General features: G+C 42.9%; 4 protein-coding genes across 8 annotated transcripts; 1 reads left to right on the top strand and 3 right to left on the bottom strand.

Annotated features, from left to right (window-relative positions):
- Positions 1-1744: 1744 nt before the first annotated feature.
- efhc2 (EF-hand domain (C-terminal) containing 2) lies at positions 1745-26099 on the bottom strand. Its single transcript, XM_071340841.1, has 15 exons — positions 25745-26099; positions 25198-25386; positions 24914-25064; positions 24510-24733; positions 23863-24114; positions 21719-21826; positions 21344-21482; positions 15626-15791; positions 14547-14689; positions 14140-14336; positions 13921-14054; positions 13243-13437; positions 4703-4795; positions 4505-4607; positions 1745-3589 (listed from the first exon to the last, which is right to left on the bottom strand). The coding sequence occupies exons 1-15, from the start codon at positions 25784-25786 to the stop codon at positions 3452-3454; spliced, it is 2274 nt and encodes a 757-aa protein (XP_071196942.1). The 5' UTR covers positions 25787-26099; the 3' UTR covers positions 1745-3451.
- Positions 26100-26172: 73 nt separating this feature from the next.
- On the bottom strand, positions 26173-31238 carry LOC139538611 (FUN14 domain-containing protein 1-like). 2 transcript variants are annotated; one of them, XM_071340843.1, is made up of 5 exons: positions 31118-31238; positions 30444-30603; positions 29562-29637; positions 29152-29297; positions 26173-28983 (listed from the first exon to the last, which is right to left on the bottom strand). In XM_071340843.1, the coding sequence occupies exons 1-5, from the start codon at positions 31212-31214 to the stop codon at positions 28968-28970; spliced, it is 495 nt and encodes a 164-aa protein (XP_071196944.1). In that variant the 5' UTR covers positions 31215-31238; the 3' UTR covers positions 26173-28967. The 2 variants fall into 2 exon arrangements, with proteins under 2 accessions (XP_071196944.1, XP_071196943.1); XM_071340842.1 differs by having other exon boundaries at positions 29169-29297; positions 31118-31237.
- A 2039-nt stretch (positions 31239-33277) lies between these two features.
- Positions 33278-123343, top strand: kdm6a (lysine (K)-specific demethylase 6A). 3 transcript variants are annotated; one of them, XM_071342021.1, is made up of 31 exons: positions 33278-33784; positions 33918-33981; positions 44793-44901; positions 46211-46260; positions 50556-50614; positions 56904-56948; positions 61612-61732; positions 75638-75692; positions 76471-76505; positions 100374-100467; positions 102042-102168; positions 103076-103174; positions 103985-104204; positions 104754-104924; positions 105775-105897; positions 106896-106973; positions 107218-107325; positions 108268-108720; positions 110701-111578; positions 113088-113217; positions 113418-113523; positions 114325-114530; positions 115263-115315; positions 115426-115500; positions 115765-115913; positions 116079-116193; positions 116499-116686; positions 120337-120478; positions 120593-120719; positions 121334-121504; positions 122407-123343. In XM_071342021.1, exons 1-31 carry the CDS (start codon positions 33615-33617, stop codon positions 122431-122433), a joined length of 4548 nt encoding a protein of 1515 aa, XP_071198122.1. In that variant the 5' UTR covers positions 33278-33614; the 3' UTR covers positions 122434-123343. The 3 variants fall into 3 exon arrangements, with proteins under 3 accessions (XP_071198122.1, XP_071198120.1, XP_071198121.1); XM_071342019.1 differs by having other exon boundaries at positions 56883-56948; XM_071342020.1 differs by lacking the exon at positions 56904-56948.
- Positions 123097-129918, bottom strand: dipk2b (divergent protein kinase domain 2B). Of its 2 annotated transcripts, none has more exons than XM_071342022.1 (5): positions 129413-129918; positions 128343-128607; positions 126902-127075; positions 126119-126413; positions 123097-124316 (listed from the first exon to the last, which is right to left on the bottom strand). In XM_071342022.1, exons 1-5 carry the CDS (start codon positions 129643-129645, stop codon positions 123922-123924), a joined length of 1362 nt encoding a protein of 453 aa, XP_071198123.1. In that variant the 5' UTR covers positions 129646-129918; the 3' UTR covers positions 123097-123921. The 2 variants fall into 2 exon arrangements, with proteins under 2 accessions (XP_071198123.1, XP_071198124.1); XM_071342023.1 differs by lacking the exon at positions 129413-129918 and adding an exon at positions 128826-128949.
- Between the last annotated feature and the right edge of the window lie 14261 nt (positions 129919-144179).

The following is a 144179-nucleotide window of genomic DNA, read 5'->3' as shown; positions in this document are numbered from 1 at the left end:
ATAGATAGCCATTTTCAAGTCTTGCCATAGATTTTCAAGACGATTTAAGTCAAAACTGTAACTAGACTACTCAATGTCATCTTGGTAAGCAACCCTAGTGTATATTTTGCCTGTGCTTATGTAACAGTATTGTTTCTGTCCCACTCCTCACCCCAACCTGGGCTCGAACCAGGTTAGAACCAGGGACCCACTGAATACATCAACAAGTGCCTCCCACATTTACCTATCGCTCCACAGAAGCCGCGGCACTTGCAGAGCAAGGGAAACAACTACTTCAAGGTCTCAGATTGAAAAGCTATTAGCGCGCAACCCGCTAACTAGCTAGCCATTTCACACCAGTTACACTTAGCTCTATTCTGTTTCTTTTTATCCTAAAAAACTCCCTAGTTCTTGCCAATGATAAGCATACCAATAACATGATGTAGGCACCACCATGCTTGAAAATATGAAGAGTGGTACTCAGTGATGTGTACAAACATAAAGCTTTGTATTCAGGACATAAAGTTAATTTCTTTGCCACATTTCTTTTGCAATTTTACTTTAGTGCCTTATCGCAAACAGGATGTTTTGGAATATTTTTATTCTGTACGGACTTCATTTGTTTCACTCTGTCATTTAGGTTAGTATTGTGGAGTAACTACAATGTTGATCTATCCTCAGTTTTCTCCTATCAGAGCCATTAAACTCTGAAACTTTTTTAAAGTCACCATTGGCCTCATGGTAAAATCTCTGAGCAGTTACCTCCACTCAGGGAAATAAGTCAGGAAGATGGCCTGCATCTTTGTAGGGACTGGGTGTATTGATACAACATCCACAGTGTAATTCACAACTTCACTCTGCTCAAAGGGATATACAATGTCTGATTTTTATTTTTTACACATCTACCAATAGTTGCCCTTTGTGAAGCATTGGAAAACCTCTGGTCTTTGTGGTTCAATCTGTTTGAAATGTACTGCTTGACTGAGAGACCGTATTGTATGTGTGGGGTACAGAGATGAGGAAGTCATTCATAAATTTGAAACACTGTTATTACACAGAGTGAGTCCACGCAATTGATTTAGTCTTGCCATAACAAAGAGGCTGAATACTTATTGACTCAAGACATTTCAGATTTTCATTTTTGATTAATTAAAAAAAATGTCTAAAAACATAATTCCACTTTGACCTTATGGGGTATTGTGTGTAGGCCAGTGACACAAAATGAATACTTTCTAAAGGCAATGTAGCCTTCTTGGTTGTAGGCTAAGTGTGGATGCCTCTGCCCTGTCAGAAGCTTAACCTAAGCATGGTGGATCCCTTCTCAGGCCATTTCCCCTCTTATCAACTCAGCACTTTAGAGGGGATACAGAGGATCCAGTGTAATCATAATGAATGCGTGTGCCTGTCTGCCTGCGGAAGAAATATGGTTCTGGTTTAACGCCTCGTATCTTTTACAGTGTCTCTGAGGCCCTCTCCCTAACACACACAAACGCTATGTCTTACTATACTTGTGAGGACTTTTTGGCGACCAACAATTGATTCCCATTCAAAATTCTATTTTCTCTAACCCCTAACCTAACCTAACCTAACCCTAACTCCTAACCCTAAACCTAATCACTAACCTTAACCATAATTCTAACCCTAGCCCCTAAACCTAAAATAGCCAATTTTTGTTGGTTTACTATTCTTATGAGGACTTCTGGTACTCACAAGTATAGTAAAATGTGCACACGCACACGCACACACACACGCGCACACAGTATACTGTTTTTAAGGGTCTTTATTTTACACATAACACAATTCAAGTGTACATACCGTTTCCCACACATGTTAAAAACAGATGTTTGGTTGTAAATGTAATCCATGTTCTTTAATTGAGTGTTGGGTTGGTTAGAGTGTTGGGTTGGTTAGAGTGTTGGGCAGGTTAGAGTGTTGGGCAGGTTAGAGTGTTGGGTTGGTTAGAGTGTTGGGTTGGTTAGAGTGTTGGGCAGGTTAGAGTGTTGGGTTGGTTAGAGTGTTGGGTTGGTTAGAGTGTTGGGCAGGTTAGAGTGTTGGGTTGGTTAGAGTGTTGGGTTGGTTAGTGTTGGGTTGGTTAGAGTGTTGGGTTGGTTAGAGTGTTGGGTTGGTTAGAGTGTTGGGTTGGTTAGAGTGTTGGATTGGTTAGTGTTGGGTTGGTTAGAGTGTTTGGCAGGTTAGAGTGTTGGGTTGGTTAGAGTGTTGGGTTGGTTAGAGTGTTGGGTTGGTTAGAGTGTTGGGCAGGTTAGAGTGTTGGGTTGGTTAGAGTGTTGGGCTGGTTAGAGTGTTGGGTTGGTTAGAGTGTTGGGTTGGTTAGAGTGTTGGGTTGGTTAGAGTGTTGGATTGGTTAGTGTTGGGTTGGTTAGAGTATTTGGCAGGTTAGAGTGTTGGGTTGGTTAGAGTGTTGGGTTGGTTAGAGTGTTGGGCAGGTTAGAGTGTTGGGTTGGTTAGAGTGTTGGGTTGGTTAGAGTGTTGGGCAGGTTAGAGTGTTGGGTTGGTTAGAGTGCTGGGTTGGTTAAAGTGTTGGGTTGGTTAGTGTTGTGTTGGTTAGAGTGTTGTGTTGGTTAGAGTGTTGGGTTGGTTAGAGTGTTGGATTGGTTAGTGTTGGGTTGGTTAGAGTGTTGGGTTGGTTAGAGTGTTGGGTTGGTTAGAGTGTTGGATTGGTTAGAGTGTTGGGTTGGTTAGAGTGTTGGGCTGGTTAGAGTGTTGGGTTGGTTAGCGTGTTGGGTTGGTTAGAGTGTTGGGTTGGTTAGAGTGTTGGGCTGGTTAGAGTGTTGGATTGGTTAGAGTGTTGGGTTGGTTAGAGTGTTGGGCTGGTTAGAGTGTTGGGTTGGTTAGCGTGTTGGGTTGGTTAGAGTGTTGGGTTGGTTAGAGTGTTGGGTTGGTTAGAGTGTTGGGTTGGTTAGAGTGTTGGGTTGGTTAGAGTGTTGGATTGGTTAGTGTTGGGTTGGTTAGAGTGTTGGGCAGGTTAGAGTGTTGGGTTGGTTAGAGTGTTGGGTTGGTTAGAGTGTTGGGTTGGTTAGAGTGTTGGGCAGGTTAGAGTGTTGGGTTGGTTAGAGTGTTGGGTTGGTTAGAGTGCCGGGTTGGTTAGAGTGTTGGGTTGGTTAGAGTGTTTGGTTGGTTAGTGTTGGGTTGGTTAGAGTGTTGGGTTGGTTAGAGTGTTGGATTGGTTAGTGTTGGGTTGGTTAGAGTGTTGGGTTAGTTAGAGTGTTGGATTGGTTAGTGTGTTGGGTTGGTTAGAGTGTTGGGTTGGTTAGAGTGTTGGATTGGTTAGAGTGTTGGGTTGGTTAGAGTGTTGGGTTGGTTAGAGTGTTGGATTGGTTAGAGTGTTGGGTTGGTTAGAGTGTTGGGTTGGTTAGCGTGTTGGGTTGGTTAGAGTGTTGGGTTGGTTAGAGTGTTGGATTGGTTAGAGTATTGGGTTGGTTAGAGTGTTGGGTTGGTTAGAGTGCTGGGTTGGTTAGAGTGTTGGGTTGGTTAGAGTGTTGGGTTGGTTAGAGTTGGTGTTGACACTACCGAACACGTCTTCCAGAAGGACAGTGTAGTTGATGCTCTTCACCTCTGGGCCTCTGGCTTCCCTGCTCCAGTCCACGTTAAACTGTGGACAATCAATAAAGTTGATTCAATTCAACAACAGCAAGACAAAGGGCAGAAGACAAGACAAGACACTGGACTAGGCCCTCATTGAGGATGACAGTTGACTTGCTTAGTTAAATAAAGGTTAGATGTACAAAATGAAATCACTGGCACACTAGTAACGTCCCTGAATGTAGAGGTAGACATGGGTTATGCACGCCAAATACATTCACAAAACATGACAGCATTGGCATTAAAATAGTGCAATGTTAGTGGTAGAAAAGGCATGTGCATTATTTTTCAGAAAGTGTGTTAGCTCCACAGAGACAAGAGTCCCAGGCGGATACAGGTAAATGCCAGGCATCAGCAGAAGACAATCAGGAAAATAACAGAGCCTGGATGATGGGCCAATCAACACAAAGCAAGTCCTCAAGCAGATATAGGCAACTCTTCTGTCATCACAGTGAGAAAAAATGTGAGGACGTGAAGATACAAAGTCACGGCAGCTATTGTCACTCTCACGTGGGTCCGTGGAGCAAGTTTAGAAAGGCAGTTTACCCCACCAAGGGATCCCTGACTAGTTTGGGCTTTAGACTGCGTGAGGGAGAGAGGAGCTGGGAACCAGTGATAGTACACTGCTAGAGAACGAAGAGAGAATGACAGAGACAATACAGAAGCACATGCTCACACACACACACGCACATGCAAGCTCACGAGCATGCACACACACGCGAAGAGACTGATTCACAAACAGTGCTCTCTCTCTCTCTCAATTCAAGAGGCATTATTGGCATGGGAAAAAATATGTTTACATTGCCAAAGCAAGTGAAATGGATAAAGTGAAATAAACAATAAAAAGTGCAGATGGATCTTCTTAGCTGGCTCTGTGCCAAACACTAAATCTCTCTCATGCTAAATGACCCACTGAGTCTCTCACCTTCAGGGCGTCATCAGGCAGGACAGGGGAAGCAGGGTTCTCTCGCCAGTTGATCCCTGCCAGAAAGGCATGGTAGTCCATCTCCTCAGAGCCTGCATCAAACCTGGACACATCACAGGACTCTCAAAGATGAACTGTTGTATAAGCACACTTCCACTCCCAGTACTACTCCTCTTTCTTTCAGATCTAATTTCTTACTTCTTGAGGAGGGCCCTCAACAGGTCCTCAGCCAGTGGCAGCTGGAAGGCCTTACAGATGGTCCTGGCCTCCTTTGTGGAGAGATGACCAGTCCTGGATACACAGACCAGACCGGACGAGCACAAATATTAGGCAAGCACAGATGAGGAATCATCATTGATGAAAGGCTTGAGTGTGTGTGTGTGTGTGTGTGTGTGTGTGCGCGCACGTGCATGCATGTGCGTGTGTGTGTGAGAGGCCACAGTTGTTTTCCCTGTGTTTTTGAGTAGTCTGGAGCCAGTCCTTGACATTATGACATACCGTCTTCATTACAGGGGCATTGGATAGGGAGGACATTTTAGACAAATCTGAAACTAACCCAGGGTAACTACATGGCCACATAAACAAGCTATGCTGATTGACCCTGTGGCGTGGCTAGCTATCAATTTCCTTTATGCCACAGTTCTACTATGTGTGTGTGTGTGTGTGTGTGTGTGTGTGTGTGTGTGTGTGTGTGTGTGTGTGTGTGTGTGTGTGTGTGTGTGTGTGTGTGTGTGTGTGTGTGTGTGTGTGTGTGTAACCGCTACATAATATGTAGGTCTGTGGGGATCATCTGGTTCCAATGCTCCACTCACACACTGCTGGAACTAATTGCTGCTACTCAAGCAGCTAAGGATCTGGGGCCGCTGGCCAACTGATTGATGGCGGGCCGTGACGGTACCTGCCTGTGTGGCTCTGTGTGTGTGGGTATGGGGTATATACACTATATATACAAAAGTTTGTGGAAACCCCTTCAAATTAGTGGATTTGGCTATTTCAGCCACATCCGTTGCTGACAAGTGTATAAAATCGAACAGACAGCCACGCAATCTCCATTGACAAAAATTGGTAGTGGCCTTACTGAAGCGCTCAGTGACTTTCAACATGGCACTGTCATAGGATGTCACATTTCAAAAAAGTCAGTTCGTCAAATTTCAGCCCTGCTAGAGGTGCTGTTATTGTGAGGTGGAAATGTCTAGGAGCAACAATGGCTCAGCTGCGAAGTGGTAGGCCGCACAAGCTCACAGAATGGGACAGGTGAGTGATGAAGCGCGCAACGCATTAAAAATCATCTTGTCCCTCGGTTGTAACACTCATTACCGAGTTCCAACGCCTTTGGAGCGTCGGGAGCTTCATTAAATTAGTTTCCATGGCTGACAGCAGCACACAAGCCTAAGATCACCATGCGTAATGCCAAGCGTCGGCTGGAGTGGTGTAAAGACTCTTTAAAGTTTGGTGGAGGAGGAATAATGGTCTGGGGCTGTTTTTCATGGTTCGTGATACGTCCCTTAGTTCCAGTGAAGGGAAATCTTAATGCTACAGCATACAATGACATTCAAGACAATTCTGTGCTTCCAACTTTGTGGCAACAGTTTGGGGAAGGCCCTTTCCTGTTTCAGCATGACAATGCCCCCGTGCACAAAGCAAGGTCCATACAGAAATGGTTTGTCGAGATTGGTGTGGAAGAACTGTGTGTGTGTGTGTGTGTGTGTGTGTGTGTGTGTGTGTGTGTGTGTGTGTGTGTGTGTGTGTGTGTGTGTGTGTGTGTGTGTGTGTGTGTGTGTGTGTGTGTGTGCACACCCATACATGTACAGTGAGCACCAAAACTATTGAGACAGTGACACATTTTTTGTATTTCAGCACTTTGGATTTGAAATTATACAATGACTATGAGGTTAAAGTGCAGACTGTCAGCTTTAATTTGAGGGAATTTTCATCTATATCAGGTCAACTTTTTGTACATTAACTTTTAAACTTTAGTATTTGGTTCCATATTCCTATCACACAATGATGACATCAAGCTTGTGACTCTACAACTTGTTGGATGCATTTGCTGTTTATTTTGGCTGTGTTTCAGATTATTTTGCGCCCAATAGAAATTAATGGTAAATAATGTATTGTGTCATTTTGGAGTCACTTTATTGTAAATAAAAATAGAATATGTTTCTAAACACTTATAGTTAAAGTGGATGCTACCGTGATTACGGATAGTCCTGAATGAATCGTAAATAATGATGAGTGAGAAAGTCACAGAAGCACAAATATCATACCTCCAAAACACGCTAACCTGTCACCATTACAATAACAGGGGAGGGGAGTAACAGGGGAGGGGAGTAACAGGGGAGGGGAGTAACAGGGGAGGGGAGTAACAGGGGAGAGCGTTCTTCTTGTGTGATCTCATGTTGATCACGTGATTTAATGTGAAGTTAATGTGATAACATGTGAAGCAACGTGTCAACATGTAAAGCAACATGTGATAACGTAAAACTACACGTGACAACATGTGAGCGAGCACGTTAAAACACAATCTCATGTGAAATAAATGTGACAACATGGGTTGGCAAAATCTTAATGTGATAAAATGGAACTACACATGACAACATGTGAGCAGATATGAAAACACGATTTCATGTGAAACATGTGATACCAAATTTTACAGCTAAATTAATATGATGCATAATGTGGACATTATGGAAATCAGGTATATATTTATTGCCAAGAATACACTTCTGCATTTTGCCTAAAGTTGCAGAAAAAATGAAGTAAATATATATAAGAACTTGGTGTTATTTCTAAATGACAGTATTCTGCTGTATTCTTATTTCAATTACTGTAAAATCTGGGACTGTGACCACAATTGGGATTTAAACTCATACCCTCTCGGTTGCTAATAACCTGAAATGTCCTGCTACAGCGCAGCTACACCACCAGATCTGTGAGCATGAAAGAGATATGGGCCACAGACTTATTGGCAAGAATGCGTTTCTGCACTTTGCTTAAAGCTGTCCAGAATCAAGTAAATAATTAATGTCCAATTATCTCCACCAACGTAAAACTAGCAGTGCTCAACGACACGACATTGTGGAATACACATTCATTCTTTAGGGATTTGAACTTGCAACCTCATGGTTGGGAGTGCAGCAATGTTTCAGACTTTGTAAGAGAACGTGTCAGTAATGAGCTGCACTGCAAAGAGTTTATTGTGCATTTTCCAGTAAGTTAATTATTATTATTTATTTATTTTCAGGCCAGTTGAGAACAAGTTCTCATCTACAACTGCGACCTGGCAACTTGTTGATGTGAATTTGTAATTTCTTACCTGGAAACTACTATTTAGTAAGTTATTGTAATATTTACAGTCATTTTACCAGTAACTCACAGGACTCTTGCTGCCACTAGCAATCCATGCCAGTGATCTACTGTGCATTCATTGACTCTTCTGTTGACAACATGGGCATCACTTAGCAGCGGCAGCATACTGTAGCAGCGGCAGCCTATCAGAAGCCTATCTGAAGATTGCAGGTGTAGTTTATTGGAGGCGTGGCTTTCAGCCAACTCTTTTTGGTCTCCCATGGAAGGGAATGTCATCCCAGTTAATCTGGTGTGTTGTATTCTGTTAATATGTTCTGTGGAAGTCTGTTCATAAGCAAAGCTGTTAATTATGTAGCCTTGTTAAAGGCTGAAATATGTCCACGCACTACAGAAGACCAATCAATATTTAATAGCTAGTCTCCATGTTACTGTATTACTTGCATACTTACCATACCACCATACCAGACATTTCTGAGTTTCCTAACTTAATGCTGCGTTTGTAACCAAGTGTAAAGTGGGAATTTACCACATACGACTAGGAAAAATCAACTTGAACGGCCCTCCAACTGGTAATTGCTGGTGGGAAACTCGTCCGTCATCCTGAGCTCCCCGTTCTCCCACATGCTGACCTCTGACGTTACCTACTAAGGAAATTACCTTTATAACAGCATTTTTGGCAGTTAAATGCAACAACAAAACATTATTAATAAAAAGCTATTTATTCATATGGTTTTTGAACACTATAATTTGTTTACAAGCATGATACCTGTACTTTTAGATTATGGTTTACGCAGCTTGTTGGCCATTAGCCAATCAGTGTTTCTCAACGAGTTGAAAGCACATGAATGCATCCAACTGGTATTTACGACTTCACAACTGGTAAATTACCACCTCCCACATGGTTATGAACGCAGTATTAAAATGTAAAATATTGAGTAGAAAAATGTACCATGATACTAGATTATCTGCACATGTACTCTAAAAGGTACCGACCAGTACCATGTGAGTTCCTATTTGTACCTCTGTACCCTTGACCATTTTGTACACCAGGGAACAACACGGTACCATAACGTAGTTATAGCTCCGACACTGCCAAAAGACCAGCTATGCAGGTGTCGGCTATTGCGTGTTTATGCTTAAACCTAGGCCTTTTGCTCACGAGTGGCGCAGCGGTCTAAGGCACTGCATCTCAGTGCAAGAGGCATCACCACAGTCCCTGGTTTGAAACCAGTCTGAATCACATCCAGCCGTGATTGGGAGTCCCATAGCGCACAACTGGCCTAGCGTCATCTGGGGTAGGCCGTCATTGTAAATAAGAATTTGTTCTTACCTGACTTGCCTAGTTAAATTTTATTAAATTATGTCAAATGTCCCTGAACACTGCTACTTTTTTCTTTGGTGTTGTTGGATAATCACACAATTATTGACTTGATTCCGGGCAACTTTTAGCAAAGTGGAGGATTGTATTCTTGCCAATAAATCTGTGGTCGATCGTTGTCATTGTCACAGACCTGGTGACAAATCAGGAAATTCAGGTTGCTGTCATCTAAGAAGTCGTGAGTTCAAATTCCAAGTGTGGCTGCGTCCCAAGTGTGCTAGCCAATGTTGAGGTCAATTACATTTAAGTTCCAGTCAATTCAGAAAGTAAACCAGATTCCAAATTCCTGATTTTACAGCATTGAACATAATTGGAATTATAATTGGAATTTCTGAATAGAGTTCATTGTTGTATATTTACTGACAAAATAGAGTTAGAAATTACATTAAAAGTTGTTTCCACTATTTTCACCGTAACCCAGTAGCCGGTAACTTACTATAAAATAATAAGTGCATCTAAAGTATCCTATACGTTTAAATCTAATTGCAAGTGAGGCATGCCAAGTTGAATTGCAGGACAGGCCAAAAAGTAGCGTACCCCCAAGTGCATTGCGATTGACAGTATTTACAGTGCCTTCGGAAAGTATTCAGACCCATTGACTTTTTCCACATTTTGTTACGTTACAGCCTGATTATAAAATGTATTTAAAAAAATGTATCCTCATCAATCTACACACAATACCCCATAATGACAAAGTGAAAACAGGTTTTTAGATTTTGTGCAAATGTATTAAACACAAATACCTTATTTACATAAGTATTCAGACCCTTTGCTATGAAACTAGAAATTGATCTCAGGTGCATCCTGTTTCCATTGATCATCCTTGAGATGTTTCTAGAACTTGATTGGAGTCCACCTGTGGTAAATTCAATTGATTGTACCCTGATGTAGATAGCTTGTCTGTCGAAACATTGGTTATTAGGTTATTAAATTATTGCATCTGAGCTCTTAGAGTGTGTGGCTCTCCTTTTCATTTTCATATTCAGTTGATTGGACATGATTTGGAAAGACACACACCTGTCTCTATAAGGTCCCACAGTTGACAGTGCATGTCAGAGCAAAAACCAAGCCATGAGGTCGAAGGAATTGTCCATCGAAGTACAGATCTGGGGAAGAGTACCAAAAAATGTCTGCAGCATTGAAGGTCCCCAAGAACACAGTGGCCTCCATCATTTTTAAATGAAAGAAGTACGGAACCACCAAGACTCTTTCTAGAGCTGGCCGCCTCGCCAAACTGAGCAATCGGGGGGGTGACCAAGAACCTGATGGCCACTTTGACAGAGCTCTAGAGTTCCTCTGTGGAGATGGGAGAACCTTCCAGAATCATCTCTGCAGCACTCCACCATTCAGGCCTTTATGGTAGAGTGGCCAGACGGAAGCCACTCCTCAGTAAAAGGCACATGACAGCCTGCTTGGAGTTTGCCAAAAGGCACCTAAAGACTCTCAGAGGGAAAGATGAACGGAGCAAAGTACAGAGAGATCCTTGATGAAAACCTGCTCCTGAGCGCTCAGGACCTCAGACAGAGCGAAGGGTCACCTTCCAAGAGGATAACGACCCTAAGCACACAGCCAAGACAACGCAGGAATGGCTTCGGAACAAGTCTCTGAATTTCCTTGAGTGGCCCAGCTAGAGCCCGGACTTGAACCCGGAAAGACCTGAAAATAGTTGTGCAGCAACGCTCCCCATCCAACCTGACAGAGCTTGAGAGGATCTGCAGAGAAAAATGGAAGAAACTCCCCAAATACAGGTGTGCCAAACTTGTAGCGTCATACCCAAGAAGACTCTAGGCTGTAATCGCTGCAAAAGGTGCTTCAACAAAGTACTGAGTAATAGGTCTGAATACTTATGTAAATGTGATATTTCAGTTGTTATTTTTTATAAATTAGCAAAAATGTCCAAAAAACTGTTTTTGCTTTGTCATTATGGGGTGATGTGTGTAGATTGATGAGGATACATATTTTTTAATCCATTTTTTAATAAGGCTGTAACCTAACAAAATGTGGAAAAAGTCAAGGGGTCTGAATACTTTCTGAAGGCACTGTTTATAGCAAAACACTAATACAGTATCGTATTACTGTAGAAATATACAGCACAATGACAAATATTTCCCACAAAACAAACAGCAATTGCTACCAGTGTAATTTCATGTTACATGATTTCACATGTGGAAAATCCCATGATTTCACACGTTGAATGTGAAATTTCACGTGATATCATGTGAAAACATGTGTTTTTGGAACATTTCACATGTGAAAATGTTTTTGGGGGAACAATTCACATGTAATATTTCACATTTGAAAACTTGTTTTTGGAAATCTTATTGTGATATTACACGTGAAATCTTGTGAATACTTGGTTTTGGAACACTTCACATGTAACATTTCACATTTGAAAACGTGTTTTTGGAACACTTCAAATGTGACATTTCACATGTGAAATAATGTGAAAACATGTTTTTGGAACACTTCCATCAATCAAATATATTTATAAAGCCCTTTTTACATCAGCCGATGTCACAAAATGCTGTACAGAAACCCAGCCTAAAACCTAAAACAGCAAGCAATGCAGGTGTAGAAGCACGGTGGCTAGGAAAAACTCCCTAGAAAGGCCAGAACCTAGTGAGAAACCTAGAGAGGAACCAGGCTCTGAGGGGTGGCCAGTCCTCTTCTGGCTGTGCCGGGTGAAGATTATAACAGAACATGGCCAAGATGTTCAAACGTTGATAGATGACCAGCAGGGTCAGATAATAATAATCACAGTGACATTTCACATGTGAAATCAAGTTTTTTTTGGAGCACTTCACATTTAATGCCTCAGTGCACAAAGCGAGGTCCATACAAAAATGGTTTGTCGAGATCGCTGTGGAAGAACTTGACTGGCCTGCACAGAGCACTGACCTCAACCCTATCGAACACTTTGGCTACAATCCAGGCCTAATCGCCCAACATCAGTGCCCGACCTCACTAATGCTCATGGCTGAATGGAAGCCCCACAGCAATGTTCGAACATCTAGTGGAAAGCTTTCCCAGAAGACTGGAGGCTGTTATAGAAGCAAAGGGGGACCAACTCCATATTAATGGATTTTGGAACGAGATGGTCGACTAGCAGGTGTCCACATACTTTTGGTCAGGTAGTGTAATTTGCATCTGTTTAAGTCTATCAAAGGTGTGCGAGTTTGAGCATGTGCAGATCTTGGTGATAGGCCTATGGAATAATTATTTCTGAATCAGCACTAATTAGATTGAGCAATAAAAGCCCTAATCGTGTTCTTCTTAAATTAAAGTAGTTTTTGACAGTATGGAGCACAACACGAGGGAGTTTAGAAGGGAGGAACTCCCTTAAACTTTTATTCCATATGGCTGGGAACCGCACTGCAGCAAGAACACATTTTTCACTGGCTGTCCACTGGTCACAAAAACAATGATTAATAGGCAGCTTAAACTTCTTCAATTCAACCATTATTGGGTTCAAATACACATTTAGATTTGTGAACATCCATCCACAACAACCACAATCCGTAAGGCGCAAATAGCTAAATGAGAGAGCAACAGTGTGATTCACATCAATGCGCTATCTAGATATCAATAATAAGTGATATCCGTATCGCCGTAGACTACACCACTGCTGTCATCCTTACCTCCAAGCGTTTATTTAAGTTGGATCATCTCTGGATGCCGACAGCAGTCACACCATTGGAAGAAATAGCTTTGACTGTAGCCTACAAAGCCTATTCCTGCTCCTAGTGGTTCATCATAATGGTCTCTGATTTGTGGTCAGACTTGCTCAGGCAGAACAAACTTAAAATTGCCCTTTTTTCTATGCTGATTTGAATGCACTTGAGAAAACAGAAAGGTGTCAGAAAACGTTCACGCAAACATCCTTTCTGATGTTAAAAGTAATCCTAGAAGTAATCATCTCGTTTTTCTAAAGTATGTGTAAACATGTATCTGTAAACATGTGATCCGTTACTCCCCAATTGTGTGTATGTGTGTGTACCTGCGTGTCCGCGTCCCTGTATGTCTGTGCTTGAGTGTGTGTATGACTCCCTACCTGTGTCGGTCCTCGTGTGTGAAGGCTCTGGTCATGTCGGAGAAGCTCTCAAAGTGTTTCTTGCGTAGGTGGTCCTGAGCCACAGCCAGCATGAGGCCCACCTCTGCCTCGGGCTGCTGGCGCTCACAGAAACAACGACCGAGCATCATCACCTCATGCTCCGACAGACCACACTCCAGACCCACCAACAGGCCCCTGGCAAAAACACACACACACACACACACACACACACACACACACACACACACACACACACACACACACACACACACACACACACACACACACACACACACACACACACACACACACACACACACACACACACACACACACACACACACACACACACACACAACCAGAAACATTTGCTTCAAGGATCTGCTTATAAACTGCTTATGAACACCATAGTTTGATGACTACTAAATCTTGGTACTGGGGCTCTAGTTCCTGGCCTTGGATCTGGACTTGTTTTTGATCTGAGGATCTGAATCAGAAAACACCCAAATTAATTAATTGGGACCATACTGTAAACAGCTGTTTAGAGAGAGAAGAGAGGAGTAAGAGAGGAGTCCTACATGAAGGGTTGGTAGAGGATCAGTCCAGTGTTTCCAGGGTCAGAGGAGAGAGGGATAAAAAAAGAGAAGAGGAGAAGAGGAAGAAAGAGGAGTGTACTACCTGAAGGGTTCGTAGGGGATCAGTCCAGTGTTTCCAGGGTCACTGAGGGTGAGGAACTGTTTAATCTCATTCTGTTTGTCCTCAGGGATGGAGCGGATCTTACTGATGATAGAGCCCATGTTAGCCCTGGGGAACTGGATAGAGAGGAGACGATGAGATGAGGAGAGGAGAGAGAAAAAGAGAATAAACAAGAAAAGAAGAGGAGAAAGTGCATCCCACCTCCTCAGCGTGTTGCTCCATGTAGTTGAAGGCGTACTCATCAGCATCGATCAGCTGGAAGCCCTGGTTGTTGAGGTTGATCCTGGCTCCTACATACAGGTCCTGGGCACTGAAATACTGGGATATCTCACTCTTAAACAGCTTCTGACCAGGCTTCTTCACTCTGCCACGCTCAAGGAACTTACCCGCCAACACACCTGGAGCGGGGGGGGGGGGGGGGGGGGGCACAGAAGGGGACGTTTGAATATGTGGAAGAAGTCATCTCAACCTATCAAAGTAGACACTTCCACTTTCCTTCACTGCGGAAGAGAGGATGAGGAGAGAAAGTAAAGTAATCCCCATTAGTATGTCTACTTGTCTCTTATGGGTATTCTAGAAGTGTCGACTGATAGCCAAACGGTCCCTACCGGTGTTCCTCTGAGGTGGTTCGAACACACAGATGGTGTCGTCACTGAGGTAGAAGGAGATTATGAAGAGTCTATCTCTGTCGATGGGATTTTCAGTCACCATCTTCCCCATAAACCTCAGCACGTTGCTCTCAAGGCCTTGTCTGGTAGGGGGAAACACACACACACACACACACACACACACACACACACACACACACACACACACACACACACACACACACACACACACACACACACACACACACACACACACACACACACACACACACACACACACAGCGAGAGGAGTTAACACATATATAGACACAATGTAATTCTCCCATTTAGGCTGTAAGGACAAAATGGGAGAATCTGGGAGAATCGAGCAAGGGCTGAATACTTTATATACGCACCGTAATAAGTATGAGGTTTCAAGAAAATACACTCCACTCTGTATTTATTTGGACAGTGAAGCTAAAATGTGTAAATTTGGTTTTATAATCTGTCAATTTGGCTCTATAATGAGTGAGAACGTTAGGGGGAAAAAGCTTACCTCTCATCATACCAATAACAGGGGAGGTTAGCATTTTTTGTGTGGTATGATCTTTCTCACTCATCATTATTCACGATTGTCCATCATCATGGCAGCATGTGTTCAGAAGCATCCTCTATTCTTATTTACAAAAAGTTTGTAGTCACAAGCTTGATGTAATCATTGTGTGCTAGGAATATGGGAGCAAATACTAAACTTTGGACAATATTAATACACTATTAGTTAATTTGTCAAAATACTGACTTCTTCAAATGGGGGGACTAGATACATAAAGTGCATTCATTTCTAAATGGTAAAAAAGATATGTACTGTCACCTCATAAAACATTTGATATCAAATCCAAAATGCTGGAGTATAGAGCCTAATTAATACATTTTAGCTTCACTGTCCAAATAAAATACAGAGGGGAGTGAATCAAGTTTAAAAAAAGAGAAAAACTTATGAGAGGTAAGTTACAAACGACAATGTCTTATGGCGCTTTGACTTGAACTGTAGTGACCTATCCTAAGTAGTATCTCCAGAGTGGTGCTTTCTTGACTCTCACCTGTCTTTCTCCATGAGCTTGCGGAAGTCTTTCTGTGGGGGTTTGGGCAGCAGGCCCTGGCAGGAGCACAGTGAGTCCTCTTCAGAGCCAAAGCCATTGTAGGGAGGTACAGGCCTGGGGGGCTTAGGGGCCAGAGGTGCCTTGTACTGTACTGGGCTGAAGTCCTCTGAGAGAGAGAGAACAAAGAAATGGATAAAGAGATATATATACACTATACATACAAGGTCAGCATCCCGGAGTCGCCTCTTCACTGTTGACGTTGAGACTGGTGTTTTGCGGGTACTATTTAATGAAGCTGCCAGTTGAGGACTTGTGAGGCGTCTGTTTCTCAAACTAGACACTCTAATGTACTTGTCCTCTTGCTCAGTTGTGCACCGGGGCCTCCTACTCCTCTTTCTATTCTGGTTAGGGCCAGTTTGCGCTGTTCTGTGAAGGGAGTAGTACACAGCGTTGTATGAGATTTTCAGTTTCTTTGCAATTTCTCGCATGGAATAGCCTTCATTTCTCAGAACAAGATAGACTGATGAGTTTCAGAAGAAAGTTATTTGTTTTTTGGTCATTTTGAGCCTGTAATCGAACCAACAAATGCTGATGCTCCAGATACTCAACTAGTCTAAAGAAGGCCAGTTTTATTGCTTCTTTAAATCAGCACAACAGTTTTCAAGCTGTTCTAACATAATTGCAAAAGGTTTTTCTAATGATCAATTAGCCTTTTAAAATTATCAACTTGGATTAGCTAACACAACGTGCCATTGGAACACAGGAGTGATGGTTGCTGATAATGGGCCTCTGTATGCCTATGTAGATATTCCATAAAAAATTTGCTGTTTCCAGCTACAATAGTCATTTACGACATTAACAATGTCTACACTGTATTTCTAATCAATTTGATGTTATTTTAATGGACAAAAAATGTGCTTTTCTTTCAAAAACAACGACATTTCTAAGTGACCCCAAACTTTTGAACGGTAGTGTATATATATACAGTACCAGTCAAAAGTTTGGACACCTACTCATTCAAGGATTTTTCTTTATATGTACTATTTTCTAGATTGTAGAATAATAGTGAAGACATCAAAACTATGAAATAACACATATGGAATCATGTAGTAACCAAAAAAGTGTTAAACAAATCAAAATATGTTTTATATTTGAGATTCTTCAAAGGTGCCACCGATTGCCTTAATGACAGCTTTGCACACTCTTGGCATTCTCCCAACCAGCTTCATGATGTAGTCACCTGGAATGCATTTCAATTAACAGGTGTGCCTTGTTAAAAGGTAATTTGTGGAATTTCTTTCCTTCTTAATGCGTTTGAGCCAATCAGTTGTGTTGTGACAAGGTAGGGTTGTTATACAGAAGATGGCTCTATTTGGTAAAAGACCAAGTCCATATTATGGCAAGAACAACTCAAATAATCAAAGAGAAACGATAGTCCATCATTACTTTAAGATATGAAGGTCAGCCAATCCAGAAAATGTAAAGAACTTTTAAAGTTTTTTCAAGTGCAGTCGCAAAAACCATCAAGCGCTATGATGAAACCGGCTCTAATGAGGACCGCCACAGGAAAGGAAGACCCAGAGTTACCTCTGCTGCAGAGGATAAGTTCATTAGAGTTAACTGCACCTCAGAAATTGCAGCCCAAATAAATGCTTCACAGAGTTCAAGTAACAGACACATCTCAACATCAACTGTTCAGAGGAGACTGCATGAATCAGGCTATCAATGGTCAAATTGCTGCAAAGAAACCACTACTAAAAGACAACAATAATAAGAAGAGACTTGCTTGGGCCAAGAAACATGAGCAATGGACTTTAGACCGGTGGAAATCTGTCCTTTGGTCTGAGTCCAAATTTGAGATTTTTGGTTCCAACCACTGTGTCTTTGTGAGACGCAGAGTAGGTGAACAGATTATCTCTGCATGTGTGGTTCCCACCATGAAGCATGGAGGAGGAGGTGTGATGGTGTGGGGTTGCTTTTCTGGTGACACTGTCTGCGATTTATTTAGAATTCAAGGCGCACTTAACCAGCATGGCAACTACTGCATTCTGCAGCGATATGCTATCCCATCTGGTTTGCGGTTAGTGGGACAATCATTTGTTTTTCAACAGGACAATGACCCAACACACCTCCAGGCTGTGTAAGGGTTATTTGACCAAGAAGGAGAGTGACGGTGCTGCATCAGATGACCTGGCCTCCACAATCACCCGATCTCAACCCAATTGAGATGGTTTGGGATGAGGCGGACCGCTGAATGAAGTTAAAGCAGCCAACAAGTGTTCAGCATATGTGGGAACTCCTTCAAGACTGTTGGAAATAGGGTGGCTACTTCAAAGTTATTGAAATGTTCCGTATTGACTGACCTTCATGTCTTAAAGTAATGATGGACTGCCGTTTCTCTTTGCTTATTTGAGCTGTTCTTGTCATAATATGGATTTGGTCTTTTACCAAATAGGGCTATATTCTGTACATCACCCTACCATGTCACAACACAACTGATTGGCTCAAACGCATTAAGAAGGAAAGAAAATCCACAAATTAACTTTTAAGAAGGCACACCTGTTAATTGAAATACATTCCCGGTGACTACCTCATGAAGCTGTTTGAGAGAATGCCAAGAGTGTGCAAAACTGTCAAGGCAAAGGGTGGCTACTTGAAGAATCTCAAACTTAATTTTGATTAACACTTTTGTTGTTGCTACATGATTCAATATGTGTTATTTCATAGTTTTGATGTCTTCACTATTATTCTACAATGTAGAAAATAGTAAAAATAAAGATAAATCCTTGAATGAGAAGGTGTTCTAAAACTTTTGACCGGTAGTGTATAAATATACAGTGCGGCAAAAAAGTATTTAGTAAGCCACCAATTGTGCAAGTTCTCCCACTTAAAAAGATGAGAGAGGCCTGTAATTTTCATCATAGGTACACTTCAACTATGACAGACAAAATGAGAAGAAAAAAATCCAGAAAATCACATTGTAGGATTTTTAATGAATTTATTTGCAAATTATGGTGGAAAATAAGTATTTAGTCACCTACAAACAAGCAAGATTTCTGGCTCTCACAGACCTGTAACTTCTTCTTTAAGAGGCTCCTCTGTCCTCCACTCGTTACCTGTATTAATGGCACGTGTTTGAACTTGTTATCAGTATAAAAGACACCTGTCCACAACCTCAAACAGTCACACTCCAAACTCCACTATGGCCAAGACCAAAGAGCTGTCAAAGGACATCAGAAACAAAATTGTAGACCTGCACCAGGCTGGGAAGACTGAATCTGCAATAGGTAAGCAGCTTGGTTTGAAGAAATCAACTGTGGGAGCAATTATTAGGAAATGGAAGACATACAAGACCACTGATAATCTCCCTCGATCTGGGGCTCCACGCAAGATCTCACCCCGTGGGGTCAAAATGATCACAAGAACGGTGAGCAAAAATCCCAGAACCACACGGGGGGACCTAGTGAATGACCTACAGAGAGCTGGGACCAAGGTAACAAAGCCTACCATCAGTAACACACTACGCCGCCAGGGACTCAAATCCTGCAGTGCCAGACGTGTCCCCCTGCTTAAGCCAGTACATGTCCAGGCCCGTCTGAAGTTTGCTAGAGAGCATTTGGATGATCCAGAAGAAGATTGGGAGAATGTCATATGGTCAGATGAAACCAAAATATAACTTTTTTGGTAAAAACTCAACTCGTCGTGTTTGGAGGACAAAGAATGCTGAGTTGCATCCAAGGAACACCATACCTACTGTGAAGCATGGGGGTGGAAACATCATGCTTTGGGCCTGTTTTTCTGCAAAGGGACCAGGACGAATGATCCGTGTAAAGGAAAGAATGAATGGGGCCATGTATCGTGAGATTTTGAATGAAAACCTCCTTCCATCAGCAAGGGCATTGAAGATGAAACGTGGCTGGGTCTTTCAGCATGACAATGATCCCAAACACACCGCCCGGGCAACGAAGGAGTGGCTTCGTAAGAAGCATTTCAAGGTCCTGGAGTGGCCTAGCCAGTTTCCAGATCTCAACCCCATAGAAAATCTTTGGAGGGAGTTGAAAGTCCGTGTTGCCCAGCAACAGCCCCAAAACATCACTGCTCTAGAGGAGATCTGCATAGAGGAATGGGCCAAAATACCAGCAACAGTGTGTGAAAACCTTGTGAAGACTTACAGAAAACGTTTGACCTCTGTCATTGCCAACAAAGGGTATAAAACAAAGTATTGAGATAAACTTTTGTTATTGACCAAATACTTATTTTCCACCATAATTTGCAAATAAATTCATTAAAAATCCTACAATGTGATTTTCTGGATTTTTTTTTCTCATTTTGTCTGTCATAGTTGAAGTGTACCTATGATGAAAATTACAGGCCTCTCTCATCTTTTTAAGTGGGAGAACTTGCACAATTGGTGGCTGACTAAATACTTTTTTGCCCCACTGTATATAGACAAGGAGAGACGGGGGAGGGCAGATAAATAGATAAATAGAGAGAGACAACAACAGTTGAAGGAAGAGAGGAGAAAGAAGGAGAAAGAGTAGAGATGGAAAGAGAAGGCAACAGGGGTAACAGTAACCTATATAACCTTTGACCCCCTGAGGTCCCCAACAGGCCTCTCCATCATTGATCGGCTGTGACTAATACAGGGAATCGCCCCATAGCCAGCCTAACTTAACCTAGCCTAGAAACACATGAGAGGGGTGGGGGGCAAGCGCCCACAGACAAGAGTTTGGTTACTGCAGACTGGTTGAACCCCCCCCAAGAGCCACATGGCGCAAAGCGGCAGATATGTTGCCGAAAACACAAGTGCATGAATCATGCTGATAGCGGCTTCATTTGAAAGCTTCTCGCTCAGGGAGGCCAATTGGCTGGCGGCGGTGGGGCGATCACTGGTATTTGGTGTTGGTCAGGGCCAGGGAGACAGATAGGCCTGGAGCTGTTATCCTCACTTTGAGCACCTGGAAAATGTTATATATCTGAAATCTATCATTCCAAAACTTTGTTTACTATAATGTCAGTGCTGCAAATGCCACTCTATCACCCAAGTCCACCATTGTTGGTCCAGCCCTGGTTACTGTAAAGCACTTTGTTGTAAATGTTGTGTTTCATACAGTATATAAACACAATTTGATTGACTGTCAGGGATTATTGTAGGGCTCGCATGGTTTTGATACAATGGAGAGAATTGCATAAAAAATGTAATAATAATAAAATGATTATAATGACGTTATTTTAATCTCTAACAGGTCACAAATTGAGCCTTCACTAAATCTGAATGAAAAAATCTGAATTAGGGATATGGAGAGCATCTAAGAGTAAATTTACAACATTTTCAGATTATGAGAAATACTTGACAGTGGTACTGAAAACAGCTAAATAACATTGACATTGCAAAACAGGGGTACTTGAGTTGGTCAAGGGAGTGAAACGTGCAGTTTATTATACTTATACTGACACCCTGTGGTTATACACCAGAACTGCAGGTGATGGGCTTGGGTGTGGGATATGGCATTGTGTGTGTGTGTGTGTGTGTGTGTGTGTGTGTGTGTGTGTGTGTGTGTGTGTGTGTGTGTGTGTGTGTGTGTGTGTGTGTGTGTGTGTGTGTGTGTGTGTGTGTGTGTGTGTGTGTGTGTGTGTGTGTGTGTGTGTGTGTGTGTGTGTGTGTGTGTGTGTGTGTGTGTGTGTGTGTGTGTGTGTGTGTGTGTGTGTGTGTCTCACCAATGCCATATTTGGACCGGTAGAACTCTTTGGTGAAGTTGTCACAGTCACAGATGACCACCCTGCGTCCCCACACGTTGACCATGCCCCCCAGAGTCAGGTCACTGTCCTTATAGAACTGCTCATGGACCGCACCTGTCTGACAGAGAGAGAGAGACATTAGCTGAGAGTAAGCTCCCTTCTTACAGTAAAATATGCTGGATCAAACTGACCCTGTACACTCAAAGAAACAGAGATACAACTTCTGGAAACAAACAGCTGTTTCTACAACATCCCTTACAGTCACATAAACCCTAGTCTTATCTTCCATATAGCATTCAATATAGACAAATGTGTCAATTTTTGTCTCTAAAAAGACTCCCCAAGAGCACCTACTTTGAGGCTGTCCAGGATGTAGCGTCCTCCCTGGCCCATAGGACCAAAGACGTTGAGCACCGTACGGTCTGTGATATCTCCGGGCTGACGCTTGGGGCTGGGAGCATGCTGCAGGAGAGAACAGAGGAGAAAACACACCGATGGAGAAGAGTCAGAAACACACACGCACACACACACTTACACGGTATAGAAACACACATGCAAAGCTAAAACACACACATACACACGCACACACAGTACACCAAACCACATAACACCAAACACTACACCATCCACACCACACTACACCAAACCACACCACACTACACCAAACCACATAACACCAAACACTACACCAACCACACCACACCACACTACACCAAACCACACTACACCAAACCACCACCATAACCACAGCACACACAGATTGGCTAGTACTTGCCTCCTGGTTCTTGGTCATGGAAGCAGCATAACAGGGAGAAAGAGAAAGAACATAGACTAACAAAATCCTCATCATTTGTCTTGAGGGACAGATTTAATTTGTATCTGTGGAGAATCGTTATGTCCAAATGGCTCGGGGGTTCAGATGCAACCTTTCAGGATGACATTTATAGAAAGGCAACCGAACAAACAGCATGACAATCACTGGATTTTACAAAAGGAAAACAACTGGAAAGGAACGATGAGTTAGTGTCTGAACAGTGACTAGAGAAGAGATGAGGAAAGATGCTTCAGGGAGGCTAGATGTTACTGCAGACCTGTCAGAGTGGATGAGAGCTCTGTGAGGGAGGGAGGCCGAAGCCATTCAAGCAGAAGAGAAAGAGAGGCAACTTTCCTCTTTTGACTATACTTCAACCAAAACATATCACTCCCCTGATACAAATTCTTCAAAGCAGCGAAACAATGGTAGTTTAGATTTCCTATCTTCTGCCCTTTAATTTCCTCTTGAATGTTAAGGCAAAATGTAGATTTCCGCCTAAATAGACATACCCAAAAGTAATTATTGTTAATGGGATGGCCATAAACACTAACTTGTAATGCTGCATAGTTATAGAAAGGTTTGGAACTCACCTTTATGGTAGAAATAGTTCTAAATTAATCACTTTTGAGGACACAAGCTCAAATACATGTTTTCTAAAAAGAGCAATAATCAAATTATAAACAACTTAATATAATATTTCACCTTTATTATAACTGTAAAATAAATATTAGAATATTACGTGACTACAAATTTGGCCCCATTTCATATAACTGAAGACAGAGCATTTTCTGCCAAGCGTCCTCTGAGTGACACAGAGACAACATTCAAATATTTGAAGACTCGTTACAACTTCAGCTTTCCGCACAAAGTGATTTCGTACCTCTGTGGCAAAATAAAGTGGTCGTGTTTCAATTCTACAAAAATGATTTAGTGTTTTTTCATGTTGAGAGCTCTAAATCCGGTAGAGAATATCACAACAAGATAAACCCAGCTGCTGGATTCGCTAGATTGTTCCCTCTCCTATGCCGTCTCCCAGGCTGGGTTCCATCGCTCAGAGGCAGAGCAAATCAATTATTTGTCTGGATAGGCCAGAAAATGTGACACGCCACTCCCTATGCAAATGACAGGTGTGAAACCTGACACTGCAAGTCAACTCTGCTGACAGAGTGGTAGCGGAAAGTGTCTGCAAGCTTTCTGCTCCTATAAGGGAGTGGTTCCCAAACTGTGGGGCGCACGATAAAAAAAAAAGTATTCCTTTTTATTAAATGTTTTATTTTAAACTCAATCCGGCATTCAATTTACTCTTGAAAGTTGTAATCGTAGAATGCTAAAGGTGCAATTTTGAAATTCGGTAGTGCATCAGCAGTTTTCCTTTTGTCATTGCAGACGTTAGAGAGCTATTTATACAGTAAGTTGTCAGGAATGTTCAGATCAACTAGCCCATGTCAGGCAAAACATTTTAGCTAGGTTTTGTAGCCTATTGATTTTGTTGTAATGTCTGAGTCAATCAGATATCACATGAACACACATAGGATATGACAAAATGTGTAGAAAGCAGGACATTTGCTGTAAAATGGCAACAACAAAAAACACCTAATGCGGGATGCACCCCAATTATGGAAAAGGCGACCCGAGTGAAAAAAGTTTGGGAACCATTGCTTTGTACACACATTTCCCATCTAACCTTGGGCAGCTTGCTACGGTGCAGAAACTTAGGGGTGGCATCCCGGCCTGAGTTGGGGTAGATGACCTCCCTGATCTCTATGGTGTCATCGGCCAAGAAGTAGTGCAGGGTGAGTTCGCGCGGGTCCCCAAACATGTTCTCTGAGTCGTCCCAGTGGCAGTAGAACCGCAGCACATTGCGGTCGTGGTCCAGGAACTGCTTGAGCGTGTCCAGCCTCTCGTATGGACGCAGTGGCTTCATACTCTTCTCCATCTGTGGATACACAGACAGATTATTGATAATACGGTATACTTTATCAATACATAAAGTCTACAGTATACAGCTTGGTAGCTACAGATAATGTCTGTATGTATAGAAGTCATGTAATTGTGATAATAACAGATAAATAGATGTCAGTCATTGTTTTCTGACAGGTGGCATCTGTACAGTGAGCTGCTCTATCTGTCAGAGGACAATGTAAATCAATCAGCCTGAGTAGTTTCTGCTCAGTGTGACATGTTTCTCAGGCTTGCACCTTGGCATTAGATCAATAGCAAAGCACTATGTTCAACACAGAAGATGGTACCACTAAATCCATAATGACGCCTCTGTTATCCCTCTCTTCCTCCCTCTCACCCTCCCTCATTCCCCCTCCTCTCTAATCCCACCTCTTGTCGTAGGTTGCTGTAAGGGTCCAGGGGAGTGGAGTTGGGGGGGTTGAGTCGCACCCCCATCTTCCTGAGGAAGTTTCTGGTGAAGGGGTCACAGTCGGTGACCATGAAAATGCGTGAGTACAGCACCATCTGCTGGTTGATGTTGAAGTCGTGCACCGTGTAGAAGCACTCACCATCTGGAGGGGGCAGTGGGATGCGGTGCCGACGAATCAGCGTTCCTGAAAATAGGATTTTTTTTTTTATATCTTGTCATAGTTAAACCTCTTTAACATAGAGGGCTTTTCCTGTAATCATCTGTCTTTTTGCAGGTACTGGTTTCTGTTTGAATAGGGGATAGAAATTCAGGTAGATCTCAATCAGCAATTTACCTGCTCAAGACCTAGGTTAAAATACCTCACCTTGTGGTATTCCGCTGTTCTTTAATTCAGGCTCTACCACCTGGATGGTGTCGTCTTCCAGGTAGAAATAGATCTTACACTTCCTGACGCGGTACTTCTCCTCTCGCTTCTGAGGCACAGCCTCCTGGAAGAACGCATTGAAGCTCAGCACCTGAGGGAGGGATGGTGAGAATGGAGCAGTCTGTCCAACTCAGTCTGTCTATCTGTCTGTCAGTCTGTGTGTCTGTAATCTACTGCACCTTTCAAAGATTATTTAGAAAGCACAAAAAAATTCAATGACAGACCTGCTTGTCAAAGGCCACCCATGATGGAGTGTCACTGCCCTCTCCATTGGGGAAGATAGAATAGTTTGGTTGAGACTTCTGGCCCAACAGCAACTCCCCTCCAATGCCTGGCTTCCCTGAGCCCACCATCATACGGACCCCGTTCGAATAGTCAAAATGCTGGGACTTGTGGAATTTGTTTTTCCCCAACTGGATGAAAGGATGTCACAAGTCAGTCAAGTAAAGACTAGAACCATACGCAGAGAAAATATTATGGTTTGTAGCTTTATTTATTTTTATTTAACCTTTAAGTTTAGAGGATAATGTCAGAAATTCATCATATTCAATGTGTTTTCTTAAGGTTCTTGCAGCAAACAGGAATGCATTTTAATGCAATGAACTTGCACAATCTATGGACGATGCTGCTAGGGAACATGCTAGCGTAGCTAGCAAGCGCTATGTGTTGTTCTATTCGCCTCAATTCGCAAAATAGGCTAACTGGGGTCAATAATCCAAATAATCTAAAATGTATCCACTAATTTAACAGGAAACATTGCACAAAACTTACGTTTTTGTTGAGAGAATTTCCAGGCAGCATCGGCAGTGCCATGGTGGCATTAATTTGGATATAAATATACTTTTTCCTCCGTCCAACTAGTGAGAAGTTCTTTCGTCCTTCCCGTTTGAGGTTGCCATGGAGCGTGCTGTTATCTTGGGTTGCCTGGCAACAGTGAAGCGTCAGAATCTAGGGTTGCAACATTTTAGCAACATTCTAAGAAAATTGTAATATTGCACAGAAACATTTTGCTACAATGTAACATTTTAGGTATAATACACAAGCTAGACATAGTAATGATGACTAACTTGAAAGACTAAATCTGTCTGATTAAGGTAATTTAACTCAAATAGTAGGACAGGCAATTAACTGCACCCTAAATTCATAGCTGTAGGAAGGACACAGACATTATTTCATCTGAAAGAAAAAAGAAAACCATGATTGCTGCATTGTCTTTTATTAAGTCGCTCTGGATAAGAGCGTCTGCTAAATGACTTAAATGTAAATGTAATTAAGGATATATACACAAAGTACAACAACACTGTCATTCAATAACAAAGGTAAATAGCTTTCCTGTGAAAAAGAGGCTACGCTACCTCTAAGCAAATATTGCACTGCTTGTAAAGACAAAATAATATATTGTCATAGTAATCCTAAATCACTCAATATAATGTGACTGAAGTATTAATTCATACAATGAAAATGACATGTCATGCATAGTTTCCTGAGCAACATGATGCACTGCATGACTTGAGTATACTAGCGGTGTAGGACTATTGACAAAAATAACAATATAAACAAATGAACTGGAAAAGAACTGGACCCAAATGTAATCAATAAGGTCCAGAATTACAGCCCAATATGGTGTGTACATGTAACCAATGCAACAGTACACTGTACATATACCTCTACGGGATGCATGGGAGTCTGATGGACCACAAGGTCGATCTCAATAAATACAGCTTAGATTGCAGTGTGTGGCGTCTTCCTATCCGTTTTACATACAGTGGGGCAAAAAAGTATTTAGTCAGCCACCAATTGTGCAAGTTCTCTCACTTAAAAAGATGAGAGAGGCCTGTAATTTTCATCATAGGTACACTTCAACTATGACAGACAAAATGAGAAAAAAAAATCAAGAAAATCACATTGTAGGATTTTTAATGAATTTATTTGCAAATTATGGTGGAAAATAAGTATTTGGTCAATAACAAAAGTTTATCTCAAAACTTTGTTATATACCCTTTGTTGGCAATGACAGAGGTCAAACGTTTTCTGTAAGTCTTCACAAGGTTTTCACACACTGTTGCTGGTATTTTGGCCCATTCCTCCATGCAGATCTCCTCTAGAGCAGTGATGTTTTGGGGCTGTTGCTGGGCAACACGGACTTTCAACTCCCTCCAAAGATTTTCTATGGGGTTGAGATCTGGAGACTGGCTAGGCCACTCCAGGACCTTGAAATGCTTCTTACGAAGCCACTCCTTCGTTGCCCGGGCGGTGTGTTTGGGATCATTGTCATGCTGAAAGACCCAGCCACGTTTCATCTTCAATGCCCTTGCTGATGGAAGGAGGTTTTCACTCAAAATCTCACGATACATGGCCCCATTCATTCTTTCCTTTACACGGATCAGTCGTCCTGGTCCCTTTGCAGAAAAACAGCCCCAAAGCATGATGTTTCCACCCCCATGCTTCACAGTAGGTATGGTGTTCTTTGGATGCAACTCAGCATTCTTTGTCCTCCAAACACGACGAGTTGAGTTTTTACCAAAAAGTTATATTTAGGTTTCGTCTGACCATATGACATTCCCCCAATCTTCTTCTGGATCATCCAAATGCTCTCTAGCAAACTTCAGACGGGCCTGGACATGTACTGGCTTAAGCAGGGGGACACGTCTGGCACTGCAGGATTTGAGTCCCTGGCGGCGTAGTGTGTTACTGATGGTAGGCTTTGTTACTTTGGTCCCAGCTCTCTGCAGGTCATTCACTAGGTCCCCCCGTGTGGTTCTGGGATGTTTGCTCACCGTTCTTGTGATCATTTTGACCCCACGGGGTGAGATCTTGCGTGGAGCCCCAGATCGAGGGAGATTATCAGTGGTCTTGTATGTCTTCCATTTCCTAATAATTGCTCCCACAGTTGATTTCTTCAAACCAAGCTGCTTACCTATTGCAGATTCAGTCTTCCCAGCCTGGTGCAGGTCTACAATTTTGTTTCTGGTGTCCTTTGACAGCTCTTTGGTCTTGGCCATAGTGGAGTTTGGAGTGTGACAGTTTGAGGTTGTGGACAGGTGTCTTTTATACTGATAACAAGTTCAAACAGGTGCCATTAATACAGGTAACGAGTGGAGGACAGAGGAGCCTCTTAAAGAAGAAGTTACAGGTCTGTGAGAGCCAGAAATCTTGCTTGTTTGTAGGTGACCAAATACTTATTTTCCACCTAATTTGCAAATAAATTCATAAAAAATCCTACAATGTGATTTTCTGGATTTTTCTTTCTCATTTTGTCTGTCATAGTTGAAGTGTACCTATGATGAAAATTACAGGCCTCTCTCATCTTTTTAAGTGGGAGAACTTGCACAATTGGTGGCTGACTAAATACTTTTTTGCCCCACTGTACATGTACGTACATACTTTGATCTCCAGCACCTGCTCAAAGCCATTGACTGCGTGTATGTTTCTATCTTTTCATATGATGAATACATGAATCCAAGTGGGACAGGACCACTAGATGCCATGTACAGGATCACAACACCTGTGTGCTCTTACAGAGTGTTGATTAACTGTTTTGTCGGCCAGTATTTCCCACAAAACCCACTGACTCCTTTTAGGTCATGCCCGATTTTCTTGATTCAGAGCTAAAGCCTGACTAGAAACATGGTTTTGTTTATTCGGTGGAGCAGCAGAAAATCTGTGGAGCAGTTTCAAGTGGCACTAAAACCATGCATTTAGCATTTACATGGTAGATACATGGGTAGGTATTGTGTAACTGTAGGTACACATTACAGAGTATTTACAACTGCACTACCATTTTGTGGTTTGTGTAATTACACTTTGGCTCATTTTGATATATTGTGCTGTGCATCTGTTCTTGTTTTTCCCACCACCATTTTAGAAGGGCACGACAGACCAGACCACTCAAAAAAAAGCCTTAATAAACTGCAGGTCTCTATTTTTATATCTTAGGATGCCAGTCCAAGCAAAAAGCCTCCAAAGAATCCACTGGTGATGATTACATTTGTCTTCACAAACTCTGTGGACTGCAAGAGAGAAAGACAAATAAATATACAAATTTCATCAATTGAATTAGTAGTATGTACAAGCAGAGTCAATATTATGTTGATAGGTGTAGTTAAATTCACATTGCTTTGCCCCTTGTAGGATGAATAAAATACTGCATTATTAAATGTTAGACATGTTATGTTTACCAGCTACAGTGGGCTACCTGGTCAATAAGTGAGTTAAACTCTGGTACAGCCCTGTCTGCATTCTTCTTCAGGTGTCTCTTGGCTTTGTTGACATCCTTCTCCACTCTCTTCCAGTCCACCTGCACATAGCCACTGTGGTTGGCTATCTGGAGATTAGAATAGGAATAGAAAGTTTATATTTTCGGGACGACAAAGACAAAGACCAAGAACAAAAACATAATGTACTGTAATCCATGACAATAAGTATTGTGGCTAATAATGATATTCAGACAGTCCTACGAAATGTGTTTATGAAACATTCAGATGTTATTCATTGATAAGTCCAAGCTCCTCTTTGCAGTGGGTGGCCAGCTGACAGAAGTAATTTAGACTTTTATACTATAAATCAAAACCTTGTGTTGAGTTCCTACCTGTAATAACAGGAATCCTCCACCCACAGCGCTGGCTGCAATCTTTCCCACCTTTTGGAAAAGATATCCTGCACACCTGCCAGTGAGAGACAATGCAAAACTCAAATGACACCCTATCCCCCATAAAGTGCTCTGCACCATACATGGAAAAAAGCATAATCTACAGAAGAAGCCTTTGTATTTTGACCATACCATACAGAAAGCACAGTAGCATTGAATAACATGTGTGAGAGAAATCACATGATATTAAAGAACAGTCCTGAGGATGCTTATGTGAATGGAATTTATATGTTTAAATGAATGATTAGAATATTCCACCCTGAAACCATATAATTGTATGAAATTGATTAGAATCATCAAATTATTAGTAATGATGTGTGTAGTCTTAGTCAGTAAAATTATAATAAATGGTGTGTGTAGTTTTAGTCAGAATTAGGGCAAAACAATATATCTGTACAATATGTCTCTATAGTATCTTAAACACAGACTGTCTGAGCAAAATTCGGTGCCGACCTTGGCTATGGGCCACTGAGAGATTTGGAAGAGGGCAGGGAGTACTTCTTACGGTCCCTAATCTTTGTCGGCTGGGTATTGATAAAGTATGTGCGTAGGATACCTACTGTTGGTTTGTATGTATGTGCGTATGATATCTACTGTTTGTGTGGAAGTATGTGCGCCGCTATAAAATGGATGTCTTCAGAACGTTCTCGTGAATAAACATTCGAGTATTGTAGGCTGGGCCTCTGTCTGTTTTCATTTCAACCAGTATCTTACAAATTCTGGGTTGGAGACTGAGTTGTTTATTAAAGTTCAGTTTATGAACATAATTCTCTTAACAGCTTAGCATAATCAATAAACCCTGGCCTGGCCTGCATGACTTACCAGCCACTCACTCCCCCCAGTGCTATTTGTGTGGCCACCGAATACTTCTCAGACATAGGACCCGAATTGTTCCCACCAAATAGGCGGCCCCACCATTGTTGACGTCTGGCATATTCTGTCAGGTAGATCACCTCGCATGTGTCGTCTTCATTCTCTGGGTCTTGGGAGACAAACAAAGTAGAGCTTGATGTACAAAGGGAGAATAATTAGCAGCTGTACAAGTATTTCTTTTGTCATCCTTATCGGAAATGTGGTTAATTTGACCATATGGCATTGCCAATTCTGTTTCGTTTTCGTAAGAGGCAGTCTACAAAAAAGTCGCCTAATGTAAATCATGTAGGAGGAAGAGAGGATAGAATCTGCCATTTCTAGACATATTTGGACATAAGAATCAATCCGTTTATGTGGGGAAATATAATTCTAAAATGTAAAGTAGCACAGCGTTATTGTAGCCACTAGCCAATCATAATCATCTTCATAGAATTTATGACGTTGATACATGGAAACACACAGAGGGAGTGCGATCAGAGAGACCGAGAGAATAGGTCAAACATTTTTTTTTTGCGAGTACATTTGGATATGATTTAATGCTCGATTAAGTACATGTAAGATGCAATCATTGGCCCAAATATCGAAACATAAAGGTCGTTTTTGGTTTGAGTGTGGCCACTTACCCTCTTCACGATCCGCCATTTTGGAGTGCTCTGACTTGTATGTTGACAAATGCTGTCCCAGGTATGATGAGATGGTCATGGGATACGTCGTTTGCATAGTTTGTCAGACAGTCAAACATTTGAATTTCATGCATTGATTAAAAAAAATATCATGCTTATTTAAATAACCTTATTGGAAAGTCTCAATGCAGTTTATCATTCAATGCAATTGTCATGAATTTAGGTTTCCTCACAAAACAAAACTGACTTTTTAAAAATGTGTAACTTTTAACCAAAAATGTGCCCATTTTACAAATTATACAACTGCACAGAGTGAAAGCTACTGCAGAATAGGCTACTTCAGTCTGCGATTGAGGAGCAGGTTCGGTTCCCTAGCTATAATAGCTGAGTGATGTCTGTAGCCTAAATTACTCTGATGAATGTTTTAATGTTTATTTTTTTGCAATTCACATTTACAATCATCTAAGTCATTTATGAATAATATAGCCTTTGGTACTATTGTATGGTATGTGGTATGTCTGTAGTATGCAACTGGGATTCTGGGAGATGTTTTAGGATGACACCTGAACTAACTCAACATCTCCAATACCTGAGAGCTCTTGACCCTTATGGAAAAACCACATGAATTTCACATGTGATCTTATGTAAAGCTACATGTGATAACATTAAACTACACATGTGAAAACGTGATCACATGTTGTGATCCATAAAGACATTTTCACATGAGAAATTTCACTTGAAATCATGTGATTTTCTGTAAGGGTGAGCTTTATGTAACTAGGCCTATTCTATGATTGCATGGTCGGTTATTATTTCATTTTTATTAAAAGCCAAAATCCAGAGTCTGTGTTTCATCCCTTCGGCAGCCAAACAATTTAACTGACACATTTTATCAGACAGACTCCAAGTGCAAAAGTCCTCTGTGTTTCTACAGTATTTCTACAATGCTAAATTATGTAGAGTTAAATCTTGGGTAAAATAATAAGCAGATTTGGTAGGCTTAATAATATTGGGCTTGCTGCCTATGTGTTTGATAACCACTATGCTTAATTGAAACCAGGAGTTTGATTTGACCCCTTCCTTTGTCCCTCATATTTCACTGCTTCCTGTTCCAACACAGTGACAGGTGGCCATCTATCTCTGCCACCATGACAGTGATGACAGATTTACAGCCCAGCCAATCTGTGGCAGCAGAGGGGGGTTGTGGATATTCCAATCAAACTGGAAAGTGACCTATGCTCTGAGTTATCATGTCTGATTGAAGAAGCCATATCTTCTGGAGGAGACAAGAACAACACCCAGCCGGATCAAGACTCCCCGTATACCGGATCAAAGATCAGCTCTTCCTCCAATACCCAAACCTTCACCTTATGCCATATGAGTTGAACATTGAAAACAGCCCAAACTCCCCAAGGCCTGTTGTGTTCTGATGGGCATGTTTTGTCAGCTCCCATATAAGTATTCTAGCATCAGGCCATTGGCATATGTCTGAAGATATCTTGCCTACAATGGCATTTTGCGAAGACATACTTGTCTATGCATAAACACTTTAGGTAACGGATGGTGGGGAATGTTGTTGAGGACAGGACAGTCTTGGGCTGATTATACAGCAGAGAGATTGCTTGCTGTCAGTTAAGGTAAACTAAAGTGAACCTATTAGCATCAAGCAGTCATAGTGAATAAGATAGGTATGTTTATAAAAATTTATATTACACTTTAAGATAAGAGGTTTATACGTGAGTATAACATATTTTAATGTAAGTCTATATATTAGGGATCTGTTTGATATAAATATAGGAACATAATGCTAATAGACACTGAGATACAACTATGACAGCCATACTAATAGTGAAGTATTACATGCTATAATTTTGTAAATCACTTATTACACTGTTATAACAAGCTGATAACAACTCAATCCCATCAAACAGCAACACTTTAGCGTGATCCTTGGCAACTGAATTTGCTGACCTGTATCCCCTCTCGTACACTCAGATACCTTAACCAATAATATACTTCAAAGTACAGTTAAGTAATCATAATACAACATGGGAAACCAATCCAAAGAAGCTGAGGAGATGCGTGAAGTTGATGGTTTGTTATAAAAGTGTGTCTGATCAAGTCACATGAGTACACACAGATACATTCATTGGTTACGGAGAGGAGAGGGCGTTCTTACGGTGGCGGCGTGCGTTCGCCTGTGTGACAATTACAACAACTTTGAGCTGTTCTGTGGGGGGAAGTTTATGATATTACCAAATAACGCCATATCGTAAAATCCGGCATCAACTCTACTCCATGCATTAATTGGCAATTAAATACAAGTAGTATTTTGTGTACAACCATGCGAGAAGAAGGCTTTTTGGACGGGTCTTGTTTTTCTTGAGGATTTGGCAATCACTCGGCTAAGCTACGTTTTCAGTGCTGGATAAGGTCGTGTACTTTCGTTCTTATTATATTTTGGTGGAGTTTGTCGCCGCTTCCCTGTTGCTTTTTCATGAAATCGTGCGGAGTGTCGCTCGACGTTGCTGCCTCTGCTACTGCTCGAAGTCTCGGCGCTGCTGGTGATGAGGAAAATAAAATGGCGGCGGGAAAAGCGAATGAAATAGAAGAGGACTTTCCGAAGCTAACATCGCAGGAGAGAGAAAGCTTGGTCAAAATTGACAGGTTCGCGAATTAACTATGCACTTCTTTTGTATATGTTTTTCTGTGTTGAGTTTTATTGCATTCAATTCTTAAAAAACGACGTATATATCCCCAAAGTAATACGGAACCGCCTGTGTTGTCCTATACTTTGCAGTTCACTGTTTGGATTTCAGAGGCTTCATGAAGATGGCGCCAGAACGAAGGCCTTACTGTTAAAGGTATGTCACAGATAGGACCAGTTCGCCCGTCTCCGCTAGCACTCTTGATCCCTGCATATCATCTGGAATAAGTGCCAGGGACCTCACAAAACCCTGCTTGAAAGCTGGATATTTACTAAATTGAACTAAAATCCCATTCCATTAGCAAGCGGCCAGGCGGATTTAGCAAGTGAGTGAAGATTACATCATGCCCTTTCCAGTGTGAATAGTTTTATGTTGACTATCACCAGTCATGCACTTATACTATATCACAATAGTGCAGACCTGGCTTCGGAATTACATGGTAGCAAGCCAGTTAATATTATTACCATAATTTATCTTGCTGGCTATGCTAATTCTTGGGGGGCATTGCTGGACGGTGGCTGCACACTTTTGACAGCTGAACAAACAAGACTGGTTCTAACTGGAAGGCAATAAGTTGGTCAGGAAATCATCATTCGAATGTCCGTCCCAATGCCACCAACTTCACTTGGTGCTGAAATAGTGGTTTGTAACATTATGCACGCGCAGCAATCAACGATGGACAGCTCGCGACAATGAACGTTTTCACGGCCCAAGTTAGGAGCGTCCTGTCCGGTGTAGCTGAATAGCCAGTGTATACTTAGCTAGCTGCTGTTAGCATACCGTACGTGTCCTGTCTCATATATTGCCAGGTCATTGGTGTCAGGTTTGCTCGAATGATATGTTGTTTTGTTAATTTAACGTAATAAGTCACTAGTAATAGCTGCGGATCAGCCCAAGATGGCGGGGTCGGTGGGAGAGGAGTTGGCTAACTAACGTTAGCTAGCTAGTCCATATAAAGCTAGCAAGCTACGTTATGTCTACTATATATATATCACAATGAAATGCGACCAAACTAAATTGAATATATTAGTATGATATTATTTAACTGCTAAGCATTGAAGCAAGATGAGTAACAAAAAACTTTTGTTTTTCGCTGCTGTTTTGATTATCCGTCGGTAGTTTGTGTAATGTGACATTAACTAACGTTAGCCACCAGTGTTGGAAAAAGTAACGTTACCAATTGTCATACTTGAGTAAAAGTAAAGATAACGTTAACTTAATAGAAAATGGCTCAAGTAAAAGTGAAAGTCACCCAGTAATATACTAACGTTACTTGAGTAAAAGTCTAAAAGTATTTGGTTTAAAATATACGTAAGTATCAAAAGTAAATGTAATTGCTAAAATATACGTAAGTATCAAAAGTAAAAGTCTAACGTTACATTTCAAATTCCTTACATTAAGCAAGCCAGACAGCACCATTTTTCTTTTTATTTACAGTTAACGTTAGCCAGGGACACACTTAATTTACAAATGAAGCATGTGTGTTTAGTGAGTGCCAGATCAGAGGCAATAGGGATGACCAGGGATGTTCTCTTGATAAGGGTGTGAACTTGACAATTTTCCTGTCCTGCTAAGCGTTCAAAATGTAACATACTTTTGGGTGTCAGGGAAAATGTATGGAGTAGAAAGTAAATTATTTTCTTTAGGAATGTAGTAAAGGAATAGTAAAGTACATATACCAAAAACTACTTAAATAGTACTTCCAAGTTTTTTTCCTTAAGTACTTTACACCACTGCTAGCTTCTGTAGGTATCTGGCTAAACAGGCTAGCTAAGGTTGTAGCTAGCTACGGTTGTAGCTAGCTATGTCTCCAGTGTGTCATCAACATGTGGCTATCACCACAACCCCAAACCAAAGTAGTTTGCCGACCGTCTAGTAAATTTCTACCCTTTTGATTCTCCAGTCGCCACCATATTATGTCATACATTTTAAGAAACAAATCCATGATTAGTTCTGCAGCAGACGAGTATTATGTCAGAGCTCAAGCTCTTATTGGGTGGACACTCAGGGGGCCAGCTAGCTCACGCACTGACTATACACGCACTAAGCACTTTGTTTTGAAAAGAGGCGTCTTTATATGAACAACTCTTTGCAGTAATTTTTTTGTGTTGGCGATAGATATATGAACATGTCCCATTCACATTGGAGCTCGCATCATCATATATCTGCGAAAATATCAAATAATATCCAGTGTGGTCACAGATAGTCGGGGGGGAGGGGAGGTTTGTGGACCACCGGTTTTCCCCACACTACTATGTATAGACGCATGCCTGATGAAAGACACAGGCGTAGGCCTGTTACTTTCTGGTGTACGTCTCCTTTTTGTATATGCATTCTGAGTCTTTGTTTAGTAAATTAACAAAGTTGAAAACCATTAACCTAACTCTGTCATCTTCATAATGCAACACTGGTAGATTCATATTTATTTGACTGGTTAGGTAATGAGTCACTCTGTGAGACTTTGATGTTATGAATAATGTCTGATATAATGAGTAGAAATGTTGCTGATGCAGAACAGAGAAAGCTGTGCTGCTGCTGAAACTAAAAACATGTCACTTAAGGGGATTCGGACCACTGGGGATTCGGACCACTGGGGATCCGGACCACTGGGGATCCAGCCAGCACGCCACGGAACCTTACTCTTTTTCCCCTTTTATTTAAACCCTCTCCTCTTGGCTTTGACACATGGCATGCTTTTAGCTGATAATTATGGAGAGAAAACAGAGCGCTAGTGTTTGCTCTGGACCCGCTCCATAAAGAGAGGTAGAGAAGAAAAGGGTTGCCTTAAATTGGAAAGATTTGTTTGGTTACTGTACCGTACCATGTATGTACTAGTTCCTATTATAGAGAGGAACTCCACTTTTTTTTTTTAGATTCTTCATGCCAATGGATAGACAGGCAGAAAGGGTAAGCTTCATGTAGGCTAGCCTTTATTAGGGAATATTTGGGATGTGGTTGGAGGTACTGTCGTGCCCACGAAGCTCATCACTAAGCTAAGGACCCTGGGACTAAACACTCTGCAACTGGATCCTGGACTTTCTGACGGGCCGCCCCAGGGGGTAAGAGTGGGCAACAACACGTCTGCCACGCTGATACTCAACACTGGGACCCCTCAGGGGTGTGTACTTAGTCCCCTCCTGTATTCCCTGTTCACTCACGACTGTGGCCAAACACGACTCCAACACCGTCATTAAGTTTGCTGACGACACAACAGTGGTAGGCCTGATCACCGACAACGATGAGACGGCCTATAGGGAGGAGGTCAGAGAACTGTCAGTGTGGTGCCAGGACAACAACCTCTCCCTCAATGTGAGCAAGACAAAGGAGCTTATCGTGGACTACAGGAAAAGGCGGGCCGAACAGACCCCCCGTTAACATCGGCGGGGCTGTAGTGGAGCGTGTTGAGAGTTTCAAGTTCCTTGGTGTCCACATCACCAATGGTCCAAACATACCAAGACAGTCATGAAGAGGGCACGACAAAACCTTTTCCCCTCAGGAGACTGAAAAGATTTGGCATGGGCCCCCAGATCCTCAAAAGGTTCTACAGCTGCACCATCGAGACTATCCTGACCGGTTGCATCACCGCCTGGTATGGCAACTGCTCGGCATCTGACCATAAGGCGCTACAGAGGGTAGTGCGAACGGCCCAGTACATCACTGGGGCCAAGCTTCCTGCCATCCAGGACCTATATAATAGGCGGTGTCTGAGGAAAGCCCATAACATTTTCAGAGACTCCAGTCACTGAAGTTATAGACTGTTTTCTCTGCTACTGCACGGCAGCTTCTACCCCCAAGCCATTAGGCTGCTGAACAATTCATAAAAATTGCCACCGGGCAATTTACATTAACCCCCCCTCTTGTACACTTCTGCTACTCGCTGTTTGTTTGTTACCTATGCAGTCACTTCGCCCCCACCTACATGTATAGATAACCTCAACTAGCCTGTACCCCTGCCCTGCACACTGACTCGATACCGGTGCCCCGTGTATATAGCTTCGTTATTCTTAATGTGTTACTTTTTACTATTACTTTTTATTTTAGCCTACTTGGTAAATATTTTCTTCTTCTTGAACTGCAATGTTGGTTAAGGGCTTGTAAGTAAGCATTTCACGGTGAAGCCTACACTTGGTTATCCCATGTGTAACTCTGCATTGTTGTTTTTGTTGCACTGCTTTGCTTTATCTTGGCCAGATCGCAGTTGTAAATGAGAACTTGTTCTCAACTGGCCTACCTGGTGAAATAAATAAAATAAAAGTATACACTTGTTGTATACGCCGCATGTGGCAAATAAAGTTTGATTTGATTCACTATTATTCTACAATGTAGAAAATAGTAAAAATATAGAAAAACCCTTGAATGGGTAGGTGTGTCCAAACTTTTGACTGGTTGTGTGTGTGTGTGTGTTTTCTTTGTCCTCTCTCCGAGGACTTCAGGCCAGTACGGTACAAGGCACCTCTGGCCCCTATAAGCCCCCCTCCCAGGCCTTCTTTCAAACTACCTGTGAGATCTATTGGCTGCTGTAGTTAACTTTGAATAGTCTATTTCTATAAGAAATGGTAAGAAAATGATGTCCAGCAAGCTATTCTTGTCTAGCTTTTACTGCATGGGACTCCAATATCTAAGGAGCGTTTAAGGAGAGCCCAGCGTATTGCACAAGAAACAACCAACAATACAGTTCAAGAAATAGAGTTAAGAAAATATTTACTAAATAAACTAAAGTAAAAAAAAAAAAACACAAAATAACAATAATGAGGCTATATACAGGGGGTACTGGTACCGAGTCAATGTGCAGGGGTACAGGTTAGTTGAGGTAATTTGTACATGTTGGTAGGGGTAAAGTGACTATGCATATATAATAAACAGCGAGTATCAGCAGTGTAAAAACAAAGGGGGGTGTCATCAATGTAAATAGTCCAGGTGGCCATTTAATTAATTGTTCAGCAGTCTTATGGCTTGGGGGTAGAAGCTGTTAAGGAGCCTTTTGGACCTAGACTTGGCACTCCGATACCGCTTGCCGTGCGGTAGCAGAGAGAACAGTATATGTCTTGGTCGACTGGAGACTGTTTTTTTGGACCTTCCTCTGACACCGCCTAGTAATATAGGTCCTGGATGGCAGGAGGCTTGGCCCCAGTGATGTGCTGGGCTGTACGTACTACCCTCTGTAGTGCCTTACGGTCAGATGCAGAGCAGTTGCCATACCAGGCGGTGATGCAACCGATCAGGATGCTCTCGATTGGTGCAGCTGTATAACTTTTTGAGGATCTGGGGACCCCTGACAAATATTTTCAGTCTCCTGAGGGGCAAAATGCGTTGTCGTGCCCTCTAAAAAACTGTCTTGGTGTGTTTGGACAATGATAGTTTGTTGGTGATGAGGACACCAAGGAACTTGAAAATCTGGATGAAATTTCAAAGGAGTTCATGGAGAGAGACTGTGAGAAAGTGCTCGCATGTGCACTGATTTTAAAGCAACGATATTCAAGTGACAGGCTTTTCTAAAACTGCAGTTGCAATACAAAAAATATAATTCCTTAATTACAAAACAAGGTGACCCCCAAAAGCCAGATGGAGATGGGTAAATTAGACGCTTATTCAGTCTTTATATTACTGTATCGTAGACTATGTTGCAGCGAATGTAGGCCTACCTGTCACAATCAAAAGTTGCCATGATGAGATGCTAGGTCTACACATGCAGTGTGAATTGCGCTCCATTCTGAGATGGTGTCTTTGTCCCCACCCTGAGTGGTGATTCATCATGCAGAGGCCATAGAGAAGCCAGATTTAGACATCGCATGTAATTTAACAGTTCCATTTCATGCAATGCTGTTCATATAAATCATTTATTATAATTTACCGGTTTCTCGCTGTTATTTATCCAGGGAAAAGGGAGTCGTTTTGGGCGGTAAATCTAGGTAACCTGGTTCCCGCCGTTCAACCCTAGTACTGTACTAACTCTCTCTTTGTTTGGACATTTGGCAGATGTTTGAATACTAAACCTGGGTGTGTGTTTATTATTGGGCTCGAACAAAAGCCTGCCCACCACATAGCTCTCCAGGACCAGGGTTGGCTGGGGGACCACTGTGTTTAAAGCAGAGGTTGGAACCTAAATTATTTTCCAATTGTTTAGATCTTAACAAAACCACAATTTGTTTTTTGTTTTGTTCCACTCCACTGTTCGGACCAGCAAAATAAAGTGCTGAACTTGTTCGAACCCCCCAAAAAGTTGTTTTATATTTTTCTTCTTTCGGTTCCTTTTTTAACCTGTGAAATCCACTGTTTAAAATTTAATTTTTTACATTTAGCAAATTAAATTACTTCACCAATCAGTGCGGATAGAGTAGGCAAGCTAGTTGTTTACATGCGTGATTGGCTACACTAGTCTATGGCGCAAAATGTGACAAAAATGTTGCAGGTGGGAAGAGGCTTGAAGTGCTGGGCATCTTATTCTGACAGATTATCTGAATTAGGTCCACATAATTATACCTAGGAGGAGAAACTTCTATGGAAGAACTTTGAATGTCCTTTGAGCTAGCTAGATAACAAGCTTTTTGTAGTTAATAAATCCAAAGTGACACGTGACAACTAGGCCTACAGTATCATTAACTAGCATTGAATAAGTTCATTCTTCTCTAGCTAATTAAAAATCTCTCTCCCCATCTTCTGAATCACGTTTGTAACGTCAGTACAGTAGGCTATGCTTGGGAGGTGCAGGTAGCCTAAACACGCACACACACATTGCAAAGATTTTCAGCTTGCAGGCAGACACGTGGTCAAAAATAATCAGCGGTTTGCTGATGTCAACATTGTGAACAGAGTGCCCCATGGTGGGGTTATGGTATGGGCAGGCATTACGGGACAACGTACACAATTGCATTTATCGATGGCAATTTGAATGCACAGAGATACCGTGGACGAGATTCTGAGCCCCATTGTCGTGCCATTCATCCGCCGCCATCACCTCATGTTTCAGCAAGGATCTGTACACAATTCCTGGAAGCTGAAAATGTCCCAGTTCTTACTGACCAGACATGTCACCCCTTGAGCCTGTTTGGGATAATCTGGATCAACGTTTACGACAAACGGCTCCAGTTCCCTCCAATATCCAGCAACTTCGCACAGCCATTGTGTGGGACAACATTCCACAGGCCACAATCAACAGCCTGATCAACTCTATGCGAAGGAGATGTCGCGCTGTTTGAGGCAAATGGTGGTCACACCAGATACTGACTGGTTTTCTGATCCACGCCCCTAACTTTTTATTAAGGCATCTGTGACCAATAGATGCATATCTGTATTAGAGGTCGACCGAATATGATTTTTTAACGCCGATACCGATTATTGGAGGACCAAAAAAAGCCAAAACTGATTAATCGGCCGGGAAAAAAAAGAAAAAAAAATTGTTTTTTAAAATATTTTTTTATTTGTAATAATGCCAATTACGACAATACTGAATGAACACTTATTTTAACTTAATATAATACATCAATAAAATCAATTTAGCCTCAAATAAATAATGAAACATGTTCAATTTGGTTTAAATAATGCAAAAACAAAGTGTTGGAGAAGAAAGTAAAAGTGCAATATGTGCCATGTAAGAAAGCTAACGTTTAAGCTCCTTGCTCAGAACATGAGAAGACATGAAAGCTGGTGGTTCCTTTTAACATGAGTCTTCAATATTCTCAGGTAAGAAGTTTTAGGTTGTAGTTATTATAGGAATTATAGGACTATTTCTCTCTATACCATTTGTATTTCATTAACCTTTGACTATTGGATGTTCTTATAGGCACTTTAGTATTGCCAGTGTAACAGTATAGCTTCCATCCCTCTCCTCGCTCCTACCTGGGCTCGAATCAGGAACACAACGACAACAGCCACCCTCGAAGCAGCGTTACCCATGCAGAGCAAGGGGAATAACTACTCCAAGTCTCAGAGCGAGTGACGTTTGAAACGCTATTAGCACGCACCCCGCTAACTAGCTAGCCATTTCACATCGGTTACACCAGCCTAATCTCAGGAGTTGATAGGCTTGAAGCACAGCGAAGAGCTTCTGGCAAAACGCAGGAAAGTGCTGTTTGAATGAATGCTTACGAGCCTGCTGCTGCCTACCACCGCTCAGTCAGACTGCTCTATCAAATCATAGACTTAGTTATAACCTAATAACACACAGAAATACGAGCCTTAGGTCATTAATATGGTCGAATCCGGAAACTATCATCTCGAAAACAAGACGTTTATTCTTTCAGTGAAATACGGAGCCGTTCCGTATTTTATCTAACGGGTGGCTTCCATAAGTCTAATATTCCTGTTACATTGCACAACCTTCAATGTTATGTCATAATTACGTAAAATTCTGGCAAATTAGGCAGCCCAAACAGTTGCATATACACTGACTCTGCGTGCAATGAACGCAAGAGAAGTGACACAATTTCACCTGGTTAATATTGCCTGCTAACCTGGATTTCTTTTTGCTAAATATGCAGGTTTAAAAAATATATACTTCTGTGTATTGATTTTAAGAAAGGCATTGATGTTTATGGTTAGGTACACATTGGAGCAACGATACGCACCACATCGATTATATGCAACGCAGGACACGCTAGATAAACTAGTAATATCATCAACCATGTGTAGTTAACTAGTGATTATGATTGATTGATTGATTGGTTTTTATAAGATAAGTTTAATGCTAGCTAGCAACTTACCTTGGCTTCTACTGCATTCGCGTAACAGGCAGGCTCCGCGTGGAGTGCAATGTATTCAGGTGGTTAGAGCGTTGGACTAGTTAACTGTAAGGTTGCAAGATTGAATCCCCCAAGCTGACAAGGTAAAAATCTGTCGTTCTGCCCCTGAATGAGGCAGTTAACCCACCGTTCCTAGGCCGTCATTGAAAATAAGAATGTGTTCTTTACTGACTTGCCTAGTTAAATAAAAATTAAATAAAGGTGTAAAAATCGGCCAAATCGGTGTCCAAAAATACAGATTTCTGATTGTTATGAAAACTTGAAACTTCCGATTAATCGGTCGACCTCTAATCTGTATTCCCAGTCATGTGAAATCCATAGATGAGGTCCTAATGAATTAATTTAATTTGGACTGATTTCCTATGAACTGTAACTCAGTAAAATCTTTGAAATTGTTGCACATTTTATATTTTTGTTCCGTGTAAAAGAATTGAAGCCCGCACACTCATAAGCTCCACCATGTACCTTTTATTAATAAACAAACAACATTTCCATCCTGCTAGGATCTTTGTCAGGTCATTTCACAGGAAGTTTACCACACCAATATTTATAGACATAAGACAAGCACTAATTAGGGCGGTCTTTACATATTTAAGTTGAAAGGGGCAACGCAAAAACAATTTACACGTAGTGTACAAAACATGCTCTTTCCATGACAGACTGACCAGGTGAATCCAGGTGAAAGCTATGATCCCTTAATGCTGTCACTTGTTAAATCCACTTCAATCAGTGTAGATGAAGTGGAGGATACAGGTTAAAGAAAGATTTTTAAACCTTGAAACAATTGAGACATTTATTGTGTGAATATTATACCTGTATAACCATTCAAATCAGGTAAACAAAACGTATGTTGCAATACCCAACAGTGGTTGTCATAATGATACATGAATCAGATGGTGTTCCCAGGAAATGGCTTTTGGGAAAGTCCTCATTAAGCCCCTTTGGAGACATGGTTTCCAATCGGAATATCCAGTAGGATTCTTTTTGCAAAAGAAGTCTATAGATTTTTTTTCTCTCCCCTCCCTCGCCTCAGGACTTTGACATGCTCGATACAATGTACTAATGAGGCAACATTGTGTCTGGCAGGCATAAAGTGCATAGCGACTGGACTTTTGGTGTCTTGGTTTCTGATGCGACTCCTGCTTGGATATGCGTGACATGTGGGTGTGGGACACTTCCTGTGAAATGACCTGAGGAAGATCCTAGCAGGATCAATACGTTTTGTTTTTTAATGAAGGTAAGTGGTGGAGCTTATGAGTGTGCTGGCTCTTTTGTGTGTGTTTTTCTACCGACCTTTTTCCGGCACCGCACGCCAATAAACGATGTGTGTTTGATCACACTTTACTACCTCCCTAGTCAATACAGTACTTGCTCTGCAGTGTCAGTGGACGCTAGACATGTTGGGTCAAATGAGGAGCACATAAACACAGCTTTACCCTAGGTTCCTGGAATACAATTGCTCCTGCACTGGGATAACAAATCTAATGAATGCAAATGTTGTTTTCATATCAAGTTGGAGTATTTGAAATGGCTCAGGCAGACTGTTCTCTTTTTATGACATGCTATGGGCTGAGTGGCGAGGCTATGTCCTGGTGATGATGATAAGCTTGTGTTGCGCGTCCTTCCTATTCACCCAGTGAGGCTCCAGCCTCTAGCACACTGGCCGTTTTCTAGGAGCTACTCTCTCATTTGGCTCTCAGCAAAACTGGGTACAAACACACACACTCACTTCCCTCTTTTGATTTTCTGTGGTTCTAACTATCTGGAAGATTTGTGTGGCCGCTATTTAAGTTTTTCCCGGGTATAACCCACAGATTTGGCATGGGAGCTGGCCTGGAACCATGCAAAACGACTTGGAAAGGCCTTGCATTGCCCTCTCCCACTGAAAAGACATCCGTTGGCTCTGTATGTCTGGGTTATCCTCTGCCATAAACCTGTATCTATTCTATGAGAGGATCAGTGATATGGTTCAGTGATATTCAAGCTAGGCGATGGACTTGCGTGTTGCTCTTTGTAAATGATTAGATGGCTGTTATTGTTTTGAAGTTCCTCTTGCAATCATCACTATTTCTTGGCATTACACAGAACGGTTGTTGTTTTTTTGTGGAGATTTAGGCCTAGATTTAGGTGTGGATTTCTGAAAGTTGTGGACCTTCCTTAGGCCACTGTCTAATAGGCTAAGGGGTGTTGAAATGATTGAAATAACCTTCCTGTCCCATCTCTCTCCAGGCTGTGATCTGCTATGATTCTGTCATCCTGAAGGCAGAAGGGAAGGTAGAGCCAGAGATGTTCTGCCAGCTGGGCCACTTCAACCTCCTCCTGGAGGACTATCCAAAAGGTGAACATGCATGCACACACACACACATGCACGCACGCACACACACACACACACACACACACACACACACACACACCAGACATTTGAGTTGATTGACAGATCACATCCTGAATTTAAGCTGTACCGATTTGCTGTAAATGTCTGAATTGCAGCTGACATTCAGCAAATCAATTTAGGCTACTGCAGCCCTTTTAGTTTTGTCCTTAATGTAACAGCAATGCTTTTGTAATTGTATGTTTGGCAGAATGTAGTATTTTGACATTGGGATTTAAAGCAGCAGCAGCCGCCAGCCAGACTACACGCCTTCGCACTTCGCACTCGCACAAAAAGACTGGGAAATTATATACTAGACTGCCATGTTTGCATGTGGAGTAGGGGATGTAAGAAATTTAAAAATGTTCTTAACGTTTAAACAGCCATTTACTTGGTTTTCTGGTTAAAACGATAAGAAAAACCCATAAAATTCCACGTGAATTCACAATGCATCTGCACTGCTGCCAGCAACGGTCTGGGTGTCACGGTGCGTCCCTTTCAGATGGTTAAGCATTGCACCTGTACTACCTTTACTGTACCTCACTTCCACATCTCAAAGTTTGCATTTCCTTCTCATTTAACTTCTCAAAGTGTTGCCATACAGGACTTTGCTGCTGTTGCTTGCCTTTCTTTGCCATTTTTCCAACTTTTAACGACAATGACGTAGTGGTGGAGAGTCGACTCCAAAATAATTGATTCCTCCACTCCTGGCACGTCGACTCCCAGTGTTGACTCCAGGCCTTCATTGCCTATCGTCTAGTTAGGTTATAACACAGGAAATATGTTTTGTGACCAGTGCACTGATTTTAATTTTGTGAAAAAACAAACACTATTTTTTTCTTCAGTTATGGATTTTTGTTAACGTTAAAGATCCCAATTTCGTTTAAATGTTCACACCCTTAATGTGGAGTGGTCTGCTCTCTCTGTTGTCACACTTGATTGTCTGAGCATTCTCTCCTCTGCCGTTATGCAATTCCACTGCCATTGTCTGTAGATGGCTCTAGGCTTTCTATGACTAAAAGTCTGACGGAGTTGCCTAAAGATGTCTCTAGTATTCTTAATTTTTTTTGTGTGTGTTTTCTGGAATGCGTGCTTATTGGGTGTGTCAACTTCAAATAACGGTTTCTTTTAATGCCTTGGGCAGAAATTCAGTCCAATATTGCTTGAGGTAGTGGCACCACAAGATTGAATGGAAAGAATCTGTGTTATGGAGATGGTGAAATGTAAACTTATTGTAACCCCATTGTATTTGTCTTCACTTCTCTTTCTCTCTCAGCATTATCTGCATACCAGAGATACTACAGTTTACAGTCGGACTACTGGAAGGTGAGTGGCTACTTAAACAGCATGTATCCAAGTAGGTCTAGGTGTTGACTGCTGATGACCCCTGGTTCTCTTGGCATAAAACAACTGTGATGATGATAAAGAATGGAGTTATGGAGTTAGACAAGGGCAGCTGTTCTCCAGTAGCTGGGTCACCTCATAGGTCAAACTTGGTGAGACAGTTTGACCTAGCCAGGCCAGTCACCGGCTCTCTGGTGGTGTGGCTTCTCCCTGTTCCCAGTGTGGGTGGATAAGAGATGGGTGGATGTTAAAGTTTCAGTCTGCAGTGGTGCCCATTGGAGGGTGAGAGGATGTGTTGGGGGTGTGACAGTGATGGGGGCAGACAGTGTTGGGTTTCACTGCTGCAGAGCTGGGAGAGAGTTGGAGGATCTATCCTGTGCTGGGGTTAGGGAGCTGGGACAGGGGCTCCCTGGGAGAGAGGGCTGGGGTTAGGGAGCTGGGACAGGGGCTCCCTGGGAGAGAGGGCTGGGGTTAGGGAGCTGGGACAGGGGCTCCCTGGGAGAGAGGGCTGGGGTTAGGGAGCTGGGACATGGGCTCCCTGGGAGAGAGGGCTGGGGTTAGGGAGCTGGGACAGGGGCTCCCTGGGAGAGAGGGCTGGGGTTAGGGAGCTGGGACAGGGGCTCCCTGGGAGAGAGGGCTGGGGTTAGGGAGCTGAGACAGGGGCTCCCTGGGAGAGAGGGCTGGGGTTAGGGAGCTGAGACAGGGGCTCCCTGGGAGAGAGGGCTGGGGTTAGGGAGCTGGGACAGGGGCTCCCTGGGAGAGAGGGCTGGGGTTAGGGAGCTGGGACAGGGGCTCCCTGGGAGAGAGGGCTGGGGTTAGGGAGCTGGGACAGGGGCTCCCTGGGAGAGAGGGCTGGGGTTAGGGAGCTGAGACAGGGGCTCCCTGGGAGAGAGGGCTGGGGTTAGGGAGCTGAGACAGGGGCTCCCTGGGAGAGAGGGCTGGGGTTAGGGAGCAGGGACAGGGGCTGCCTGGAAGAGAGGGCTGGGGTTAGGGAGCTGCATGGGAGAGGGGGCTTGGGCTTGAGACCAGCATAAGGAAGGGCTGAAACCGGAGCAGGATGGCAGGTTGAACTAAGAGGGAGAGCAGTCTGGAAGAAATGGTTAAAACATTGACTGAACTTAACTGGGTCTCTCTGTATCTCATGGGATAGATACAGTTGAAGTCGGAAGTTTACATACACCTTAGCCAATTACATTTAACCTCAGTTTTCACAATTCCTGACATTTAATCCTAGTAAAAATTCCCTGTCTTAGGTCAGTTAGGATCACCACTTTTATTTTAAGAATGTGACATGTCAGAATAATAGAAGAGAGAATGATTTATTTAAGCTTTTATTTCTTTCATCACATTACCAGTGGGTCAGAAGTGTACATACACTCAATTAGTATTTGGTAGCATTGCCTTTAAATTGTTTAACTTGGGTCAATCATTTCGAGTAGCCTTCCACAAGCTTCCCACAATAAGTTGGGTGACTTTTGGCCCATTCCTCCTGACAGAGCTGGTGTAACTGAGTCAGGTTTGTAGGCCTCCTTGCTCGCACATGCTTTTTCAGTTCAGCCCACACATTTTCTATGGGATTGAGGTCAGGGCTTTGTGATGGCCACTCCAATACCATGACTTTGTTGTCCTTAAGCCATTTTGCCACAACTTTGGAAGTATGCTTGGGGTCATTGTCCATTTGGAAGACCCATTTGCGACCAAGCTTTAACTTCCTGACTGATGTCTTGAGATTTTCTAAGCTGTTTAAAGGCACAGGTTGAAAAACAAGTTTTAATGACTCCAACCTAAGTGTATGTTAACTTCCGACTTCAACTGCACATGAGATGAATGAATATGTAGGATAGACTAACAGGCTTTCAGAAACATCCTTATTCTGACTTATGCTTCCTCTCTGTTTCCTCTCAACTCACATATTGTCTCATCCTCACCCTTAAGTCTAGAAAGAGCTGAGAATAGCGGCGTTTTAGAAAACAGGGGGTTTTCTAAAACCCAGCTATTCTCAGCTTTTTCTAGACTTAACATTTTTGAGGGCTGGTGGAAGCATTATTAGTTTGTTCGTTCCTTCCTTCCTGTCCTGCTCTCTCCTCAGTCCAAGCTTCATAGATGGTGCAGTCAGTCTTCTCACGCTCTCTCTCGTGTTTTGGTAGTGAAGCGCTCTGAATGGCATTGTTATGTACAGTATTTACCTCTGATTGGTATTGAACGTGCAATTAGTTTTCCACTTGATTTATGTGTTTGAGTAGGTGATGTGGTTAGAGATTTAACACCTCTACCGGTTTCAGTTCTGACTATTACTACAGTTTGTTATATGAAACTGGGCCACAACAGTTACCCCTGAAAGGTGAATTTCAGACTCATTTGAAATGAACTGAAGTATGTATTTGGGCCTCTACTCTACCAGTTACCCTATGGACATACAGTAGAATGCACTTTAATCCTTTCAGGGATGAGGGGGCTACTGTTTCTGTCTATGTTAACCTGTCTAGGACTGTGGTTCCCCGGAACCCCGTTCCTGCTAGCGGAACCCCTCGCCAACAGCCAATAAAATTGCAGAGCGTCAAACATACAAGTATTAGGCACCATTTTAAAGATACAATTCTCGTTAATCCAGCCACAGTGTCTGATTTCAATAATGCTTTATAGCGAAAGCTCCACAAACGATTATGTTAGGTCACCACCAAGTCACAGATAAACCCAGCCATTTTTCCCACCAAAGAGAGTAGTCACAAAAAGCACAAATAGAGATACAATTAATCACTAACCTTTGATGATCTTCATCAGATGACACTCATAGGACTTCATGTTACACAATACATGTATGTTTTGTTCGGTAAAGTTAATATTTATATCCAAAAATCTTATTTTACATTGGCGTGTTAGATTCAGTAGTTCCAAAACATGCAGTGATATTGCATAGAGCCACATGAATTCACAGAAATACTCATAATAAATGTTGATGAAAATACAGCTATTATACATGAAACTTTAGATACACTTCTCCTTAATGCAACCGCTGTGTCAGATTTCAAAAAAGCTTTACGGAAAAAGCATAAACTGAGAACGGCGCTCAGAGCCCAAACCAGCCAGAGAAATATACGCTGTGTTGGGTAGTCAGCATTATTCATATTATTCATATATAAATATTCACTTACCTTTGATGATCTTCATCAGAATGCACTCCCGGGAATCGCAGTTCCACAATAAATGCTTGTTTTGTTCGATAATGTCCATCATTTATGTCCATTTATGTCCAATAGCTTCTTTTGTTAGGGCGTTTGGTAAACAATCCAAAAGCGCGATCTGGTCGATTCGGACGAAACGTTCAAAAAGTTATATTACAGGTTGAAGAAACTTGTCAAACTAAGTATAGAATCAATCTTTAGGATGTTTTTATCATAAAAGTTCAATACTGTTCCAACCAGAGAATTCCATTGTCTGTAGAATTGCCCTGGAACGAGAGCAACCTCTCAAGTGAAAGCGCGTGACTGAGAACGAGGCTGTAGGCAGACCCCTTAGTAAAACATCTCCCATCCGGCCCACCTTCACATGAGCATCCTGAAACCACGTTCTAAAGATGGTTGACATCTAGTGGAAGCCTTAGGAAGTGAGTAATAACCCATATTCCACTGTGTATTCGATAGGGGTGAGTTCAAAAACTACAAACCTCAGATATCCCACTTCCTGTTTGGAATTCTTCTCAGGTTTTGGCCAGCCATATGAGTTCTGTTATACTCACAGACATCATTCAAACAGTTTTAGAAACTTCAGAGTGTTTTCTATCCAATACTAATAATAATATGCATATATTAGCATCTGGGACTGAGTAGAAGGCAGTTCACTCTGGGCATGCTATTCATCCAAAAGTGAAAATGCTGCCCCCTATCCGAAACAAGTTAACTAAACCATATCTGGTGCAGTAATATAGTGACAGTTTTGTGGTGTGTAGGTTTGTTTCACCAGGTATGTTTCTCTACCTGAGCAGGTGTGACTGGAGAAGCAGATTAACCCCCGCAGACTCCCCACAGGGAACTGGCACAGGGAGATGTTTATGTGTTAGCCATTGACCTTTGAGCCTCTAATACTTTCCAGTGAGATTGCTCAACCAGAACTTAATGTTATTAGGGCTCTGGTTGGTTTCATGGCCTATGTTGTTTAAACTTGAGTGAGTAATCAGTGTTGTTCAGTCACGGCATCTTAAAAAAAAAAATTGATGTTTGAGAAATAAGTACTCAGGGTGCTGTTTCTGCCACTCATTGTTTTCTCCCCCTCTCTTTCAGAATGCTGCCTTTTTATATGGCCTTGGTATGGTTTACTTCCATTACAACGCATTTCAGTGGTAAGTAGCTGCATATCCTGAGTATTTTCCATTGCACTCTAGTGCATTTTATTGGCTAGAGACCTGAGACCTATATTTGCTTCACTATTTCAGCAATTCATGACCTCATGGGCTTCGAAATGAGTCCTGAAATTGTGTGGTAATACAATACATTTGTCTAGCTATTGTATATTCTTTACTGTGTGTTTGCATTTAACCCATACCTGACTGGTGGGAGTGACTGTTGAAGAATAGGCTATCTGTTATCTTGTCAGAATTACTGTGTCAGTCATGCATTCAGCCTATCAGCCTGTCATGGCTTTATATGACGTTTTGTTTTTCGAAGAATGTTGCCATTTACTGCTTCTGACACTTTTAGGCCAAATATAGCCTAGAATACTGCTTACAGCAAATATAGCCTAGAACACTGCTGACAGCAAATATAGCCTAGAACACTGCTGACGGCAAATATAGCCTAGAACTCTGCTGACAGCAAATATAGCCTAGAACGCTGCCGACAGCAAATATAGCCTAGAACGCTGCTGACAGCAAGTATAGCCTAGAACGCTGCCGACAGCAAATATAGCCTAGAATGCTGCCGACAGCAAATATAGCCTAGAACGCTGCTGACAGCAAATATAGCCTAGAACGCTGCTGACAGCAAGTATAGCCTAGAACGCTGCTGACAGCAAGTATAGCCTAGAACGCTGCTGACAGCAAGTATAGCCTAGAACGCTGCTGACAGCAAGTATAGCCTAGAACGCTGCTGACAGCAAGTATAGCCTAGAACGCTGCTGACAGCAAGTATAGCCTAGAACGCTGCTGACAGCAAGTATAGCCTAGAACGCTGCCGACAGCAAATATAGAATGAGCCACCTTTGAAAATGTTATATGCAGAGAGACTAGAGCCTGTTGGTGCTTCAGGGGAGTTGGGATGAGGGACTTTGGTGACAGTTCAGGGAAAGGAAATCCTTCACTGTATACAGTCGTGGCCAAAAGTTTTGAGAATGACACAAATATAAATTTTCACAAAGTCTGCTGCCTCAGTTTGTATGATGCCAATTTGCATATACTCCAGAATGTTATGAAGAGTGATCAAATGAATTGCAATTAATTGCAAAGTCCCTCTTTGCCATGCAAATGAACTGAATCCCCCAAAATAATTTCCACTGCATTTCAGCCCTGCCACAAAAGGACCAGCTGACATCATGTCAGTGATTCTCAGTGATTCATCATTGTTCTTCCTTTGTCAACCATGGTTTCCTGCAAAGGAAACACGTGCCGCCATCATTGCTTTGCACAAAAAGGGCTTCACAGGCAAGGATATTGCTGCCAGTAAGATTGCACCTAAATCGACCATTTATCGGATCATCAAGAACTTCATGGAGAGCGGTTCAATTGTCGTGAAGAAGGCTTCACGGCGCCCAAGAAAGTCCAGCAAGCGACAGGACCGTCTCCTAAAGTTGATTCAGCTGCGGGATCGGGGCACCACCAGTACAGAGCTTGCTCAGGAATGGCAGCAGGCAGGTGTGAGTGCATCTGCACGCACAGTGAGGTGAAGACTTTTTGAGGATGGCCTGGTGTCAAGTTGGGCAGCAAAGAAGCCACTTCTCTCCAGGAAAAACATCAGGGACAGACTGATATTCTGCAATAGATACAGGGATTGGACTGCTGAGGACTGGGGTAAAGTAATTTTCTCTGATGAATCCCCTTTCCGATTGTTTGGGGCATCCGGAAAAAAGCTAGTCCGGAGAAGACAAGGTGAGCGCTACCATCAGTCCTGTGTCATGCCAACAGTAAGACCATTCATGTGTGGGGTTGCTTCTCAGCCAAGGGAGTGGGCTCACTCACAATTTTGCCTAAGAACACAGCCATGAATAAAGAATGGTACCAACACATCCTCCGAGAGCAACTTCCCCCAACCACCCAGGAACAGTTTGATGACGAACAATGCCTTTCCCAGCATGATGTAGCACCTTGCCATAAGGCAAAAGTGATAACTAAGTGGCTCGGGGAACAAAACATCGATATTTTGGGTCCATAGCCAGGAAACTCCCCAGACCTTGTGGTCAATCCTCAAGAGGCGGGTGGACAAACAAAACCCCACAAATTCTGACAAACTCTACGCATTGATTATGCAAGAATGGGCTGCCATCAGTCAGGATGTGGCCCAGAAGTTAATTGACAGCATGCCAGGGCAGATTGCAGAGGTCTTGAAAAAGAAGGGTCAACACTGCAAATATTGACTCTTTGCATTAACTTAATGTAATTGTCAATAAAAGCCTTTGACACTTATGAAATGCTTGTAATTATACTTCATTATTCCATAGTAATATCTGACAAAAATATCTAAAGACACTGAAGCAGCAAACTTTGTGGAAATTAATATTTCTGTCATTCTCAAAACTTTTGGCCACGACTGTATATGCTCAAGTAATGGTCATGAGAAGGTTAAAGTGTGGGGAGAGGAAGAGGATGTAGTGTGATATGCTGTGTTGTTGTGTGTGTGTGGGGGGGTGTATTTCTCTGCAAACTAACACACTCACATGTGCACGCACACATGCACACACACTCAGTCTTGACAGGGATGGCTTGGTTTTGATGCTGTCGACGCGCGCACACACTGCAGTCGGTGCTCTGTCTGTGTAATCCAGTTCACGGTCGTCGTTGTCTCTCACTGTTTTCTCCCACTGCTAAAGCTGGTATTTAACCCCCTAAATTTAAATATAAGTTTCATAATAATACAAAATTCCATAAAATCCTGTCAGTTTAAGCTAGAGATATCAGTTTGGCATTGGATGCGTCTCAATCCGCCAGTGTCGCACTTCGCATCTGCGGGTGAAAGGTCTTCTCACGAAAATGTCTGTAGCGTCCAATGGTTTGACCTGCGAACAACCTCTCTATGGAACGGGGATATTCTCACTAACATGATGGTGTTCTCCGTTTTGTTTTATTGCGCCCAGAAGTCACTTGTCTTGTCTGAAGGTAACCGGTGCCGATTTAAAAAAAAAAATAAAAAAAAAAGAAGAAGAAGAATGGAAGTATGAATGTAGTTTTGTGCCTACCCCAAAAAATAGGTTTAATGTGTGGGGGGAAAAGTGTGTGTGTGTGTAATACATACATACATACATACATACATACATACATACATACATACATACATACATACATACATACATACACACAGTACATTTGGAAAGTATTCAAACCCCTTGAATTCTTCCACATTTTGTTACATTACATCCTTATTCTTAAAATGATTAAATAAAATGTTTTCCTCATCAATCTACACGCAAAACCCCATAAAGACAAAGCGAAAACAGGGTTTTAGAAATTGTACAAATAAAAAGATTTCCTTATTTACATAAGTATTCAGACCCTTTGCTATGAAACTCGAAGATGAGCTCAGGTGCATCCTGTTTCCATTGATTATCCTTGAGATGTTTCTACAACTTGATTGGAGTCCACTTATGGTAAATTCAATTGATTAGACATGATTTGGAAAGGTACACACCTGTCTATATAAGGTCCCACAGTTGACAGTGCATGTAAGCAAAAACCAAGTCACGAGGTCGAAGGAATTTTCCGTAGAGCTCTGAGACAGGATTGTGTCGAGGCACAGATCTGCGGAAGGGTACCAAAAAATTTCTGCAGCATTTTAGGTCCCCAAGAACACAGTGGCCTCCATCATTCTTAAATGGAAGAAGTTTGGCACCACTTCTTAGAGCTGGCTGCCCGGCCAAACTGAGTAATTGGGGGAGAAGGGCCTTGGTCAGGGAGGTGACCAAGAACCTGATGGTCACTCTGACAGAGCTCCAGAGTTCCTCTGTGGAGATGAGATTACCTTCCAGAAGGACAACCATCTCTGCAGTACTCTACCAATCAGGCCTTTATGGTAGAGTGGCCAGACAGAAGCCACTCCTCAGTAAAAGGCACATGACAGCCCGCTTGGAGTTTGCCAAAGGGCACCTAAAGGTTCTCAGACCATGAGAAACAAGATTCTCTGTTCTGATGAAAGCAAGATTGAACTCTTTGCTATGAATGCCAAGCTTCACGTCTGGAGGAAATCTGGCACCATCCCTACGGTGAAACGTGGTGGCAGCATCATGGTTTGGGGATGTTTTTGCTTTGCCATTATGGGGTACTGTGTGTAGATTGATTAGGGGAAAAAACATGTAATCAATTTTAGAAGAAGGCTGTAACGTAACAAAACGGGAAAAGTCAAGGGGTCTGAATTTGTTCCGTGTGTGTGTGTGTGTGTGTGTGTGTGTGTGTGTGTGTGTGTGTGTGTGTGTGTGTGTGTGTGTGTGTGTGTGTGTGTGTGTGTGTGTGTGTGTGTGTGTATACACTCTACTGGTCAAACGTTTGGACACACCTAACTAAGGGTTTTTCTTTGTTTTTACTATTTTCTACATTGTAGAATAATAGTGAAGACATCAACACTATGAAATAACAAAAATGCAATCATGTAGTAACCAAAAAAAGTGTCAAACAAATGAAAATGTGTTTTATATTTGAGATTCTTCAAATAGCCACCCTCTTGGCATTTTCTCAGCCAGCTTCACCTGGATGCTTTTCCAACAGTCTTGAAGGAGTTACAGAAATGCACATGCAGAGATCATCCGTTCAGCCACATCGCATCTCACAAAGACACGGCGGTTGGAACCAAAATCTCCAATTTGGAGTCTAGACCAAAGAACAGATTTCCACTGGTCTAATGTCCAGTCTCTTCTTCTTATTGGTGTCTTTTAGTAATGGTTTCTTTGCAGTAATTCAACCATGAAGAACTGATTCACACAGTCTTCTCTGAACAGTTGATGTTGAGCTGTCTGTTACTTGAACTCTGTGTAGCATTCATTTGGGCTGCAATTTCTGAGGCTGGTAACTCTAATGAAGTTATCCTCTGCAGCAGAGGTAACTCTGGGTGTTCCTTTATTGTGATGGTCCTCACGAGAGCCAATTTCATCATATGATGATTTTTGCGCTAGCACTTTTCTGGATTGACTGACCTTCATGTCTTAAAGTAATGATCGACTGTCGTTTCTCTTTGCTTATTTGAGTTGTTCTTGCCATAATATGGACTTGGGTCTTTTACCAAATAGGGCTATCTTCTTTATACCACCCCTACCTTGTCACAACACAACTGATTGACTCAAATGCATTAAGAAGGAAAGAAATTCCACAAATTAACTTTTTAAAAGGCATACCTGTTAATTGAAATGCATTTCTGGTGCCTACCTCATGAAGCTGGTTGAGAGAATGCCAAGAGTGTGCAAAGCTGTTATCAAGGCAAAAGGTGGCTACTCAAATATAAAATATATTTTGATTTAACACTTTTTGTTTACTACATGATTCCATATGTGTTATTTCATAGTTTTGATGTCTTCGCTATTATTATACATTCTAAAATAAAAAATCTCGAATGAGTAGGTGTTCTAAAACCTTTTAGCTGTAGTATATGTGTGTGTGTGTGTGTGTGTGTGTATATTTTTTATTATTATTTTTATTTAACCTTTTTTATTTAACTAGGCAATTCAGTTACGAACAAATTCTTATTTACATTGACGGCCTACTCCGGCCTAACCCAGATGACGCTGGGCAAATTGTGCCCGCTCTATTTGACTCCCAATCACTGCCGGATGTGATACAGCCTGGATTCGAACCAGGGACTGTAGTGATGCCTCTTGCACTGAGGTGCAGTGCCTTAGACCACTGCGCCACCCGGCGCAATTTAATTCAAAAATATAATTCCTAGATTTATGACAGACTCTTCATAACCTTGTTTCTTCCGACTTTATTTACTGTCCTTTTTGCCATTTATGAATGTGTTATTCAATGTGTTTCTATGGCTTTAGTAGTAATGGCCCAAAATCTATATTTTATCCAATTTTTAAAACATTATACCTAAAGTTGACTTAAAATTCAAAATCAGATAGCTAAATGATCCATAGTATGACCCTTTTTTAAAACCATTCCAGATGTCAGTTTAGCACCCCCTTCCCCCAACGTCTTAGACTATGGAATTAAAACAATGGTTTTGGAGCGAGAGAATATACACTGTTTTTCCCATTTTCAAGCAGCTAGAAAACCGTAGGAGAGGTTCCACTATAAATTACTAACTGAATAATTCAAATCACAAAAGTGATTTCCTACGTTGCACCAGAGGAGTAGTAACTAAATACCCTGGGGAATGTATTACTGTACTTGGGTCCTTGTTGAGTAAGTGCTTTGCTGAGGTTGTGTAGTGCTGCTAGGTGTCTGTGGCATTGCCTGATATTGACTACTGTAGGTCCCCTTTCTCCCTGTCTAGGCCAGTGCAGCCCCCCTCCTCAGAGGCCCAGGCAGGACAGAGAAGGTAGGCCCCCTCTATTAGTTTCCATAGGGAGTAATACTGCGAGGATGTGTCTTTGATGCACCTGGCTGTCATCTTGTATCTAAATGTTGTCTAGGCAGTCATTTATGCATCTACGTGTTAGTTATTTTATCAAGAATAATGCAGCTAATGTTACTGCCATGATTAGGAGCCATATTGGATCTAAATGTTATAAAGCCAACAGTCAAGCCATCCGATCAGGCTATTTTCCATTTTTGTTTTGCTTTTCTCAAATGTATTGTTGATAATCGGTAATGCACTGGCTGCCTGAGTTTTAGATCTAAGTTTCTTCTATTGGGTTTTAAATACATGTCAGACATGCTTTTAAGTTATGTACCCAGTAGGTCCCTCAGGTCCTCTGGCACTGGCCTTTTAACTATCCCAAAGCCTAGGACCAAGAGGCATGGAAAGGCATAGCCTGCCAGAGAACCTGAGGGGGGCTGAAACTGATCTTAAAACACATCTTTTTAGCTTTACTTTTCCCTAGTGTTTTTAGTTTGTCCTTTTAGTTTTTTTAAATCTTGTGTTTGTTGCGGAGTAAAAATGTCATCATTTATTTTCATTGTTTAAATTGTTTTTTTCCCCCTGTAAAGCACATTGCGTTGCATTCCACATCTGAAGTGTGCTGTATAATTAAAGCTTGATTTAATGATTGCATTGGGGAAGCCATCCATTAGCAATGTATACCACGAGCACGATGAGATGCTTAGGCCTTATTAAAAAGAAATGTGCTTTGCATCGGTCAACTCCAGCCATTCCATTAGCTTGTGAGGCATTCATCTATAACAGTAAATAGATACTTGCATACTTTTGAATGCTCCATTGTTTTAAGTGCAACTTTTTTGACCAGGAGATCTTTTTCAGTCTGGATGGGTGTACACAAGCTAGCCTACTTCTGAACTGTGTTCATCTACAACACCAACCCTAGTTCTGGTCCTTGCCTCCCCTTCTCCCCTGCCTTGACCTTGAGTGCCTCCAGTGCTGTCAGCCTGCCAAGTTTACATACACGGCATGACCAAAAGTATGTGGACACCTGCTCGTCGAACATCACATTCCAAAATCCTGGGCATTAATATAGAGTTGGTTCCCTCCTTTGCTGCTATAACAGCCTCCACTCCTTCTGGGAAGGCTTTCCAGTAGATGTTGGAACATTGCTGCGGGGGACTTGATCCATTCAGCCACGAGCATTAGTGAGGTCAGGCACTGATGTTGGGCGATTAGGCCTGCCTCGCAGTCTGCGTTCCAATTCATCCCAAAGGTGTTCGATGGAGTTGAGTTCAGGGCTCTGTGCAGGCCAGTCAAGTTCTTCCACACCAACTTTGACCAACCATTTCTGTATGGATCTCGTTTTGTGCATGGGGACATTGTCATGCTGAAACAGAAAAGGGCCTTCCCCAGGCTTGTATGCGGCTGCTTGACCATGAAGCTCCCGACGAACAGTTGTGCTGACATTGCTTCCAGTGTTGCAACCGAGGACAGGCGATTTTTATGAGCTACGCGCTTCAGCACTCGGTGGTACCGTTCCATGAGCTTGTGTGGCCTACCACTTCATGGCTGAGCCGTTGTTGCTCCTAGGTGTTTTCACTTAACAATAACATCACTTACAGTTGACCAGCAGCTCTAGCAGGGCAGAAATGTTTGGACACACCTACTCATTCAAGGGTTTTTCTTTATTCTTACTATTTTCTACATTGAATCATTTAGTAACCAAAATTGTTAAAAACATCAAAATATATTTACAATTTTTCATAGTAGCCACCGTTTGCCTTGATAACAGCGTTGCACACGATTGGCATTCTCTCAACCAGCTTCAAGAGGAAAGCTTTTCCAACAGTCTTGAAGGAGTTCCCACATATGCTGAGCACTGCTTTTCCTTCACTCTGCGGTCCGACTTATCCCAAACCATCTCAATTTGGTTGAGGTCGGGGGATTGTGGAGGCCAGGTCATCTGATGCAGCATGCCATCACTCTCCTTTGTCAAATAGCCCTTACACAACCTGGAGGTGTGTTTTGGGTCATCGTCCTGTTGAAAAACAAATGACAGTCCCACTTAGCGCTAACCAGATGGGATGGCGTATCGCTGCAGAATGCTGTGGTAGCCATGCTGGTTAAGTGTGCCTTGAATAAAAAAATAAATCACTGATGGTGTCACCAACAAATCACCCCTACACCATCACACCACCACCTCCATCCTTCATGGTGGGAACCACACATGCGGAGATCATCCGTTCACCTCTCCGTTCACCATGGCGGTTGGAGCCAAAAGTCTCAAATTTCGACTCATCAGGCCAAAGGATAGATTTCCACCGTTCTAATGCCCGTTGCTCGTGTTTCTTGGCCCAAGCAAGTCTCTTCTTATTGGTGTCCTTTTAGTAGTGGTTTCTTTGCAGATATTCGACCATGAAGGCCTGATTCACGCAGTCTCTTCTGAACAGTTGATGTTGAGAACTCTGAAGCTTTTTTCTGGCTGCAATCTGAGGCTGGTAACTCTAATGAACTTATCCTCTGCAGCAGAGGTAACTCTGGGTCTTCCTTTCCTGTGGCAGTCCGCATGAGAGCCAGTTTCATCATGGCGCTTAATGGTTTTTGCAAATGCATTAGATGAAACTTTCAAAGTTCTTGACCTTTTCCGGATTGACTGAACTTCATGCCTTAAAATAACGGACTGTCATTTCTCTATGCTTATTTGAGCTGTTCTTGCCATTATACGGACTTGGTCTTTTACCAAATAGGGATAACTTCTGTATACCCACCTTGTCACAACACAACTGATTGGCTCAAACGCATTAAGAAGGAATGAAATTCCACAAATTGACTTTTAACAAGGCACACCTGTTAATTGAAATGCGTTCCAGGTGACTACCTCATGAAGCTGGTTGAGAGAATGCCAAGAGGCATAGGGTGGCTACTTTGAATAATATAAAATATGTTTTGAATTGTTAACACTTTTTTGGTTACTACATGATTCCATATGTGTTATTTCATAGTTTTGATGTCTTCACTATTATTCTACAATGTAGAAAATAGTAAAGAAAATTAAGAAAAACACTTGAATGAGTAGGTGTGTCCAAACCTTTGACTGGTACTGTATATAGTATAGCCCTTCTCTCTCCCAGGGGAAGGGAGTTCCACATGGGGGGAGGGGGGATACAGAGATCGGGTCATTTGGGTTTCTCCCTCAATGTAGGACATGTTACATCACCAGCTAGAGACTTCAGAGGAATTCAGAGCTGAAAGATGTAATGTTACCTCATAGGGCCAGAGCAGTGGTCACTAATAGAGATTGGGGGAAAAATTGACAGTTACATATCGGGATATTATTTTTTGAAGATGTATCGTTTTGACAATATAGCAATATTATTTTTGCGCTAGTTGACTGTACCTGCACCATTTTGTTTTCAGCTCTTTTTATTACCATGACTGATCAAAAGTAGTTCTCTCGCTTATCTCTCTGCAGCAGACATGGTGAGCAATATGTTTGGAACATCAAATCGCAAAAAAATCACAGTATCGAATTGCAATTATTATTATCATTTTTAACTAGGCTGTCTGTCAGTTAAGAACAAATTATATTTTACAATGATGTTCCTACCTCTGCCAAACCCAGACGACGCTGGGCCAATTGTGCGCATCCCTGTGTATGGCAATACATGCCGTATCTGCACCAAAGTATAGTGATATTGTCGTATCGTTAGTTCCCTGGGAATTCCCAGTCCTAGTCACCAACATTGTTCCTGGAGAGCTACAGGGCTAGAGCAGTGGGTTATATTGCCTACGTCAGATTCATAATACAACACGACTTTGTCACTAATAACTTAACTCTGGTATAATTGGGGTTCAGTCAGAGAACACTTGGTATTGTTTAGTGTTCTGCCTCTTATCTGTCTGTCCTGTAGAAGGTATTCTCTGTTAGCTTGTCTGCCGGTTGCTCTGTCTCTGCCAATCTGTTCCAGCCTAGAGAAGCTGGAGCGCCTAGAGAAGCTGGAGGGAACAAATGAACGAGAGCGGGAGGAAGGAAGGATTGGAACAGGGATAGGAGGGGGAGAGAGGCCAATGGGTTCAGAGTGCTTTGCTTCAGCACAGCAGCGTGTGTGTGTGCGTGTGTGCGTGCGTGCGAGCGAGCAGTGCACAGGCAGCCTCAGCAGTGAGATCAGTGTTTCTACTGTAGTCTCTCTTGCTGTGGCAGACCTCTGTGGTGACATACGATAGCCTTTGTTTTCACAACCGCACTGTGAGTGGATTTATTTGTGTACGTTGTTATAGTTGGTGTTTATTTGTAAGATATGTGTATTTGTATAGGAGAGGGGTGGAGCAGTAGAGTGGAGTATGTTTATTTTGTAGCCTATATGGGGTGTCTTATTTGTTTTTGGTTTATATCGGGGTGGTTGTGGGTGGGGGTAATTTTGATGACAGCGGTGCTTGCTCTTCTGCTCTTTCACTCACACACTTCAGGGATGCTCTAGCAATCAGAATCAACAGTCCTTTAGTTCTTTGCCTCGCTCTATTTTTATCCCAGGAGAAAAAGCACTCTTAGGTTATTTCCACACATTTTTGCTTTTGGGAATTAGAGTATTTTTTTTAATGTGTCGTGTTTTGTTCCACCCTATGTTTAACCCTCTCCCCCTGTGTCTCTGTGTGTGTGCAGGGCGATAAAAGCGTTTCAGGAAGTGCTCTATATTGACCCCAGTTTCTCCCGAGCCACGGAGATCCACATGAGACTGGGCCTCATGTTTAAAGGCAACACAGATTATGAGTCAAGTCTAAAGGTATGTACTGCTAATACTACTACTATTAGTACTACTATTATTAGTACAACTGCTTCTACTTCTACTATTAGTACTACTGCTACAGCACAGTATAAGCCTAGGTATGTAGCATAGCTAGTACTGTACACACCCCTATGGATATCGCCTGCACACACAGCAGCCCTCCAGGACCAGGAGTGACCTAGTGCCCCAGTCCCTTGTGGCTCAGTTGGTAGAGCATGGCCTTTGCAATGCCAGGGTTGTGGTTTTGATTCCCACGTGGGACCAGTATGAAAAAAGTATGAATATCTATGCACACACTACTGTAAGTCACTCTGGATAAGAGCGTCTGCTAAATGACTGAAATGTCATGTAAATATCAACAGGTCCCGCCCTCGGTAACTAATGGGGTTAGCAGCCTCTCTTCTACCTGTTCAAAACAGGTCCTTTATGACCCTACGGTAAAATATGAGACAGGCTATCTTCCCTGCTGGATTAAGTGTAAGAATAGTGTGTTGTTTGGCGGGTGTGTAGGCCTGTGTTGGGCCATTGACACTATAAGCCAGGGTGGCTCTCTGTTTCTATTCATATGTGAATGTGTACTTTTGTTTTGTCCAGACCAGACAGAGAAATGCACACACCAACCTGAGGGCTTCTGACCCAGACAGTGTCGGAGCTGCCATACATTTGATAGGTGTTAGGTGTGTGCGTGTGCATTTGATAGGTGTGCTCTTATTCCCAGTAGAGCTCATAGAAGGGTTAGCTGTAGTAGTCTGTCGGCTTTTGACTGTTTCTGAGTAGTCTTTTACAGCCAGCCAAGGCTGTAACTATGGGTTTGCATGCAGTATATTTGCTAATGGTCATAGTCCTGAGGGATCTGTCCAAATAAGGCCGCTTCAGCTGCAGCTTTCCCTCCCAGCATGTTGAATTCCATCACCCTAGACAGTAGTGTTGTCACGATACCCGTACCATACCGGGGTATACTGTATTACTGAATGTGCACACAAGGGCCGCTATTTCCAAAAATATATAATTTCAATTTTTTATGCACAAAACTGTTTACGCAACAGGGATCTTGATCCAGGACGGGACTGAATGACTCTGCTGTAACCAAAGAAGCTTGATCTTGACATCTAGCAAGTTAGCAAACCAAATGCATAGCTGGAGCCCTGAACTGGATATCATTTGACAAATCTTACATTTCTTATAGTTCTATTTAACTATGTATACTGAACAAAAATATAAACTCAACAATTTTTACTGAGTTATAGTTTATATAAGGAAATCAGTCCATTTAAATAAATAAATTAGGCCCTATTCACATAACTGGGCAGGGGCGCAGCCATAGACCCACCCACTTGGGAGCCAGGCCCAGCCAATCAGAACGAGTTTCCCCCCACAAAAAGGCTTTATTACAGACAGAAAAACATATCTAAAATGACGTTGGAGGCGGCTTATGGTAGGGAAATGAACATTAAATTCTCTGGCCAAAACTCTGGTGGACATTCCTGCCAATTGCACGCTCCCTCAACTTGAGACAACTGACATTGTGTTGTGTGACAAAATGACACATTTTAGAGTCCTTCTATTGACCCCAGCACAAGATGCACCTGTGTAAGGATCATGCTGTTTAATATAATGTTTATTCAGTTTCTTGATATGCCACACCTGTCAAGTGGATGGATTATCTTGGCAAAGGAGAAATGTTCACTAACAGGGATGTAAACAAATGTGTGCACATAAGTTCAGTGAAATAAGCTTTTTGTGTGTGAAAAATTTCTGTAATCTTTTTTTTCCCAGCTCATGAAACATGGGTCCAACACTTTACATGTTGCGTTTATATTTTTGTTCAGTATATATAAAATATACATCTTAAAATGTAGACCAATCGATTGGTCGAAAGAACAGACAACTCAGTTGACATTTATTTAATTTATTTATTCGGGGACTAAGCTGTCCCTTACTAAAAAATCATCTTCGTTGAGAGAGATGCAGTTGTCTGTTCTTTTGCCCAAACGATTGATTGAACATTTTAAAAGGGTATTTTTCCATATATACAGTGGGGAGAACAAGTATTTGATACACTGCCGATTTTGCAGGTTTTCCTACTTACAAAGCATGTAGAGGTCTGTAATTTTTATCATAGGTACACTTCAACTGTGAGAGACGGAATCTAAAACAAAAATCCAGAAAATCACATTGTATGATTTTTAAATAATTAATTTGCATTTTATTGCATGACATAAGTATTTGATCACCTACCAACCAGTAAGAATTCCGGCTCTCACAGACCTGTTAGTTTTTCTTTAAGAAGCCCTCCTGTTCTCCACTCATTACCTGTATTAACTGCACCTGTTTGAACTCGTTACCTGTATAAAAGACACCTGTCCACACACTCAATCAAACAGATTCTAACCTCTCCACAATGGCCAAGACCAGAGAGCTGTGTAAGGACATCAGGGATAAAATTGTAGACCGGCACAAGGCTGGGATGGGCTACAGGACAATAGGCAAGCAGCTTGGTGAGAAGGAAACAACTGTTGGCGCAATTATTAGAAAATGGAAGAAGTTCAAGATGACGGTCAATCACCCTCGGTCTGGGGCTCCATGCAAGATCTCACCTCGTGGGGCATCAATGATCATGAGGAAGGTGAGGGATCAGCCCAGAACTACACGGCAGGACCTGGTCAATGACATGAAGAGAGCTGGGACCACAGTCTCAAAGAAAACCATTAGTAACACACTACGCCGTCATGGATTAAAATCCTGCAGCGCACGCAAGGTCCCCCTGCTTAAGCCAGTGCATGTCCAGGCCTGTCTGAAGTTTGCCAATGACCATCTGGATGATCCAGAGGAGGAATGGGAGAAGGTCATGTGGTCTGATGAGACAAAAATAGAGCTTTTTGGTCTAACTCCACTCGCCGTGTTTGGAGGAAGAAGAAGTATGAGTACAACCCCAAGAACACCATCCCAACCGTGAAGCATGGAGGTGGAAACATCATTCTTTGGGGATGCTTTTCTGCAAAGGGGACAGGACGACTGCACCGTATTGAGGGGAGGATGGATGGGGCCATGTATCGCGAGATCTTGGCCAACAACCTCCTTCCCTCAGTAAGAGCATTGAAGATGGGTCGTGGCTGGGTCTTCCAGCATGACAAAGACACGAAGCACACAGCCATGGCAACTAAGGAGTGGCTCCGTAAGAAGCATCTCAAGGTCCTGGAGTGGCCTAGCCAGTCTCCAGACCTGAACCCAATAGAAAATCTTTGGAGGGAGCTGAAAGTCCGTATTGCCCAGCGACAGCCCCGAAACCTGAAGGATCTGGAGAAGATCTGTAGGGAGGAGTGGGCCAAAACCCCTGCTGCAGTGTGTGCAAACCTAGTCAAGAACTACAGGAAACGTATGATCTCTGTAATTGCAAACAAAGGTTTCTGTACCAAATATTAAGTTCTGCTTTTCTGATGTATCAAATACTTATGTCATGCAATAAAATGCAAATTAATTACTTAAAAATCATACAATGTGATTTTCTGGATTTTTGTTTTAGATTCCGTCTCTCATAGTTGAAGTGTACTTATGATAAAAATTACAGACCTCTACATGCTTTGTAAGTAGGAAAACCTGCAAAATCGGCAGTGTATCAAATACTTGTTCTCCCCACTGTAGATGCATCCTATGTTTTAATCAAATCAACTATATGCACTGAGCTTGTCTGATGCTATAAGCACACTGTTTGATTAAATAATTAAGACACACAAATTACTAGATGGAGTCCTACTGCAATTTATTTGATTGTGCCTATCTCAGACTTCCTGTGTTGTGTAAAAATAATAATAATGAAAAATAAAATAAATGACCAGCGAGTGACTGTGACTAGCACCCGTAGTCCCTCTGTCATACCTGCTGCAGCAACCACCACAGGACATCAACAGTGTTTATCGTGTTGCTGAAGCTGCAACATAATTACAATAATTTCTGACAGAAAAGTTCTGTTACCAAAAGCCCTCGTTTGTTTAGGAAAAACATTCCCTTTTCCCTTAACCTTTGCTCTCTTTACATGACACGTGTATGCATCGATAGGGCCGGACCTATAGCATATCATAATCACATCAATAAATTGGTTATAACAAACTCTGAACACCGTAACACGTGACACCAAAATGGATGCAGAGGACGTGACAAATTAACATGAAATGGGGCTGGTTTACTAGTTGCTCAGGAGTTAAAGGGAGAGTCAGATGTGTGGAATAAATTTGACTAGTTGTGGAAAATACTGGAGATCAAGTAAGAGAAGGTAAGGAGCTGCGTGCATATTATGTGTCCCAAAAAGGTGCTGTTAGATTACAATATTTTTTTTACCATTTTTGGAACAATGTAAACAACGTTAAATACATTTAGCGTACAATAGTTTTTTTTGTTTTGGTTAAACCTTTATTACAGCAAAGACTTTAAACAATTGCATGAATTTGAGAATGCAATTGCCGAAATGGAACGGTTGATTTATTGTTTACGCTAATTATTCAAGGGTCGTTTTGATGTTGTCCGATTTAGGCATGGCTCGCAGTCAACGTTCCAATTCATCCCAAAGGTGTTCGATGGGGTTGAGGTCAGGGCTCTGTGCAGGCCAGTCAAGTTCTTCCACACTGATCTCGACAAACCATTTCGGTATGGATCTCGCTTTGTGCACCGGAGCATTGTCATGCTGAAATAGGAAAGGGCTTTTCCCAAACTGTTGCCACAAAGTTGGAAGTAGAGAATCATCTAGAATGTCATTGTATTGGTCACATACACATGGTTAGCAGATGTTAATGCGAGTGTAGCGAAATGCTTGTATGCTGTGGCGTTAAGATTTTCCTTCAATTGAACGTATCCCGAACCATGAAAAATAGCCCCAGACCATTATTCCTCCTCCACCATTCTTTACAGTTGGCACTATACAGTGGGGCAGGTAGCGTTCTCCTGGCGTCCGTCAAACCCAGAGTCATCCGTCAGACTGACAGATTGTGAAGCGTGATTCATCACTCCAGAGAAGGCGTTTCCACTGCTCCAGAGTCCAATGGCGGCGAGCTTTACACCACTCCAGCCAACACTTGGCATTGCGCATGGTGGTCTTAGGCTTGTGTGCGGCTGCTCGGCCATGGAAACCCATTTCATGAAACTCCTGACGAACTGTTCTTGTGCGGACGTTGTCTCCAGAGGCAGTTTGGAACTCTGTAGTGAGTGTTGCAACCGAGGACAGGCAATTTGTACGCGTTACACACTTCAGCACTCGGCGGTCCCATTCTGTGAGCTTGTGTGGCCTACCACTTCGCGGCTGAGCCGTTGTTGCTCCTAGACGTTTCCACTTCACAATAACATCATCTATCTAAAATCATACTGTCGGTATACGGTATATTGCTGAAGCTCATGCAAACTAGCCATTTGCGAAAGGCACTCAATAAATATAACATCTATGATCTCAATCTTGCTAGCTCCTATTTGTGCCTTTTCCTCTATTCCAAAGTAATGTTGTATACATAAAGACATGTTAAGCTCCAACATTGGTACATTGTGGGAGGCAACCCTTTTTGTCTTGAGAGACTAGGAGCCATGGGGAGATTTGTACCCAGGATAGGTTCTCAGACTGGTGAGATGAGCTGGGATTCCCTGGGAGAGCAGGGGAAAGAGCCAGGTGTCTAGTGTTTCTGGTCCTGCACTGGCTCGCCCTTGATTGGCTGCTGACTGTGTGTGTGTACAAGAAGCAGTATTGAACTGAACAGGCTGCACACGTGCTGCACGTCCTCCCTTGCCTTAGTCACATACACTCCCCACTGAGCTCTACGGCACCCTGCCAGCCACACAGGCGTGCACACACACACTGGCCCAGTTATCTATGGAGAGAAGGAGGAGGAGGTGTGAGCAGAGAGAGAGAAAATAATAGAGTAGGGAGGAGAGATGGAGAGGGTATGAGTAGAGGGGAAAAAGGAATAAGAAGGGAGGCTGAGTGATGTGTGTAAAGGAGGGGAGAGAGAAGGGAGGGGTGTAGACCTCAAAGCATACGGCCTTTGCGACAATTGCTTTTCCTCCTTCCTGACAGAGCGGGAGGAGGGAGGAAGGCAGTGGTAAGTTTGCTGGATGGAGAAAAGGCTTAGCCATAGTAACAGTTTAGAAATGCTGTTAGTATTTTCATGTAAAAGGAATCAATGAGCCAACCTATGGAAACACTCAGCCATTTTACATAGAATTTATGTCTTGCCAGTTACCAACAGCTGTTACTGTACCTACAACACACACCTACCCCACAATGTAAGCTGTGAGAGAGGCAGAACAAGAGAGTGAGAGGGAGGATGAGAGTAATTGACTGGTGCATATTAGTCAGGTGATGAGAATCGTCCTTCCTGTGTGACCATAGAGAAGATTCTCAGCTGGAGGAGAGCGAGAGAGAGGGGGAGGAAGAGGAGAGAGGGTGTCTGCCTGCTTGCCTGGAGTTATCGTCATCTCTCTCCTCTATTGCAGCCGTCTGCTAAATAGGAATCAGTGACACAGAGAACGGAGAGAGTGGAGAGAGAGAGCAAGAGGGGGGGAGGAAAGGCAAGCTGACAATCCTGCCGCATTATCTGCCTGGTAGTGGAGCGATAGAGAGCTATAGAGGAAGGGAAAGGGAGAGAAGAAGAGGGCTGCTGGTGGATGTAATGGCGTTTAAGGGAGTTCCTGCACCGCACAAAAGGCTTGGCATGTATGGGTAATGTATTGCATTTGTGTTTGATGTGGTGATATATTCTCAATGACCAGTGTGTGTGTGTTATTGATTAGGTGTGTGTGTGGCTTTGAAGATATGTGTGTGTTTGACCCAGTTAAATCTCCCACTCCTCGGTTTGTGTGTGTGTGTGACAGTAATGACTGTGTGTGTTAGCAGAGGCTCACTCCCTGCCAGCCCTAACTAAGGTGTGAGAGAGCGAGAGGGAGGGAGGTTGGCTGAGCTGCCCTGATTTTTATGTCTGACATTGACCGCTTCTGCTGCAAGGCCGATGATTCTTAACTGTGTGTGACACCTTATGTTTATTTTAGACCGGCGCCTCTGTTTGCAGCACCATGTTATGATGAGGATGTTGTGCCTGGTCTTGCTGCAGGAGCTTTGATTTGGGTTACATTCTCTTGCCTCCATTTTCCAGTGTTGCATTACCAGTAGAGACTAAAAGTCAGTGTCTACCTCTGGTACAGTATTGCCTTTCTAATGCAGTAAGCTATGCTCTGTAGGTGTGTCCTAGTCACAGGCTGGTGAGATGGCGAGAAGACATTGTAAAAGACAGGACACTGTTGCAAATCAAATAGTCACATGCGCCGAATACAACCGGTGTAGACCTTACAGTGAATTGCTTACTTAGTAGCCCCTAACCAACAAGCAGTAAAAAAATAAATAATTACAGATAAGAAATAAAAGTAATTAAAGAGCAGCAGTAAAATAACAATAGCAAAACTATATACAGGGGGGTACCGGTACAGGATCAATGTCCGGTTATTTGAGGTATGTACATGTACAGTGGGGCAAAAAAATGATTTAGTCAGCCACCAATTGTGCAAGTTCTCCCACTTAAAAAGATGAGAGAGGCCTGTAATTTTCATCATAGGTACACTTCAACTATGACAGACAAAATGAGGGGGAAAAATCCAGAAAATCACATTGTAGGATTTTTAATGAATTTATTTGCAAATTATGGTGGAAAATAAGTATTTGGTCAATAACAAAAGTTTATCTCAATACTTTGTTATATACCCTTTGTTGGCAATGACAGAGGTCAAACGTTTTCTGTAAGTCTTCACAAGGTTTTCACACACTGTTGCTGGTATTTTGGCCCATTCCTCCATGCAGATCTCCTCTAGAGCAGTGATGTTTTGGGGCTGTTGCTGGGCAACACGGACTTTCAACTCCCTCCAAAGATTTTCTATGGGGTTGAGATCTGGAGACTGGCTAGGCCACTCCAGGACCTTGAAATGCTTTTTACGAAGCCACTCCTTCGTTGCCCGGGCGGTGTGTTTGGGATCATTGTCATGCTGAAAGACCCAGCCACGTTTCATCTTCAATGCCCTTGCTGATAGAAGGAGGTTTTCACTCAAAATCTCACGATACATGGCCCCATTCATTCTTTCCTTTACACGGATCAGTCGTCCTGGTCCCTTTGCAGAAAAACAGCCCCAAAGCATGATGTTTCCACCCCCATGCTTCACAGTAGGTACGGTGTTCTTTGGATGCAACTCAGCATTCTTTGTCCTCCAAACACGACGAGTTGAGTTTTTACCAAAAAGTTCTATTTTGGTTTCGTCTGACCATATGACATTCTCCCAATCTTCTTCTGGATCATCCAAATGCTCTCTAGCAAACTTCAGACGGGCCTGGACATGTACTGGCTTAAGCAGGGGGACACGTCTGGAACTGCAGGATTTGAGTCCCTGGCGGCGTAGTGTGTTACTGATGGTAGGCTTTGTTACTTTTGGCCCCAGCTCTCTGCAGGTCATTCACTAGGTCCCCCCGTGTGGTTCTGGGATTTTTGCTCACCGTTCTTGTGATCATTTTGACCCCACGGGGTGAGATCTTGCGTGGAGCCCCAGATCGAGGGAGATTATCAGTGGTCTTGTATGTCTTCCATTTCCTAATAATTGCTCCCACAGTTGATTTCTTCAAACCAAGCTGCTTACCTATTGCAGATTCAGTCATCCCAGGCTGGTGCAGGTCTACAATTTTGTTTCTGGTGTCCTTTGACAGCTCTTTGGTCTTGGCCATAGTGGAGTTTGGAGTGTGACTGTTTGAGGTTGTGGACAGGTGTCTTTTATACTGATAACAAGTTCAAACAGGTGCCATTAATACAGGTAACGAGTGGAGGACAGAGGAGCCTCTTAAAGAAGAAGTTACAGGTCTGTGAGAGCCAGAAATCTTGCTTGTTTGTAGGTGACTAAATACTTATTTTCCACCATAATTTGCAAATAAATTCATAAAAAATCCTACAATGTGATTTTCTGGATTTTTTTCTCTCATTTTGTCTGTCATAGTTGAAGTGTACCTATGATGAAAATTACAGGCCTCATCTTTTTAAGTGGGAGAACTTGCACAATTGGTGGCTGACTAAATACTTTTTTGCCCCACTGTAGGTAGAGTTATTAAAGTGACTATGCATAGATGATAACAACAGAGAGTAGCAGTGGTGTAAAAGAGGGGGCCAATGTAAATAGTCTGGGTAGCCATTTGATTAGATGTTCAGGAGTCTTATGGCTTGGGGGTAGAAGCTGTTTAGAAGCCTCTTGGACCTAGACTTGGCACTCCGGTACCGCTTGCTGTGCGGTAGCAGAGAGAACAGTCTATGACTAGGGTGGCTGGAGTCTTTGACAATTGTTAGGGCCTTCCTCTGACACCCACTTGTATAGAGGTCCTGGATGGCAAGGAGCTTGGCCCCAGTGATGTACTGGGCCGTTCGCACTACCCTCTGTAGTACCTTGCGGTCGGAGGCCGAGCAGTTGCCATACCAGGCAGTGATGCAACCAGACAGGATGCTCTCGATGGTGCAGCTGTAGAACTTTTTGAGGATCTGAGGACCTATGCCAAATCTTTTCAGTCTCCTGAGGGGGAATAGGTTTTGTCGTGGCCTCTTCACAACTGTCTTTGTGTGCTTGGACCATGTTAGTTTGTTGGTGATTTGGACACCAGGGAACTTGAAGCTCTCAACCTGCTCCACTGCAGCCCCATTGATGAGAATGGGGGCGTGCTCGGTCCTCTTTTTCCTGTAGTCCACAATCATCTCCTTTGTCTTGATCACGTTGAGGGAGAGGTTGTTGTCCTTGCACCACACGGTCTGGTCTCTGACTTCCTCCCCATAGGCTGTCTCGTAATTGTCTGTGATCAGACCTACCACTATTGTGTCATCGGCAAACTTAATGATGGTGTTGGAGTCGTGCCTGGCCATGCAGTCGTGGGTGAACAGGGAGCACAGGAGGGGACTGAGCACGCACCCCAGAGGGGGCCCCTGTGTTGAGGATCAGCATGGTGGATGTGTTGTTACCTACCCTTACCACCTGGTGGCGGCCCGTCAGGAAGGCCAGGATCCAGTTGCAGAGGGAGGTGTTTAGTCCCATGGTCCTTAGCTTATTGATGAGCTTTGGGGGCACTATGGTGTTGAACGCTGAGCTGTAGTCAATGAATAGCATTCTCACATAGGTGTTCCTTTTGTCCAGGTGGGTAAAGGGCAGTGTGGAGTGCAATAGAGGTTGCATCATCTGTGGATCAGTTGGGGCGGTATGCAAATTGGAGTGGGTCTAGGGTTTCTGGGATAATGGTGTTGATGTGTGCCATGACCAGCCTTTCAAAGCACTTCATGGCTACAGACGTGAGTGCTACGGGTCAATAGTCATTTAGGCAGGTTGCCTTAGTGTTCTTGGGCACAGGCACTGTGGTGGTCTGCTTAAAACATGTTGGTATTACAGACTAGGACAAGGAGAGGTTGAAAATGTCAGTGAAGACACTTGCCAGTTGGTCAGCGCATGCTCGCAGTACATGTGCTGGTAATCAGTCTGGCCCTGCGGCCTTGTGAATGTTGACCTGTTGAAAGGTCTTACTCACATCGGCTGCGGAGAGCGTGATCACACAGTCTTCTGGAACAGCTGATGCTTTCATGCATGTTTCAGTGCCATTTGCCTCGAAGCGAGCATAGAAGTAGTTTAGCTCGTCTGGTAGGCATGTGTCACTGGGCTGCTCTCGGCTGTGCTTCTCTTTGTAGTCTGTAATGGTTTGCAAGCCCTGTCACATCCGACGAGTGTCAGAGCCGGTGTAGTACGATTCGATCTTAGTCCTGTATTGACGCTTTGCCTGTTTGATGGTTCATCGGAGGCATAGCTGGATTTCTTATAAGCTTCCGGGTTAGAGTCCCGCTCCATGAAAACGGCAGCTCTAGCCTTTAGCTCAGTGCGGATGTTGCCTGTAATCCATGGCCTCTGGTTGGTGTATGTACATACGGTCACTGTGGGGACGATGTCCTCGATGCACTTATTGATTTTGCCGGTGACTGATGTGTACTCCTCAATACCATCGGAGGAATCCCGGAACATATTCCAGTCTGTGCTAGCAAAACAGTCCTGTAGCTTAGCATCTGCTTCATCTGACCACATTTCTATTTATCTAGTCGCTGGTGCTTCCTGCTTTAATTTTTCCTTGTAAGCAGGAATCAGGAGGATAGAATTATGGCCAGATTTGCCAAATGGAGGTCGAGGGAGAGCTATGTATGCGTCTGTGTGTGGAGTAAAGGTGGTACAGAGTTTTTATTTTGTATTTTTTTTATCTGTTTTTTCTCTCTCTGGTTGCATTTAACATGCTGATAGAAATGAGGTAAAACATATTTAAGTTTCCCTGCATTAAAGTCCCAGGCTACTAGGAGCGCCGCCTCTGGGAGAGCATTTTCTTGTTTGCTTATGGTGCCAGCCTCTGACTGAGGTGGTATGTAAACATCTACGAAAAATACAGATGAAAACTCTCGAGGTAGATAGTGTGGTCTATGGCTTATCATGAGATACTCTACCTCAGGCGAGCAGTAGCTCAAGACTTCCTTAGATATCGTGCACCAGCTGTTATTTACAAAAATACATCTTCCGCCGCCTCTTGTCTTACCAGACGCCGTTGTTCTATCCTGCCTGTACACAGCGTATAACCAGCCAGCTGTATGTTGATAGTGTCATCGTTCAGCCACGACTCCGTGAAGCATAAGATGTTACAATTTTGAATGTCCCGTTGGTAGTTTAATCTTGCGCGTAGGTCATCTATTTTATTCTCCAAAGATTGCACGTTTTCTAGCAGAATGGAAGGAAGTGGGGGTTTATTCGATCGCCTACGAATTCTCAGAAGGCACCCCGCCCTCCAGCCCCTTTTTCTCCGCCTCCTCTTCACGCAAATCACGGGGATCTGGGCCTGTTCCCGAGAAAGCAGTATATCGTTCGCGTCGGGCTCGTCAGACTCGTTAAAGGAAAAAATGGATTCTGCCAGTCCGTGGTGAGTAATCGCAGTCCTGATGTCCAGAAGTTGATTTCGGTCATAAGAGACGGTAGCAGCAACATTGTACAAAATAAGTAAAAAGAATTATGCAACTAAATGAACAAAAAAACACAATCGGTTGGGGACACGTAAAACATCAGTCTTCTTCTCTGGCACCATTTTTCTGCATGCTGCAGAAGTGTGTTATTTATCTATTTGTTTAGGCATTATGGTCATGGTGTATTTGTATAGGGGGATTATGCTATGGCCTTTATAGTGCTGCTGGCTGTTCTGTCTTTACTCCTTTACTTGTGCTGGAGAACTACAGCATGAAGGTTGTGATGAATCAGGTGTGTTAGTTAAAGCTGGTCTGGAACAAAAGCCTGTAGCTCTCCCAAGACCAGGATTGGTGGCTAGAGGTCCAGATCATGTCTTCCTTCACATGCTTCCTGAAATGGCACTAAGGGCTGCAGCCACCAGAACAAGCAACTGAAACCAGTAGAGACTACATGTTAAAACTGGGGCCTGCTGCCTGCCCCAGGTACAGGAGGGGGAGCTACTGCTCTTAACCAGCTGGCTGGACTGACTGACTGGTTGACTAGGCTGTCTGCTGCAGATGGCTTTCTGCTTGGCTGACTAGCAGGGATTATTAGTTGGGATTGGGCCGTTTGTTGCTGAGGTGTCAGACAGGGCAGGATGAGGATCAAAGTGATTCAAATCTCCATCCTGTTCCAAAGCAATGAGTGTAGACTTGGCTTCCCTACTGGAAAGCTTGGTGGCACTGACCTACCACCTGGCTCTGTGTTCTGGGTTAATCTCTCTGTGAGCCTTGGGTGGGGTTAACGGTTAGCCACAAGTTAACATTTGCAGTAGCATCCAGGCTAAACTTCCATCCGCCAAGCGTGAGCATTAGTGTCCAGGCTGCTCCGGAGTCCTGTCATTTGTGACAGACAGACAGTTACTACTGTAGGAATAGGGAGGATTAAGTCTGTCCTTCCAAGGATGAACATAAGGAATGTCTTCTTGGATAAGATGAATGGACATATGACGTGGTGAGATGAAGGATCGGAGGAGGATGAGGACATTCTGCAGGTCGCCTCTGTTATCCCCCTCCCCTTCTCTGTTTCTCTCCCCCTCTCTGTCATGTTGCTGCAGTGTAATGCGGTCGTTGATGCTGAGGTGTGTGTGTGTGGTGTGTGTTTAAAGGGCTGCTTTCTGCTGCAGTGAAAGGCTGCTGCTCTGCTATGTCTGCTGCTGGTGTGTCTGTCTGAGTGACTAGCCTCCCCTTCACCTGGTGGGTGCACATCTGAAGAGACTGGATAGGTAAAAAAGTATATGTCGAGGAGCCCTCTGGAAGGTTAGGTGAGGCTATCGCAATATTGGTTACACCTATCCAGTCTCATTCAGATTTACAAACGCTAGACTAGGGGGAGTTGGGGAAATTATATCATCCACAGAGAGTTGAGGAGACATTGCAGCAGGATCGTGGAGGCTAGTCCCATAGGCCAGGGGTTCTCAAATCTCTCCTCGTGGGACCCTCAGCCGTTCTATGTATTTTAACTATTCCACAGATATAGCACACCTGATTTTTTAAAATGGTCAACTAATCATCAAGCCCTTGACTAGGTGAATCTGATGAGTTAGTTCAGGGCTACAACAAAATTGTGAAACTTCTGGGGGTCCCCATGGAGAGGTTTGAGAACCACTGCCATTGACAACCCTGTCTTTGTGGACGCACTCTCTGTCTGTTGCCCTGTTAGACCATCCATTGGATCAATTCCACGTTATACTTTTTAAGCATACGTTTGTCAGCCTGGAGGAACCAGACGTGTGTATCCTTCATGTAAAATGCTGAACCTTTGTCATATAGGAACAAAGTTGCATGGAAACCCTCCAACATGACTTTCTCTCGCTCTTTCTCTTGCTCTCTCTCTCTGCAGCATTTTCAACTGGCTTTGATTGACTCCAACCCCTGCACTTTGTCCAAAGCTGAAAGTAAGTAACATTACACTCCCATTTCTCTCTCTGCACGCCCGCGTGCACACACACAAACAGCATTCCTCTCCTGTTTGGTACCATCATTGAAACCCCAATTCATTACCTCTCTCTCCTGTTCTTTCCCAGCATGTTGAGCTAGGTAGGCGAGCTGATGTGTTGCTGGATTATTAAATATGACATTGTCAGGTTGACCATTTCTCAGTATTAACCACATAAAGGAAAGGCCACAAAATGCCGGCTGGATATTTTTATCATTTGATTATTTCCTCCCAGTTGTCATGCCATTTCCCCACAGCCCGTTTGCCTGAGCCGGGGGTTGTCAAGGAGACACGCGCGCACACACACACACACTCCGAACGCCTGCCTAAGACTGGGTTGCCTAGGAGACAGCATTAGGGGGGGGATCGGCATAAACTACCTCGCCAGAGCTGAGACTCTGACACACACACTTACATGTGAGCAGTTTCATCTACACACACACACACTGGGGACCTAACCTCCCCCTCTCCCATCTGTAACCACACACCATGCAGACTACTTTGGTCTGCACCCATCTTTTCCCCACAGGGATACAGAAACAGTACATGGATTTATTTGCTATAGCTCTTTCTGTAAAAACATGTTTTTCTTCTCATGAATTTCTACCAGTTGTTGCTGTAGCTTCTGTTTTGGTTTCATCACTAGGGGAAACGTGAGAGAGCACCCTATGTAAGTGATTATTCTCCTGTCCTGTGTATCAGTTTATATCTCTCGCTCTCTCTTTTTCTATTCACAGTTCAGTTCCACATCGCTCATTTATATGAGATTCAGGTAAGAAATCCATCCTTATTCCCTCGTCTTCTCTAGTGCTGGTAGTTTAGGCTGCACTGCTGTAGCAGCCAGGTTTTTACCTCAAGTGGGTGCTACATATTGGTGGTGGGTTGGTTGAGTATGCCCCATAAAATGAAGAGCTTCTTTCTCCTTAGTAAAAATAAATCTCTATATATTTATATTAGGGATGCACCGATATTACATTTTTGGCCGATACCAATATCCAATATTTTCCTTGCCCAAAAAAAACGATACCGATATTTGAAATTTTTGTGGCCTTTTAAGCATTCTAGTACAGTTAAATAGTTCACACACACACTGACCGAAAAGTTATTTTGTTGGCATTTACGTATGTCCCCATTACCAGTAAAACATAATCAAAACCTATTTATTTCACTTACTTGCTGTACTAAAGGTCGACCGATTATGATTTTTCAACACCGATACCGTTTGGAGGACCAAAAAAGCCGATGCTGATTAATATACAGTGGGGCAAAAAAGTATTTAGTCAGCCACCAATTGTGCAAGTTCTCCCACGTAAAAAGATGAGAGAGGCCTGTAATTTTCATCATAGGTACACTTCAACTATGACAGACAAAATGAGAGGAAAAAAATCCAGAAAATCACATTGTAGGATTTTTAATGAATTTATTTGCAAATTATGGTGGAAAATAAGTATTTGGTCACCTACAAACAAGCAAGATCTCTGGCTCTCACAGACCATGTTGCCCAGCAACAGCCCCAAAACATCACTGCTCTAGAGGAGATCTGCATGGAGGAATGGGCCAAAATACCAGCAACGGTGTGTGAAAACCCTGTGAAGACTTACAGAAAACGTTTGACCTCTGTCATTGCCAACAAAGGGTATATAACAAAGTATTGAGATAACAAAAGTTTATTGACCAAATACTTATTTTCCACCATAATTTGCAAATAAATTCATTAAAAATCCTACAATGTGATTTTCTGGATTTTTTTTTCTCATTTTGTCTGTCATAGTTGAAGTGTACCTATGATGAAAATTACAGGCCTCTCTCATCTTTTTAAGTGGGAGAACTTGCACAATTGGTGGCTGACTAAATACTTTTTTGCCCCACTGTATGTATGTATATATATATATATATATAATTGTAATAATGACAATTACAACAATATCGAATGAACAATGAACACTTATTTTAACTTAATAAAATCTATTTAGTCTGAAATAAATAATGAAGCATGTTCAATTTGGTTTAAATAATGCAAAAACACAGTGTTGGAGAAGAAAGTAAAAGTGCAATATGTGCCATGTAAAAAATCTAATGTTTAAGTTCTTTGCTCAGAACATGAGAACATATGAAAGCTGGTGGTTCCTTTTAACATGAGTCTTCAATATTCCCAGTTAAGAAGTTTTAGGTTGTAGTTATTATAGGAATTATGATGCGTTGACTATTTCTCTCGGCAATATGTATTTAATATAACTTTGACTATTGGATGTTTTTATAGGCACTTTAGTATTGCCAGCCTAATCTCGGGAGTTGATAGGCTTGAAGTCATAAACAGCGCTGTGCTTCAAGCATTGCTAAGAGCTGCTGGCAAACACAGTAAAGTGCTGTTTGAATGAATGCTTACGAGCCTGCTGCTGCCTACCACCTCTGTCAGACTGCTCTATCAAATCATAGACTTAATTATAATAAACACACAGAAATATGAGCCTTTGGTCCTTAATATGGTCAAATCTGGAAACAAAACAAAACAAATCGTCTATGCCGATTAATCGGTCGACCACTACTGTGCTGTTTCGTTGTTCATTCTCAACCAGGATTTCATCATACATGTCAAGCAGTGAAGTTTCAGCTCTGTCTGTCTGTGGCCTCTCTTCCTCGGTGCACACTGTCACTGTCCGTTTACATCTTGTCCAGCTGTGTCTCGAACATTTCACATAATCACTGTTTCTTGTCTGCATCGAAGTAGTGGTCCTTGTACCTAGCATCGAGCATGGTATAGAGGCTCAGAGAGAATGCCTCCGAATCGCTTGTTCACAGCCTCGAGTACTTTTGCAAGTTTTAACCCCACAGTCTGTGTTTGCAGTTTTGTTGAGCAGGCGTTTCAATGCCATGACAGAGGGTATCACGTCTGCTGCAGACGCAGTTGATGAGTTTATTTCTCGATTCAGTTGTTCGAATGGCGCTAGGAGTGTGTTCGTGTTTCCAAGCTGCAATACGGCTTTCCTCAGTACAAAATCCTTGTCGACCCACTGTGCTGTCAGACTCAGCATGCTCATGGGGCTGACATCGCTGGTCCAAATGTCAGTCGTGAAGCTAATAGCAGTGACGCCCATAGCAAGTAGCTCATAGATGTGCGTTTTGGTAGGGCAACATCTGAAGAATAGAGCCTAATTTGTCTACTTGGTAGTGTGTACCGTGGCTCAAGGTGCTTGACCAGTTGGCGAATGCCAACATCATCCACGACAGGGAACGGTTGATTGTCAAGGGCAATGAATTCCATTCTTGGCGCTAACCTTTTCACACGTACCATCACACGGGTGTGATCATTCTACAGTGATCCCTGTAGCGTACGATCAAACCGGTGTGATTAGAACGCTTATTTAGAACGGACCGTTTCGAATGACGCAACAATCAGCATTTTGAGCTGACCACTGTTTTTTTTTCAGAAACATTTTGCACAAACACAGTCCTTACAAAGTTATGGCCAGAATGTGAGCAGTTTATTTTTGGATGCAATGTTCAGACATTCACAGAAGTATCTACAGCATAACACAATCATCCAAACCAGAAAAATGTAGGCTACATTTGTCCTAGTGAAAGGTTTGTCCTGCTAACTGAGGAAAGATTGACGTAACACAAGTAGTCATTTTTTATAAGTAACACAAGCGGTCATATTTGTATAACTCTCGGCTAACATAAACTACAATATGAATTAGCTAATAGAAATGACTATAATTAATCACATCACAGGTGAGCTCACCATTGATCGAAATAATTGAGTAAAGCACTCTGGAAATCGAAAGTAATCCGACGGTGGGTAGTTTCTGTGTGCTACCATGCTTTTTTTCTCTCACAAAAACCAAAGATGATAAGAGAAGACAAGATGAGTTTGGTCTGTTTATAGTATGTATCTTGGATGTGTCGTCTAACGTCGTTCACATCCCAACATTCATTTCCGGAAGTTCTCAAAATGTGTGAACCCTTACTCATCTCATTTTGTTATAACATCTTTGGTACCACAGACGATTACGTGAAACCCAGAATGCTTTGTAGCTCATCATAATCAGTACAAACCTCAACAAACAAAAAAATTACACACATAATATGCACCCATTACAATCTATGCAAGAATCGGAATGCATGATTTGTCAATAGAACTTGAAAACGTGAATAAAATATAAATAAATATATAAATAATTACCACACAAAACATTTTCTGATAGTGATTTATTGATACAAGTGGCCCGTGCCGGCAGTCAATTACGTAACCTTTCACTTCCACTCTGAGTCATTCAGTGTTGTTGTATATTTATGTATATAGCTAGTGAGAAGCTGTAGCATTAGCAATGTCTTTTCAAAGGAGACAACTCACAAATGTGGAAATTCTGGAGATTTTTTTTATGACAATGAGTCTGAGTATGAAAGTCAGGAATCAGATTCTGACAGTGAGAAGCTGCCCCCCAACCTTGTAGCCATTGAGAACCCTGAATCTGAGGACTCCTTGTCCACTGATGAAGTCCCAGGTCCCTTTGAAGATGCTGGTGGTGATGGAAGCAGACCGACAGTGGATGAAGTACTGGAGTTCTGTGGTAGCTGTAAGGCCGCCAGCCATTTCACCCCTCCTGGCCCTGCTGTTTGCTTTGATGAGTCCCAGTCTGGAGTGCAACGCACCTTGCCATTTCCATTTGAGTGCCTCAAGTTGTTTCCTACAGAGGAGCTGGTGGGAGACATAGTAGATGAGACCAATCGCTATGCCTTGGAGCTACAAGAGAAGAGAGCCAGGCGTGTGTGGGAAACTCGCTAAATGGGTGACAACCACAATTAGTGAAATGTATACCTTCCTGGTGACCGTCCTTCTCATGGGGATAGTAAAGAAAAACTCCCTAAGAGAATACTGGAGCACAGATCCTATGTTTGCAAAAGCCACCCTCTTTTCCCAAGACCGCTTCCTAGTTCTGCTGCGAAGCCTGTATTTCATCAACAATGCTACTGCCATCCTAAATAACCCTGTTATACAAAATAAATGTTCTTACCAGCCTGACATCAGCATTTGGTCGAGTCTTTGTGCCTTTGTGCCTGATGTTATGGAAAGGTAGGCTGGCATTCCGGCAATATATTCTCCCCAAAAGGCACAGGCTAAAGTTCTTTGTCATGTGCGACATGAAGACAGGATTTGTCCAGGACATTATAGTTTACACAGGGTCCACCACTGACATCCAACATTATGAGGGGCTTGGGGTGTCCGGGTCCATGGTGATGACCATGCTGGCTCCTCATTTAGCAAGGGACACACTTTGTATGTGGACAATTGGTACAGCAGTCCCACACTCTTCCAGCATCTGCTTTCCAACAGAACAGGGGCCTGTGGCACAGTCAGGTCGAACAGGAGGGGATGCCAGTATTCGGATGCAGGAAGATGCAGAGAGGGGAGGTGGAGTTAAAGGAGAACGGTCAACAGCTGGCAGTAAAGTGGCATGACAAACGAGACGTCTATGTCCTCTCCACTGTCTATACAGCAGTCATGTCGGCCACAGAGAAGGTGGACCACCTGACGGGAGAGAGAGAAATCTAACCAGACTGTGTGCTTGACTATAACCTCAAAATGGGGGCAGTGGATAAGGCAGACATGATAAACAGCTTTGTGGAATGCACTCGGAAAACGACCAAGTGGTATAAGAAGATATTTTTCCATCTGATCAACGCAGCCCTCAATGGCCACATAGTTCACCGCCAACTAACAGGTGAGATGATTACTGAACAAGGGATTTTTTGTAATTGGACGTACAGTTCACATACAGAAACTATTAACGTAATAAAACACTTTGATAGAAACGCAGCCTGGATTTGGACCAGGATGAATGTAGTGACACCTCTAGCGCTGAGATGCTGTGCCTTAGACCGCTGCGTCACTTGGGAGTCATAAGGCACAGGGTAGCTTCAAAATACAACACAAGCTAATACTTCTCTGACGCAACTACCATTGGTTTACAGAGCTAATAGAAGAATGTAGCTAGCTACATAAGCACGATTGAATATAACACCATAAAGGTTATGAAATGGGTAACGTTACCTCGCGTGTCCGCGGTTATAAGGAATATACACATATATTATGCTCCATACAGACAGTGAGCTGCAGTAGAAACAGCATAACACGACATACAGAAACTATTATAACGTAATAAGGCGCTTACTTTGATAGAAACACACATTTCCAAAGTTATTATTGGTAACGACAATGACTGCGATGCGGGCAACAGACGAAAAATGTGAACACGTGTGCAGATCCTGTTCTGACGAGAGATGCGCAAATGCCTGCAGACTTGAACTGCACAAACAATTGGAAAGTGCTTGGGGAATTTTGTCCGGGTCAGAAATGTCAATTTTTTTTTATTGTCACCAAATGTAAAAAGGACTACTTTTATGTGAATGAATGAGGAGATGGAACACACCTCAATTCAAACTGTTGTTAGAAAATAAAAACGCGTTCGAAAATCATTTGAAATTGACAAGTTGGAAACAGACTATATAAATAAAAACAGACTGCGTTCTTTGGTTTGAGAGCAGCGCAGATTAAATGTACTGTTGCGTAACAATCACATTCTGGAATGGAGAGAACATTGTAACATCACGTGCATAAAGAAACTTACGCTGGGGTGACCGTTAGAGAGATTTGGAACTCACGCCTGAAAATGTTAATGGATTTTGCCTTTGAGTTGTCTCGCTGAAGTGTTTTTACTCTTTCAAATGACTGCTTGACCTGAACTGGTTTAGTTGTTGGAAGTGTGCGCTTAGTATTTTTCTGCTTTTGTTCTGTGTAGTGCTGTATTTTTCTTGGCGTCATTAGATCATCTACCTACAGTTGAAGTCGGAAGTTTACGTACACTTAGGTTGGAGTCGTTAAAACTCGTTTTTCAACCAATCCACAAATTTATTGTAAACAAACTATAGTTTTGGCAAGTCGGTTAGGACATCTACTTTGTGCATGACACAAGTCATTTTTCCAACAATTGTTTACAGACAGATTATTTCACTTATAATTCACTGTATCACAATTATAGTGGGTCAGAAGTTTACATACACTAAGTTGACTGTGCCTTTTAAACAGCTTGGAAAATTCCAGAAAATGATATCATGGCTTTAGAAGCTTCTGATAGGCTAATTGACATAATTTGAGTCAATTGGAGATATACCTGTGGATGTATTTCAAGGCCTACCTTCAAACTCAATGCCTCTTTGCTTGACATCATGGGAAAATCAAAAGAAATCAGCCAAGAACTCAGAAAAACAATTGTAGACCTCCACAAGTCTGGTTTTTCCTTGGGAGCTATTTCCAAACGCCTGAAGGTACCACATTCATCTGTACAAACAATAGTATGCATGTATAAACACCATGTGACCACACAGCCGTCATACTGCCCAGGAAGGAAACGCGTTCTCCTAGAGATGAACGTACTTTGGTGCGAGAAGTGCAAATCAATCCCAGAACAACAGAGATGCTGGAGGAAACAGGTACAAAAGTATCTACACTGCTCAAAAAAATAAAGGGAACACTAAAATAACACATCCTAGATATGAATGAATGAACTATTCTTATTAAATACTTTTTTCTTTACATAGTTGAATGTGCTGACAACAAAATCACACAAAAATTATCAATGGAAATCAAATTTATCAACCCATGGAGGTCTGGATTTGGAGTCACACTCAAAATTAAAGTGGAAAACCACACTACAGGCTGATCCAACTTTGATGTAATGTCCTTAAAACAAGTCAAAATGAGGCTCAGTAGTGTGTGTGGCCTCCACGTGCCTGTATGACCTCCCTACAACGCCTGGGCATGCTCCTGATGAGGTGGCGGATGGTCTCCTGAGGGATCTCCTCCCAGACCTGGACTAAAGCATCCGCCAACTCCTGGACAGTCTGTGGTGCAACGTGGCATTGGTGGATGGAGCGAGACATGATGTCCCAGATGTGCTCAATTGGATTCAGGTCTGGGGAACGGGCGGGCCAGTCCATAGTATCAATGCCTTCCTCTTGCAGGAACTGCTGACACACTCCAGCCACATGAGGTCTAGCATTGTCTTGCATTAGGAGGAACCCAGGGCCAACCGCACCAGCATATGGTCTCACAAGGGGTCTGAGGATCTCATCTCGGTACCTAATGGCAGTCAGGCTACCTCTGGCGAGCACATGGAGGGCTGTGCGGCCCCCCAAAGAAATGCCACCCCACACCATGACTGACCCACCGCCAAACCGGTCATGCTGGAGGATGTTGCAGGCAGTAGAACGTTCTCCACGGCGTCTCCAGACTCTGTCACGTCTGTCACATGTGCTCAGTGTGAACCTGCTTTCATCTGTGAAGAGCACAGGGCGCCAGTGGTGAATTTGTCAATCTTGGTGTTCTCTGGCAAATGCCAAACGTCCTGCACGGTGTTGGGCTGTAAGCACAACCCCCACCTGTGGACGTCGGGCCCTCATACCACCCTCATGGAGTCTGTTTCTGACCGTTTGAGCAGACACATGCACATTTGTGGCCTGCTGGAGGTCATTTTGCAGGGCTCTGGCAGTGCTCCTCCTTGCACAAAGGCGGAGGTATCGGTCCTGCTGCTGGGTTGTTGCCCTCCTACGGCCTCCTCCACGTCTCCTGATGTACTGGCCTGTCTCCTGGTAGCGCCTCCATGCTCTGGACACTACGCTGACAGACACAGCAAACCTTCTTGCCACAGCTCGCATTGATGTGCCATCCTGGATGAGCTGCACTACCTGAGCCACTTGTGTGGGTTGTAGACTCCGTCTCATGCTACCACTAGAGTGAAAGCACCGCCAGCATTCAAAAGTGACCAAAACATCAGCCAGGAAGCATAGGAACTGAGAGGTGGTCTGTGGTCACCACCTGCAGAACCACTTCTTTATTGTGGGTGTCTTGCTAATTGCCTATAATTTCCACCTGTTGTCTATTCCATTTGCACAACAGCATGTGAAATTTATTGTCAATCAGTGTTGCTTCCTAAGTGGACAGTTTGATTTCACAGAAGTGTGATTGACTTGGAGTTACGTTGTGTTGTTTAAGTGTTCCCTTTATTTTTTTGAGCAGTGTATATCCACAGTAAAACGAGTCCTATATTGACATAACCTGAAAGGCCTGCTCAGCAAGGAAGAAGCCACTGCTCCAAAACCGCCATAAAAAAGCCAGACTACGGTTTGCAACTGCTAATGGGGACAATGATCGTACTTTTTGGATAAATGTCCTCTGGTCTGATGAAACAAAAATAGAACTGTTTGGCCATAATAACCGTCATTATGTTTGGAGGAAAAAGGGGGAGGCTTGCAAGCCGAAGAACACCATCCCAACCGTGAAGAACGAGGGTGGCAGCATCATGTTGTGGGGGTGCTTTGCTGCAGGAGGGACTGGTGCACTTCACAAAATAGATGGCATCATGTGGGAGGAACATTATGTGGATATATTGAAGCAACATCTCAAGACATCAGTCAGGAAGTTAAAGCTTGGTCGCAAATGGGTCTTCCAAATGTACAATGACCCCAAGCATACTTCCAAAGTTGTGGCAAAAAGGCTTAAGGGCAACAAAGTCAAGGTATTGGAGTGGCCATCACAAAGACCTGACCTCAATCCCATAGACAATTTGTGGGCAGAACTGAAAAAGCATGTGCGAGCAAGGAGGCCTACAAACCTGACTCAGTTACAACAGCTCTGTCAGGAGGAATGGACCAAAATTCACCCAACTTATTGTGGGAAGCTTGTGGAAGGCTACTCAAAACGTTTGACCCAAGTTAAACAATTTAAAGGCATTGCTACCAAATACTAATTGAGTGCATGTAAACTTCTGACCCACTGGGAATGTGATGAAAGAAATAAAAGATGAAATAAATCATTCTCTACTATTATTCTGACATTTCACATTCTTGAAATAAAGTGGTGATCCTAACTGACCTAAGACAGGGAATTTTTACTTGGATTAAATGTCAGGAATTGTGAAAAACTGAGTTTAAATGTTTTTGTCTAAGGTGTACGTAAACTTCCGACTTCAACTGTACGTTATATAGGTTTGCACGTCAGCTTTGACATCGACGTAAATCTAGACATTGGGCCGAGGCCGGCATTTTTAGTTAATATCGGCCGATTCCAATATGCTTACCGATATATCGTGCATCCCAAATATATATATAATATAATAATCTCTTATCTTTTTAATATCATTACTCCTAAAAGGGAGGTCTGTTTCTGTTAAAGGCTCAGCTCAATCTGTTATTTATTTGTCCTCTGTGATGGCGGGAAGAAGTAGGCCTATGCAAACTGAAACAAAAACATGCGTTTTCTGCTTTTAAACATGTTGTGGAACTCTACTGTAGATTTTCCCAGGGCACACAGAGCTAACTGTGGAGGGAAACCCAACTAGTTTGTTTATTTGTCTTTTGCATGCGTCTTTCAGTGTGGCAGAGATAAGTGAGAAGTAATTTGTCATGCCTGTCCTGCCCACCAACATATATACACAAACACACACACACCACTTGTGCCTTGTGTCTGCTGGTGAGGAGGGAGTTGTAAATAATGATCACACTAGAGACAGCATTAGGCACCAGAGAGAACTCTGTGTGGAGATTTTCTGTCTCATATTTTCTTAATTCTCCTCAGCCTCTTGACTGATGTGCCATACCATTCACACCCCTGTGTGTTCAGAATCAGAGCTCTGGAGAAAGGTGTAAGAAGGTGCCTGTGTATATGCTAGGCAAAGATCTAGGATCAGCATACCTTGCTTAAATCCTGAAGTGAACCTTTAAGGGAAAAAACACAAAACTGACTTTAGATCAGTGTCCAGGGACAACGAGCCAGAAGAACTCTGCAGCACAACAGCTCTAGTCATAGTGCTGTCCTTACCTGCTATATTCTTCCCCGCCCCCCCCCCATTAATTCCTCATCCAATCAGCTCCTTTCTGCCGTGCCTGGAGCTGTGGTGATTGTCCATGGGTAGGACTGTGGCGGTCATGAAAACTTGTCAGCCGGTAACTGTCATGCGAGTAACTGCCTGTCTCACAGTAATTGACCGTTAACCCGTTGACGCGTACGGCCACATTTGTGATCATTGTTGAGTGGTCCCTGCAGCGTACCATCGCAAATATGTGATTGGAACAGTAGCAACAGAACATTTGACGCAACAAACCCTTCTAAACAACAATGTTTTGTACTAATGGAAAATAAAGGTCTTCATAAGTATATTCCTCAATTTCACCTTTTATTGTAAAAGATAAATGCGAACTTCATCATCAAAGCGTCACACGGGACACATCCACAGGCAAACTCATTCCATAAACCTCCCATGTAATATTGTTTAGAAAAACAGTACGTGTCTGCTAAGCTAATAACGGCTAAATTCTTTATGATGGCAGCCATTTTTATTTGTGTTTGACAAGCGCAAACTCCATAATCCCAGAATGACATTCACTATAAGACACACATAAATATGGCTGCGGCTATTGCCCGAATAAGATCAACTTAGTTTGGCCACTTTTCAGCATATTACAAATCTTCAATGTGCTTGATAGTGTATACACGAACCGGAGCACATGACTTGACAAAACACTAAGCAAATAAAATTGTAACACCTGCCTAGCTGAGCCGTAGTGCAAAAGCTAAACAGGGTTGCCAGATTTGGTTGAAACCGTTTTAGGGGTGTTTGTAGTCAGTAATACTTGAAGTTTACACATGTAACCACATTTTGGAAGGAGATAGATAACCGGTCCACCCCCGTAACATTCACCCCATAGATGATGCCAAAGCATTAACCTAGATAATCCTGTCTAGCTCCATAGTTTACAATAACCCATTATCTACAACCTTGCCTCACACTTGCCACAGTCTCTGCACACAATATAGCTGATTGAACACACACACAAACACATACACTATTCAATCTGATCATCTGCACAAACTACCTTTATTGCTTACATGACTTGATCCACCCTGTTCTCACTCTCCTACGCCTCGATCATGCTAAAACCTATCCATGCCGTAATACTCACCGCATTGGATGATTGCGAAATATCTTCCTCACTTAGCGACGAGGCATGCATCTGTAGACTACATGTCCAGTGGTGATAATACGTTGACATGATGATATATTTGTAGGCACCGCCTAGGTTTTCCAGGCGAGAATAAATGAAATTAATTTAAAGAATTTAACAAAGTAATTGGGTGCCAGCATTTCCCTTAGCTGTGGTCGGCACGTGATATATGCTCATACCCCACTCTCTTTGTTTGTTCGCCACCATTGTATCAAAGACACAGGAATTACTATCTCCGGTTTCCCGCCCTGTCTCACACGTGTAGCCCCTCAGACAGGCTAACATCAGAGCCTCTTTCAGATAGTAATGACGTAATAATTATTATCAATAATACTATAGATACTTTCTGCTACTAATATAGACAGAAAGGATAAGAGATTTAGTGGTTTATAAATAACATTCAAATAAAACTCCATATAGACAAAGGGAAACAGGTTTTTAGATTTTTTTGTGCTAATTTATTAAAAATTAAAAACGAATACCTTTTTATTTACATAAGTATTCAGACTCTTTGCTATGCGACTTGAAATTGATTGAGCTCAGGTGCATCCTGTTTCCATTGATCATCCTTGAGATGTTTCTACAACTTGATTGGAGTCTACCTGTGGTAATTTCAATTGATTGGACATGATTTGGAAAGGCACACACCTACCTATATAAGGTCCCACAGTTGACAGTGCATGTCAGAGCAAAAACCAAGAAATTAGGTTGAAGGAATTGTCCTTAGAGCTCCGAGACAGGATTGTGTCGAGACATAGATCTGGGGAAGGGTACCAAAAATGTCTGCAGCATTGTAGGTCCCCAAGAACACAGTGGCCTCCATCATTCTTAAATGGAAGAAGTTTGGAACCACCAAGACTCTTCCTAGAGCTGGCTGGCCGCCTGGCCAAACTGAGTCCTTTAGGTGCCTTTGGCAAACTCCAAGCGGGCTGTCATGTGCCTTTTACTGAGGCGTGACTTCCGTCTGGCCACTCTACCATAAAGGCCTGATTGGTGGAGTGCTGCAGAGATGGTTGTCCTTCTGGAACGTTCTCCAATTGCCACAGAGGAACTTTGGAGCTCTGTCAGAGTTTGCCAAAATGCACCGAAAGGACTCTGACCATGACAAACAAGATTTTCTGGTCTGATGAAACCTAGATTGAACTCTTTGGCCTGAATGCCAAGTGTGAGAGACAAGTCAGTCTCTCAGGGACTGAGAGACAAGTCAGGATCGAGGGAAAGATGAACGGAGCAAAGTACAGAGAGATCCTTGATGAAAACCTGCTCCAGAGCGCTCAGGACCTCAGACTGGGGAAAGGTTCACCTTCCAACAGGACAATGACCCTAAGCACACAGCCAAGACAATGCAGGTGTTGCTTCGGAACAAGTCTCTGAATGTCCTTGAGTGGCCCAGCCAGAGCCCGGACTTGAACCTGATCAAACATCTCTGGAGAGAACTGAAAATGGCTGTGCAGCAATGCTCCCCATCCAACCTGACAGAGCTTGAGAGGGTCTGCAGGGAAGAATGGGAGAAACTCCCCAAATACAGATGTGCCAAGCTTTGTAGCGTCATACCCAATAAGACTCTAGGCTGTAATCTCTGCCAAAGGTGCTTCAACAAAGTACTGAGTGAAGGGTCTGAATACTTATGTAAATGTGTTATTTCAGTTTATTTTATTTCTTATTTGCAAATTAAAAAATATATATATTTTAAAGTTTATAATTATGTTGCTTTGTCATTATGGGGTAGTGTAAGGCTGTAACGTAACAAAATGTGGGAAAAGTCAAGGGGTTTGAATACTTTCCAAATGCACTGTATATCATGTTTTTGTCCACCCATTTTTTAAATGTGAAATCCTCTCCACCCACTGATTAACTTGTCATATAGCAGATACAAATATTTTGATCTAGTAATATGTATATTTATCTGTATAAATTAGCTATGACATACATATACAATTCATGTAACACAGCTTTGGATTTCAACCCCGTCTCAAAGGCGAATGATTTTGACATTTTGTAACTTTACGGAGGAGAGCTGTTCTCTTCTCGCATTCCAACCAATGCGGCTTACAAACAATATTGCTGTCCTTGTTATGAAATTACAACTTTTTAATTATACCTGTTCATGTAAAAATGACCAAATGCACTGACAGTTTTTTAGAACATTTTGTACAGTCCTGGCAATCGAAATCCCCAATTAGAAGTTAGATGTGCAATCAGCAAGATGTGAGTTGTCCACTCAGGTAGCCTACACAGCACACTGGTAAAACACAATTTTCTACAAAGCATTTAGTAACAATGAACCAGCAAATTACATTGTTTGTCCCTCAATTAATAAAGACTGATATGATTTTGCAAAAGCCATTTTACAAACATCTGAATGCTAATGGTGTAGTGCAGAAGTGGAACACACTCTTGCAGTTTCACCCGTTGGGAGGCGCCATATGTCATAGGGGTTTCAAAGTGCAAGGACTGTCGTATGCGCACATTCCATGTTCAATCGAGAAGCCTCCGCCTGGGACCTCATTCATACATTATGCTATGGTGGGTTTATACTTTATAGTTTACAATTGCACTTTCACATTAGTACATATTTCTTTATTTGAACTAACGATAGCTAGCTACCAAGTGTCTGGACCAGTTTTACCAAAGTGAACAATGTGTAACATCAAGTTTTGCTTGTGAGCCAGTCAACAATGCCGCTATTTAGTCTACTTAACTTACCTGAATGAAATATATGAAACTGAGGCCAACTACATGAGGCCAACTTTACCATATTATCTGGGAAGCATAGTTACACACCCAGTGTCATTACTTTGCGTGAATGATATCTCAACTTTAAACAATGTGAAATTCGAATTCAAAATCATTTGTTTAGCCTCTTCTATTCTGTGGCTGCATGAAATAAAATAAAACATAACGTGAATTCAGCAATTTACTTTTGTTTACTTTACTTCTTTGTTCCCTGATGAAACGGTAACATCCATTACTGTAGGTAGTTAGTGTTGTCACGATACCAGAATTTTGACTTCGATACCAGGTTTAGTATCACAATACTCTATCATGATACTCGATACCAAAATGATACTATGGAAAAAATAAGGCATATTAGCCAGTCACAGAATGGCACTTGATCCAGACAGATTATTTTTTATTTTTTTACATCCAACATTTTTCAGGTGCTGCTATGTGTGCGTTAATGAATCAATTATACAATCTAATTACAGAAATTACCATTATTTGAATAGTAAATCTCTATTGATTAACTGGGTAAATCGAGATGTAGCCTTATCCACAATACAGTTGAATGCATATTCAATAGGAGTGTGTACATGCATTTAGTTATTGAGCTTGTTTTGGCTGATTTCATGGGGCTACATATGACAAACAATCAGTTTCCCTTCCATTTGGGACTTAATTTGTACTGTTCAACATTTGCAAAGAAGTAGCTTATTTTAAAAATAAATTGCACGGCCTATGTTATTCATGAGGCAGTCAGTTTGCTGAGGCAATAAATAATCTTTGGGAGAGAAGTGAGAGAGACCAAATGAATAGTTTTTGGTGGCAATCAGCATATTTTGCATTATGGTTTGCATATTATAACAAATAAACTACTACGGTTGATTGATGTTGGCTTCAGCTTTCAGCAAGCAAGGAAAATAAGCCTACAAAGCTGGAAGCTACCGGTATCTTCTTCTATTGTAAAGTGTTCTAACCTGTATTGATTTTTTTTGTTGCAAACAAAAATTAACAGTTTCGACATTTGTACACAGCATTTGTACATGCTGTGTCGCATTATTCAAGTGTGTTAACTTATGTGCAGCATGACTGCAGCCCAGACTCCCAGTGCAGGCTAGCAATGAGTAAAGGCGTGCTTCCCAGCTGAAACAGTTCGGTAGAGTTCCTGCATATATTATGATGACAATTTGTGACGTTTTTGTTAGTTTTGAACTTTGAGGGGTTTTTCGGCTGTTCAGGCATACAATTATTTTTCTGGAGGCAAGCCGAATTCTACGCCCCTTCGTTGATGATTGGTCAACAGTAGGGATTCTTCAATAAAGTTGTGTTGTCATTGAACGAGAGACGACTAGTTTTCATCCAATTAAAAAATAATAATAATACTGCACCAAACATCTTAGTTAGATGTAAAATTGTGCGACTAAGATCTCTTTGGCAAAAAAGCCTAAATTAATGACAGATTTCATGAGTTATCTTAGATTAATTATTACTATTTTGGGGCTACGGCATCTCAAAATGGACAAACAGTACTATTGCCGCTTTTTTTCTTGTTTTTCAAGTGAAAGTCTTTTAACTTCTTGATGCACGGATCCCTTTAGCGGGATCATTTTCGTAAACAACCGCTGAATTGCAGAGTGCCAAATAAAAAATAAAAGAAATATTTATTTTCATGAAATCACAAGTGAAATATACCAAAACACAGCTTAGCTTGTTGTTAACCCACCTATCGTGTCAGATTTAGGAAATATGCTTTACAGCGAAAGCAATCCAAGCGTTTGTGAGTTTATCGATCACTAGACAAAACATTAAGAACACCTAGCAGCCATGTAGATTGGTCACGAAAGACAGAAAAGCAATAAAATGAATCGCTTACCTTTGATGATCTTCAGATGTTTGCACTCACGAGACTCCCAGTTACACAATAAATGTTACTTTTGTTCGATAAAGATTTTTTTATATCAAAATACCTCCATTTGTTTGGCGCGTTATGTTCAGTATTTCACAGCCTTAGGCAAGTCATCAAGGCTTGACGAAAATTCCATATAGTATCCGTAAAGGTCGTAGAAACATGTCAAACATTTTTAATAGTCATTCCTCAGGTTGTTTTTAACCTCTCTAGGGTATGTGGGACGGTAGCGTCCCACCTCGTCAACAGCCAGTGAAACTGCAGGGCGCCAAATTCAAAACAACAGAAATCCCATAATTTAAATTCCTCAAACATACAAGTATTTTACACCATTTTAAAGCTACACTTGTTGTAAATCCAGCCAAAGTGTCCGATTTCAAAAAGGTTTTACGACGAAAGCACACCAAACGATTATGTTAGATATGACCCAAGTCACACGAAAAGACAGCCATTTTTCCGATTAAAGAGAGCAGTAACAAATAGCAGAAATAGAGATAATATTAATCACTAACCTTTGATAATCTTCATCAGATGACACTCATAGGACTTCATGTTACACAATAAATTTTTTGTTCGGTAAAGTTCATATTTATATCCAAAAATCTGAGTTTAGGCAAGACGCTACTGTATCACTTGGCAAAAAGCCTGAGAAAATGCGGAGCGCCAAATTAAAATGAATTACTATGAAAATTACTATAAAATCAAACTTTCATTAAATCACACATGAAAGACACCAAATTAAAGCTACACTGGTTGTGAATCCAGCCAACATGTCAGAATTCAAATAGGCTTTTCAGCGAAAGCATACGATGCTATTATCTGAGCATAGCACCATAGTAAACAAAAGAGAGAAAACATTTCAACCCTGCAGGCGCGACACAAAACGCAGAAATAAAAATATAATTCATGCCTTACCTTTGACGAGCTTCTGTTGGCACTCCAATATGTCCCATAAACATCACAAATGGTCCTTTTGTTCGATTAATTCCGTTGATATATATCCAAAATGTCAATTTATTTGGCGCGTTTGATCCAGAAAAACACCGGTTCCAACTTGCTCAAACGTGACGACAAAATATCTCAAAGGTTACCTGTAAACTTTGCCAAAAAATGTCAAACTACTTTTGTAAAACAACTTAAAGTATTTTTTAATGTTAATAATCGATAAAATTGAAGACGGGATGATATGTGTTCAATACAGGATTAAAACGAAATGTTGCATGCCTTCTGTTTGATTGAAGCGCATGTCCAGGACACCTGGAGTGCCTCGACTTCAAGATGGCCGTATTTCTTCAGTACACAAAGGAATAACCTCAGCCTATTTCTCAGGACTGTTGACATCTAGTGGAAGCCATAGGAACTGCAAGCAATTCGCTTAGAAATCTGGTTTCCCAATGAAAACTCATTGAAAAGACAGCGACCTAAAAATAAAAAAAATCTGAATGGTTTGTCCTCGGGGTTTTGCTTGCTAAATAAGTTCTGTTATACTCACAGACATGATTCAAACAGTTTTAGAAACTCTATCCAAATCTACTAATAATATGCATATCTTATCTCCTGGGGATGAGTAACTGGCAGTTGAATTTGGGTATGCTTTTCATCCAAACGTGAAAATGCTGCCCCCTATCCTAGAGAAGTTAACATCAAAAATCGATAATATTTCAACCGGACTGTAAACTATTGTAACGACCCTGGGTTTATAAGCGCGGAAATCGACTCTGCCGCTTGAGCATGCTTTTGCGGCACAGTCGATAGCGCGCCGGACTTCGGGCTAGAAGGTCGAGGGTTCGAGACCTGCTCCCTGCCTGTTTCATTACACTATTCAATACTGGAGAGAAAGAAAATGTCGAGCAACCAGTGTCGCGCGCAAGAACTAATGGAGGGACATCCGTCTATCCACTGACGCGTTTTGATAAATCTCGCTCATTTTTTCAAAATAAAAGCTTGAAACTGTCTAAAGACTGTTCACACCCTGAGGAAGCCACAGGAAAAGGAATCTGGTTGATATCCCTTTAAATGGAGGAAAGGCAGGCAATGGAACAGGGACTTTTCAAAAATTCCGGGTTGAATTTTCTCAGGTTTTCGCCTGCAAAATCAGTTCTGTTATACTCACAGACAATATTTTGACAGTTTTGGAAACTTTAGTGTGTTTTCTATCCTACTCTGTCAATTATATGCATATTCTAGCATCTGGACCTGAGAAATAGGCAGCTTACAATGGGAACGTTATTTTTCCAAACATAAAAATTCTGCCCCCTAGCTTCAAGAGAGAACGAGGCTCAATTACAGATGTTGCAGTACTGCTGTATTTGAAGCACTCCTCCCTTCTGCCCAGTTTCCTTGATGTTGCTATGGCAATCAAGCAGTTTTTTTCCATCCCTGTAACTATCGCTTCTGTGGAGTGATCGTTTTCTAAACTAAAACTCATAAAGAACTACATAGGAAGCATTAGGCTCTAGGTCTGATATGAGCTTTTGAAAACCTGAGTAAGCTCCACTCATTGCACTGGCGCCGTCGTAACCTTGACCATAGCATTTGTTCGCCGATATCCCCCTTATAATTTCTATCAGTTTAATTATTTATTTTTCAAGGCCTGGGGCAGTTTTTCAGTCACATTCCTGAAGCCCAAGAAACAAACACTTAGCTTTCTAGTACATATGGAAATTAAAAATGTTTATGAATAAATTACTTTTACAGGGTTACTGTCAAAATGATTTACTACATTTTAAAATATACATTGGTGACAGGCGCATGAGCCTCCAGAGCTCGTACCCCCCCACCCCTTGAGGGGGCTGTGGGGATGTCCGGTCCGCCAGTGACACGACCCCTTATTATAGCGCACACTATGCCTGATCCACTTAAGGCGTCAGCATGCTTCAGTTTGTCTGGCGCCTAGCTGCACGAGTGTGCTCGTAAACTCCCTTAAGAAAAGAGATTAACTGTATAGGAAGCTCTGGGGTCAGGTCGTCTTGATACTCAAATCAAATTTTATTTGTCACATACACATGGTTAGCAGATGTTAATGCGAGTGTAGCGAAATGCTTGTGCTTCTAGTTCCGACAATGCAGTAATAACCAACGAGTAATCTAACCTAACAATTTCACAACAACTACCTTATACACACAAGTGTAAAGGGATGGAGAATATGTACATAAAAATATATGAATGAGTGATGGTACAGAACGGCATAGGCAAGATGCAGTAGATGGTATAGAGTACAGTATATACATATGAGATGAGTAATGTAGGGTATGTAAACATTATATTAAGTGGCATTGTTTAAAGTGGCTAGTGGGAAAAAACATTTACATACATTTTTCCATTATTAAAGTGGCTGGAGTTGAGTCAGTATGTTGGCAGCAGCCACTCAATGTTAGTGGTGGCTGTTTAACAGTTTGATGGCTTTGAGATAGAGGGCAGGTAGTTTGCCACCGGTGATGCGTTGTGCAGACCTCACTACCCTCTGGAGAGCCTTACGGTTGTGGGCGGAGCAGTTGCCGTACCAGGCGGTGATACAGCCCGACAGGATGCTCTCGATTGTGCATCTGTAAAGGTTTGTGAGTGCTTTTGGTGACAAGCCGAATTTCTTCAGCCTCCTGAGGTTGAAGAGGCGCTGCTGCGCCTTCTTCACCACGCTGTCTGTGTGGGTGGACCAATTCAGTTTGTCCGTGATGTGTACACCGAGGAACTTAAAACTTACTACCCTCTCCACTACTGTCCCGTCGATGTGGATAGGGGGGTGCTCCCTCTGCTGTTTCCTGAAGTCCACGATCATCTCCTTTGTTTTGTTGACGTTGATTGTGAGGTTATTTTCCTGACACCACACTCCGAGGGCCCTCACCTCCTCCCTGTAGGCCGTCTCGTCGTTGTTGGTAATCAAGCCTACCACTGTAGTGTCGTCTGCAAATTTAATGATTGAGTTGGAGTTGTGCATGGCCACGCAGTCGTGGGTGAACAGGGAGTACAGGAGAGGGCTCAGAACGCACCCTTGTGGGGCACCAGTGTTGAGAATCAGCGGGGTGGAGATGTTGTTACCTACCCTCACCACCTGGGGGTGGCCCGTCAGGAAGTCCAGGACCCAGTTGCACAGGGCGGGGTCAAGACCCAGGGTCTCGAGCTTGATGACGAGTTTGGAGGGTACTATGGTGTTAAATGCTGAGCTGTAGTCGATGAACAGCATTCTCACATAGGTATTCCTCTTGTCCAGATGGGTTAGGGCAGTGTGCAGTGTGGTTGCGATTGCATTGTCTGTTTAATACATTTAAACTCAATTCCTGACATTTAAATTCCCTGTTTTAGGTCAGTTAGGAACACCACTTTATTTTAAGAATGTGAAATGTCAGAATAATAGTGGAGAGAATGATTTATTTCAGCTTTTATTTCTTTCATCACATTCCCAGTGGGTCAGAAGTTTACATACACTCAGTTAGGATTTGGTAGCATTGTCTTTAAGTTGTTTAACTTGAGTCAAACGCTTTGGGTAGCCTTCCACAAGCTTCCCATAATAAGTTGGGTGAATTTTGGCCCCTTCCTCCTGACAGAGCTGTTGTAACTGAGCCAGGTTTGTAAGGCCTCCTTATTCGCACATGCTTTTTCAGTTCTGCTCACAAATCTTCTATTGGATTGAGGTCAGGGTTTTGTGATGGCCACTCCAATACCTTGACTTTGTTGTCCTTAAGCCATTCTGCCACAACTTTGGAAGTATGCCATCTATTTTGTGAAGGGCACCAGACCCTCCTGCAGCAAAGCACCCCCACAGCATGATGCTGCCACCCCCGTACTTCACGGTTGGGGTGGTGTTCTTCAACTTGCAAGCCTCCCCCTTTTTCCTCCAAACATAACGATGGTCATTATGGCCAAATTTTTGTTTCACCAGACCAGAGGATAGTTCTCCAAAAAGTATGATCTTTGTCCCCATGTGCAGTTGCAAACCGTAGTCTGGCTTTTTTATGGCGGTTTTGGAGCAGTGGCTTCTTCCTTGCTGAGCGGCCTTTCAGGTTATGTCGATTATAGGACTCATTTTACTGTGGATATAGATACTTTTGTACATGTTTCCTCCAGCATCTTCACAAGGTCCTTTGCTGTTGTTCTGGGATTGATTTGCACTTTTCGCACCAAAGTACGATCATCTCTAGGAGACAGAACGCGTCACCTTCCTGGCGGTATGACGGCTTTGTGGTCCCATGGTGTTTATACTATTTTTTGTACAGATGAACGTGGTACCTTCAGGCGTTTGGAAATTGCTCCTAAGGATGAACCAGATTTGTGGAGGTCTCCAATTTCTTTCCTGGGGTCTTGGCTGATTTCTTTTGATTTTCCCATGATTTCAAGCAGAGGCACGGAGTTTGAAGGTAGACCTCGAAATACATCCACAGGTACACCTCCAATTGACAGAAATTATGTTAATTAGCCTATCAGAAGCTTCTAGCGCCATGACATAATTTTCTGGAATTTTCCAAGCTGTTTAAAGGCGCAGTCATCTTGGTGTATGTAAACTTCTGACCCACTGGAATTGTGATACAGTGAATTATAAGTGAAATAATGTGTAAACAATTGTTGGAAAAATGACTTGTGTCATGCACAAAAAGGATGTCCTTACCGACTTGCCAAAACTATAGTTTGTTAACAAGAATTTTGTGGAGTGGTTGAAAAACGAGTTTTAATGACTCCAACCTAAGTGTATGTAAACTTCCGACTTCAACTGTATCATGGGCAAAGCCTCTTCTTTCTGTGCCATCGTTGCTGGAGGTATGATCCTCTGGGTTAAGAAATGTTTTCCAATCAGAGCTATTGAAAGGGTACTAGAGATGAAACGGTATGAAATTTCCATATCACGATTATAGTGACCAAAATTATCAGCTTTATCGCGGTATTGTTAAAATGTGCTGAAAATGTTCATAAAGTACTGATACATAAACTTAAATCATTTCACCAAGTTTTATATTGAAAACCAACAAACAAATAAAATTAGCAGCACCATGCACTTTTTGTGTGCATAAACATTAAAATAATAACATTAAAGATGGCACCATGTGGCCATGAGAGGTAAAAGTTTCCCTAGTGCAGGTTTAAATGAACACAACCTTAAGTAAGCAAAACAAAGAAAAAAACAAAGAAAATTAGCAGCACTCACTTTGTAGTCAGGCAATTTGAACAATTTGAAATGGCATCATGTCCTTTGCAATGTAATATGAAAGGGCTGCACTGAGGTCTTGAGCATTTTTTGATGTGGGTGCCTAAGCAGCCTGCTTTTTAAACGCTTGCTCGAGTGTCTGTGTCACAACTGTAGATGAAGAGGGACCAGTTGCGTTACTGGGTTTGCCTGCTGCACGCCCACTCTGTAAACAAGGGAATAGCAAATGTATTATTATTATTATTTTTTTTTTTTTATTATTACTCACTTACACACACACAGTCTATCTTCTATGTTGCATTTGAGTATATGCAATGACCCCATGCACAATTTACATAAATACAAATGAGTCTTAAGAAGACAGTGATAGTATTTGCAATGAGCCCAACTATTGACATAAATACAGGAGTCTTCTATAGGAGTCTATAGTGTTTCTCCTGTTGGAACACTTTTACAACCAAGTCGACGTCTGCCGGATTTTAAATGATCAAAATATGTTGGTTGGGTGACTAAACTACATAACGTGTTATCGTGTGCAATGGGTGAATAGAGTCTGCAGACACACGACCCATACAGCAGCAGTGTAGTGTTTTTACAAGAGTAGGTAACACTGAAAGCTTCAGTTTACATTATTGACAAGCTATTAGCAAGTTAGACAGACAAACCATGACATTTTCCACCATTTCGAAGTTCCCACATCATGCATTGAGCTAAAAGTAAACTTACCTTGCATTCGCTATAAAGTAGTGGGTGGTGGTCACAAAGATGAGTCAAGAGATTTGAAGTGTTGCCCCCTTTCTCAGATTTTTTTTGTTGTTGCATGTTCTGCAGACAGGGGGACCATCTTCGATTAAGTTTCCCTCAGCACTCTTGTAAAACCCAAAATACGACCACACTTCAGATTTGGTCCTCTTAGAAGGCTGAAAAATCTCCCGAGCGCTGTCACTGCCTTCTGCCATGTTTTCACACAAAACAAAACCCACGTTGCGTGCTGCGCCTGCGTCAGACTGTTGCTAACTTTGTTTGATGCTGGACAGTATTTACCGTGAATTTTTCAAACCCGTGGTAATCAAACACGGTTTTAATGATAATTAAAATTTGTAACAGTAATACCAGTCGTTGGGAATTTTACCGTGGTTTATCGTGAAACTGGTAACTGTTTCATCCCTAAAGGGTACACAGTATCTCTCATGTTGAGTTGGTAATGGTTGGTGGGTTAGATCCTGGTGCTGGGTGTATTGCCCTATAGTGACTTTGTTTACCCTGACATGGGTTTTATGGTGGCCAGACAGGAAGAGCCCAGGGCCAGACTGCTTTACGGGCGCGAGTGTGTGTGTGTCGAAGGCTTTCGAGGCTGCAGACATGAAGGCAGGTCGCCCTAGTGATGGAGTAAAAGAAGATAAGAACAGAGACCTCCAGACTACACACACACAACTAGATCAGACTCGAGGTCAATTAGAAAAATAAACACATCTCTGTCCAGTTTGGCTTCTCAGGTTTCCCCAGATAAAAACTGCACTGAAGGTGGGATGATTAACGCATACACACACACCACTTAAAACCTGTCCGACGTGTTAAGTCTGGCCTGTCCTGTCCCAGACTGACCCTCCCCCTGCCGTGTGTGTGTGTGTGTGTGTGTGGTCAGTCTGAAAGGCCTCACATTGTTGGTTTGGTCTGAGGAGGTGTCCAGACTTCTTTGTGTCCGACCAGTGAGACCATAAAACATACTGACCCTTCTTTCTGGCTAAATCAACCCTTCTCTCTCTCTCTTCCCCCACCCCTCTCTCTATCACTCTCTTTCCCTCCTTGTCATTCCGCAGAAGAAATTCAGAGCAGCAAAAGAAGCGTATGAGAGTTTACTACAGACAGAGAATCTTCCTGCACAGGTGAAGGCTACTACACTGCAACAACTGGGTAAGTCCTTCAGTCTCTCTCGTATATACTACTATGTCAAAGACTGTCATTTGTTGAAAGAAAATGCATTACTTGTTGACATCATGTCATTTTCGTAACAACCTATAATTTTCTTTGGATTTTGTTGAATATGTTGACAAATTTATCCTAGTTTGTTTTAGGAAGGTTTCGATATGAAAAGTGCTGTCTTTTACGTTTTATAGTCAAAAGGGGAAGTGCAAGTCATCTTTTTCAAGCTATAGAAATTGGTTGCTAGAATTTTGTAGAGCAGTTGCTATAGGTGGTGTGTTTGATATATTTAGTTGTCAGTTACTGGCCACATTTGTGCCCCTTCAAAATAGCCTAGGTTAAATACAGTGTAAAATGCATTGCTAAAGGTATACTACTTTGTATTTGTTGTTGATGGTACTAATATGAACCAGGTGTATAAGGTTGATAACACAGGGTTGCATCATGCATTGTGTTCTGGGATATGTTGTGCACGGTATTCCCAGCTGGACAGTTTTCCCAGATCTCCACTTCTCTGCTCCCTTCCCTGTTTTCCCAAGTCTCTCCCAATCCTCCAGTGTCCGATGCAACAGCTCATTATGGAGGTGTTAGTTTGTGTACCCCAACCCCCACGCTACACACAACCACAGACACACACCGCCCCAATGTCGTCCTCTCCAAACACACAGCTCTTGTCTTTTTTCTTGCCATCCTCCCTGGTTAAGAATGTTCCCTCGGTCGTAAAGCCATTCTCTCTTTCTGCCCTGACGGCCATTCTCTCTTTCTGCCCTGACGGCGGCTCTGCCAGGGTTGTCATGGTGACCTCCCAGCAAGGCTCGCCACAGGTGTTGAGGGGAGCGAGTGGGAAGTGTGTGTATGTCTGTGTGTATGCCCGTCCTTAGGGAAGTGTGTGTATGCCCGTCCTTAGGGAAGTGTGTGTGTGTGTGTGTGTGTGTGTGTGTGTGTGTGTGTGTGTGTGTGTGTGTGTGTGTGTGTGTGTGTGTGTGTGTGTGTGTGTGTGTGTGTGTGTGTGTGTGTGTGTGTGTGTGTGTGTGTGTGTGTGTGTGTGTGTGTGTGTGTGTGTGTGGAGAGAGGGGAGGGAGCCCCGGGGGACTTGTTTAGACCTTTGAAGACATGGCTGGTGTGTGTATGGAGGAGGAATCTCCCTCTCTCCCTCCCTCCCTCCCACTTTCTGCTCTCTCCCTCCCTCTTCTTTAGAAAGCTCTAGACAGACAAGCCATTTGGTCCGTTTATGAGACTGGTGCCTTTACACACCAGACAGACAGAGCAGTGTCTCTGAGCCTGACAGTGTAGTACTATACCAATGTATAGTGAATATTAGTGTAATATTAGTCACTCGAGCTGTACCATTGTTATCCGATCTAGCTAGCCTTGGTAATAGACTAGCAGAAAGAACTGCTAGATCAGTGGTGGTGAGAGTTACTATTGCAGACAGTGAAGTGTAGGGTGCTGCTAGCTAGTGGTGCTGTTGACCAGCTAGCAGAAGGCTAGCCCTGCACCCAGACTAGTGGTGGCAGTTGTTGGATCCTCCACCCTCCTAACTCCCCTGGTCTGGTCTCCTCCAGGCTGGATGCATCACACAGTGGAGCTGTTAGGGGACAAAGGCTCCAAGGACAGCTATGCCATCCAGTGTCTGCAGAAGTCGCTAGAAGCAGACCCCAACTCTGGACAGTCCTGGTACTTCCTCGGCAGGTAAGAGGCTTACTTTTTCTTTTGTTGACATTTTCTTTCATAGTGAATTCCTGCTGGCTCTAGTTACCCTCCAGCAGGTGTGTAAGGCTCAACAGCAGTGTATTGAGTAGGACTCTGCCCATAAGGCAGTAAAGCTCACCAGTCTTGTCTGTTCTCTTCTACTGGGTTCAGCCCCAGTCTCACCTGTTTCTCTACATTTTACAGGCCTAGACAGTAGCCGTTTCAGAGCTTCATTGTCTACTTTTCTGATCGCACTGATTATTGATCAGTGATTAATGATCAGTCTTCCCACCGGGAAGACAGCTCATTCTTGTTACACAGAAACCTAAAGATGAATAGCTCTAATTTGTATTTATTTTTTATTTCAGTTTGTCTTTCTGCTAATCCACACAATTTTATTATGGCTTAGACTTATTTGATCCATTTGATTATGGATCATTAGGGTACAGTTGACATGGTTGGGCTAGTGCTAACCTAACGTAGCATGTGTGCAAGAAATGCCTGAAACTAGATCCCCTACATACTGGTCTTGACGAGAATACAAAAAACAGTCGGGGGAGGTTCTCTTCTGCACTGCTTAACCAAACCAATACATGTGGAAGGTGCTACATATGGAAATTGTATCTATATTTTTTTTGCATTGGAATTTCTGAAAATGTATATAAACCTGCCACAATCGTGGAATGATAGGGTTTCACAGTATTACTTACCTGCCAGTGTTGTGATATTCTCATATTGATTTCTCCCACCGGAGCGGCATCTGACTTTGTGGCTGACTTTGTGTTACCCAGTGGAAATCAAGCAGCCAATGTAGAAATGTCTCTCTGCTATGACGTCTCTCTGACTGTATCTTTGTATTCATGTTCATGTTGATTAGTAACCAAGCATAATATGTGTTTCTCTCCAGGTGCTACTCCAGTATTGGGAAAGTCCAGGATGCCTTCATCTCCTACAGACAGTCCATTGACAAGTCTGAGGCCAGCGCTGACACCTGGTGCTCCATAGGGTAAGACCTGACTCACTGCAGCCAGCGTATACTCAACTGTCTGGCTGTAGGACCCTTGGAGAAGTCATGAAGGATACTCAATCTGATGGAGTGCAGTGTTTCACATAGGGTTTTTTTCAGCAGCAGTGGCAAAGTTGTGGGGGGGCCTTGGGCGTGGCCAATGGCACAGTTTTAGAAGCCCACTTGGATGCAGAGACCCAATTTTGCAGTTTTAAAGCTAGTTTCCTGAAATTCTACACATTTTTCCATGGCTTATGCCGTGTTCTTATGTTATCTGAGTGATTTCAAGCAGTATAAATAAATCAATGGGGGCCCCGTAACATTACATTTTTGGAATTTTAGATTCTCCCTGACTGTCAAGTTTTTATTTTGGTGATTCTTAGTTCTGAAAGATGTTATTTAACAAATATATTGTGTTTTCAACATACTTTATATTTGGTTTTAATCGTTGAAGTTTACACTGAAACTTTTTACCACAAACACTGGAGTGTTTGTGGATGTGGGTGTTGGTCATAGCAATAGGATTGGAACAGCAGTATTAGCCTATGTCTACAGTATTGGTGCTGTATCGTCTCAAGGGAAACTGCAGCTCAGGGGCCCTCTAAGGGGCTGGTTTGGACCCTAGGGGACCCTGCAGCTCCACCCTGCAACAGGAGAGGCAGAGAGGGAGTTAGAGGTCCCTAGCAAGTGAAGTATGGATAGACTTTGGGTGTGGCCACCCGAGGGAGAGGATTCACTAAAAACCCTGCCCCCATCTCCCTGTCACTCCTTCTTTCTCACTTTCTCTCCCTCCCTCCCTCTCTCCCCTAGTGTGCTGTACCAGCAGCAGAACCAGCCTATGGATGCACTGCAGGCCTACATTTGTGCAGTGCAGCTGGACCACAGTCACGCAGCTGCCTGGATGGACCTGGGCACGCTCTATGAATCCTGCGGGCAGCCGCACGACGCCATCAAGTGTTACATCAACGCCACCCGCAGCAAGTCCTGCACTAACACCGCCGCCCTCACACACCGCATTAAGCTGCTGCAGGTAGGCAGGGAGGGAGGGAGGGATACACATGCAGAGATGTACACACACACACATGCACACACCAACCAACCAGTAACCAAAGATTTCAGCTGGCCCTTTTCTGTTAAACGTTGTGGTGTGTGTTGGGTTGTTTTGTGCTTTGTTGTGTTGTGGTGTATCATGCAAGTGTTTTAAGAGCTCTATTTTGTACATTTGTTTATTGTTGTTTATTTTACGGACTGTGACGTAGTTCTGTGATTTTTGATTTGACTCATTGATATATGAACACTGATTCATATTGATGCGATACTACACATTCTCATCAGTAATCGTAAAGACAATCTCATGGCATTGACCATTCTTTGAGTGATTCTTTTCATTTGACTTTATATCATCTCTGAAGAGGCTGTATTTCTTGTACAAGTACCTATACTATAACTGATTGACTTAGTAGAAAGTATTACAGTACTATACTCCACAAGGTGCTCAGTACGTAGTGTCACTGGATTGTCCTACCGTACCGTAAACCAGTACTGAAATGTGTCTTTACGCCATTTCCTCCTCCTATAGGCTCAGTTGTGTAACCCTCAGCCAGGTAGTCTTGCGGGGGGGAAGGGTACTAAAATGCTTCCTAGTATTGAGGAGGCGTGGAGCCTGCCCATCCCCGCTGAGCTCACCTCCAGACAGGGGGGCCTGAACACTGCAGCAGGCAGCCCAGGGTCACAGACACAGCAGCAGCAGGTGAGACCACTAGAGACCGATAACACCCAGCTAACAAACCCTTACTACTACTACTGCCTAACCTGTCCTGTCCTGGTGCATCTCAATAGTCTTCTCCTTTCCTCCTTTTCTCTCCTCTCATTGGCACTGATTGGAAAACTCAGGATAGGTGGAACACAGTGGATGCCCACAGGCAATATTTGCATTCATCTGTCTAGAAACGTTTGCATCAGTGCAGAAAAAGCGAAGAAGTTGAGACGAGAATCGCCCTCACTAACACTAACCTCACATTTAGTAGATGAAATTCTCTGTGTGGTTCCTAATACAACAGTACAAGTCATCAGTCAATGCTACTCTCACTCACCCATCAACTCTGTTTGAAATGACATGCACAGAATGAATGGAAACTTCTGATATGGAATTGTTATATGTTAGTGACTCTGAATGATATCTGATGAATTCTCAACTTGCCTGCCATGTCTTGTTTTTCTTGGACGACCGTTTGACATTAAAACTACCTTGGCACCAAAGGTTTGATGGCAAACGGTGGTAACCCAAATATTTAAGTTCCTTTACGTTCCATATCAATTCATCTCATTTCTCCTGCCAAGAAAAAAAGACAAGACTGTCACACACATTGTTGGCTCTGAGATTTCTGATTAGACTATCAATAAGGTTGTTGTCGGGGTTGTGGTATCTGTTCTTAGTCCAAACCCTCTACACATAGTAACAGAACCATCCTCCCCCCTCCTTTCCTGCCTCTCCCAATAATCCTCCTCCCTCTCTCCCCCATTAACCCTCCTCTCCCTCTCCCCCATTAACCCTCCTCTCCCTCTCCCCCATTAACCCTCCTCTCTTGCCTCTCCCCCAGGCATCTAAGTCCCACCAGGGTGGTGAGGGAGGCCACGGCCAAACGCACGTCTCCCCCCATCCCAGCCACACTGACGGTCAGGCCAGCCCCGCCAAGAGAAAACGCACCGCCAGCCCGGCTAAGGTATGGTTCAGTCCTTAACAATGTTCCCTCGAACATTTTTTGCCACTGAGCAAATTTCAGGTCTGCTGAGCGCAAACTTGAAAGTTGTGAAAATTCTGTGCAACTTCTGGCGCGCATTTACTGTAAACACTGAGGCTGTACCCGCTTTAAGTTATAGTTATAACAGTGGCCAATTTTGCTACCCTCTGACTTTTTGCCCCAAAATACAACACTGCCCCAAAATACAACACTGCCCCTTACAGTAAAAAAGCTCTTTACCTGACTTGCTTTTCAAAGATGGCTAGTAATGCACATGTTTTGTGCTCTTGTAGCAAGCAACCACTCCCCCATTTCTGTCTAGAAATTAGCTATATCTGAGCTAATAACTTGCTTACTAGCAAAGAATATGAATAAATGTACACACCTAGCTACATGCAGCATTTGCTTTGATCTCGAAACAAGCACATTTATTCACGACCACTCATGCTGTAAACACAGTCCAGTTCAAAGTAAATGGCACAGATCCATATGTGGCAATGGTCTATTTGCATATAGGGATTATGCAGCTCTGATTGGTTATGGCGCCCTGGTCTGTGTATGGGCCTGAGTCAACGCAATAGAGTCGTACTCAATGCGCTCTGGCTACAAGAAAATCTCTGCATAGTTTGTTTTGTTCCGGTATGTTGCATTTAAAGTGGCTAACATTGTGTTGATTCGATCACAATTTGCACAGTAAAGGGAAACGTTGATAGTGTTAACTAAGGGGGAAAACTAGAAAGTTTGGTGAAGTTCATTCTTGTGCTTCTCTGCACGGGCTGATATTTCTTCTGCGCGGCAGTCCTGGGGCAGCTGCGCACAGCTTAGAGGTAACATTGGTCCTTAACCCAGCCTAATGTCAGAACCCAGAACCAAATCTCTGTCATGCCAACTGACCCTATACCAGCTTTGTGAACGCAAATAGGAATTATGCCTAAATTGTTACAAGCTTTATTGCCAGGTATCTCTCTCTGATCCCACAGAGTGCTGTGGACCTGTGGACAAACCACCCGGTACAACACCAGATCCCCAGCTGGTACCTAACACCACAGAAACTACAGGTGGGTTCTGCTCTTCCAATCAAACCATACCAGTGTCTGATTCTAATTAAATGAGTCAGACCTGAACTGTATTTGTTACATGTGAGTCATTTTACAGACTCTACAGCCCTTCTCCAAAGCAACTTTGCAGTATAAAGCAACTTGCGTACTGAATAGTAAGCATAAAAAGCCATAAGCAAAACACTTCAGAAAGTAAATAGTTAACAATGGTTCTAAATGCCTGTACCTTTCCATCCTCTTCTAGCTCCTGGATCAGCTCCGGACCAACCGGGCCAGTCTGAAACCACCACAGATGCAGATTCTGGACCAGCTGGAAAAACAGTTCTCCCTCATGCAGCAGCATCAACATCAGGTACACACACACACACACACACACACACACACACACACACACACACACACACACACACACACACACACACACACACACACACACACACACACACACACACACACACACACACACACACACACACAGACAGACAGACAGACAGACAGACAGACAGACAGACAGACAGACAGACAGACAGACAGACAGACAGACAGACAGACAGACAGACAGACAGACAGACAGACAGACAGACAGACAGACAGACAGACAGACAGACAGACAGACAGACAGACAGACAGACAGACAGACAGACAGACAGACAGACAGACAGACAGACAGACAGACAGACAGACAGACAGACAGACAGACAGCACAGACAGACAGACAGACAGACAGACAGACAGACAGACACACAGACAGACAGCACAGACAGACAGACAGACAGACAGACAGACAGACAGACAGACAGACAGACAGACAGACAGACAGACAGACAGACAGACAGACAGACAGACAGACAGACAGACAGACAGACAGACAGACAGACAGACAGACAGACAGACAGACAGACAGACAGACAGACAGACAGACAGACAGACAGACAGACAGACAGACAGACAGACAGACAGACAGACAGACAGACAGACAGACAGACAGACAGACAGACAGACAGACAGACAGACAGACAGACAGACAGACAGACAGACAGACAGACAGACAGACAGACAGACAGACAGACAGACAGACAGACAGACAGACAGACAGACAGACAGACAGACAGACAGACAGACAGACAGACAGACAGACAGACAGACAGACAGACAGACAGACAGACAGACAGACAGACAGACAGACAGACAGACAGACAGACAGACAGACAGACAGATAAGCAAACACCACATATTTTATTATAAACAGTATTCAAACTGTTGTCTTTCTCCCATCACCCCTTTAATTGGCTAGGTGAGACAGCAGGCAGCAGGACAGTTGCGGCCCACCCTACCCAACGGCCCCTCGCTGTCCCCAAACTCCCTCCCCTCCCCTCACCCCCTCTCCCGGACTTCACCCGTCAGTCAAACAACAGCCCGTCCCCCCTGTACTGCTCAGCCAATGGCCAACACACTTTTATCTTCAAGTCCCCTTGGGCAGCTAGGCAATCCAGAGGGGGGAACTGTGGGCAATAATCGCAATCCCGGTCTACCGGGTGCAGGGACGTTACCGGGCGGTCTAACGGGAGGTGGCGGGAGTAATGGAAACGTGCCTTACCTACAGCAGAACTGTCTACCTCACAACTGCAATGCCACTAGTACCAGTAACCCCAGTACCCCCACCAGCAACAACACCAGTCACAGCAGTAATAGTACCAGTAATGTAGAGGAGGCCTGGAAGAGCCAGCAACGTACCAACTCCACTCAGGTACATATCTTTTTGTTTCAGTCTCTCTTTAATTCTGACGAGTTCTTTATCTCTCTTTCACTTTCACTCTTGTTCTATCTTGTTTGCTAACTGTTTGTATCTATCTTGTAAGGATGTAACATTTCACCATAACACATCGGCCCTCAGTTCAAATGTTAAAGATAAGACCGCATCGGTCCGCTGACACCAAACCGATCCAAATGTAGTATGCGTCGGTTGAAAATCTATTCAAATGTTACTAATTGCCGATTCATTAAAATGTTTTGTGACAATTGATGCAGCCTCCTCTTCAGTCTCAAACTAAGCATATAACTGTTAACAGTCATTGATCTACAAGTCATTTTTTGCATGCCAAATAACCATAGGTAATATTAGTAGCCTAGTCAAACTACTCACTGTTCCCAGCTTCGTGCACTGACCAACGTGAGGTAGGCATCCTCTTCCTGATCTTGCACGTCTGTGCGGCACCTTAAGCATTCAAATGCTGAAATGGTTAGCTTGATATTAAGCTTTATTAGTTGAGTGACAGCTAATGTAATTTGCTAGGTTATTGTTACCAATGGATTATTATAAACTGTGTGGTTTGAGCCCTGAATGCTGATAGCCGTGGTATAGCAGACCGTATTCCACGGATATGACAACACATTTATTTTTACTGCTCTAATTATGTTGGTAACCAGTTTATAATAGCAATAAGGCTCCTTGGGAGGTTGTGGTATATGGCCAATATACTATGGCTAAGGGCTGTGTCCAGGCACTCCGTGATGCGTCGTTCATAAGAACAGCCCTTAGCCGTGGTATATTGGCCATATACCACACCTCCTCGGGCCTTATTGCTCAATTGAAAATGGTGTTATAAAAGTAAGCTACCGGAGACACAACTCTCATCTGGCGATACCTGCTGAACGGGGCTTACAAATTATTTTATTTAGATTGTTCAGGTTCACCATCCGCAATAGTTTTGGTTGTTTTGCTTTAAACAATCAGTGTACACCAAACATTAGGAACACCTTGGGATGTCATAGGGATGCTGGCACATGTCAACATGTCAATGCTTCCCACTCCTTTGGGTGGTGGACCATTCTTGATACACACGGGAAACTGTTGAGCGTGAAAAACCCAGCAGCATTGCAGTTCTTGACACACTCAAACCGGTGCGCCTGGCACGTACAACCATACCCTGTTCAAAGGCACTTAAATATTTTGTCTTGTTCATTCACCCTCTGAATGGCACACTTACACAATCCATGTCTCAATTGTTTCAGGGCTTAAAAATCCTTATTTAACCTGCCTCTTCATCTAAACTGATTTGAAGTGGACTTAACAAGTGACATCAAGGGATCATAGCTTTCACCAGGATTCACCTGGTCAGTCTATGTCATGGAAAGAGCAGGTGTATATGGTAATTTTTTGGCATACAGGGTAAAGTTGATAGTTTCATAACGAGCAATCACTTTTGCGAGGCGCACTGCATGCCAAAGCGGGAGGAGAAAAGAAGCTCACTAAACTTCCAAAAGGTCAAAACCATTACATTTTGAGATGGGGGGGGGTGAAGTCAAATCCATTCAGGGAGACGCACACAACACAGCTCAGACAGATCCAGTGCAGACAGATCCAGCTCATGAGTTCCATTAGCAGCAGATTTGAATTTCTAATAGAAAGTGAATGTATTTATTCAGCAAAAGTGCATCGAATCAAGCTGTTATCAAACCAAATCGCGTCGATTCGTTCTCTAAATCATACCGAATCATTTAAAACTGAGACGTATCATTGCCCATGCATCTAACTAGATGCGTATTGATCATCTTGAAAGGGAAAGATTCATATTCCTACTATCTTGTGAATTCTCTATTGCTCACTCTTTCACTCAACCTCCTTTTATTTTGCTCTGACTTGGTCTGTCACTTTTCTTGATTTGCATCTCATTAACTGTCTTGACCCTCATCGCTGATCAGTCTGTTTTTCTCCCCCTCTATCCAGGGGCTTCACAAAGGTCCAGGTTCACATTCGGCAGGTCCCAATGGAGAACACCCTTTCTCTTCATCCTCCTCCCAGGCCGCTGGATCCGGTGCACAAATTCTAAATCAGGTCGGACATTCTACCGGGCCCTGCCCTGCCTCCTCTTCCTCCTTCTCCTCTTCGCCCCAGAGGGCCGGTGCCCCCAACCACCTCCCCTCCTTGCCCCTCCACTCCGCCACCACTACCTCAGTGGCCCAAACCAAAGAGACCACGCCTTCAGGAAGCAGCAGTGGATTGGCTACCACCACAGGGACGCTGCTTAGTCCCGGTACCACTGCCCCTATGCAGGGATTGGCTAATCACATCCAGCAGGGGGCGGTGACCACAGAGAGCCAATCCCAGCCCGGCTCTCCTCCGGGCGCGCTCAGTTCAGACAATCCTCAGCTCTCAGCCTTGCTCATGGGAAAAGCCAGTAATAAGGATGTTACTAACTACGATAATAATAATAATCACGGTGGTGTTAATCAAGGAGCCACCAGGGACAATAACATCAAGGTCAACAACATCCACCCGGGTGTCCACCACGGAGGTCCCAAACCCCTGTCGGAACGCTCTGTGGCCTCCTCGCCCCTCTCAGCCATGTCCGCCTCCACCCCCTCCCCCCCGCGCTGCGCCGACCACCACCCCCTCACAGCCAACAGCCTTATCAGAAGCCCGTCCAACAGCGGAACCACCCGTACCGCTACCACTACCCCACAGGTCAACGGTAAGGGGCTAGATGACTCTCGGAGCCCAGTGAAAGTAGAGCCCACTGGGGTGTCTCACAGCAGGCCTGCCCTGGCCCCATGGTCCTCAGTCTCCATCTACCCCAGCTCCAGCCAGGTGCTCAAAGCATGCAGGTAGGACATCATATCCTTCTATCACATCAGTCACATATTAATTTGTAACCTTTGGTGTGCTTTTTTGAAAGAAGTCAATGGCCATAGGATGGATGTTTCAAATGCTGTATGTTCTAATGCAATGTAGTGGTTTTTTCTTGTAAAGGCCATACAAACTACAGCAGTGGTGTTCAAATTTTTTAAGCAGGAACCTCGTTTTTTTCTTTGACTCCAAATCTAATGACGCAACTGTCAGGACCCGGTGCGAGAAACAGTCACTAATAATTGGCAGAACCCAGAAGATGAGGCAGACACAGCAGTACTAGAGATGGTGGTTTAATAAAAAATAGATATCTTCCAAAATACAAAAGAAAATCCACAAAGTGGTAAAAACAGCAAGGGAAAAAACAAACCTCAAAAGATCAATCCAAAAATACACGAGAACAAAACCAGAGAACCTCTGGAAAATTCAACAAGAGAAAAATGTTCACAAAGGCTGGGGCTGGGTGCTAACATACAAACACTGAGCAAGGAACTGAGGAACACACAGGGTTAAATACTAACAAGGGAATGACTTACAGGTGCAAACAATAATTAGGGCAAGAAAAAACAAAAGGTACAAAAAAGGTGCAAGGGGGACATCTAGTGAACAAAACCTGAACAGTCCTGGCCAAAACCTGACAGCAACCTTAAAATCTGAAATGTTTGATCTTTACATCAACAAACAACCTTCAATTCATTTTTTTAATTTTTCAAAAAAATAAAAATACATTTAAAAAAAATTCCCCCTCCAAATTAGCTTTCTTGTATATTGTCCCATACAATAATCTGTACTCTTAATGTTTTGTTCCAATTTTGGCGACCCCACTGTAATTCCCCCGTGACCCCAACTTGAATACCCTGAACTAGAGTCAACTAGAGTTCACTCACCGTCTGTGTCATATAGAGTTTATTGTGGGGGTCGCTGCTGACTGTTTGGTTTGAGTTGAAGGTCTTGGTGCTGTAGCAGCCCAGCCTGGCCCTATTGGCCAGTTAGCCCTTAGCCTGGCCTGTTTCAGTTCTGGTCTGGGCAGCCAAATACTTTATTTGGGGCCCAATGAGTGTGGAGAGTGTGCTCTGATGTAGGTCAGGCTATCAGTGGGTTGGAGAGGTTGGTGGCTAATGTTTCCGAAAGGGGTATATGTGGTGTGTACAAGGAGTGTCCAGTAACTGACAGGGCTGTAGAGATCCTGACCAGTAAGCCATGTGTACACAACCTGAGCCATAGGTGTTATTCTACTGCACATATACTGCTCTGTGTATGACTATAGCTTTGGTGAACCGCTACTCTAGGGTTCTTTCTCTTACTGAGCCTCAAGTTCTGTTCTAACACTGGTCTGTTTTAATTGTGCTGCACAATGCATGTCTGTCTAGATTCCAGACTCATTGTGTTGGCTTGTGCTGCTGCTATTAGCTGAAGCATGGTTCATCTCAGTGTCATTGAGCAGCCAGACGTGATCTCGCTCTCTCTCTGTCCCCCTACGTCTTTAGGAACCTGGGGAAGAACGGCCTGTCCAACAGCAGTGTCCTCCTAGAAAAGTGTCCCCCGCCCAGACCCCCTCCGCCCCCCTCGCCCTCACTGCCAAAGGACAAACTCAACCCCCCCACACCCAGCATCTACGTGAGTATACAGCCACAAGGGTTTTTGTTGAGATTTTATTACTTTGTACTTTTTACTTGCAACAGTAAATGTAGTTTTCATCCTGAAGTTTTTAGTTGCGTCCGTCGCTGTCCCAGGAAAAGGTCTTAGACTTCATCAGAACGGTCTAGTTTGCAAGTCAAAAGTCTAATGTGTGTGTGTTTCTCTCCCGTGGTGTGTAGCTGGAGAATAAGAGGGATGCGTTCTTCCCTCCGCTCCATCAGTTCTGTACCAACCCCTCCAACCCTGTCACCGTCATCAGAGGGCTTGCCGGGGCGCTCAAACTGGGTGAGTTACACACTGATGGTAGTCCTATACCGTCGTTACACACTACTTGCTGGGGGAATTACACTTTGCTTACACACTCTAGCAAAACAAACATTAGTCATCATTCTAGTCCTGATTGGGATCTCATTTGAATTTTACTTGAATGTTTCTCCCCTAAGGACAGAAATAAAAGCTTTGTGTGTCTGTACGCACTCATTTGCTTGTGTGTGTGTGAGGGTGTGTGTGTTTGCACTCATTCACTCTCTCACAGGCTTGGGTGGGTGGGGATGTGTATGTTTGTGTGTTGAACAACTTAACATGTATGACAACAGCACCACCTGCAAGCAGAGAGTGTCATTACATGTATAGCATCTGAAGTAAAGTAGCCAATGGCTGCCAAGGAAAGCTATTGGCTCCCTCACTTCATCAGCTAGCTCGCAACTGCATCACTGTACTGTAGCACACCACACACAGGCTAGAAACTCACTCTTAATAACTGGATGGATAAATAGCTTTTAGTTCATTAAGCTAGTTCTTCTGAACTCTGTGTTTTACTGCTCTGGGAAAGATTTTGCCGTCTTAGCAGAAATTGGCTGAATTTCCCTGACCGATGTTTTGCTGTTGCCCATGCCAGTTGGGAGTGGTACTAAACATCCCATACTAAACATTTTTCCACTCCACTTTTTCTCCCTTTCCCTCAATCCCCATCCTCTGTCTCCCTATTTTCTTTCCTCTCTTACTCTGTCCCTTCTCCCTCCACCCTTCTTTCTCTCCCTCCACTCCTTCCTCCGTCCCACCCTTCTCCCCCCTCCCCTCTCTCAGACCTGGGTCTGTTCTCCACTAAGACCCTGGTGGAGGCTAACCCAGACCACCTGGTGGAGGTGCGGACCCAGCTGTCTCAGCCCACCGACGAGAACTGGGACCTGAGTGGCACAAAGAAGATGTGGCGCTGCCAGAGCAGCCAATCACACACCACCATTGCCAAGTATGCCCAGTACCAGGCCTCGTCCTTCCAGGAGTCACTACGGGTTAGTAGAGGGAGATGCACGTACATACACAAATCCACCACCATCATCTCCAAACAAAGTCAGTACAAGGCGCCTCCCGGGTGGCGCAGTGGTCTAAGGCACTGCATCGCAGTGCTAGCTGTGCCACCAGAGACTCTGGGTTCGAGTCCAGGCTCTGTCGCAGCCGGCCACGACCGGGAGGTCCATGGGGCGACGCACAATTGGCCTAGCGTCGTCCGGGTTAGGGAGGGTTTGGCCGGCAGGGATATCCTTGTCTCATCGCGCACTAGCGACTCCTGTGGCGGGCCGGGCACAGTGCACGCTGACCAGGTCGCTAGGTGTACGGTGTTTCCTCCGACACATTGGTGCGGCTGGCTTCCGGGTTGGATGTGCGCTGTGTTAAGAAGCAGTGCGGTTGGGTTGTGTTTCGGAGGAGCATGGCTCTCGACCTTCGTCTCTCCCGAGCCCGTACGGGAGTTGTAGCGATGAGACAAGACAGTAACTACTAACAATTGGATACCACGAAATTGGGGAGAAAAAGGGGGTAAAAAAGTCAGTACAAGGCCTTGTTGAATAGAAACACCGTTTTGAGTGGTATGTTGTCACTGAATATTCACATGGACACTCCAGACATAGCTTTGTCACTTAAACAGAATATCTTCCCAGCTTAGAATGTTTGTTGCACTCCATTTACTGAACTCACTCAATGAACAGATATGCTCAAAATATACCTATATTAAATGTATTTTCCAGGAGGAGAATGAGAAGAAGAAGGAGCAGGAGGCAGAGGCAGCCAATGCAGAGAGGTAAGATGTCTGTCCCTGTCTCTTTCGGTCTTTCTCTCTGTCTGTCTGTAGGCATGCATTGTGTGATATCTCTCTGCTCTGTCTAAACTACATATCCCATGATCCCACAGTGCGACACGGCGGAGGAAAGGGCCCTTCAAACACATCAAGTTTGGCACCAACATCGACCTGTCTGACGAGAGGAAGTAAGTGTTCCACCCAATACTATGTGGTTCTGTGATGTTTTGTCTTTAATTTGACAATTTTCATATGAACCAGATTATGGCCTGGTCCCAAAACAACCCTTGTCCTTTCACCCCTCCAGTCCCTTCAGATTTACAAACACAGAAAGGGTATGGCCTAGGTAGGACTGGGCATTGGTATCATAAAGAGGATCCATCAGTTTGGGAGCGGTGTGTGTCTGTGCTGTAATGTTGACCTCTGACCCTTGCTCTGTGACCTCCTTCCAGGTGGAAGCTGCAGCTGCAGGAGCTCAGCAAGCTGCCAGCGTTTGCCAGAGTGGTGTCTGCTGGCAACCTGCTCAGCCACGTAGGACACACCATCCTGGGCATGAACACTGTCCAGCTCTACATGAAGGTCCCTGGGAGCAGGACGCCAGGTTAGACACACACAGCGAGAGCCACACATGCCGCAGAGACACACACACACACACACACACACACACACACACACACACACACATGGGTCCACACACATAATGCTGTTTGTTAGTAGTAACTGTAGTGTGTTTTGTTTAACCAGGTATTTGTGTCTTGTCTTCTAGGTCACCAGGAGAACAATAATTTCTGTTCAGTGAACATCAACATTGGCCCGGGGGACTGTGAGTGGTTCGCAGTGCCCGAACATTACTGGGGAATCATCAACGACTTCTGTGAAAAGTACGTCAACAAAAATCTCCTACCTCTAACCCAACACAAAATTGATATCCTATCTCTGTCTCTTTACAGCCAGTGCAGTCTGTAAGGTTAGAGATGTCTTAACTCAAGATTTAAGTGGTATACTTGGTACCAATTAAAGGAAAGTGAATATCTCGACTTTTCATTCATTGCAGATGTAAAAATGTATTTTTACATTTTTGTATTTATGAACTACCCAGAGTATGAGTAGGGGGTCTTCAGAGTATGAGCGAGTGTCCATGTGCATCCTCTGTTTCTAATATCGGACGTGTGTGTGTTTCCTGCAGGAACAACATCAACTTCCTGATGGGGTCATGGTGGCCCAACCTGGAGGACCTGTACGAGGCAGACGTCCCCGTCTACCGCTTCATCCAGCGTCCCGGAGACCTGGTGTGGCTCAACACGGGCACCGTCCACTGGGTCCAGGCCATCGGCTGGTGCAACAATATCGCCTGGAACGTAGGACCTCTCACCGGTAAGACCGGAAGGGACATGGAGGACAAAGGGATATGTTTAATATGGGAATACACGGTTGTTTTATGGGTTTTACGTCGAATTTGTTGGGACATCATTAAAAGATGATGGATGGATGCTGATAGGCGTGGACTGACACATTGAGATCTATGACCGACCGGCTCGATTCGGTCTTATGTAGCAACGGTTTTAATGTTGTTGTTTTTTTACATTGGATAAAAGTAGAAACTCCAAGCAAGAAAATGGTATATCACACACTATAGTTGAGAAACAATGGGAAAGTAATTCTGCTTTGAAAGTTGATAAACTTGAAACCCCACTTTTGAGAAAATGGACCTTGGATGTTTTGGTACACATACTGGAGAGCTCTTCTTTGTCTACACCTATTCAGCATCATTCACACCCTCTTAAGCCTTAGCCCCACCCATCTCTTTAAGGATTCATGTGAGGCCATGTACTAAACAACCAAAGATTTCAAGACTAAAGGCTTGTTTATACTACGATCGACATGTCTGTATACAGTTGTTGCAGTGACATCATAAACATTCTATTGTCATCCAATGTCATTTGGAAAGTAGATTTGGAAAGTATTCAGACCCCTTCCCTTTTTTCACATTTTGTTACATTACAGCCTTATTCTAAAATGGATGAAATTACTTTTTCCCCTCATCAATCTACACACAATACCCAATAATGACAAAGCAAAAACAGGTTTTTAGAAATGTTTGCAAATTTAAAATAAACAGATACCTTATTTACATAAGTATTCAGACCCTTTGCTATGAGACTCAAAATTGAGCTCAGGTGCATCCTTTTTCCATTGATTATCCTTGATGTTTCTACAACTTGATTGGAGTCCACCTGTGGTAATTTCAATTGATTGGACATGATTTGGAAAGGCACACACCTGCCTATATAAGGTCCCACAGTTAACAGTGCATGTCAGAGAAAAAACCAAGCCATGAGGTCGAAGGAATTGTCCGTAGAGCTCCGAGACAGGATTGTGTCAAGGCACAGATCTGGGGAAGGGTACCAAAAAATGTCTCTAGCATTGAAGGTCCCCAAGAACACAGTGGACTCCATCATTCTTAAAATGGGAGAAGTTTGGAACCACCAAGACTCTTCCTAGAGCTGGGCGGGAAGCAAAACTGAGCAATCAAGGGAAAAGGGCTTTGGTCAGGGAGGTGACTAAGAAACCGATGGTCACTCTGACAGCGCTCCAGAGTTCCTCTGCGGCGATGGAGAACGCTCCAGAAGGACAACCATCTCTGCAGCACTCCACCAATCAGGCCTTTATGGTAGAGTGGCCAGACGGAACCCATTCCTCAGTAAAAAGGCACATGACAGCCCGCTTGGAGTTTGCCAAAAGGCACCTAAAGGACTCAGACCATGAGAAACAAGATTCTCTGGTCTGATGAAACCAAGATCAAACTATTTGACCTGAATGCCAAGCGTCACGTCTGGAGGAAACCTGGCACCATCCCTACGGTGAAGCATGGTGGTGGCAGCATCATGCTGTGGGGATGTTTTTCAGTGGCAGGGACTGGGAGACTAGTCAGGATTGAGGGAAAGATGAACGGAGAAAAGTACAGAGAGATCCTTGATGAAACCTGCTCCAGAGCGCTCAGGACCTCAGACTGAGGCAAAGGTTCACCTTCCAACAGGACAACGACCCTAAGCACACAGCCAAGACAATGCAGGAGTGACTTCAGGACAAGTCTCTGAATGTCCTTGAGTGGCCCGGACTTGAACCCGATTGAACATCTCTGGAAAGACCTGAAAATAACTGTGCAGCAATGCTCTCCATCCAACCTGACAGAGCTCGAGAGGATCTACAGAGAAGAATGGGAGAAACTCCCCAAATACAGGTGTGCCAAGCTTGTAGCGTCATACCCAAGATAACCCGAGGCTGTAATCGCTGCCAAAGGTGCTTCAACAAAGTACTGAGTAAAGGACCTGAATACTTATGTAAATGTAATAATTGCAACAACAAAAAACGTATTGCTTTGTTATTATGGGTTATTGTGTGTAGATTGATTAGGGGGGGAAACAGTTTAATCACTTTTAGAATAAGTCTATAACGTAACAAAATGTGGAAAAAGTCAAGGAGTCTGAATACTTCCCGAATGCTGTGAATATGTCAATCTAGCAAATTTGGCAACTAAAAGCAACTTTCTAAACAATGTTTTGGTTAGTTTCAAACTTGTCAGCTAGCTAGCTAACGTTAAGTTAGCTGGCTATCTAGTTCAAAAATTGACCATATATAGCTGACAACATCTTAACTTTAGCTAATTTTGTATTAATTATTACAGGAAAATAAACCCACAAGATCATTAATTACAAGTTAATGGTCGAGCTAATTATAGAAAATAGCTTACGGTTGTGAGTGTGACAAAATAAAAACAAGGCATTCTAACGAGTATTTTTTTTTACTAGGACATTGTCTCGTTGGCCTAACGTTATATCATAATTTGACTTTAGTGCTGGTCATGTTGTTCTTCACATTACTGTCTCTTCTAAACACACACTATATCAAATTAAATCAAATCTGTTTATTTGTCACATGCACAGTATAAAGAACGTGTAAACGGTACAGTGAAATGGTTACTTTCATAGTGGAGTCTTTTGTTTAGACATGTAGCTAGCTAAACAATGATCCATAATCCCAACTCATAATGTTACTACCCTGCATGAATCTACAGGTAGCTAAAGCTAACCAAATAGGTTCAATGTTAGCTAGCTAGCAATGCAAATGGCTCTGAGATATGACTAATATTTCTACACAGATCAGACACGTAACGTTAGCTAGCGAGCCAGTCAGCAAACGTTAAGCTAGCTAGCTAACAGTACGTTTTAACTTGCAATGAAAACTACTTTGGCAAAATTAGAAACGTATAATATCTGAAAATGTAGCTAGACTCTCTTACCTGTATTCATGGATGAACGCTTCTCCCTCTCTGTCACGGATGCCATGGTTGGACTTAGTTTGAAGATGTAATCCAGAGACAGGTGTTTTATACATCAGCCTTTGTGTATTCTCTTTAACTCCCTCTGCATATATTTGCAATCGAACGCCTGAATTTTCTCCATCTCCTTAGCTATCATACTCTACTTCCACTGGGCATTCCACTGATTTCAAAACTAGGTCCTCCAGAAAGTGAAAGGTGGAGAGTGGAGAGCATTGGCAACATTATCATAGTTCTTTGTGATACCTTTCAAAAAAGCCGTGTTAGAAAGGATTACCTACTCATACTGAGCAGCTCATGTTATAGACAGAAGCATGCTACATGGCAGACCAATCTGAACTCATCTCTCGGCATGTCCAGCCCATCCATGACCTTTTTCCGTGGCTAAACCAACTAGGCTCGTAATATAACAATTTTATTCATATTTATAGATGCTATACAAGTTTTTTATTAAGGTATATGAAAGTTCACGTGTTCCAGAAGGTATTTCTGCCTCTCCTGTGAGGTAGGGATTTGCGACACATGACTTGTTTCAGGAAACTAGGCGTATGACAGTGTCAACTTGTGGCTATGACATAGTGAAGTTTGAAATTGAATTGTCATTTGATTCTCTTCTTCCTGCTCCTCTTTCCCCTTTATCCCATTTTCTCTCTTTCCCTCTCCTTACATGTCTCCCTCTCTCCAGCATACCAGTATAAGCTGGCGGTAGAGCGATATGAGTGGAATAAGCTGCAAAGCGTGAAGTCCATCGTCCCAATGATACACCTCTCCTGGAACATGGCCAGGAACATCAAAGTGTCCGACAGCAAGCTCTTCCAGATGATCAAGTGAGTCACACGCGCACACACATCATTCGTTCTCTCTCTCTCGCTCACAGACTCACTCACTCTCTCACGCACACACACAGCTAACCCCTGTACGCGTCTGTCTGTCTCTGCTAGGTACTGTCTGCTGCGGACATTGAAGCAGTGTCAGATGCTGCGGGAGCTGCTGCAGGCGGCAGGCAAGGAGCTGGTGTGGCATGGCAGGACCAGGGACGAGCCCGCACATTATTGCAGCATCTGCGAGGTACACACACTAGGGATGTGACAGAGACAATTTTTCTTCGTTTTTCCGTTAGAACGTTTAATAAAAATTCCACGTCAATTCGTATTGCGTGGTATGACCTCTCTGGGGCAATGAAGTTCTACCGCAGTCATACAGTAGGCGCCATCTGGAATCTGCTTCGGGCAGCTGTAATGTTGTCCCGAAAGCAACCTTTAGTCAATTAAGAACACATTTTTATTCACAGCGACTATCTGGCAAGGGGCAAAAAGCCTCTTGTATGAGCATTAGCGAAACCTAGCCAAGTAATCACATTCTTCTCCCTACGTTCTCTTTTCTCTCCGTTACGTGTCTCACTCAATTTCTATCCGACCGCTCCATCTAAACACGTGTGCTGCGCACCCAGACTCCCATTGTTGCATAAGTAGGCCTATTTGTAAAATGTTTTCCCTTTGTGATGATGATCGGGAGCTGTTAGTGGTAGTTTTGTGATAACTGCACTGTGATTTAAAAAAATTGTGAGAAAAAAAAAATTGGTTCGTGATTTAACATTTTAACCTTTAAACGTTCACATACACACATGTGAACGCGCACACACCTACCTCCTTTCACAATCTCACCTCTCCCTCCATCTGCAGGTGGAGGTGTTTGACCTGCTGTTTGTAACCAGTGAGAGCAACAGCAGGAAGACATACGTGGTGCACTGTCAGGACTGTGCCCGTAGGGGGAGCTGTAACCTGGATAACTTTGTGGTGCTGGAGCAGTACAAGATGGACGACCTCACACAGGTCTACGACCAGTTCACACTCGTAAGTCAGCAAGGACACTAGTGATTTTATGATGACCAATAGGTTAATGACCACGTCACATAAATAGTTTACACCAGTGTTTCCATTAGCTGGTAATTGCCGACTCTTGGCTCATAAAAATATATAAAAGCAGACAAATAAAAACTGCTGGATAAATTGTCCAGCAGAAAATATCCTGATAAATAAATGTCCTATATAAATCATATTGGCTATGCATTAAGGTTTGTTCAGGTTGTCTTTCAATCGAATTGTTTCTCTACTCTGCTTCTACTCTACCTGTCTTGAGATCTCACTAGCAAATTTGCAACATTATATCAATTCTGGGTCCGGCCCACAAAGTTTCCCTTGCCATTGAGTCTGTGACAGGCATGTAGAGGGGAAGTGTTAGAGTATTATGACATTTTTCTACATTAATCTCCCTAAAAGTCCACCAAGGAGGAGTATTTAATTTTGCTTTTCTCTTCCTCTAATACCTGGTCGAGTGGTGTGCTTAGAAATGCTAAAACAGTGCAAATCAAGCTAGCTAACTAGCTACTATACCAAGGATGGAGGCATAAACAAGTGGGGAAATAAATGGACATAAACACCATATTGACAAGCCAGAGGGACCGAGGAAGACTTGCATTGTGCAAGGAGCCAACATTCACTTAGGCTATCATTCCTCCTTGCATAATTACTGCAGTCACTGCCATATGGTATCATTGAAGAGCACATTCACTCTTAAAATGTGATAGTATTGAAGGTAGTAAGTCTACACACTAGTGAGTCAGTGTTCACATTAGTTCAAGTAAGAGTATATGATCATGCACACTTTGTAAAAGTGTACTAGTTCACTAGTAAGGCTTTAGGAGTTTAACTGTTTACATAGCCAAAATGAATCTCATCCCTCTCTCCCTCAACAGGCCGCTCCTCTGCCTTCCTCCTCTTGACGGTAACATTCTGTTGTTCTGAGGACAATAAGAATCCTCCCTGGACTCCCGAAACCTACCAGAATACCCTTTTCTGATATTCAGGAAGTAAGCCAGCAGTCCTCCACTGCTCTCTGTAGCTATCCCACAAGGCAGCTGTGTGAAAAGCTGTGTGTCTATGCAACCTGCCCAGAGCAGAGGTGTCCTCCCCCTAAAGGACTGGAGGGGGAGGGCATTGCTCCTGCCAGCTACTGCCACCAGACTGTTCCAATGCTGCCTGGCTCAGCTGTAACTTCTCTAGAAAAACACACAAAAATGGACAAAAAATTGTGACTGGCGACTTTTTGTATATATTATGTTATAACTGGCAACAACGTCACACAGACTACTGACTTGCAGAATTGTTCCTTTTTTAATTATGTTTGTGGGCTGATATACACCTTCTCTAAGTTTGTTTCCCTTGAGATGAGTCCTAGCATAGCTGGTCTTTTGTATGTTAGATAGATACTACTTTGGGCAAGAAAATAATAAGAAAACAACATTTTGTAATGTAAAGAGTTAGAGCGATTTATATTTTTTTTTACAGTTTTATTGTTATTTTGGAACCATAATAATGTTTTGGTTCTGTAGGTAAAAAACAGTGAATAAAATGAGAGGTAAAAACAGCCAAGTCACCAAGAGAAATGGGTTGCACATAGACTTTTAAGGAATAAACTTTAATTTGTGATTTTCATTTTATTTTTAATCTTGTTGTAAATTTTCCTTATTTATAAAATGCATATTTATTTGTTTGAAAATCTTTGTTGGAATGCTGTAATTTTTTTCTTCAGAGTTCCTGCCATTAAATTTGAAGGAGTCGTGTCATTTTATACACGGCCCCTCCTGTTTTCTAAATGAATAAAATTGCTTTAGCAAAGCATTTTGCAGAGACCCTCCTTGAAATGCTTTTATTGTTTGAAAGATGTTTTATGCGCCATTTAACAGAAGTTCTTTATTTTCATGTGGAACTTCTCATGTTTCTTCTTTACATGTTCATCTCCTATGATGCACAGAGCTGCTGTGACCGGTTCACTACCTGAAAGTAGCTGAGGTCTAAAGCAGGTAAGCAGCAGGCAAGCACTACACTACAGGCAAGCACTACACTACAGGCAAGCACTACACTACAGGCAAGCACTACACTACAGGCAAGCACTACACTACAGGCAAGCACTACACTACAGGCAAGCACTACACTACAGGCAAGCACTACAAGCTGCTAAGTACTACAGACTTCACATACACTGCCCCGTGCAGAACCACCACCCCCTTTGTGTGCGTAGTCAATTCAGCTCAGTGCATAGTCATTCCAGCACACAACACTCCAGAGTCCCTTTGTCAGTCTAATATCAAAGCTCTGCAGTCCCACCAACTGTCTGGATCACAGTTCATATGTCCACTCTGGGCACCTGTGGACTTAACATTGTCTATGGCTGTAGCAGGGTAGTATGGGTATTGTAGTCCTGCCAGCTCTCAGTAGTCTTGGTTGTATCTGCACTCTGGGTACCTGTAGGTGTAGTGTGGGTTGCAGGGCCTCATGGGTTTTAGCAGGTCCATCAGAGATCCTACTGCTGCCATGATCTTCCAGTCAGGCTGGCTAGGGTCTGCACACACACCCAGCAACAGGGGCACGTCTCTTGCCAACCTCCCCGCCTCTGCCTCACCCTCCATGGGTAGCCTGGTTGGCTGGGCCCCCCTCTCTGTGAGCAGCAGTCTGGGCAGGAGTGCTGTGCAGAGCAGAGTGAGGCTCTGGGTAGGGCGGACAGAGCTGCAGGGAGGAGAGCGATGGCAGGGGGATGCACCCTGACCCAGGCAGGAGAAGATGTCCCCGCCAGAGCCTGTTTGGGAGGGAGGGTCTGGGGGGAACCCTGGAAGAGAGAGGGTAAGTGTGACCGTATCCAAATATTTGACCCTTACTAAAAAGACTGGATAAGTGTAGTTGATATCAAATTTTATTAGTCACATGCAGATGTAGACTAAAGTCTTGTTCACACTGCAGGCCTTAATGCTCAAATAAGTTTTGTTTTTCAAACCTGTCGGTACAGACAGCAGGAAAAATAACAGATTTGTATCAGATATGCCAGAAATTGGATTTGAGTCTCTTCAAACTGCCAATATGAACATGGCTTAACAGTGAAATGTTTACCTATGGGACCTTTTCCAACAACACGGAGTTAAAGAAGGTGCAAAATAAAATGTTTTAGAGGAGAGTGTCGGAGTGCAACTCAATATTAGGAAAGTGTTCCTAATGTTTGGTATACTCAGTGTATACGTTTTATATACTGTATAATTTCTCTGCATCCATTCCCTAGTTTGTAATATCAACAAACAAGGTTTGCCACTGAGTCCTCTTTTACTGCTGAGATGACAGTCATTATAAGGATAAACTTCCCTAGTCTGTGTGTGGGCCTATTGCCCACGTTATTCCAACACAATTGTCCATATGATGCCACAGCAAGGATCCTGACCAACACAAAGATAACTGACATCATTAAATGTCCCCACTGAGCTTCTGTATATCTGATACAGTGGAATATATTGTCTTTGTTTCATAAAGAAAGGAACTTCACTACTCTCATTACCAGGGAGCTTTTTTGTCTGTTGTAGGTAATTCCAATTCTGTTACAGCACACAGCATCTCAGTAGAAGAGCTAAAAGAGACACCATTGCCTCCGATTACTAGCACACAAAAGAAACCTGTGTTGTGTTCAATAGGGAGAAAATGTTTTGAAACAGGGAGGTTCTACCTAAACTTGTCCGATAAGAGCATAGATGTTTGTGACCCCAATATAATGATTTGCAGAACAGAAAAAAAGGAAGTGTATTAATTGACGGTTTCTAAAAAGAGGAACAGAGTAAAATATATCCTTCCTGTGTGAGGTTCTAAATAACACTATCAGCTACATCTGGCTGATAATGATTAAAGACAACCTTGATAGTACAGTGATGTTTCTGGAAAAATCCCTCTGCTTGTGTGTTGGCTAATTGGGCTATCTGCATTGTGTCCCGCCACCCGCCAACCCCTCTTTACGCTACTGTTACTCTCAGTTCATCATATATGCATAGTCACTTTAACAATATCTACATGTACATACTACCTCAATCAGCCTGACTAACCGGTGTCTGTATGTAGCCTCGCAACTTTTATAGCCTCGCTATTGTATATAGCCTCGCTACTGTTTTTCACTGTTGTTTTTATTTCTTTAGTTACCTATTGTTCACCTAATACCTTTTTTGCACTATTGGTTAGAGCCTGTAAGTAAGCATTTCACTGTAAGGTCTACTAGACCTGTTGTATTCGACACAGGTGACAAATAAACTTTGATTTGATTTGTTTCTATGCAGTGGATCAGACAGACATGCTTGTGTAAGCCACACAATAAGCTCATAACGATAGGTACTTTCAAGGAATATTCAAAGGAATATTTATTCTGATCACATCTCTGACTCTTTCTGACTCTCCCAGCTATGAACATATGCTGTATTTTCACTGTTATGGATGAGGTGAGCCCACCCTCTTTCCCCAACCCCATGTAAAATAGCTTTTTCTTTGGGAAAGTGAAACCCCTTATCGTCGTCATCAACACCATCCTCATCATCCACATCCATATCTGCAGAGTCCCCCTATCCTCTGATAACGGCAGAGCCAGTACCCATTTGTTCCACTCACCCTGCTCCAGGTCAATGACCCCTATGCTGCTGGCATCTGTGATGAACACTCGCTGGTCATCCAGCAGTCCGAACATATCCTCCTCTAGCCTGGTGTAGTAGAGCAGGAAACCCAGACTGTTGTGGCCCAGGCCCTGGGTGATCTGGAGTAGCTGGTAGGCCACGTCCACCCTCTGGACGAACTCCCTGGAGGAACCATAAAGGCCCCACAGAGGCCTGGAGCTTGCCCACACCATCAGCCTGCCACACGAGCCCTGGTAGCGGGGGAATGGCCAGCCCTCGGTGCCTGGGAACATCTGGTGATGAGGAGGGGAACATGGTGAGCAAACAGAGGGCCGGGTTGTTTGTTTTGGTTAAACCTACAGGGGGAATGATTCCTTCTGTTCTCGGACACAGTCATCTGAGGTCTTTGCTGCTTTTATTGTGTATCAAAATCTCCATGGTCCGTGTATTTATAGGATACCAATAGCTATAACCTTTCTATTGTCAATATTGTTAAAGTAAAGCTATATACAGTAACTGGTGAACCCACAACCTTGATTACATCAGTCATCCAAAGCCATTACAGAACGATGTCCACAAGGTTCCTGGTTTTGCACTTAGAATGCTAGAGTATACTTATGCCTGCACTCAACGGCTGGTTTCCTGGAAACAGATTATTCCTAGTTCTTGCAAAAATAAACACTTTCAATGGAGAATCTACATTTGAACATGCTTTTTAGTCCTAGGATTTATCTGTGTCAGGGAAACTGGCTGTGAGTATCTATGCATGTCTCTGGCCCACCTGCAGTATGAGAGGCTGTTGATTGACAGCTAGCGTGTAGAGCAGCCGTAGTTTGTCTCTCTCTGAGAAGTGCTTCATCTGAACACTGCCCACGTCCACCACCTCAGCATAGCGGCGCACAACGCGGTCCAGCAGTCTCTGGGAGGGACAGCGCAGCAGGGGAGGTGCCAAACCCTGGATGGGGTACAGCCAAGGTTTCAGGAGGGTGCCACGTTACAGAATATTGAAGTTTACTCACCTGTTTGCATATCTGTACCCATCCACACCTCTACCTGTTAACATCTATTCACACCCCTACCAGTCCCTAAGTCATATACAGTATACACTACATGACCAAAAGTATGTGGACCTTTGCTCGTCGAACATCTCATTCCAAAATAATGGGCATTAATATGGAGTTGGTTCCCCCCTTTGCTGCTATAACAGCCTCAACTCTTCTTGGAAGGCTTTCCACTAAATGTTAGAACATTGCTGCGGAGACGTGCTTCCACATTCAGCCACAAGAGCATTAGTGAGGTTGGGCACTGATGTTGGGCAGGCTCGCAGTCCAATTCATCCCAAAGGTGTTCGATGCGGTTGAGGTCAGGGCTCTGTGCAGGCCAGTCAAGTTGTTCCACACTGAACTCAACAAACCACTCCTGTATGGGCCTTGCTTTGTGCACGGGGGCATTGTCATGCTAAAACAGGAAAGGGCCTTCTCCAAACTGCTGCCACAAAGTTGGAAGCACAGAATCATGTAGAATGTCATTGTATGCTGTGGCATTAATATTTCCTTTCACTGGAAGGAAGGGGCCTAGCCCGAACCATGAAAAACAGCCCCAGACCATTATTCCTCCTCCACCAAACTTTACAGTTGGCACTATACATTGGGTCAGGTAGCGTTCTCCTGGCATCGGCCAAACCCAGATTCATCCGTCACACTGCCAGATGGTGAAGTGTGATTCATCACTCCAGAGACCGTGTTTCCAGAGTCCAATGGCTTTACACCACTACAGCAAATGCTTGGTATTACACATGAGGATCTTAGGCTTGTGTACGGCTGCTTGGCCATGGAAACCCATTTCATGCTCCCGACTAAAAGTTATTGTGCTGATGTTGAGGCAGTTTGGAACTCAAGGACAGCACGGTCCCGTTCTGTGAGCTTGTGTGGCCTACCGCTTCGCGGCTGAGCCATTGTTGCTCCTAGACGATTCCACTTCACAATAACAGCACTTAGTTGAAATTTGACAAACGGACTTGTTGGAAAGGTGGCATCCTATGATGGTTCCACGTTGAAAGTCACAGAGCTCTTCAGAAAGCCATTCTACTGAAAGCCATTTTATACACCTGTCACCAACTGCTGTGGCTGAAATAGCCAAATCCACTCATTTGAAGGGGTGTCCACATACTTTTGTATATATAGTGTACATATCTCTATATATATTGCTCTACCTATGCGTACCTTCACAATATGGGGCAGCAAAAGATGTGATTGGTTCAAGCTCTGGAATCTGGGTGTGACCCTGAGGACGGCCTCGATGCTGCAGGGACCCTGCCGTCCCACCGAGCGACAGATTGAACGGTCGGAGGACGAGTGCAGACGGGGGGAGGAGAGGAACGACAAGACCACAGGACGCCAGCTTAATGAATCATCTGTAAGGTTCCCCGGGAAACTCTGCTTCTCAGCCAATGGGAGTGTGGTATCCGGGGACATCCACCAATCAAACCTGGGGCGGGGAGATGAGGGGGTGATTCAAGCTGCGGTGGGGAAGCTAATCAAGACAATTGAGATGCACCCAAAGTATACTTTGAAATACTGTATGTTAGAGTAAAAGCATTGTGGAGAATGTAACAAAACCTTGAGTTGGCCACTTGAACAGTTGCCAATATGGTGGCTTGTCATAAGAATAAGGTCAAAATCATAATCAGAAAACAAATGTATTACCCTGATATTTTCTATGTTCATCTTGTTAGTCTATGTTAGTCTTGGATCACAGTTGAGGCTCAGTTGTTCTTTCCTGGACACTGCCCGGCATCCGTTGGAAACAATGGAAGTTGAACCATTTTCTCTGGCAGATGGCAGAAGTTTGACAGGTGACTTGGGACATTGCGTGCCGTGTGTTTTGGGTGTATCAACATTAACTACTGTATGTGGAAAATGTTTTGTCATAATATTCCTTAAGACGTTACACTCAAAGACTCTTGCCACACATTACTGTATCATTGAAGTGTGTTAGGAATATACAGTACTATGTGCACAGGAAATATGTTTGTGTGTGATTTCCCCCAGAATCATGACCACAGGTGTTGGTTGAAAACCATTCAGCTAGGACAGCAGGTCACAGACTATTATAGATGTCTATGTCATAGCACCGTCAATTCACTAAGACTGTGACATTCATACATGCAATCCCTTGTGCTGTTCTGAGCTCACTGTAAAGGGACTTACAAGTATTTAATAAATGAGAGGCGAGAGCAAAATCAGCGCTATTGTACCCAGCTATTGATTCTTAGTAAGACAGACAGACCTACCTTATCTGGTCCTTCAAGAGCTTCTTACAGATGGACGTCCCCACGCAGGCATTGCACTTGTCCAGCCCCAGGAAGGCTCTCTGCAGGCTGAGGGCTTTCTGCTGGGGAGCAGGGGGAGTACCAGCAGCCTCCACTACTGTTGGACCCCAACACACACATAGCAGCCAACTCAACACACACACTGTCAACCTCATAAACCCCACGGCCCTCTGATCACAACGCTTTAGGGGCATGATGGGATGAATCGAGAGAAGGACCACACACACGCACACTCATACACGTATCACAAATACGTCCACACATGCATAGACATACTGACACACACTCACGCTGATACGTTCTCAGACAGAAACTTAATACAAACAACTCAGCTTTGGCCTCGTCAGTCTTTTCTTTCTCTCTTCTCTCACTCTCTCTCTGTCTCGCTCTATGTCCCTCTCTTTTTCCCTCTTTCTTTCTCTCCGACCCACCCTGAATAGCAGCACCTCAACAGGAAACACATGGAGGATGCAGATAGCCCTGTTGCCGTGGATGCGCTTCCTCCGACCTTGGCTACAACCCTGAGCTAGCCTGTAACACGTGACCCCTAACCCCACCCATACCACTCTTACCTCCTTAATGTGGGCAGTCCAAACCTGACACCCGGAGGCCTTGTAGCCTCACTCACCTAAGTGGGTGAGATGCTCTGAGTGTTAACAATGACCAGGATAGCACAAACAGATCTGGGACCAGCCTAGAAATCCAGTGGTCTGGAGGCTTCTACTGCATAGCACTCACAGAGGTGAACTAATACAATTCCTTATTATGCATGGCCAACAGTCCTATCTGTTTTACACAATCTATTTCTATCTGAATGTTCTATAGCGTTGCAGCCTCCCGCAGGGAGCCCAGGTTCACTTAGGTCCACGTTGTTATATTGCTGTTGTAGATATTGGATATTAAAATGAACCTTTAGTTAAGTATGAACATCCTGGGCTTAGTTGTAGCCTGCAGAACCAATGCATAACCAGAAGGTGTCACTCTAGCTAAGCTTGAGAGAGGTCGCCCAATGGTGAGTCTGATGTGGTGACACCTACCCACAGACACACCCACCCACACACACACCCACCACCCATTCAAGAAAGCACAGCTCCTTAGTTCAAAGCAGTTATTAAATGATGAAGGTGTATTCCAAGTGTGTTACTCACAAAGTGACTCAGCTGGTGTGCGTTCCATTCCACTTTGTTTTAAATCTTATATCCCGTGAGTCACACACACTTCAGCACATAACACACATGTCAATGTTTTGGGAGAGGAAATGGGATATACAGGGGGGTAGCATTATATTTCTGAGCTCAAGTACAGATGTAAGATCTTCCTTTGATCAGTCTCCTGAAATTTTTGTTGTGCAGCAGAAAATGCGATCTTGTAGTGGATTCAAGGATTTAAAAAACGTGTAATTTCCAGAGTTGATTTGCCGATACAAAAAAATGGATCAACCCCTACAAAAAATGCCCATTAATTATAATCCACATTTCCTGTTGCTGCAGGATTATTTTCCTGCTGTAGTAAACTGGCTCAGATTAAGATCCTAAATCTATATTTTCACCAGCCCAGATGGAAGCACAGTAATTAGTGGAAGTGATGGTTTGGTGAAAAATGTGACGGACAAGGTTAGTTGGGTTAGAAGCATGTTCATTGGATTGATGGAGAGAGAGCAAGGCTTGGTGTCATGTAGGATATTCTGTTTCTCAACCAGAATAAGCTAACAAGTGGAAGGTATATTCTAAAGTACTTCATATAACGCTTCAGGCAATGCAGAGGCTGTATCTTTGGTTGATGATCAAGTCTTTATCATTTCTGCTATGGACCATCAGGACCACCGCAGTGCACACAGATAAAAAAAATGTGTTTATTTAACTAGGCAAGTCAGTTAAGAACAAATGACAGCTTACCCTGGCCGATTGTGTACCGCCCTATGGGACTCCCAATCACAGCTGGTTGTGATACAGCCTGGAATCAAACCAGGGTGGCTGTAGTGACGCCTACAGCACTGAGATGCAGTGCCTTAGACCGCTGCGCCACTCGGGAGCCCATGATGTACAGTACCAGTCAAAAGTTTGGACACAACTACTCATTCAAGGGTTTTTCTTTATTTGTACTAATTTCTACATTGTAGAATAATAGTGAAGACATCAAAACTATGAAATAACACATTGAATCATGTAGCAACAACAAAAGTGTTAATCAAAATTAAGTTTGAGATTCTTCAAAGTAGCCACCCTTTGCCTTGTTGACAGCTTTGCACACTCTTTGCATTCTCTCAGCCAGCTTCATGAGGTAGTCACCTGGAATGCAATTCAATTAGCAGGTTTGCCTTCTTAAAAGTTAATTTGGGGATTTTCTTTCCTTCTTAATGTGTTTGACCCAATCAGTTGTGCTGTGACAAGGTGGGTATACAGAAGATAGCCCTATTAGGTAAAAGACCAAGTCCATATTAGGGCAAGAAAAGCTCCAATAAGCAAAGAGAAATGACAGTTGGTCATTACTTGAAGACATGAAGGTCAGTCAATCCGGAAAATGTCAAGAACTTTGAAAGTTTCTTCATGTGCAGTCGCAAAAACCATCAAGCGCTATGACGAAACTGGCTCTCATGAGGACCGCCACAGGAAAGGAAGACCCAGAGTTACCTCTGCTGCAGAGGACAAGTTCATTAGAGTTAACTGCACCTCAGATTGCTGCCCAAATAAATGTTACAGAGTTCAAGGAACAGACACATCTCAACATCAACTGTTCAGAGGAGACTGTGAATCAGGCTTTCAATGGTCAAATTGCTGCAAAGAAACCACTAGTAAACGACACTAATAATAAGAAGTGACTTGCTTGGGCCAAGAAACATGAACAATGGAAGTTAGACCAGTGGAAATCTGTCCTTTGGTTTGATGAGTCCAAATTTGAGATTTTTGGTTCCATCCGCTGTGTCTTTGTGAGACGCAGAGTAGGTGAACAGATTATCTCTGCATGTGTGGTTCCCACCGTGAAGCATGGAGGAGGTGTGATGGTGAGGGAGTGCTTTGCTGGTGACACTGTCTGGGATTTATTTAGAATTCAAGGCACACTTAACCAGCATGGCTAACACAGCATTCTGCAGCGATACGCCATGCCATCTGGTTAGCGCTTAGTGAGACTGTCATTTGTTTTTCAACAGGACAATGACCCAAAACACACCTCCAGGCTGTGTAAGGGCTATTTGACCAAGAAAAATGATGGAGTGCTGCATCAGATGACCTGGCCTCCACAATCACCCGACCTCAACCCAATTGAGTTGGACCGCAGAGTGAAGGAAAAGCATTCAACAAGTGCTCAGCATATGTGGGAACTCCTTCAAGACTGTTGGAAAAGCATTCCTCATGAAGCTGTTTGAGAGAATGCCAAGAGTGTGCAAGGCTGTCATCAAGGCAAAGGGTGGCTACTTTGAATAATATAAAATATAAAATATGTTTAGAATTGTTAACACTTTTTTGGTTACAACATGATTCCATATGTGTTATGTCATAGTTTTGATGTCTTCACTAGTATTGTACAATGTAGAAAATAGTAAAAAATAAAGAAATACCCTTGAATGAGTAGGTGTGCCCAAACTTTTGACTGGTACTGTAGTTTATTCCCATTCTGTTCATGCTTTGACAACATGTTTATGACTTGTTAAGACTTGTTTCCCTATTAGTTGTATGCACTGATTAAATATTTCGATATTTTTCCCCCTCTTTGAATTATTTTGAAAATGGCAGTTTTCTTAATTGCATTATCCAACTTTCACTAGGCCTATAGGGCAAGTATATATTAGTTCCCAAGGTGTTATAATGCATTTTCACATTGCCATTGTTTTTCAAAATAGAAACAAACAGTCAACACTGGAATGAACAAGAACAGTGTAATTAGGAACACACATAAATTACTGTTCCAGAATCTGAACACAGGGCTTTCTTTCTGTACTAGTATTAGTGAAGATATACTTTGAATATTGTCTGTCAACTAAGCTAAGTTCAAGTTTGTGCCTCCCAATGTGCGGATCACTCTATATATACCGTCCAGAAATAGGCTCCTCGCGCGTCTCGTGAGTCACCACGCGCTCATGCCCGTTGCGGATGTGCGCGCGTGACAACTTTATATGGCGTGAGTAAGCGCCGTTCTGACAAATTGAAACGGTTGCACACAGGGAGTATATAGCCCATTTCAAATATATACATTTCACAAACAGGTAGCAGCAGGGTACGTGCATGCACATTAAGAAACATAGTGTACTTTTAAACACTAAACACTGAGGGTTATGTTTTAACAGGGTGTAAAGATGTATTTGCACATTTCACATGCCTTTCTAGTGAATGTGAGCGATACCCTCCCATGACTGTGCTTGTAGTGAAGGAGACATGGATGTTGCATTTAATGCCACCTGTTCCTGAAACGTTCACCAAGTGACTGCCTAATGAATTAAAATTATAAACTGGGTAATTAGAGCCCTGAATGCTGATTGGCTGAACGGTGTGGTATATCAGACCCTATACCACAGGTATGACAAATTTTTTTTTTTTACTCTTCTAATTACGTTGGTGGTCAGTTTATAATAGCAATAAATCACCTCGGTTGTTTGTGGTATATGGCCAATATTCCACAGCTAAGGGCTGTTCTTATGCACGATGCAATGCGGCATGTCTGGGTACAGCTATTACCCAGGCACTCCGCATTGCGTCATGCGTTAGAACAGCCCTTAGCCGTGGTATATTGGCCATATACCACACCTCTTCAGGCCTTATTGCTTAATTTAACCCTTTATGGCCACATATTACACATTTCATAAGGCCCTTAGTTATGGCCTAGTTATTCCCAATATTGTGGTCTGAAATCCTGTCTCATTGGCAACATCCGACCCTCAAGTCACGCTACGGTGGTTTTGGAAATGATTAGTAATTCCTATCGGAATACAGACAGAGGGAGGAAATCCAAAAAGTGTAATATTTTTATCACCCATAACCTGCGCTAAGCGTGACTGCTATGGTGAAGGATTTAACTATCAGTAACTGGTGCAATAAATCCAAACCCTTACAGGTTGGATTAGTTTTAGACAAATTCAAGTAATTTTCCTTTGTATAGTATAAAATGAATTAATCCATCAATGTGCATTAGAAAACAGAGATATTTAAAACAAACTATTCAAAAAAATCTACCTGCAACAAAGCATGCTGGGAAATATAATAATGAGTCCCCTTTTCACTTTAAGAGAGTTTACGGAAATGAACTCAACAGAGTTGAGTAACAACAACACCACGAGATTAAAAAGATGTCTTGAATCAAATATCCTTTTCAGTTGTGCTAAAATGTAGGTAAGGTGACAGATATTCTTAACACTGATCTGAATAAAAGGCATGGAAAGTCACACATTACTAATGACTAAATTCACTCTAAACCAGACGATGGGAATGTAAACACTAGTGTTTAAAATCTGAACACTTAGGAGATATTGGTGTTCTCCTGGTTGGAACCTGACTGGGAAAATCTGACTAGCATATTTAGTCTTTAATTCTAAATGCATGTGTTTAAGATACGAGCACTTATTGGCAAATCTAAATGCCACATTTTTCACTTGTAAATACTGACATTTAGGTTACAAACGTGTTACATGTTACATGGTTTTACAGTGTAACGTGCTCTATAAATAAAGTCTTAGCCCACACTGTATGGACTTATTATACATAAATCATAAATTAATCATGTTGCAGAATAGGCTATGCCTAGGCTAGCAGAATTTGATTTCTCAAATGAGCCAGCCTCGTGCAAGGGCACGTAAGGTAGGCTAGCCTGCTATTGCTAAATAAGAATTTGGGTTTTTACTTATTCATCTATCTAAATTGCAACTGAATGAAAAACTACGTCAATGCCACACTAGAGAATATTGGAAATGACATGCTGTTTGAAGAAGTGCAGAGTCACCGTGCACATGCACAAAGATGGGCAGTATTCCTAAAGATGGGCAGTATTTCTGTTACATGTATTTGAAATACTTATTTTAATTACTTCAGAGTATTTTGTATGTTGTATTACACTGGGCTGAACTACACTCCAATGTATTTTGTAACAAGATACTTTTGAAAGCTGTAATTTGTATCTTCAACATAACTTTCTATACAGTTTCTTTAAAGCGGTTGACAATTTTGTGTCTCCCTTTCACCCTAAATTGGTATAAAAAGTCTGATGGCACTATGGTGTAATAAGAGCGTCTGCTAATTGAACCTGTATATAATGGAAACATTTACAATTGCAAAGCATGCTGAGTATTAGTCTAAAGAACTCTGCCACTAAACAAGGCCAATGACAATACCCAGTGTGCTTTGCAGTTGTTCATTTTAACATACAGTTGAAGTCGGAAGTTTACATACACCTTAGCCAAATACATTTAAACTCCGTTTTTCACAATTCCTGACATTTAATCATAGTAAAAATTCCCTGTCTTAGGTCAGTTAGGATCACCACTTTATTTGAAGAATGTGAAATGTCAGAATAATAGTAGAAAGAATGATTTATTTCAGCTGTTATTTATTTCATCACATTCAAAGTGGGTCAGAAGTTTACATACACTCAATTAGTATTTGGTAGCATTGCCTTTAAATTGTTTAACTTGGGTCAAATGTTTTGGGTAGCCTTCCACAAGCTTCCCACAATAAGTTGGGTGAATTTTGGCCCATTCCTCCTGACAGAGCTGGTGTAACTGAGTCAGGTTTGTAGGCCTCCATGCTCGCACACGCTTTTTCAGTTCTGCCCACAAATTGGGATGGGATTGAGGTCAGGGCTTTGTGATGGCCACTCCAATACCTTGACTTTGTTGTTCTTAAGCCATTTTACCACAACTTTGGAAGTATGCTTGGGGTCATTGTCCATTTGGAAGACCCATTTGCGACCAAGCTTTAACTTCCTGACTGATGTCTTGAGATGTTACTTCAATATATCCACATAATTTTACCTCCTCATGATGCCATCTATTTTGTGAAGTGCACCAGTCCTTCCTGCAGCAAAGCACCCCCACAACATGATGCTGCCACCCCCGTGCTTCACGGTTGAAATTATGTTCTTAAGCTTGCAAGCCTCCCCCATCCACAGGTACACCTCCAAATGACTCAAATTATGTCAATTAGCCTATCAGAAGCTTCTAAAGCCATGACATAATTTTCTAGAATTTCCCAAGCTGTTTAAAGTTGGTGTATGTAAACTTCTGACAAACTGGAATTGTGATACAGTGAATTATAAGTGAAATAATCTGTCTGTAAACAATTGTTGGAAAAATTATTTGTGTCATGCACAAAGTAGATGTCCTAACCGACTTGCCAAAACTATATTTTGTTAAGTAGAAATTTGTGGAGTGGTTGAAAAACGAGTTTTAATGACTCCAACCTAAGTGTATGTAAACTTCCGACTTCAACTGTACACTGTACATTTACATTTTGGTCATTTAGCAGACTCTTATATAGAGTGACAATGCATTCAACTAACATAGATAAACAACAACATTTCACAGTCATAGCAAGTAAGAAGTGTCTGTAACCGTTACTGAGAATGTTTTTCCTTTTCGGCCGGTTACTTACAAATGTATTTTAAAATAGAAAACACATGTATTTCAGTTAATTGTAATTTAGTTTATTACATCGGTCTTTACAGTATTTTGTAATTGTAATTTGTAATTTATGCACATCCCTGCACATGCAGAATTACCCTAACCAAACCGTAAGCCTATAACGTACTGGCCATTAGAGACGGTTAAGTTATGCCTATAAAACCAATGAGGTAGAATTCCCCTGGATTCCTGAACTGGCTGTTCTGGTGCCATGACTCATTGGTTGCGGTGGGTTATGTTTCAAGGGGTTTGAGTTGTTACGCACCGAGTCACCGGATATATTTCATATACAAGGTGTAAAATAAACTACCTCACTTTGCTTTCATCACCCGTCCGCACCCGTGGTCATGTTGTGAGGAGCAGAGGACTCAATGGGAACCTTTGTCCACTCATGCTATGTTTGTCAACACCACTCCTGTGCATTCCTACATTGCCTATGACTGATTTTGGAGTGAAGGCAGATCTGGTGATTAGGACCTCAGGGTCGCTCTGCAGTGAGTCATGGATGTGAAATTGGTTTGGATCCCAGACCTCCAGGCTCAGAGTTTATACCCACAAGCCATCAAACTACTGAACTCTTGAACCGGGACTGACCACTGGCACAACAAAAGTCTCTTGCAGTCTCCCTGCACCCTACCACCCACACCCACACCCCCACCATGACTTATTGCACAATTTTTAAATGTACATTTTTTTTAACCTTTATTTAACTAGGCAAGTCAGTTAAGAACAAATTCTTATTTACAATGACGGCCAAACCCGGACATCGTTGGGCCAACTACTTCAATTATTTTGAGTGCCTTGTGTTATATTTTAGCTACATTTTTAACCTATTTTTATTCATTGAGCTTTTATTTTTTATTACTCTTTTATTCACTTAATTACTTTTATATTGTTGTTGCATTGTCTAGAGGTGAACCTGCCAGTCAGCGTTTCGTTGCACTGTGTACTCCACGTATATCATGTGTATATGACTAATAAACAAACTTGAACTTGAACACACATTTCCCACTGGGCAAAAACTAGTTGAATCCACATTGTTTCCACGTAATTTCAACACAAAAAAATCTATGTGATGACATTGAATCAATGTGGAAATATAGTCAGATTTGCAAAAAGTCATCAACATGAGGGCATTACGTATTTTTTTCACCCAACTTTTAACCTACATCCAACGACATGGTGAAATGTTTTGTTGATTTTACGTTGAATTCACGTTACTTGATAACACAACCAAATGTAAATCAAAACTGTACATTGAACTGAAGTCGGCCCAGTAGGTTAGTTGTTTTTTGTTTGTGCCACAGGACATTCTTGCCTTGGACTTGTGCTCTCCAACTCAATTTGATAGGACATTCTACAGACCTTAGTTTCTACCAAACATTATATATTTTATTGTTAGAAGGATTGTATTTGGTTAAGATATTGTTGACCTTAGTTTCTATTCAGCTACTGTACACGCACAAATGTGAAAAACTATACAAGCATCAATGTACTGTATGTAGAAGGCTAAAGTATCTCTGTGGTCACACGCTACTTGATGCATGTGGTCAGTTTACAAAGAAAAACCACGTGGTGGCAGTGTCCACAACAAATATGCTTCATCAACACATGATGTGGGACTTTTCTCAGTGTAAGTTAGATATCACTGGAGCAGAACTTGTGTTATTCCCATAGGTGAAAGGTTTTCCCAAAACCACCTGAATTGTTATCAGTTGAGTGTTGTAACTGTTTTTCACCTATATTCTAAGAGGGATGTTCCAGTGAGTAGGCTACAATGTGTCAGTGTCGAACATTGCTCATTTGAAACAGTGGGCGTATGTTAATCCATTGTGGCAAAGGTTTAGTCATATTTAGAGACATTACTATCATACAGCGTAAAGTAGGTAAAAGGTCAACACTCTGCATAATATGCATCATATCTCAAATTACTTTATTACTAATGTAACAGTTGAGCGGTAACAGCTGGATGGAGTCTTGAACCAGTGACTATGTGGTTATCATGTGCCATAGAAGTCCAGACCTCTTGACACATGCAGCAGTACATGCTTATTGCTTACATACAGGATTATACTTTTCTACCACAACATTGAGGACATTTCTTTAGATTTTATTAATAAAAGCAATTTTAGCGCCCTGAGCATTGGTCTTCCGGACAGGTGGTACAGCATAGGGCAGGCTAGCCTACAGTACCTACCTGGGATACAAGCGGAACTCCACTGCTCGAATGACTAGAATGATTAGCTACACTGAACACAAATATAAATGCAACATGAAACATGGGACCAACAAGTGTTGGTCCCATGTTTCATGAGCTGAAATAAAAGATCCTAGAAATATTCCACACGCTCAAAAAGCTTATTACTCTCAAAATTTGTGCACACATTTGTTTACATCCCTGTTAGTGAGCATTTCTCCTTTGCCAAGATAATCCATCCACCTGACAGGAGTGCCATATCAAGAAGCTGATCAAACAGCATGATCATTACCCAGGTGCCCCTTGTGCCAGGGACAATAAAAAGCCACTCTAAAATGTACAGTTTTGTCACACAACACAATGTCACAGATGCCTCAAGTTTTGAGGGAGCGTGCAATTGGCATAACGACTGCAGGAATGTCCACCAGAGCTGTTGCCAGATAATTTAATGTTAATATCTCTACCATAAGCCACCTCCAATGTTGTTTTAGAGAATTTGGCATTACGACCAACCGGCCTCACAAACGTAGACCACGTGTATGGTGTCGTGTGGGTGAGTGGTTTAATGATGTCAACGTTGTGAACAGAGTGCCCCATGGTGGCTTTAGGGTTATGGTATGGGCAGGCATAGGCTACAGACAACAAACACAATTGCATTTTATCAATGGCAATTTGAATGTACAGAAATACCTTGACGAGATCCTGCGGCCCATTGTGAGGCCCAATTTTCTAAGGTACACTACATGACCAAAAGTATGAGGAGTTGGTCCCCCCTTTGCAGCTATAACAGCCTCCACTCTTCTGGGAAGGCTTTCCACTAGATGTTGGAACATTGCTGCTGGGACTTGCTTCCATTCAGCCACAAGAGCATTAGTGAGGTTGGGCACTGATGTTGGGCGATTAGGCCTGGCTCTCAGTCGGCATTCCAATTACTCCCAAAGGTGTTCGATGGGGTTGACGTCAGGGCTCTGTGCAGGACAGCGATGTTCTTCCACGCCGATCTCGACAAACCATTTCTGTATGTACCTTGCTTTGTGCATGGGGGCATTGTAATGCTGAAACAGGAAAGGGCCATCCCCAAACTGTTGCCACAAAGTTGGAAGCACAGAATCGTCTAGAATGTCATTGTATGCTGTAGCGTTAATATTTCCCTTCACTGGAACTAAGGGGCCTAGCCCAAACCATGAAAAACAGCCCCAGACCATTATTGCTCCTCCACTATGCATTCGGGCAGGTAGCGATCTCCTGGCATCCACCAAACCCAGATTTGTCCATCGGACTGCCAGATGGTGAAGAGTGATTCATCATTCCAGAGAACACGTTTCCACTGCTTCAGAGTCCAATGGTGGCGAGCTTTACACCATTCTAGCCGATGCTTGGCATTGTCCATGGTGATGTTAGGCTTGTGTGTGGCTGCTCTGCCAGGGAAACCCATTTTATGAAGCTCCCGACGAACAGTTCTTATGCTGATGTTGCTTCCGGAGGCAGTTCTGAGCTCGGTAGTGAGTGCTGCAACCGAGGACAGATGATTTTTACGTGCTTCAGCACTCGGCAGTCCCGTTCTGTGAGCTTGTGTGGCCTACCACTTCGCGGCTGAGCCGTTGACATTTCCACTTCACAATAACAACACTTACAGTTGACCGGGGCAGCTCTAGCAGGGCAGAAATTTGACGAACTGACTTGTTGGAAAGGTGGCATCCATTGACCGTGCCACATTGAAAGTCACTAAGCTTGTCAATATTGTTTGTCTATGGAAAATGCATGGCTGTGTGCTTGATTTTAAACACCTGTCAGCAACGTCTGTGGCTGAATCCGTGACCAACAGATGCATACCTGTATTCCCAGTCACGTGAAATCCATAGATTAGGGCTTAATTTATTTATTTAAATTTACTGATTTCCTCATATGAAGTGCAACTCAGTAAAATCTTTGAAATTGCTGCATGTTGTGTATATATTTTTGTTCAGAATAATTAGCCAGCAGGATACACACACACACGCACACGTACACACACCATGTCTGTCCCAGCCCACCCTTACAAAAAAACCACATGAAAAAAAACATGTGAAGTTTCACATGTTAATTTGTCACGTTTTCCCTCTCCCTCTGCCCTCTGCCAGCCTTGCTGAAGCACCTCCAGATCATCACCGATCCTCCACCATATTTCACAGTGCGTGCGAGACCTGGAGAGGCCTACAAGCCACAGTGTGTTTGGTGGAGGATCAGGCAGATTTGTCTTTGTGAAGGACGCATGAATCAAGCCACATACAAGGTTGTCCTGGAAGAAAACTTGCTTCTTTCTGCTCTGACAATGTTCCCCAACTCTGAGGATTGGTTTCTCCAGTAGGACAATGCTCCATGCCACACAACCAGGTCAATCAAGGTGTGGATGGAGGACCACTAGAACAAGACCCTGTCATGGCCAGCCCAATCTACAGACTTGAAAACCTCTGGAATGTGATCAAGAGGAAGACGGATGGTTAAAGCCGAGCTGCTTGAATTTTTGCGCCAGGAGTGACATAAAGTCACCCAACATCAATGTGAAAGACTGGTGGAGGGCATGCCAAGACACATGAAAGCTGTGATTGAGAATCAGGGTTATTCCAGCAAATATTGATTTCTGAACTCTTCCTAAGTTAAAACATTAGTATTGTGTTGTTTAAAAATGAACATGAACTTTTTTTCTTCGCATTATTCTAGGTCTGACAACACTGCATCTTTTTTGTTATTTTGACCAGTTGTCATTTTCAGCAAATAAATGCTCTAAATGACAATATTTTTATTTGGAATATGGGAGAAATGTTGTCAGTAGATTTTAGAATAAAACAAACAAACAAAAATTTACCCCCAAAAATATAAATAGTAAAACCAGAGAAACTGATCATTTTGCAGTGGTCTCTTAATTTTTTCCAGAGCTTTATATATATATATATATGTATTTGTATGTACAGTGGGGCAAAAAAGTATTTAGTCAGCCACCAATTGTGCAAGTTCTCCCACTTAAAAAGATGAGAGAAGCCTGTAATTTTCATCATAGGTACACTTCAACTATGACAGACAAAATGAGAAAAAAAAATCCAGAAAATCACATTGTAGGATTTTTAATGAATTTATTTGCAAATGATGGTGGAAAATAAGTATTTGGTCACCTACAAACAAGCAAGATTTCTGGCTCTCACAGACCTGTAACTTCTTCTTTAAGAGGCTCCTTTGTCCTCCACTCGTTACCTGTATTAATGGCACCTGTTTGAACTTGTTATCAGTATAAAAGACACCTGTCCACAACCTCAAACAGTCACACTCCAAACTCCACTATGGCCAAGACCAAAGGGCTGTCAAAGGACACCAGAAACAAAATTGTAGACCTGCACCAGGCTGGGATGACTGAATCTGCAATAGGTAAGCAGCTTGGTTTGAAGAAATCAACTGTGGGAGCAATTATTAGGAAATGGAAGACATACAAGACCACTGATAATCTCCCTCGTTCTGGGGCTCCACGCAAGATCTCACCCCGTGGGGTCAAAATGATCACAAGAACAGTGAGCAAAAATCCCAGAACCACACGGGGGGACCTAGTGAATGACCTGCAGAGAGCTGGGACCAAAGTAACAAAGCCTACCATCAGTAACACACTACGCCGCCAGGGACTCAAATCCTGCAGTGCCAGACGTGTCCCCCTGCTTAAGCCAGTACATGTCCAGGCCCGTCTGAAGTTTGCTAGAGAGCATTTGGATGATCCAGAAAAAGATTGGGAGAATGTCATATGGTCAGATGAAACCAAAATATAACTTTTTGGTACTCGTCGTGTTTGGAGGACAAAGAATGCTGAGTTGCATCCAAAGAACACCGTACCTACTGTGAAGCATGGGGGTGGAAACATCATGCTTTGGGGCTGTTTTTCTGCCAAGGGACCAGGTCGACTGATCCGTGTAAAGGAAAGAATGAATGGGGCCACGTATCGTGAGATTTTGAGTGAAAACCTTCTTCCATCAGCAAGGGCATTGAAGATGAAACGTGGCTGGGTCTTTCAGCATGACAATGATCCCAAACACACCGCCCGGGCAACGAAGGAGTGGCTTCGTAAGAAGCATTTCAAGGTCCTGGAGTGGCCTAGCCAGTCTCCAGATCTCAACCCCATAGAAAATCTTTGGAGGGAGTTGAAAGTCCGTGTTGCCCAGCAACAGCCCCAAAACATCACTGCTCTAGAGGAGATCTGCATGGAGGAATGGGCCAAAATACCAGCAACAGTGTGTGAAAAGCTTGTGAAGACTTACAGAAAACGTTTGACCTCTGTCATTGCCAACAAAGGGTATATAACAAAGTATTGAGATAAACTTTTGTTATTGACCAAATACTTATTTTCCACCATAATTTGCAAATAAATTCATAAAAAATCCTACAATGTGATTTTCCGGATTTTTTTTCTCATTTTGTCTGTCATAGTTGAAGTGTACCTATGATGAAAATTACAGGCCTCTCTCATCTTTTTAAGTGGGAGAACTTGCACAATTGGTGGCTGACTAAATACTTTTTTGCCCCACTGTATGTGTATGCATGTTTATATATATATGGGTATGTGTATGTATATATATAAATATATATATTTACCCCCAAAATATATGGGGGATTGGAAATGATGCAGACAATTACATTGATGGAAGCTACAATATATCTGCAATATTAAAGCTGAAACACCAACATGGGAAAACAGCATTTTTTTTTGTAAGGGCAGCCCAATCCTGCCCAGCCTGTCTCCTCTTTGTCCTCTACTACTTCAATGCCTCTGGTTTCCCGAATTCCTCCTCCACCCAGCACACTCCATTCTCATTCCCCAACTTCGGAGCACTCTGTCTGGCTGTGAGTCACTGCCCTGCCCCTCTCTGAAAGGACTACCAGAGAAACGAAAACAAACCTCCATGGGAAGGTTC

The sequence above is a fragment of the Salvelinus alpinus genome, chromosome 14 (genome assembly GCF_045679555.1).
Source record: "Salvelinus alpinus chromosome 14, SLU_Salpinus.1, whole genome shotgun sequence".
In the NCBI taxonomy this organism is placed as follows: Eukaryota; Metazoa; Chordata; class Actinopteri; order Salmoniformes; family Salmonidae; genus Salvelinus; species Salvelinus alpinus.
This window is presented reverse-complemented; position numbering and strand designations above follow the sequence as displayed.

Excerpts from the sequence above, each read along its gene's own strand:
- efhc2 (XM_071340841.1), bottom strand. The coding sequence starts at position 25,786 with ATGGCACTGCCGATGCTGCCTGGAAATTCTCTCAACAAAAAC. Across the intron at positions 21,827-23,862 it reads ACCGTAGCAAGCTGCCCAAG|CATGCTCCCAGCCCCAAGCG; the intron begins GTTAGATGGGAA and ends TCTCTCCTGCAG. Across the intron at positions 13,438-13,920 it reads ATCCCCTACGAACCCTTCAG|GGGCCTGTTGGTGGGTCTGG; the intron begins GTAGTACACTCC and ends TGTTTTTGCCAG.
- LOC139538611 (XM_071340842.1), bottom strand. The coding sequence starts at position 31,214 with ATGCAAACGACGTATCCCATGACCATCTCATCATACCTGGGACAGCAT. Across the intron at positions 30,604-31,117 it reads AATGGCGGATCGTGAAGAGG|ACCCAGAGAATGAAGACGAC; the intron begins GTAAGTGGCCAC and ends TTGTCTCCCAAG. Across the intron at positions 29,638-30,443 it reads CTGGGGGGAGTGAGTGGCTG|GTGTGCAGGATATCTTTTCC; the intron begins GTAAGTCATGCA and ends TCTCACTGGCAG.
- kdm6a (XM_071342019.1), top strand. The coding sequence starts at position 33,615 with ATGAAATCGTGCGGAGTGTCGCTCGACGTTGCTGCCTCTGCTACTGCT. Across the intron at positions 114,531-115,262 it reads CCTTCCAGGAGTCACTACGG|GAGGAGAATGAGAAGAAGAA; the intron begins GTTAGTAGAGGG and ends TGTATTTTCCAG. Across the intron at positions 121,505-122,406 it reads TCTACGACCAGTTCACACTC|GCCGCTCCTCTGCCTTCCTC; the intron begins GTAAGTCAGCAA and ends CTCCCTCAACAG.
- dipk2b (XM_071342022.1), bottom strand. The coding sequence starts at position 129,645 with ATGCCCCTAAAGCGTTGTGATCAGAGGGCCGTGGGGTTTATGAGGTTG. Across the intron at positions 127,076-128,342 it reads TGCTGCCCCATATTGTGAAG|GGTTTGGCACCTCCCCTGCT; the intron begins GTACGCATAGGT and ends TACCCCATCCAG. Across the intron at positions 126,414-126,901 it reads AACAGCCTCTCATACTGCAG|ATGTTCCCAGGCACCGAGGG; the intron begins GTGGGCCAGAGA and ends CCTCATCACCAG.